This window comes from Xenopus tropicalis, chromosome 2 (genome assembly GCF_000004195.4).
Source record: "Xenopus tropicalis strain Nigerian chromosome 2, UCB_Xtro_10.0, whole genome shotgun sequence".
Classification (NCBI taxonomy): Eukaryota; Metazoa; Chordata; class Amphibia; order Anura; family Pipidae; genus Xenopus; species Xenopus tropicalis.
The window spans coordinates 125773090-125917268 of NC_030678.2; the positions used below are offsets into that span (position 1 = coordinate 125773090).

The 144179-nt window shown below is 37.6% G+C and overlaps 2 protein-coding genes and 1 long non-coding RNA gene across 8 annotated transcripts; 2 read left to right on the plus strand and 1 right to left on the minus strand.

The window, feature by feature from the left end:
* Window positions 1-26963: 26963 nt before the first annotated feature.
* LOC105946542 lies at window positions 26964-57406 on the minus strand. Of its 3 annotated transcripts, none has more exons than XR_004221356.1 (5): window positions 57315-57406; window positions 51979-52152; window positions 51114-51167; window positions 28720-28802; window positions 26964-28600 (listed from the first exon to the last, which is right to left on the minus strand). It is a non-coding gene; the product is annotated as an uncharacterized LOC105946542 (long non-coding RNA). The 3 variants fall into 3 exon arrangements; XR_004221355.1 differs by having other exon boundaries at window positions 28716-28802; XR_001924094.2 differs by lacking the exon at window positions 51114-51167 and having other exon boundaries at window positions 28716-28802.
* Window positions 57407-57430: 24 nt separating this feature from the next.
* ednrb (endothelin receptor type B) lies at window positions 57431-108822 on the plus strand. 4 transcript variants are annotated; one of them, XM_012957268.3, is made up of 8 exons: window positions 57431-57518; window positions 89035-89573; window positions 101267-101379; window positions 102200-102404; window positions 103103-103252; window positions 104346-104479; window positions 105728-105836; window positions 106845-108822. In XM_012957268.3, exons 2-8 carry the CDS (start codon window positions 89115-89117, stop codon window positions 106974-106976), a joined length of 1302 nt encoding a protein of 433 aa, XP_012812722.1. In that variant the 5' UTR covers window positions 57431-57518; window positions 89035-89114; the 3' UTR covers window positions 106977-108822.
* A 13874-nt stretch (window positions 108823-122696) lies between these two features.
* Window positions 122697-123901, plus strand: LOC105947525 (uncharacterized protein K02A2.6-like). The gene has a single exon (XM_012965021.2). The coding sequence runs from the start codon at window positions 122765-122767 to the stop codon at window positions 123899-123901; it is 1137 nt and encodes a 378-aa protein (XP_012820475.2). The 5' UTR covers window positions 122697-122764.
* Window positions 123902-144179: the final 20278 nt, after the last annotated feature.

Genomic DNA, 144179 nt, shown 5'->3' on the forward strand with positions numbered 1-144179 from the left:
AAAGGGAGAATATTAAAAGTCACCTCAGAGTTCCTTGACCTGCATAGAAGCTCTCAGCCTTTAGCCTTGTGTGTTTTATAGGGTTGTGGAACAGCTCAATATCTTGTAACATCTAATACTGGGTACATCATTTATAAATAATATACAGTTATACAAGGTTCCATGCAATATATTTACAGGCTACACATTGTTAAACGCCTGGAGACCATAAGAAAGCCCCCTGTCTCATCAGGCCTAGGGGTTCACAGTTGGACAAGTCTAGTCTGTCTGTGTATACCCCTTAATGACTTTGTTACTATATGTAAAAATACACAGGCAAACTTGCTAATATTATCCCAGAGTAATTTATATACAACCTCAGACAAACACTTACTTTCATTTTCTTCTTTAACTTCGGTGCGTCTAAAACCTCAACCTTTTTTTGTTAAGCATTTAGTTAAGAAATTAACACAGTGCTGCTCCCGCAACTGAAACAAATGCTGAACCTAAGACAGAACTATGCGTGCCAGCGTTATCAGCATTCACTTGCATGTCAGTTGGCAGCTTATAATAAGGCAGTACAGTATACCTTGTAATGCATTAATGTAAAATAAATAAATAATGGAATATAGCCCCTATGTGCATTAGCGCATTGATATAAAGTATGTTTCATTTTAATAGTCATCTGTCTATCCATCTGCCAGTGCCATTATCTTCAGGTTATTGCATTTTCAAAACTTTTCATTCCAAAAAGCTGCTTTGACATTTGCTGGTTTTGTCGCTTGGTAGCTGGCAGATTTTTAAATAACCCATCTGTTTTTGAGCTTAACTTCTGCATTATGCAGTAAACAACATATTTTATCACACAGTGTAGTATATTTGTCACATATGTAGTACAAATGACTGGCCCAAACTAAAAATTTTTGTTTTTAATAGGAATAAATTACAGGGCATATACTGGAACTTTCTAAGGACCATACTGAGTTTTAAATATCCTCAAAAAAAAATTCTGAGATCTCAAGTTTACCAAAATCATATAGAAAAAAGAATTTTTGCTTCCATCTTGTATTGTTGCAAACCCATATTTATAGGCACAGTTCATCATGGTATATTAGTTTCTGTTAAAGTATGACTGACTCCTGTAGTACATAAAAACAAGACTGGCTCATGGGAGTTTTTGCCTTTCATTTCAAGCATTAGTTTGATGTGACAACAAAGTCTCCAAAAATGACTGCAAGTGCTCTTGTCTGGAAAGCGCTGAACAGAAGGTCAGTAAACTACATTGCAAAACTAGACCATGTATATTACAGAAAGCACCAACCTTATTTAAGGCCAGATGGATTATAATATTTTGGACACATGTGATTTGCTCAGTTCACATAATACAAAATTAAGGGGTGTGGGCATACTTCAGCAATGTTTTTTAATCATGAAAATTTTATAACTGGCCATGCAGCCTATTCTGGTAGCTCTTTTTGAACATCAGCAGTGACATCTCAAGGAGTTACCCGTTACCATGCCACCATGTCTGACTCCTCTCTGGATGCTGCTTGCTATATCAACTTATGAAAGTCCTCCACTTAGGGATTTATTTATCAGCTTAACTATCACCTTCAAGATGTCAGAAGTTCTTTCACATAAATATAGAGGAGAAAATCAGAATGTCTGGAAAACCAGTGTCCTAGAGAGAAGTTATTTAATATATTGATCCCCATTGAGGTTTGCAACAATATCATTTTTGTGAAAAGCAGACTTTCCCATGAAATTGTGGTAGAAAAGTCTAAAGAACAAAATCAGATAGAAGTGATGGACACAAGGAATCGGAATCCTATAATAGTATGATAGCAGTCTCTAGGAAGGTATAGTCTTCTGTGAAATTAGTTTAAATATAAAGGTTGTGTTAGGGTTTGTCTTGGTTTCAATATTTTAAGTTTCCATGTTAGGCTACTCTTGCTCTACACATGATCTTACATGTCTGTTATAAATAAAAGAAGAAAGCCTAAACTGGAATGTCTAGGAAGTAAAGCATAAATGCTATGGACAGTAAAAAGGAATCCCAGAATTATACTTGCCAAACTATAGGCCACAATGCAGCAGTAAAGAGTGATGGCTTAGGGCACCTGGGAAGATAAGAAAATGTCTAGACCCAAGGCATATTCCAAAATTAAGGATAAAAAAAATCTGTGTGCTTTTTTGAAAAATGGATTTCAGTGCAGGATTCTGCTGGATGAGCGCTATTAACTGATGCTATATTTTTCCTTTAATGAGTTCATGCTCACCTGAGCAGGTTTTTGGTAGCTTTTACAGCTAGCAGGGAGGAGAGTCCAAGAACCAAGAGGGGGCTGGTATTTTGCTTTGTCAAAGTGTCCCAGGGGCTAAGAGAACTAATGCAACTGCAGACAGAAAAGGACAAGAGAGATAGCAGATCCCTTTGGGAGACTGGAAAATGCAAGAGTTAGCATACCAGTGTGTCCATCATAACATGGGAGGGTGCACATACCTTTAAGTTTACCCAGTTAAAGGTTACTTACAGCTAGGGACTTTGCTGTAAGAATTAGACTTTCCACTGAAAGTAAAAATGTTCTTATTTCATAGCTTAACAGATGTGTAATGTGTTAATGGTCACTCTTGAAGAAATAAAAGCATAAAATGTTAAATATTAAATAAGCAATTGACAAAAGTACATAATTATAATTTTTTTGAACAAAAAGTTGCTACTACTGATAATACAATAAACAATAACACTTAAATGTACTCCATCTAATCTCACAATTGTGATGGGTGGGAAAACTGTAAAGCATATAATGTAAAATGCATAAATGCATAAAATGTAATAAATAGTTACAGCAAATTACGTCCAAAAATATTTTGATAATGTTCTAATTTTGGTAAAACTAATGATATACTTTTGCTTTGTAGATTTCCCCAAAAGATAAGGAGAGTCAGATATTGTGTCTGTACATACTAGCACATTTTTTATCTCCTACATATTCCATGCATGCTGACAAGCTAGCTTCATTTGGCTCATACTTTTTAAAGAATTGCATATAATGTCTGTGAATGTGAAATAAAATTGGCCCTATAAAGAGGAAATTATCATCTTAATATAAAATGAAAGTGACAGGGCTCTTCTATTGCTGGGGTCTTATTAGGGAAACATTTTCTGACATCTGTTTATCCCCTGCAGCCAACCTTGTATTCAGAATTCAGTAATTGATTCTTAGCATCCACAAGGGATATAGCTGGCTCAGTTTTCTACACCACACTACACAGGTATCTCTGCAGCTAATTCTGAAAGTACATCTACATCGTTATCTCCTGGTGAACTGTGACCTGAAACACTTTGGAGGCACAGATGAAAGTACTTCCTCAACCCTCTAGTGCTTGGGGTGTAGGGAATCTGCAGCGTGGCAATACACATAGGACATCCAATCAGAATCACCCCCTTTGAAGCCCTTCTCAGCTGGGAAACTATGAATGATTCATACTGTAGCTTTTTCTGCACATACAAAAGATAGAGAGCAAAGCCAATGTGTACCACTCAATGCTGCATCCCCAATAAGCCTTCATGTTTAGCAAAATGTACTACAATTTTTGCTTGGTTCATAGTATAATATACTGTACTGTTCACCATGATTGTCTTATATATCCAATGTATATTCTAAGGGTTACTGCTTTAAATATGATTTAATTTCATCCTATTTGTTTATTTACTTTAACCTTATAGAATCGAACTATCATTGAGTTGCAAATATAACCGTGTTTTGAAAAATAAACAGCTTCCAGCAATGCATTTTATGTTGAGCCAATGAATAAGATACACTTTGTTGGGAAGATACTGATTTACCCATTGATCTTTCACCACTGACATTCTGGTTAGAATGGTTTCAACTTCTGAATTTTCAGTTCAACAGGGGTGCATATCCTACGTCTGTGTTTGATAGACTTCTAAAGGACAAGTAAACCTTTAAAATAAAAGGATGTAAAACTGGTGAGAGTGCTAATTTAAGGAAAGACGTGAGATTATCATCTCAGGTTTCTAAGGTTTTCCTAAACAGAAGAACATCATATCAGCCCTCTTTCTTTCTGACAACTTCCTCAACAACGTCCTACGTCATGTTCGGAAACTGACCAACAGGTGTGATGTTGTAAATGAATGCAATCATATTACACTTGGTATCATGGAATTTAAAAAAAAAATAATGAATGTAAATTGCCAAAGTGCTTAGAATAGCACTCTTACCAATTTTCCATCTGCTTATTTTAAAGGTTTACTTATTATTCAATATAGTCTGTTACTGAAATGCTGTCATATACTTATATATACTTTAAAAAAGTTAAAGCAATATGAGCATATTTATTAAAACAAATTAAATGTAATCTTTATGTGCTGGTCTAATTAAATGAGATTATTTCTTATACAGGTATTAATCAGTGGTGTAAACTACTCATCCTGTTACAGAACATGGACTTAGTTTGTTTTTAAAAAAAAAAAAAAAAAGACAAAAGGTCTTCTAGACCATACCGTACTTCATATTTTGCTTTCTTTGGTTAACAATGCATTTGAAAGTAATTTAATAATGTATTTAGCTTTGTTTCAGACACCATTTTCACATATCAGCACTAAGCCAGAAATGCAACCACAGAAAATGTATCCAGTGAGTCTGACATCTACAGTCAGATGCAATGCAGGTGCTACAGTTAATCCCTAAAACAAAGAATATTACGATGATAGATCAAGATGATAGTATTTTCTGAATATATATTTTATAAAAACCTTGATTTACTGGATTTGAATTGTGAGAGAAGTAGAAAGCTGGACTTATGATAGGGAAACGATGCATTATTCAGACACAATAATTTGCACCAATTTTAAATATATTATAAAGAATAATGGATATGACATGAACTGAATATGGAGGATTTTTCAGTAATTTTTACAGATAATTTATCCCCTTTGGTCAGTCTGATTTATTCCATATAAGGAACTTCCCTTATTTGTTTTGTCTGCACTGGCATCAGAGAAAAAGAATAAGGACTTTATTATACATAGCTTGTCACCCTGCTAAACTAGGGAGGAAAGTGATGCATCATTGTTTTCAATTGTCTGCAGATTCAAGGACAGTGTGTAAATAGAAACTATTCCCCATTTACAGTGTCATTTAGTAAAGTAAACAGATTGGCAAGAAATTAATAGCATTTTACCATAGCATTTTGACATAAATAACTATTTTGCATTGTTAATTTAGTGTATACATCTAAGGATGGCAAAGTCTGGTCATAAAGCAAACATGGCTACACAAAGTTTCTAGATAAAATCAATCTTATTAGCAGGTAGAGTTATGGCATTCAGGGTAGAGGGCATTCTGTTGATCTCAGTCAGAGAAGTCCCCTTCCCAGGCCCCCAAGCAAACAATATTTCTTGACCACTCCCTGAAAATCACTCAAACCCCACACCAGTGGGGACCAATTGCCCTTAATCATCCACCATACAGCTTTGGAGTCTGTCCTCTATTGTTGCATTACTTATGTCAAGTTTTGAGGGAATAATTCATCCATAATGTGTTCTTGGTTCAATTACATAATACTTTCTATAATGGCATAATAACGTAAATATTTTGAAAGGCATATTGTGTCCAATAATGATTACATTAAATGTGATTGTATGCATGTCTTGCTACTGACCAAGTTTGTAATCATTTATATAGTGTCCTTTATTCGGAATTATATTTGGACATAAAAAATTTTGGTTTTAGTTTGACAGAATAATTTTTTAAAAAACATAAAAATTTATAACTCCCGCCACCCTCTTTATGTAGGCACAGAGGTCTCAATTGATTAAAAATGCCCTACACAACTTTATCAACTGTGAACTGTACATTAGCTTCTACAGCTACAGGTGCCTGTCACATTATCCCTTTCTAAACCCAAATGGAACACTTTAATGTCTCTAACCTCAGAAACTTCTCTGCCCCATGAAAAAGAACAGGACTTTGGAGTGCCAGCATGCAGCATTCTCCTCCACAACCCCCCACACATACACACACTGGCTGCCTGGTTATCCACTCATTATTGTGCAGCCAGTGGGGTGGAATAAATTTTGATTGCTTATACATTTTTATGAATAGCAATATGTAAAAAATGTAAAAAAACTGCCAATGTCTTAAGTTGCCTAATTTTCCATATCCTGCACTGATTTCCAAAAAATCTGGGGGGGAAGCAATCCACACCCACAGGCCCACAAAAACAATTTCTGTGTATGCCTTTACACTGTGGTGTACTTACAGTATTTTCATTAAAGATTTTCCGATATACTGAAAATAAAGTTGTTTGTTCTATAGTCGTATAGTACCTGTATTGTATGTATTTATAATACTGGAGTTTGAAAACAAGCAGTGCATATTTATCTGTCAATATTTTATGCTACGAAAATTAAAATGAGAAATCACCTTTTCTATATGCCTATTTGAGAAAAAGACTCTCTGTGGTAAGAAAGAAGTTGGCTAATAAAATGGTAGGCGCATCTGCTAAAATGTACATATTAAATGGTAAACGAGCAATAATGACACATAGGGGCACATTTGGAAAGTGGAGCGCAGGGAGTTATACTCACAGTTATTGTTAATAGGCATTGTGTATGGAGATCTCAGTGCAATACTGTTCCGTTTCTTCCTACATTGCCACCTTCATTGTAAAGAAACATTGTATTTCTAATAGCTGGCATATATATTTAATGTGTACCAGGAATATTCAACCAGCATAACTTTGCAGTAAAATTCTTTCATATTTCTTTTTAAAAGTCCATTAAATCATCAGCCATATGTCATAACATTGCTAAAAAAAGTGATGGAGGCTCATTTTAGAAAAGGGTGACTGAAAGATGAATACACGCAGGATCCACTGTCTTTTAAACTGCAACATAATTTGTTAAATTTACAGGGTTATTAACAAGGAGTATATTAGAATAGGTCTTTCCAAGCTGCCCTGTGTATGCATATTTTTATTTATATAGGACTATTTGCATGCCCAGGCTATACATTTTAAACAATATATTGATAAAACAACTCAGGATAATAATCAAATACATAGAATATATACAAAATGGAAAGTGTCAAATGTTAATAGAACCAGATGGACAGAGGCTCATGCCCCATGGATCCTACTGTCTAAGAAGATAGGTAATTTACAGGCACAAGTGGAAAGGTAAAAATAATTACCACTCACGGGGGTTAAGGCCTTGGCTTATGGTACAAAATTTGGATAAAATATTGTGTTGGTGCTCCAAGAGTTAGGTTTTGATTTTTCTTTTGAAGATTTTGAAGGTTTTCTCAATGTCAAAGAAACAAAAAAGATAAGGTTACAGTAGGAGACAGCAGTGGATTTTAGTGAAAAGTTGGTGACTTTGGTGACATTTAAAGAAGACATCTAGTACAGTATGAAGAAACAAGTGTGTAGATTAAGCGAGGCAGACAAAACCAAATAGCTTTGAAAGTAAAGACAATTACTTTGTAAGTTATTTTTTGCCATGATAAAGATTAAAATTATGGAGAAGCCAGATTTTTCAAGTTTCAGAAATCTAGCACAAGAGTTCAAATTAGACAATAATTGATCTTGATATAATAATAATAAATAATAATAATAATAACTGTATTAATAATAGGTCTTAGGTACTTAATACGATGATAGACATATAAGTGTTTTTAGCAGTGGCTTACTGTAGCAGTTGCTGGAGTAAGAAAGGGACAGATTCTGATGGTGGTACTGGTGTGACAAGATAAGAAAAGAGAATCAACACAATTAAGGTGTATGCCATCAGAAGTAATCATAGAAGTAAAGTGGAGTGAAACAATGATAGGCTCAGTTACTTAGTTCAGTTTGAGCTAGAGTTGATTTAAACAGAGATAAAGAGACATATCCGGGCCTGAATTTCAGTTAGCAGAGTGTGAAAATATGTATAAATATTTCCATATATACCTGCACTCAAACACAATCTGTACTTTGCAGTGCAGATAAAGAGGATCTGCTTCTGACAATATTGGTGCAGAAAAAAGTAATCTGAGAGCAGAGGAGCCAACTCTCTGTGTACCACTGGCACTTAGACTTTGGGTTAGACTTTGGGTTTGCAGAAGATTCAATATACTTACTTCTTGCTAAAGCATTTGATACAGTGTCACACAGGAAATTAGTGATTACATTACAGAACATAAAATTACATTAATTTGACCCTACTAATTGCATTTGGACAGAGAAGTGCCTGAAAGATACAGATTACAAAGAGGGGTAATAAATAAAACATTTTTTTAGTTGCACTAATATTGGCATTAAAAAAACTTGGGGTTCTTTCTTTTGCTAGAACAACTGTGTCAGTTTTGCTGATGATACTAAATTTTGCAGAGCTATAGATGCCATGCAGGATGATTTCAATAAACCGGAAAACTAGGCAGCAAACTGACAAATTAATAAAAAAAATAACAAGAATGTCAGTTAAACACTAATTGAAATTTTATTGGGGCCTTTTTTTCTAAAAAAAGGATTTGGGGGTAATTGTGTATAACATACTTTGCAACTGTAAGCAGTGTCAGTCACTGACTACTAAAGCTAAAGAAAAAGTAAGTTTGACAAGTCACTGACAAGGACTTACCATGAGCATCTAGTGTATTTTGGGCAACAGTCCTTTGGGAGGATATTAGAGAACTAGAAAGTGTGTAGAGACATGCAATTAAATTGGTAAAAGGAACAAAGCAAGTAAACTAGCAAAATTAGGGCTACTTATATTCTTCTTATTATTATTATTAGTAATAATAAAAAAAACTTTAAAATGTCAGCCCTGGATTATGCATTGCCTGTAAACATGCCAACAATTTTCTTAAAAGTATGTATAACCTTAACATGGAAGATAATTATTTCCATAGTGGGGTTTTAAGGGTTACCATAATCCTGCATATTATTTTTTCTAAACTGTAAAGGTCCTGAAAAATTAATACATGGTAAATTTATTTTATACACTTCAAATGATGAGCATTTCCACTCACTTCCCTACTTTAAAATATATACATATTAACAAATGAGATCATTTCTTCCTTTTTAAAGGTCATAAAATATACTGTCCATCCCTTGCAGTTTACTCTTCTTGTGAAAATCCCAAGACTCAATGCCGACAGATCTTTGTATCCAAGAGGGAGTCCACTCAAAGGATTAAAGCCAAGAACCTCAATTAGACTCTCTCTGATTCCTTCAGATGTTGTTTCTAATCTTTTAATATGGGATTACAGTAAACTGTATCTTATGTTTTTTACATAACTGAGTTGAATGTGAGTTAAAGCATGCTCATTAGATGTTTTTAATAATTTGAACATGCCGCGTGTTTATTTTCCTATCTGTAATGCCAGCTATGTCACTAAAGATAAAGATATTGGCATTTCTTGTGTTGTGCTCTCTCTAAAATATCTTGATAAAAAGAACAGAAGCATGGTACACACACTTCTCCATGATCTGCAGGGTAACTCCCTGAGAGACTGATTAGACCATACTTGTCACAAATAGGGTAGATAATTATAGGGGCTTAACAGACTCTGTTAGATCTTTTGAGAGGGAAAAAGTACAACTGAGATCTATATAAATCTGTCCTTTGTGACAAATTGTATTTCCTCCCCTTAATATATATCAAGATGTATGCAGTTGCTCCTTAAGCATTGTTTAATTTCAGTCTCTTCAATGTTGTTTTTAGGTTCATGAAGTAATTCTTTTATACCTCAGTATTTTTAGTAATCAGTTAAATCACATACAAGGGGAATGTTTCCCAAATTAACTTCAATCAGTCAGTCTCTTTTTACATTGTAATATGTGTAAATATATTTTAAGAGCACATAGTGGGCAGATTTGAACCGAAGAATCCTTAAAAAGGCAAAACCATTCAAAACAGTTTAACATTTATCATACTAATTAATACTTTTACTGACAGTCAGGAAAATATTTTCACAAATGAATGCAATTTCTCCAGCAGTATAAAGGCATTTTAGTTTAAAATGCTAATTAAGCATCAAGATGGCACACTTATACATTTATGCCAAGGTGGTGTGACATCGCTGTAGAAAAGTAGTAATACAAGGAGAAAGAAGGAGGGAGCCCCAAAATATTGGGCACTGTCTAAATAAATAGCTCCATGTCTTGTAACAAGAGTTTCTTTCATGTCAGGATTATAAGATATGTCCAGCAACTCACCACCGAGAAAAAGCGGCTTAGTTGCACCACCGTGAGCCTTCAGCTAGTGGAGTGGATATCACCATTTGTTTGAAGAGCAGGCACTCACCGAGAAACTCTTCAGGCAAAATTCTTTAGTAAAAAGTAACTTTATTGGAGTACCGCCTTACGCGTTTCATGTTTACAGACACTTAATCGTAGGCCCATGATTTACAGTCTGTGATTTTACCAAGATGTAGTTAAGGATGAGTTTTGCTTGTAATTATGGACATAATATAATACGTTAATATATTTAAAGTGGAAGATATGTGGAATTATTTACTAGAATTAGTGTAAAATTGCATCTGTACAGTTGCAAATAGCAACCAATCCCCAGTTAGCCTTGATCAGTTTATTACCAGGTTTAAAATGAAAGAAAATATTTGCTTGGTAACTATTTTCAAATGCACCAGTTCTTCACTGTCTTGATCAACTATGGAAGTGCGAACTACTGTATATGTTTACTATTTTCTTGCACTCCTTTCCATTAGCTGTAATGGGGATCTTAAGACCAGGTCACTTTAGTGGTTCAACTCCTATCAACAGGCCTTGGTAGCTGGAGTTTGTAGTGTAGTAATGGCTGGAAACCCATGTTTGGAAGAATCCTGCTATAGCTTATGTACCACTAGTGTCCTGCAGAGTATTGTGATACCAAAAGGAAAACAATTTATATAAAAATTCTACATTGAAAAGAGAATTAGGCAATTTGCTTTGAGAAGCTTTTCCACTAATAGTATTAAAGGCATTTGTTAGGTTTTACTTTTTCCGCAGAATCATTGGAATTCTGAAAACTACAATGTTTTAGGCATAACCTTAAACCCTGAGGATGAAGGTCATAATTGGATTCTTAATATAATATTTCTTTGCAAGACATGTTGAAAGCTTTATAAATAAATAATATTGCATATGTTTTTATATTTGCTTTCAGGGTCATGCCATGGCTTATTCGGGGAAATACCCTTGACCTGTTCTTTGCAGGCAGTGATACAATGATACTTTATCAGCTACTCACAGCAAAGAAATTGAAACCATTCCTAAACTGGCACAATCTCTTTTAGTGATTAGAAAACATTGTTACAAATATATATATTTTTCCCTTAGTTCCTTTTTATATCATTTTCACTACCATATTCTTTTTTGAAAAGTACTAAAAATGCATATAGATTAGAAAGAGTACATTTTCAACACACAGACCTCATACAAGGATAATCTATACAATTTAACTAGAGGAAAAAAAAGAGTCAGGCAGCCAGTCACATTTTGCAAGGCATGCTGCATTGATTTTTGGTTGGGTTGCAATTGATTTGGCATCTTTTAGCTCCTGCTGCAAAACAGCTCACAAGTGCTGTACCTCATAAGCTACTTTTAGCACTGAGAATAAAAACCACACTTTCTGCAGCTCAGAATAGATATTATAGAATAAAATTTGATATATGTAACTGCAAAAAAAAACCCATTCAGATATGATAAGTTTGGTGCTGTCATATTAATTATGGAAAAAGGAATCATATGTTCTTTTCTGATTATCCACAATACAATAACATAAATGAGGGTTAATTGACATTAGCTATATGCCCCATTATCAATTAACAGCTTTAACCTAATCAATATGTGCACCCTAGCTGAATAAGGGTTCTAGCTATTGAAGTAACTGTATTGCCTTTAATGAAAAACTTTAAGGAAAGTTGACTACCCAAGTTGCCATATTTGTTTTACCCATTTTCCTCCAGTATGCTAGTGTAATTATAGCCACATACTAAGCCATATCCATTGCAAGTTGCATGCAATACACCACCATGGATGCAAGTTCAGATGGACCAAACTTCCACCTGTATTTTTGTTAAACACATCTTTCTACTGAGCTTCAATAATGACTGTATTAGCATTTGATTTGCTTTGCTCAAGTTGGTAGCACCTAAAGAAGGCAAGTCTAATCCTGTAACTGGCACCACGTCCAAGCTCCTAAGTGTTTGTAACAGGCATTTCTATCCAAAAAATGAGGGCAGAAGCCTTGAGAACATTTACTTCACTTATTGCAAGTGTTATGCCTCCCATTTATTAAGACTAAGGACCTCTGAAACTTACCTTTTTAATACAAAAGTTGATACAAACTCCCAAAGAATATTTTTTTTGTCTTGACATCAGCGTATTTTTTATGTATCTTCTATGAATGATTATTATTTCATTTCTACAACTACTTCCTATGATCACACAAATTAAACACCACAAGTAGAACTGAATAATTATTTATAAATAAATATATTATATTCAAATGTACTAGAGTCAGGAAAGTAAAACACTCTCATAGAAAAGGAAGAGATTATGTTTTCTAGTTAGAATTAAATGCAACACTGTAGTCCTTTTTTAAACCGGCTGCCTAGGGATTGCCATTGAGATACCTCCCCAGAGACCTTCCTTGGTATGAAAACAGATCTTGCTTAAGTGTTCTGAGCAGATGGTGAAATTAGAACATTCACACAGGGTGTAACCCTATTACTGCCAGAGAGACTACCCATACCCTAGCTCTAGACTCCACTGCTGTTCCCAGTAAAAGTCAAGGGTTAAAAATCAATAATTATATGGGCTCCTGAAATTATTCTGCAGTAGCCTCTCCAACAGATGTACTGTGGAAAAAAAAGATAGGATTAGATTCTCCCATTAAGAGGTTTATAACGCTCATCCAGATAAACCCAGTGAATTGATCTATGAAGATATGGACTTAAATGACTAAATAACACTAATTGATCTATTCCCTCTGGACAATGATGATTCTATTGTCAGAATACGAAAATAAAGACAAAACAGGGAAACTTTACATAACTCGCTATCCATGTTGCTAGTTGTGGAATTTTGTAGCTGTGAAAAATGTCAGGAGTAGTGATGAGCGAATCTGTCCCGTTTTGCAGAAAAATTTGCAGAATGACTAAAAATCTGAGAAACGTGTTTTTTTGTCGTTTTTTTTACGTTTTTTTGATGCACAACAAATTTTTTGCAGCAAATTTTCGCATACATTTCGCAAAACAATTCGCCAATGCTGAAAACTCAGAAATTCACTGTGAATCCATGCCTGGTGAAAAAATTTGTTCATCACTATTCAGGAGCTTGTTGACAAGCCAATCCTCCTGAATTTCTGACTACAAATCTAACATTCTTTGGAAGCACATGGTAAATTTTATCCACTGAGTAGTGTGATTGGAATTAGTGTATAACTTTACCAATTTAGGCTTATTTAGTGGTAATCCTGATTTGCTGTATACTGCCAGTTACAAGTTACTAAATATGTTAATACCCTATGCTAATTTAGGGGCAGTACTTGATTTTATCTGTTGCCCACACTAATCTCCTCCAGTTGGAAAATTCTTTGGCATTGAAGTCAAAATCTAAGAGGGGCATTAACTAACTGTCAGATTTTTATTCCCCGATTCAAATTTTTTAGTGCTGAAAGTCACAGAAAAAAGATGCATTTTTTTCGAGATTTACTATGGATTAAATGGCTAAAAATCTGAATCGGTCATATTTTTAAATTGTTTTTTGTGCTACAATTAAAAAAAAATCTAAAAATACAGAATTTTTGTGACTTTTCCCACACATGCTTTTTCATTTCAGATTTTTTAGTAAATGCCAGGCATTTGTGGAAATGAGTTTATTCAGTTAAACTCTTTTTTTTCAATGAAAGAAAAAAAGAGGCATGTTAGAGTTTTAGTAAATCTTCCCCTAAATCTCTGCTGGTCAAACATTTGAATCACACAGTCACACCAAAAAGCAGGAGGTAATTTCTGTTGTTTTTTTGCCACCCACACTGGAGGAGATTTACCATGTAGTAATAAAAAAAAAAAATCAAAGCTTTAAGTGCTGTGTGCACAGGTAACACTATATATATATATATTTTGAGAGATGCAATGGAAAAGATCATTATTTGGTGTATTTTCCACCAGTGTTGAAGGTGGGATACAAGTAGCACCAGGAAAAATACCTGGTTTTGCAGCAGGTAAGGCTGTGTTTTATGTTACTGGCTTAGGAAAAGCCAAATCTAAAGGTCCCTGGAGTGAATGAAGGGAGAGCAGGAAAGACTCTCCATTCCATACTCCAGTTATTGTTTTCAGTTGGCCAGCTGTAGGGAGCTGCCTGATTAGGCTGCAGGTAAGCAGCAAATAAAAGGGCTGTGGGAATACACAGGGGAAGATAGTTGGAGTTGATCCTCTGAGAGTAGGTCACTCTCAGAGTGGGGCACAGGGCAGAAAGGCTGCCTGTGTTAGGAACTCCCAAAAGGAGCTGGGGGGGCCCCAGGTCCTCTGCATGCCTGTCTACCATTGCTAATTCCCCCAAAATTACGTGTACAGGCAGTCAGCATGTCACAATATTTAAAATACATACATGCAAACATTTAAACATGGTTTACCAAGAAGTCAAACACGCTACACTTTAAAATACAATCCAGACTTGTAAAATACAAATAATGAATAATGCTAAGTAGTCTCATCTATCCTAGACTATTTTGGCTTCCATGCAACAGTGAAGCATACCATATAGCCACTTTCTGGCAATGCATCTTATGTCTTCCAGGTATTTTATTACCAACATACAGCATTGTATGTAAGTAAGCAATAACTAGAAGTACTGTAGAACTAAACTTGGGAAGTCGGGGGACAAATGGGGAGGACAGCAAAATACTTTGTTTCCTATGTTGAAGCAAGCCTTTGCCTAAATAGTTATCAATGGAATATGTGTTTCTCGTATTAAATTAATTACAAAACACTATTTTGGCCATACTTATTACACATAGGAAATCAGCTTATAAAAGGTTTCCAGAGATAATGATCTGGTTAGAACAAGAAATTATTCAGATGCCTAATGCCTCACTTGTAGCTATAGATAATGAGAGCAGGAGGCATGTAATGAGTACTCTACTGTGGGGTGAGACAATCCCTAGTGGGAAATTTGAATATGAGCTGATAACAGCAGGTATATGAACAAGTACAAAGAAAATATAGATTAATGATGGCAGAATTCAGGATAGCGCAGGATATATCCAAGGAATAACCATAAGATTGAGAATGATTTACTGGCAGGAACACAAAGCATTCTGGAATACTGCCTGAAGACTTGAGATGTGGGGTTGTTATATAAGAAAGTGCTATATAGGCATAACCACAATACCAGACAGCCAGCTGCTCTTCTCCTCCAGCATGGTGAGCACATAGGGTTGCATGCTCAAAAGATATCAAGCCATACCATCTCCCCATCACTTTTAGAGAAGAAACTGAAAGCTGTATAATACTTACTTAATTCAGCTAACAGGTATAGTACTAGTTAGAACTGGATATTTGAAAAACAGTACTGCTATTGCTAGAGACCCATAACCTATGACTAGCCCCCTCTAGGTCAAACCATAGACAATCATACTCATCCCTGGAACACAATCTTAATCTGTATGCCATTACTCCAGGCCACATGTTGTGACAACTAACACAATGACAAAACTAGGTTGGTTGTTGGGAATCAGGCGTGCCGCTCTTCTCAAAATGAATTCCCTTCCTAACTGACAAAGGTTCAAAACCTTTTAGGGCATGATTATATGGTGCGAATATCTGCTTGTCTCAACCCTGCGTTTTTCAGTCAGGTTGAGATAAGTGGATCCACTTACCTACACTGCACCGTGTGCTTGCACTATTAAGTCCTAATTTGTGACCGAAACGTCATTTTTTTCACATTAAAGAATATTTTGGGTTTTTTTCACCTAGATCTGCAAGAGCTGAGTCCTCTGTTCATATATATAGGGAGTGTGGACACTTCCCTTGTTTATATATACATATATATTATAATGCACAAACCTATGGTAGTAATAAGTCAATGCATTTGTTCCACTAATTGTATCCTTATAGAAAGGTTCACTAGTGAAACAAATATCTTGAACTGTGAGAAAATAAAGAAAATTCAGTAGAACATTGAACCTATAGAATTATAACAGGGAAGGTTTTTTTTTATGAAGTTAAAGTAGATACATACAGTAGTTGAAAAGCAGAAACAATCTATTATGGCCAACCATATATAAATTTCATTTACAGTATGTATGAGCCAGGGTTAAGTCCAAGTACCATGGGGTCACTTGGAAGGGAATTTGTGTGCTTATCTTTATCCATCCCCGGTAATGATGGGTTCCTTTCACATTTGCATCTGTCTTATATCCCTAGAGTCTAAAAACCTTACAAGATTTAATGAAACAGATGTATTTATGGATAAGACAATCTTATCTCCATGCAATGTCTCCGATGGGTTTATTTACACGCAATGCCGAGTACATGCATATTTCATTTCTCATATTTATGCAAATTTGTGTCAAGTTAAAGCTCAGGAATGTTAAACTGCTGAGAGAATATAAATGAATGAAAAAAATCAAACACAAATTTGGTATAGATGGGTGTATTTATGGTATAAATATTCAGCTTTAAGCATTTGTGTGCCTTTACCTACTGTTGCTTGTGCATTAGCAGCTGAGTTCAGTAGTTATTAGATATTTTAGTACCAGTTCAGGAATTTATAGGCCTCTTCTTATACTGTCCCATCACATCTACCTGCCATGGCCGTACCTTGCTTTCAGTAATGATAAAAAACACCAGGCATATACAGGTATCAGATCTCCCTATCTCCAGAAAGCTCCAGAATATCCATTTTAAGCAAATACAGTAATTTAATTTTTTTTAAGTATTCCCTTTTTCTATGTTATAATAAAACAGTGCCTTGTACTTGATGGTAACTAAGCTGCATAAATTCATATTGGTGACAAAATAAAAAGTTGTTGGGTTTATTTAATTTTCAAATGTGTTGTAGCAGATTTAAGGTTTGGTAATCCAAATTATAAAAAAAAACACTAGCCCAGAAAACCTCAAGTCCCTAGCAGTCTGCATAATAGGTCCCATTCCTATACAGGTAAAGGATTCCTTATCCGGAAACTAGTTTTCCAGAAGCTCCAAATAATAGAAAGGCCATCTCCTTGAAGGCTTAATTTTAATCAAATAATTAAACATTTTAAAATTGTTCATTTTTTTTTTCCTGTAATAATTAAATCGGTTGCTTGGACTTGATCCAAACCAAGATATAAGTTGGAGGCAAAACAACCCTACGGCCTTTATTTAATGTTTAACTGATTTTTAGCAGACTGAAGGTATTAGTCATCTAAATGACAGATATATGCCTTATACAGAAAACCCAAGGTCTTGAGCATTCTGAATAACCTACACATGTACTAGAACTTTTTGGGTTACATTTTTAGTGAATAATTGATTTTTCTTTTGGGAAACTTTCCACTGTAAAGTAAATTACTATTTGTACCAGTAAATTAAAGTAAGTGTACCAGTCATTAATGGGCCAATTATCTGATATTTGGTTCACTGGGATTTGTGAAATGTCTGCCAGTATGGTGTCTAATGATTGTAAGTCTATGCAATACAGACTCAGTTCCCCTGTATGCCTGAGCCTGGAGGTTAAAGAAACATTTTGAATTTGATGGGGAAAGTTCTGTGCCAGTACAAGCCACTAACAAGATAAAAAGTATACAGATGTTCAAACTTTACTCTGTGACATATTCTAGTCTCAGTTTAAATATTTTTTATACCATTTGGCTTCTATTAAAGCTTCGCTGGTCAGTATTTATTAGCTTTTCTCTTTAGTCTTACCTAAGCCCTATTGTCTCAAGCAAGTTGGCCTAAACCTATTCATCACTTTCTTTGGTATTCCTATTGTATACCCCCAAACAATGTAGGTCTCTATAAGAACATATTGCATAAACAAGCTCATATGTAAAACCCTGCTTCATCTAAATAAGACATTTTCATAAAAATATACTTTTTTTAAGTCATGCAGTGAGTACATATTCAAAGTAGTGCAAAGTTTGGGGACCCTGGCATCAAACCAATAAAATTCAATAGATGAAATCTGATTGGCTGTTGGTGGCTCCATCCACTTTTTCATACCTAAAACTCCAGTCACCTAGTGACCAAGTGTGAAGAGTTTGGGGACCCAGGTGTTAATACTGTAAGAATTGCAGAACGTTGAATTTTCCCATTCAAAGTTAATAGGTAAAATCTGATTGGCTGCTGGTGGCTCTACCCACTTTTTTCTATCCTTGAACTGCCATTACCTGGTGCCTAACTCTGCAAAGTTTAGGGAACCCGGCATTATTACTGTGAGAATGGCAGCAGGTTGAATTTCCTCCATTAAAAGTCAATAGATCAAATCTGATTGGCCGTTTGTAGCTCTGCCCACTTTTGGACATCCAACAAATATCATAATTTCATTCAGGCTGACCCCATGACTATGTTATTCAAATTTGGTGAGTGTAGCCTTAAAGCTGGAAGTGTGGCAGCAGTTTAAATTTCCACATTAATCTCAATGGGTGAAATTTCCTTGGTTGTTGTTGGCTCCTCCCACTTTGGGTCATCTAACAAATGTTGCTGTTTCATTCGTAGTGACCCTATGATTAAGTAATTTAAGTTTGGGGAGTGTAGCTCCAAAGCCTTAAAGGAGAATGCAAGTCAAAATTTAAAAAGCATACTGCCCAATAGTCCTCCTATTGTTTAGTAAAAACGCCACACTTTTGGCTCACCTAATCAAATATTTACTCAGTCACACTTACTTCACATTTTCTAGAACAGGCAGCCATCTCTAAAAAGGTATTCTCCCTTCCTTTCCCTCCTTGCTTCATACTGCACATGTGTTTCATTCCCTCCCCCCCTCCCCTCTGCCAGATCTGCTTCTGATTGGCTGGTGGGCATGTGTAGCTCAGAACAGGAGACAGGATCAAGTTACACACATGCTCAGAGAATAGGAAGGGGAGAGAGATTTCAGTGATGTCACTGGAGACTTCACACTGCTGTAGGCTGCCAGCACCATATCTCAGAGAAGCAAGCAGGGATCTGGGAATTTAGATATGCAGTAAGTACTTAAAAAGAATGCCTTTAGACTTACTTTTAATTTATATTAACCTTTCCTTGTCATTTAAGAGTAGCAGCAGTTTGAAAATGAATGAAGATGTGTGGAGAGTCTGGCTGCTGTACCCCTAAAACTGTAGGAGGAGTAGCGTTTAGAAAATGAAGGGGCTAAGAATAAGAAAAAGAAGAATCGGAAGAATAAGCTGAAGTTGAAGAACAGAATGTTAGGATTTTCAAACCAGCATAATGAATGTCAGAAGGTTCAGGCACTTCTTTTAGAACCTAAAAACATTGCTGTAGTGCAGCAATCAGAAAGGCAAAAATAGAAAATGAGGAACTTGTTGCATCCCAAGTAAAGAGTAATCCCCAAAAGTTTTTTAATGTTAAAAAGATGCAGGTTTAGGGTGTGGCTCCTTTAAAAATTGAAACATTTTAGTTATAAGGGATTCTGAAAAGGCAAATGTGCCAAATCAGTTCTTTTCCTTGTTGTATACAATTTTTGGGATTTTTGAAATGTCTGCCAGTATGGTGTCTAATAATAAAAGTCTATGCAATACAGACTCAGTTCCCCTGTATGCCTGAGCCTGGAGGTTAAAGCAACATTTTGAATTTGGTGGGGTAAATTCTGTGCCAGTACAAGCCACTACACTAACAAGATAAAAATATAAAGATGTTCAAACTTTATTCAGCCTGACATATTCGAGTCTCAGTGTAAAGCATTTTATACAATATGGCTTATTTGTGATTACTTATACAAAGATACAGGACAGAAGTGTCTGCCATTTAAAAATGAATTTATGATTGTTCAATGTGTATTTTCTTAGTAAGGGAGTGTAAAAGTGTTAAGTACCACCATATGTGGTTTAAGCTAAATGGAACAAAAAAGTTCTTGGGAATAACCATTTTGATTCCCAAAAGTTTTTTTAAAGTATATTAATATTAAAAAGATGTGGGTGCTCAAACTAGTTGTCAAAGGGCAACACAGGATATGGTACTTAAATGTTTAACCAAAATAAAAGAATTGTATTAGAGTAGTGTCGCAGTGGGAGGGGCTCCCCTGGGGGGAGCAGGTGATATTGGTATCAAGTGTAGGGCGTAACAGGGGTTAGGCCTGGGGCCAAAGTGAAGGAAAGGGCCCATTGGAAAGGGCGTGAGTTATGGAGGAAAGCCACACCTAGGAAGGACAGCAAGAGGGCCCCTCGCTCTTGGGTACAATTGTTTGGAGCCTTCAGCAGCTGTCAGAGGTTATGAAAGTTAATAGTTCAGTATTATATAAATGTGATTGTATATTGCGCTACACTTAACTGTTGTTGGTTTATGTTGGTCGTTATTTACTTGAGTTAATAAACAAGCTGCTGCCTTTTCACTCAAGATATCACATGTGGTTTGGTTTGTTATTTTAAGGAAACAGAGAAGAGCTTGTTGTTGTTGGGAGGGGCCCATCAGATTGATGCTGCCCCTGTCATGTGAACAAGGGCATGGGTCCAAAGTAATACACACTATGGTACATAGTTTAGCCTGGTCACTTTATATATTTTTCTCACACTCGCTTTCAACAGGTATGGTACCAATGGATTCTAGAAAAGCTGATGTCATTCCAGTATTTAAAAAGGGATTACAACCTGGCAATTACAAGCCTGCAAGTCTATCAACTGCTGTGAGAAAGCTATTTGGAATTTTGTTCAATAATCTCATTAAGATTATTTCAAGAGAATGGCATTATAGCTAATAATCAGAATGAGTAGTAAAATAGGAACTTGGGGATGATGTAGATATGGTTTTTCCAATGCTTTTGACATAGTGCCCCATAGACATGTGCTTTATAAACTAAGGTTTGTTGTGATTAGTAATGCTGTTTGTACAAGGATAGAAAACAGGCTTAAGCATAGTGTACAAAGGGTCGTTGTCAGACTGGGCAGCTAAGTGGCAGATGAGATTCAATGTTGACAAATGTAATGTTATGCATTTGGCATGCAATTATATGCAAGACACTTTTACCCTTAATGGGATTATGTGTGACACATCTTTGATGGAGAAGGACCTGGGGGTACTTAATATTATGGATAATAAACTTAGCTGTAGCAAGCAATGTCATTTAGTAGCTGAAAGAGCCAGCAAGGTATTGTCTAATATTAAAAGGAATATAGATTCATGGGGGGAGAGGGTCATACTCCCACTTTACAAAGCACCAGTAAGGCCCCATCTAGAATATGCAGTACAGTATAAGTCTACAATCCTTACAAAGGATATTAATGAAAAGTCTAAAGAAGGACAACTAAACTGATAAAAGATATGCCATTTTCAGTTATCAGGAAAAGTTGGCTAAATTGTGGTTGTTTATGCTGGACAACCTTGCATATATATAAGAGGATCATATAATAAACTCGCCAATGCTTTAGTCACCAGCAGGTCCTCCTAGCAGACACAAGGGCATCCATTAAAATTGGAGAAAAGCAAGTTCCATCGTAAGATACAAAAATAATTTTTTAAAGCCTCATCTACTATATAAATAAAACATATGTTTGTTTTGTTATTAATTATATATATATATATGTATAAAAACGTCCATGTATTAATGCTCTTTGCCTTGTTAAGCTTTCATATCATTATATTAATCATGTTAAGGGTTCAAAATCATGCAGTTATTTGTCCATTTTGGTCTGAATACATTGTAGATATCTAGAATCTCAGCCATAAAGCATTACTGAGCATTCACTGTGTGGTAGAAAGGATATCTTTGATTTACAAAATTATTTTTTCCAAATTTACTCTAAGCATACATATATACATACACACATATATATTTAGGGACCAATGTAAACTATTTATTTTCTTGCCAACTCTTCTTTTCCTGAATTTAAAACAAAGAACGCCTTTTTAAAGGTCATAACTGTACAACTGTATCATTCTTACCAAAACTGTATTTTCTAAATACAGGTATGGGATCAGTTATTCGGAAACCCGTTATCCAGAAATTTACGAATTACGGAAAGGCCATCTTCTGACTCTATTTTAAGCAAATAATTCCAATTTTAAAAATGATTTCCTTTTCCTCAGTAATAATAAAACAGTACCTTGTACTTGATCCCAACTAAGATATAATTAATCCTTATTTGAGGCAAAACAATCCTATTGGTTTTATTTAATGTTTAAATGATTTGTTTAGTAGATTTAAAGTATAGAGATCCAAATTACGGAAAGACCCTTTATTCAAGAAAGCCCCAGGTCCTGAGCATTCTGGATAACACGCCCCATACCTGTTTTATTTTGTTTTTTTTATTAATCAAGGTGAAATTTTTGATGAGCATTTTAAAAAATAACTTTATGTAACTTTGACTCAATAAATACAAGTTTTTTTTTAATACAAAACTTTTTTCAATGTATTATTAAATTTGAATTCAGTTGACAACTACAACCACTGAAAGAATTAATTCAGGAGGGTACATTTGTACTATTTTATCTAAAAGTGTTATACAGGTATTTGGGGGAGTTTTTTGGTGGCAAGGATTCATAACCAATATCTTTCAACTCATCTGTTAATAATCATACATAGATAAGTTGTACAAATAAGTGAAAAACACCACCACAATCATTACATTTTACATCAGATTCAGAAAATACGGCATGAATATTTATTTTGTTAATAAAAATTATCCATCTACTACCAATTTATTACTAATAAATATTATATTATTTGGCTTTGAACTGTAGGCTGTAATTGATGAAGCTCTATATAAAGACAGAAACAAAACAGGAAATTTCCTTGTATTCTGATACATAATTCAACTTATAAGTCTGAGCGTTTGGTCTTGATGCTTGATTTATTTAACAGTTAACATGCCATTAATGACAGATTATTTTGTGTTAGATTCTTCAATTAGATTCACAAATGTAACAGTTATTGTTGCATTTTATTAGTTTTTTCAACATTCAGAAATAAATCTCAGCCCAGAATACTGATGGTGTATATGTTTTCTTGATGACCATGATTAGATGATCAGAATATATTTCAGTTATTCAGAATTCATTCAAATTCATTCTGTAATCTGTACTTTTTCACACAAACACAATTTATTGTACATACCTGTTTTCTATTGAAAAGGACAGAGCCATTATTTACAACTATCATATGTGTTGCTCTTCTGAAAAAAAGATCCACTTTGACTCACATAACTTCCAGTTGGTCTTAATATGAATTGTTTGTACCGTCATACCCATCAATTATAGAAGAGAGACCTTGGAATGTAGCTCACTATACACTCACTCACTATACTATAAATTTCATTATCTTACAGGGCATAATTTAACATAAGAAACATTTCACAGATGTAAAATAAAAATGAAAACATTATTTTCCAGTAATTGGTTTAATATAAAAATCACAGCATCTCTGTTCTAGTTGATGCAAGCTATTGAGCATGTTACCTTAAACAAACCCACCAAAAATGAATTGCCATTCATTTGTAATTTATTGGAAAACTATAGATGTCAAATCATATATGGTGTGTGTGTGCAGGAAAGTAAAGCAACCTTTAAACAGACCTCAGGAGATTTCTTGGTGTGGAATTTATAAATCTACTGAAAATTTGTTTCAAAATATGTTTTCTGGGGAAGCAAACAAGGTAAGCCAATGCTCCAAAAGGGAAATAACATCATTCATATTTTTAAAGTGATGAATACCTAAATAAGCAATCATCACATCTTAGTACAATTTGAGAAAAAAATCTGGAAAGAAATAAGGTAATGTTTTTAAATACTGTCTTTATGGTACATAGCTTTAAAAATACATATTCCCAATATACAAGGCAAAAGTGCCATCTAGTGGGATACTACTAAAATAACATTGATCAAGAGGGGGAGCAGCGATGGCATTAGGAAATGATTACAGGATATCCAACAAATAGTCTGCTTTTATAGATTTAATGCCAAATCAACATGTTATTCTCACAATAAATGACATTTAATAACGACTAGATCATTTTAAAATAAATGTTCACATTTTAAGAGACACCGATATTGCATTTGTCTTAACATTTATGTTCTCTACAAAAAATACACACAAAATCAAAATCTATTCGGAGAATGTAATAAAAGCTAGTAACCAAAAAATCTTCACAGATAATAAAAAATAGCATTTTGCATTTCCTTTTTGCATTGTGAATGTTTATTGTGCATTCCAGATGTGCTTGAAGGTGGCATAAACTTTTGAAGCAAACATAGCAACTTTTTCATTAGGAAGGTTTATTACATTTACTGCACTGACACAAACTATAAAATTCTTTATTTCCTTTCTTCCACTGTCGGTAGTGGTTGCTATACAGTTTCCGGGTACACAAAAGCTATATTAAGGGCTCTGGCACACGGGGAGATTAGTCTCCCGCGGCAAAACTCCCTGTTCGCGGGCGACTAATCTCCCCGAGTTGCCCTCCCCCTGCCATCCCACCGGCGAACATGTAAGTCGCCGGTGGGATGGCAGGGGGAAGGCAACTCGGGGAGATTATTCGCCCGCGAACAAGGAGTTTTGCCGCGGGCGACTAATCTCCCCGTGTGCCAGAGCCCTAAATCTGCGCAAAGGCATACATTTTTGCACTACTAATATTTTTCAGTTACCAGCTTTTATTACATTTGACCGAATAGGGATATTTGTCGGGCGTGATCTGGGCTTTGCAGGCAGTGTCGGACTGGGCCCCTGGGGCACCGGGAAAAGACCCAGCCCTAGAGGGCCCCGGCGACCCAAACCCAAACCCCCTGAGCGCTCCTGCAATTCTTCAGTCCCCTGAAGCGCAGTAGGAAAGTTTCATTTAGATGCTCAGGGGAGGGGAGTGGAGGGTGTTGGTGGCCCCTGCGGGGGGGGGTATGAAGGTGGCGGAGGCCATTGGGGGGTGCAGGGGCCCCTGAAGCAGAAGCCCCGGTGGGCCCTGCACTCCCAGTCAGACCCTGGCAATAAAACCCCATTGGCAATAAAATGCATTGACTGTTGGGAAATATATGTGCTGCTTCGTTTTCCAAAGCTGTCTGAAGTTTCCTCCTGTGTACCATCATCCTTAACATTTAAAGCCTATTCACTGTTTAATCTACGCATCCATATTACTGTATATACTCAAGTATAAGCCTAGTTTTTCAGCACCCAAAATGTGCTGAAAAAGTCACCCTCTTATACTTGAGTCAGGTGCCATGGGTCCCTCCAGGCTAGCACCCTCTGTCCTTTGTGTGCAAATTAGGCCTCCCGCAACCAGACCCTTCAGTGCCCTGGCCCGCTGCCTAATTCCCGCTTCAATGCACTTTATATTTTATATAAACCACAGTTTTAAAGGATTTTAACTCTGAGCTAAGGGGTAGTACTCTTGAGGTATCATTGTTGATAACATGTTGTTTTTGTTGACCCTCTTCTCCACTTACAGAGCTAGTTTACTGTTTTTCTTTGAAATAAATATTTAAAAACATATACCCCACTGATGCCTCAATGAATGTAATTTTATTGGTATTTATTTTGATTATTGAAATTTAGCAGTAGCGGCTGCATTTCGGCTTATATTCGGATCAGCTTATACTCGAGTATATACGGTAATTCATCTAGCTCTTTCTATTTAACTTTCATATAGGTATGTAGCTGCCGTTATCGACTTTTATGTTTTCCAAATGCATTTTACAGTATTATCAACATTTCATAAATATATTTCATTTTAATGGTGAGTATTTTGGGTAGGTGGGTCATTGGCTGAATGTTTAAAGAACACGATTTACAGAAAATTGCATTTTGCATATTTTACGGTTATTAAAATGGTTCTAAAATATACATATACAAATTCCCATTAGAAACATATGACACCTACAAAGGTGAAAATAAATTACAACAAATCCCAAATTAATTTTAAATAAAATTGTAAAAATAATCAGGAGGGCGTGGGGCTGGAATAAAATAATTTTTACCTCAAAATTATTATTATTATTACATTTGTTTATGAAACCAAGGAAAAAGTCAAGGTTTTTAGCTGCTTCTTTTTTCCTTCTTACCAGTTAAATGAAAAGTTCCTTTTCAATAGACCCAGTGCAGTAAGTTTAAGTATAGATGATTTGTTGACTCTGGAGGATGTTCAAAGGTGAAAAAAGTCACCCCAGGGTAAGTGCTTGACAAATCGCTATATTATTCTTTGTTATCTGGCACTGTACCATGCTAGAATTGCTAATGTGGTGCTTCTATTCAAAAACTGATCCCGTTCTTAACATAGCAACTGTAGGTCTTTTAGTTTGACTTCTGTGCTAGGAAAGTTTTTGGCATTACAAATAACAATATTAGTTTGTGCCATCTTGGTTTTATGTGCAGCAGATCTCCCCAGCCTCCTACATGGAGTGTTGCTGGAACTTTGGCCTTGGCATTGGAATAGAAGATATTTCTTAAAATGTTGCTAAAGCATTTGATACAGCAGCACACAGAGGGTTAAAATAAGGAATGGCAGCCAGAAACATACAGTATTCACCTCAATAGAGAACTGACGGATTACAAATGAGAAATTGATCTTTTTTTTAGTTGGACCAATGTTGTTGGTTGTTGTTACACCACCCCACCCCCCCATGAACCAGAGTGTCCCTCCCCTCAAAAACGCTTTAAAGGCACATCTAGAGCCCACTTACTATGTTGCTGCTACAATAGGGTGGGGAATGATGATATGGAGAGTGGACAGGAAAAGAGAATTACCTTAATTATGAAAACAGTTCTCCAATTTTCTGCCCACTCCATATTGGCATTAAAAATGGATATACCAAGCCATGACAACACTTCTGAGATGAAGGGTAAAAATAATGCTACAAGAACACCAGTGCTGCTGAATATTAATTTTATGAAGAAAAAAAACCGCCAGGTAGGCACCTGTAGCAAAAGCATGATTACTAGATATAGGTAATAGTTGATGGAGGTTTGAGCCGAGGATCAAGACACCAACTCACGGAATTTGCAAAACCGTAACAATTCACAAAGTGCATTGAAGTCAATGATACTTTTTTATATACAACACATTGGAGTCTATGGGCAGTTTTCACAGTGAAACCTGGTGAAAAGTTTCACTCATCACTACCCCAAGCCCTTCGGACCTAGCTTGCCTTGAGCATGGTGTGTTTAGAAATGCACAGGGACATCCATTTGATGATGGTAGGAATGGCTAAAGCTTGACCCTTCCTGCTCTCAGCTAACACTACAGTTTGCTGTACTTTCTAAATACACTTGAATCTCTGGATAGCATTCTACAGGAAAGAGCATGTAATTCTCCTGCCCTGCAAGCTAAGGCAGGTCAGATGCCAAATAAAGATTCTAGGGGTTCAAATGGCAAAATTGATAAAGACCTCAAAACCCACAGGAGATTTCAAGTTAGAGGGATTAACTTTAAGGGCAGCTTTTCACTATTGCGTTTTCTGACCATGTTCTTCCTGTGCAAAAGAGCTGACATATGAACCTTAAGGGTTCTATACTGCAGACCCATATCCAGACCCACTTAGAGAAAGCTTAATATTTGCTAAAAAGTGACATTATCCATTATGCAACTATTCTGAGTACTCCGTAGAAGGAACTGTCCAAACTCAGTAATAAATAGACTATCTAACCATTAGCAGAGTGTCAACCACATTGTGAAATAGTCCTAAACTGGTAAGCCTCTTGAGCTTAACCTCCCAGCCTGGATAGAAAGCACTGTTGGATGAAGTAGAGGCCCTTGATTCAGAAAACCCCTACTCCTTGAAATGCGCAATTGAGCGTTTATGAAGTAATGGATACCATGGCCTGTGTGGCCAATTTGATGCAATCAGAATCATCTTGCTTTTGTCCTAAATGAGCTTCACGACAACGCAGAGAATGAGAAGAACTCCTAATTCAAGTTATGACTTTATATGGTATTTTGACTCAAGAAGTCTGCTTCCTGATTGTCCAGTCTAGGAAGATGATCAGTAGTCAGAAGACTGTCCTCTGCCCAATAAAGGATTGTTTGGACCTCCCGAAGTAGTGTCCTATTTCTGGTTTCATCCCTTTCTCTTGACATAGGCCACTCCCATGGTGTTGTCTTTTAAAAGCTTGAGTGAAGGTGAACAAACCAAAGGGCAGGAACATTGCTAGGTGCCACCAAGAGAACCTTCTTGAGGTCTAAGTCCACCCGTCTTTCCATGGGATCCCTAAGGGCTTGACTGTCATCAGCTGGCAGGGTAGTCTTCGTTGACAACCGAGGGAGCAGCATTCTAATCTTTGACATCTAACTCCTAAAAAGGATACAGCTTTAAGAATCTTGTCCTCTGGGAGACAAATAAGACATTCCAAGTGTTTTTTGCCACTCAGCTTTAATCAGGTCAGAAACTTTCTGGAAGAGAGGAAAGACCTTATGACTGCTTGCAGGTGTTGGCAGTACCATTCTAGAATACTTGAGAGGTGACTTCCTTTAGCTTTACGCGTCATGAAAGATACATCTTCTGGCAGGCTGAAGGGAAAAAGAAAACAGGGACATAAGTAGAGAGAGAGGGAACCAAAAGAAAAGAGATGGAAGCAGAAAAGCACATAACACACAAAAATAAAAAAATAAAGGAGGGACCTACCTACCTCAGAAGGTAGAGGCACCCGAGACTGAGGACAATAAGGAACCGCACAATTCTTCTAGGGAATCAAGGAACCTGGGTCAAAAGCTGTGGCAAGGACAGAAAGAAAAAAAACATGGTAGGTGGTATGTTCCTTTAAAGGTTTAAAGGGTTTTTGGGGGGAGGGACAATCTGGTCTGTGGGAGGGGATAGTAGGATAGTGAGTAGTAATACTGATATGGAGTGGCCAGGAAACATTGGATTATTTTCAATTAACACTTTTTAAGCTGGAGTGATGGCACACACAGGATTTTCACAAAGGAGTCACAGGATCAAAAAAATGGAATAAATCAGAGGTTTATTGTGTTATGTGTGGGTCACAATAAACCTCTGCTTTATTCCATTTTTTTTGATCCTGTGACTCCTTTGTGAAAATCCTGTGTGTGCCGTCACTCCAGTCTGTATATATATATATATAATTATATCCTGAAGTGATATTAGAATCAGTATAATCAATATTTATATACTTATTATTCATATATTAAAAGTTTTTATTATTATAAAATGTATCATTACTTTTTTCTGCTCCAGAAGTAACACTTGTGCTTATGTCAGTAGTGATATTTAAATTATTATGGTGTTATTCTGAAAATAAAAGGGTAATTAAGCATTGTACACACATTTCTAAGGTCCAAATGTAGTATGAAAAGCCAGAATGATAACATAAATTAAGTGGACTAGTTATTTGTGTTTGAATATGAACATTTGCATGAATTTGTATACGTTTTACCTTTTTCCAACTACAAAACAGTTTTTCTATTCAAGTGTAACACAACAGATGTGTTATCTAAATTATGAATGCATATCTACTTATATTATAAGCTATGTAGGGCACATTCTTCCATCCTCCTGTGTCTCTTAACATGTGCCACGTAATTTGTCTCTGTGCATAGTTTTTTTTATTGCAATGTTTGTTTCCCCGTTTGTGCTATTACTGTACAGCACTGTATATAAAGTAGTGGTATTGAATATATATGTAGCCCACTTTTGGCTATGGCTTTACTTCTTACACGCAATTACCTGCGTGTGGCGCTAACAGGAACCCTATGCCCCAGCTTACTATGGGGGAGCAGGTATACTTTATACTTAGCGTGCCTCCACCCAGGGTAGGGACAGCTTGAACTGTAACACCCTTCCCTGGGAAACTCTTTACAGTCCTCCTTGGAAAGGACTCCCTGCAACTCCAGGGACCTTGCCCCGCTTGGGGTGGTTGCTTACCAGGCAGTTGAAGATCCAATCCTTGAGAAATTAACCAAGACACTGGAAGTGCTGATTTACCAGATTAACTTGTTTATTGTATTCACACAGAGTATCCAGGTTTATGACATGCAGGTTCAGGTACTTTCTCCTTACTTCTCTCTGGAGACCTTCGCGCTTAGGTTTATTCCCTGGTACTCCCGCCAAGAGATCCTTTCTTAGAGTTCTCCCTGGTGCTCACGCCAGAAGACCCTCTCTTAGGGCTCTCCCCGGTACTCCCACCAAGACACACTCCCTTTGGAATCTCCCCGGTTCTCACGCCAAGAATACCCTTTGCTTAGGCAATCTCCTTTCTGTGGTCCCTAGCTACCACATCAGCTGGCCACTTAATTTACCTGAATTCTGGCCAGTAATGCTGCACTCTATAACTGGAGCCTGTAGCTAGCCTCTTACAGAGGGGGGTCCCAGGACTAAAGACCTTGCACATGGTGTGTGTCATCCCTTTTTATATTGGAGCACACTGCCACCTAGTGGTTGCTGCTGAATAACAGGGAAACTCCCTTTTCACACATAAATAGCTAGGACCACCTTTAGGTGTCCATATCCGACAAGGCCACCCTCTGGTTCCTGTATAAAGGGGAACCCAACCTAAGGTGCCCAAATCTTGGGATCCCTACATATACATACCTATGCAGGAATTAATGAAGGATTCTTGCAACATTTGAGATACTCATCTAACAGTTTTCACTTTTGTTACAATAATTTGCAATGAAATACATTAACAAGCAATGTTACATTGAGAAATTCAATTTTACATTCTGATTGTGCTAAATGTCTATTCTTGCCACAACTTTTACCACAAATTACTTTGGTTTGTTTTGTTATTTTATCATGTATTTACAATAAATATTTCTAAATAGTCTACATTTTGTTATCCTGCTACTTATAAATAAATTACAGACCTTTTCCTGGTGATGCTGCTTCATTAAGAAACTTTGTATTGTTGGCCTAAAAGAGCCCACCAGAGGGAGACACAGACTTCATTAATAAAATGAATAGGTTATGCTCTACAGCACACAGAAGACATCTGAATGAGGTACCCTAAAGCAATAAGCCTTACTGCCCAAAGCTTTTTTATTTTGACTCAAAGCTTTATCTGAAATGTATATCCCTCTATTCTGCTGTAAGAATGCACATATCTATAATAAAGGATATTTTTTTAGTATACAGCAATGGGTCTATATCTTAAAAATTGTATAAAGTAACTATTAGCTAAACATGAGAAATCTTTTACTTTGTTAGGCATTTTAATTCTTGGTCACTTTGAACTGACCATAGATAAAACATAGAGGTTGTGCCTCTCTTATTAAGTAGCACTTTTTTGCCAAAAGTGTGTCATGCCCCCAGTTCTCTTTTATTTCTTAGTTATTTTGAGCAGGGCCCTCTTTATCTCTTGTATTGGTTCTTACTTGTATTTTTGTATGTAATGTGTATGTTCATTGTATACATCCTATTTATTTTGAAGATGCTTTCGAATATACTGTCATTTCATAAATACATATTATTTTTAATAATTGTTATAATGTGCTTGCAACATTATCAGTAAATCTTTTTAAGTAAAAAGTTTTATTGCCAATTTTGAGATATGTGCCCGGAGAATATATGTTCTTTTGCATCTATTTTGGTAATTTGCAACATGGAGCACTAAGATAAGAAAGGTGTCAATACCTGCTTATGGTTTACAATACTCCCTGGGGCGGTAGCCCCGGTGGGCCCTGCACCCCCCAGTCCAACCCTGTGTTCAAGGCTTAGGGCGCAATGGCACAGGAGACATAGTGAAGGATGCAGCAGCACTGACTATAGTCAGGGTCACATGTGGCACAAGGAATGGTGTAGCAGCAGCAGCACTGACCCTAGGCAGGGGCTTAGGAATGCAATGTTCCACTAGCATTCTAGCTTTCACATCCCTTCTCATTCCTGTAGAGCTGTGGTGTATATGACTTTGTGGCTTTTTTTTTTTTATCAAGGCCACAAAGTGTATTTGTCTTAACCCCATAAGAATGTTTTCTTCCCTTCCCCCAGTAGAAAAAAATAAAAAATACTTTAGCTAGAAAAAAACTATGTAAAAATTTTTTTCGACAGAGTGTTACAGGTCCAACTTGGAGTCTATTTTAAGTTGTAAAGCACTCTACCAAAATGCCCTCCTCTATTTATTTCAGATGCTTTCCATGGTGTAGATTGTTGTGCAACAGAAATGTAACAAAACAAGTTCCAGCAGGGCATGGTATCAGTGGGTTTGTATAGATTCATTTAGACTCCATTTGTACTGACTGTGAACATTTAGTGTGTCCAGTAGTATTAAGTTTATTTGGGCATCAGTTCTCGACATATGCTTTTTATCTTGCCATTCTGAATTAGCCCTGCTTTGGGATTAATAAAAAAAAAAAAAGTACATCAGATACATTGATGCGTTTGAATGTAAATTTGTCGCACGGTTTTTTGTTGCGTGTCAAACTAGGCGCGGTCACATCAAAAACCCACGGGCAACAAAAAAAAATAGCCACGGCGACAAAAAATAGATGCGAGCAACAAAAAAAATTATCCGGGGCAACAAAAAATAGCCCCAGCGACAGAAAATAGATGCGGGCGACAAAAAAAATAGCCGCATCGACAAAAAATGCGGGTGACAAAAAAGACACGGACGACAAAAACTAAATTGCGCGACAAATGTGTTTCGCAAATTTTCTGCTGTTTAGCGAATTTTCTTGCCGTTTCGCGAATTTTCTTGCCGTTTCGTGAATTTTATGGCAAAGCGAAACGGGACAGATTCGCTCATCATTATTAACCATGGCCAAATCCTGGATTTGGTGCATCCCCACTACAAAGGCATCTAAGGGGTACTTGATACAATTATGGTCCTTTTCATTCTCTTCCTGTTTATATATGTTTATGGATCTAACCAATGTGCATTTTATTTTTTTCCCAAGTCCCCAAAACACCATGCCCTGGAGTTAATAGGACCTCACTGTAATAGTAAGACAGCCTTAGAGGTGAGGTTAATGAAATGCTAGCTTAATTTATGTTATTATTATAAACAAGCTGTGCTCCTGTAATAAAGCAGATAAAAAGTGCCTTTAGAAAGTTCACAGTGCTCCATTTAAAGGAGAATGAAAGGCAAAGTTACTTGGGGGTGCCAAAATGTTAGGCACCCCCAAGTGACTTAAATCGCCTACCTTTTACCCCGGGCTGGTGGCCCTGTACGGAGAGAATAGCACCAGCTGCAGCGCAGTAGAGTGAGAAAGCGGAACTTTAACAGAGAAGTCGGCTTTTCACTCTACTGCGCATGTGCCTGTCGTGAGGTCCCGGCAAAATGAAACAGGAAGGTGGAAGCGCTCACTGCAGGTACCCCGGGCTGGTGCTGTTTTCTCCTAACAGGGGCACCAGCCCAGGGTACAAGGTAAGCGATTAAATTCACTTGGGGGTGCCTAACATTTTGGCACCAAGTGACTTAGCCTTTCCTTGTCCTTTAATGCTTACACTACAATCTACCTTTCAGGTGCTGATAGTTGTAAGTGACCTACATAGAATGGAAAAGATAGAAAGAACAGGAAGGAGTAGATCCACAAACAAAAGTGAGCAAGGATTTAAGAGAAAACAATGATTGCTGCACAATTTAAGAGCATGCTTCCTGTATCTCATGGTGTTATAGGAAGTCATTCTTAAAATAGACTGGTGCCTTGTGTGTCCAACCTAGTCAATTTCATTTGTCAGGTGCAGAGCAACAAAACAGCTCCAAACATTTACAAAATCTCTAATGGGTATAATAGGTAGCAAAGGAGCTCTTTACCCAGATGGTATTAAGATCATCACATTCCTTTCTAAATTGTTTGCAACCTGCTGTTGGTTACCTTGTATATGTAACATATGGTACCACTGAGCAAATTGATTTAAACTGCTTCACAGGGGGTTTCCAGGTCATGAACTGCACTTGTCATCTGTCACCTTTTAACAAGCTATTCTGTTACCAAATGCTCAGTTTCGATTTGTTTTCAATTACAACCTATTCAATATTTAAACAGGGCATTTACATGCAGTTTTGGGGTAAAATATATAAAATGAGCGTTACTTGAAGAAAAATTATATAAATATGTTTTTTTTTAATATATTATGGTTTAAGGGGACACTGTTTAATTAAGACGTTTGGACACTACAAGTATGGCACCCCCTGCCCAGACACCCCTTATCCAGAAATCTCCAAATTACAGGAAAGGCATCTCCCTTAGACTCCATTTTAAGCAAATCATTCTAAATTTTAAAAATTATTTTCTTGTTTCTCTAGAATAATAAAACAGTACTTTGTACTTGATGGTAACTAAGCTGCGTGAATCCATATTGGCAGGAAACAGTTCCAGATTATGGGAAAAACGTGATCCAGTGTATAAGACGACCCCCAACTTTTCCAGTTAAAATATAGAGTTTGGAATATACTCACCATATAAGACTACCCCTCTTCCAACGCACACCAAAGGCCAGGCGACTGGCTGGTTGTTGAATACAACTGCTTCGATTGGTTAGAGTGGTCACACAGGACATTGGTAGCCAAGGCCCCCTAAAACATTGGTAACCAGGGCCCCCCTACTAAAACATTGGTAACCAGGGCCCCCCCTACTAAAACATTGGTAACCAGGGCCCCCCTACTAAAACATTAGTAACCAGGGCCCCCCTACTAAAACATTGGTGGCCAGGGCCCCCCAGCATCCTCCAGTTACCCCCCTCCCCTGTCCTCCAGCTCCCCCCCCCCACAGCATCCTCCAGCTCCCAACCCCCAAGCATCCTAAGGCTCCCCCCCAGAGGCCTTCCCAGCATCCTCCAGCTCCCTGAACATTTTATAAGGTTGCGCCCCGTGTGTGCGTGCGTGCGTACGTACGTACGCACGGGGCGCAACAAATCAAATTTCCCGCTGGCCACCAATGACGGTGGCCCTGGCCGGACATATGAAGCAAGAGGAAGCAAGCTGCAGGTAAGTACCCGGCGTATAAGACGACCCCCGACTTTGGCACAGATTTTTCGGGGTTAAAAAGTCGTCTTATATGCCGCAAAATATGGTAGTTGGAGGCAAACCAATCGAATGAGGTTTATTTAATGCTTTATCAGTACACTTAAGGTATGGGGATCCAAAATTATGGAAAGACCCCTTATCCAGAAAGCCCCAGGTCCCGATCATTCTGAGTAAATCTTTCAATATATAAATATTAAATAACTTTTCTTGTATGGGGCCACTCTTTTTCATTTGGTATTTCAAGAGAGACTCTAGAATGGTATTGCCCATACTAAAGATGGTATTAGATTGAGTCTGGTAATTCACTATTTATCTAGGTTTTCTATTGATAACCATTTGCAGTTCCTCTTACACCTAATGCCCTTAAACAATGAACAAACATAGTCATGTAGATATAAGCACACACTTAGTAATCAACTGTTTCATACTGTTAACATTATGCATCATAATGTGTTTAGATAGCATGCGTAACATTTAGAAGTCATAGTAAACTGTATAATGCCTTATTTACATTCTATGTTTAGTAAAAACTGTTTAATGCTGTCTTTAAATTTCTATGTTTAGTAACATCATATGTTCCAATGTTCCATTTTCAAAATGTTCTCTCATTTGACCTTTGGGAAGCCTGCCAGAAAATCCCACGCAGTTTCCTTTCCTGCCTAGGAAATGCATCATTGTGTTGCTGCTGTAGGTCAACTTGTAAACAAAGACAGGGAAGTTCACTATTAGGTGATGCTTTGTGGAGTTATCAATAATGAGCTAAAAATACATTCTAATACCCGATAGAAGATAATTAGAAGCAAACTGGCCACCTTAAATCAACAACAACAAAAAGCAGTACAGATATGAGATACCTTATCCGGAAACCCAATATCCAGAAAGCTCCAAATTACAGAAAGCCTGTCTCCCATAGACTCCATTTTAATCAAATAATTCAGATGATTAAAATTGATTTCCTTTTTCTCTGTAATAATAAAACAGTACCTTGTACTTGATCCCAACTAAGATATAATTAATCCTTATTGGAGGCAAAATAATCCTATTGGGTTTGATTAATGGTTTATTGATTTTTTAGTAGACTTAAGGTATGGAGATCTAAATTACGGGGAGACACGTTATTCGGGAAAACCCTTGGTCCCGAGCATTCTGGATAAAGGGTCCTATACCTGTATCATGCAAACTCATAGTTACCATATGCTCGTATTGGAATATAAACAACATCAAATCAGCTGCAGATTTCCTCACGGAATATATTATGCTATTCTCAATATTCTATGAGCTTTCAAAAGAAAAGATGAATAGGTAATCATTTAAAAAGCATAGTGTATTATTCATCTGAATGGAGTAAAGGAATGCATAAACTCAGGCATCATAATGGCACGATCTTGAATATTTTGTTCATTTTGTGAGATCAAAAGGTATATAATGCAGGTGTTTCTTATTTTCATATTTATGTAAATTCTTCCTTTGGATATATTCCAGCTCAAACATTGAATAAATACAACTGACACTGTGAATCCATTACTGAACTCTGCAATAAATGCAACTTGGGAAAAAGAATCATAATTAAACAGGGACATTCAAGCGAATAAGTCAAGGCTGAAATTCCAATCCATGTGCATCAGTGATTTTCTGATAAAATAATTTGTGTCAGTGACATCATTAACTGTCACTTAAGACATGATACATATACAATTTTCCAGAGGATATTAGCGCACAGTCCTTTACATAACCTCTTTTTTGCTCATCTATAAACATTAACAATGAGAAAAAATTCTAAATAAAACATTGTACATTCTCATATAACATATACATTACATTAACATTTATTTATAAAGCGCCAACATATTCCGCAGCGCTGTACAATAAGTGGGTTACATACATTGGACATACAGAGTAACATATAAAGCAATCAGTAACCGATACAAGAGGTGAAGAGGGCCCTGCCCAAAAGAGCTTACAATCTACAAGATAGAAGTATGGAATCTGTTATCCAGGCATGGGATCTGTTATCCAGAAATCTCCCACGGACCCCATTTTAATCAAATAAATTAAAAATACTCTGTAATAAATGTAAAAACAATCCTATTGAATTTCATGAATGTTTAATTGTTATTTTTGGTATGCTTAAGGTATAGAGGTCCTGGAAAACCCCAGGTTCCAAGCATTCTGGATAACAGGTCCTATACCTGTACATCAAAAACTGGGCCCGTACAGTTCAGTTAACTTTTGTTAACGGTGGAAGGACTATTAGTCTGATTGGTTTACTCCCATTCACAGAAAGTATTTCATTATACAGGTATGGGATCCCTTATCCAGAAACCTGTTATCCAGGAAGTTCCAAATTACGGAAAGGCCGTCTCCCATAGATGCCATTATAAGAAAATAATTCTAATTTTCTATAATGATTTCCTTTTTCTCTGTAATAAAACAGTGCCTTGTACTTGATCCCAACTAAGATATAATTAATCCTTATTGGAGGCAAAACAAGGTTATTGGGTTTATTCAATATTTTAATGATTTTTAGCAGACTTAAGTTATGGAGATCCAAATTACGGAAATATCCCTTATCTGGAAAACCCCAGGTCCCAAGCATTCAGGATAACAGGTCCCATACCCATAATAGTCAAGAGCAAAAATAAACCTGCGAGGTATATGTATATGTGAAGAAAAATGTGTGTGTGAAGAAAAATGCATCTCAAAAGGGACTAGCCTTACATGTTCAGTTCCTAAAAAGCCACTTTATCACCAGTATGATGTTTCTATTATTGAATTGACTTGCCTATTATTTCCAATTTTCCATTATTTTGCCCATTATTTCACGTGTGTCAACTGATATTACATGCAACTGTTCTATAATATGGGTACAAATAAAAATAATTATCCTTAGGATATTTTTAAAGGTTATAAAGAGACATTATTATTAAATGTTAAACTGCAAAGTATTCTATTTAGAAAGTTTAAAGTTAGAAACAAACTTTAAACTAATTTGATTCTCTCTCTATGGGGCAGATTTATCAAAATGTGAGTTCAGAACTGAATGCATAAAAATTCACCCACGTTCTATTCATTTCTATGGAATTTTAAGAAGTGCATTTATCAATGGGTGAAAGTTTGATAAACACACTTCTAAAAACCCCATAGGAATGAATAGAACGTGGGAGAGTTTTTATGTATTAAGCTCTGAACCCACATCTTGATAAATCTGCCCCTATTTGCCTAATTGTCCTAGTTTACCATTTACTGTCTACTTCTATTAAGGAGAAGGGGGTTCATTCCAATATATCAGTTAGGATATTCCAAGCCTGGTACCCACTGACACTGTTGGAGGGTTATGTTGGATTTTGGGCTTTATTCTTTTGTAGAAAATAGGACTAATAAAAACAGAAATAATTAAAAAACTACAAAAATGCTAACCATTTGGTTACAGTATTGCCCTTTGCTTTTGTAAATAAAACATACAATATATGATATACAGTATTTTTTTTAAATATAACTGCAGTTTGCATGATAAAACTGTTGTTGTTGTACAGAAATTTGGATAGAAAGGCTATTGTTTGGATTCCTTCTTGCTTTATTTAGAAACAAGGTTCTATTTGGGATGGTGACTGTAATTAGATAATGGCCTCAAGCTGCCAATGCTAAATTTAACCTCATAAAGATATATTCTTGCTGCATTCCTTCCTGGGTCTTCAATTAAGCTATAGTTAGGCTGAAAAGAGCCTATATATAGATTTAACCCCAAAAGGCACAAGCTAAATAAAAACATGTACTGGCCTCATTTAAAAAAAGTTCCTGTTTGGATGCCATGCTGGGGATTATATATATATATTTTTTTTCTTTTTTTAATCCCTTTATTTAACTTTTAAAACATATATACAAAATAAAAACAGTGTGGTCTGGTGCTGTGAAACATATGTCTAACAAAGATGTTGGTCAATGAAGCTAGAAGGGGCAGGTAGTACTGACACAAAGAGGGTTTAACCACTGGAGTATGTGGTTCTTGCAGTCTTGTAGGGGTTGCAAGTTGCGGAGGATTCGAGTTTTGTAATTCCTGTGTTCCAAAAGTAGTTCAAGTGTACCAAATTATGGAGTTCCATTTTGTCCAAAGAAATTTCTGAGAGGTAGTGCATGGGATGTATATAGTCAATTTGTGTTTTAAGCTGTGCTGTTAAGAAAAGTGGTTCTTGGACAAGGTTATCCCACTTTGCTGGTGTAATTGGAGATTGTAAGCCTGAATCCCAAGTTTGCATATACAGGTATCAGACCCCTTATCTGGAAACCCGTTATCCAGAAAGCTCAGAATTACGGAAAGCCTGTCTCCCATATACTTAATTTTAATCAAATAACTCAGAATTTTAAAACTGATTTCCTTTTCCTATGTAATAATAAAACAGTACCTTGTACTTGATCCCAACTAAGATATAAATAATCCTTATTGGATGCAAAACAATCCTATTGGGTTTAATTAATGTTTTATTGATTTTTTAGAAGACTTAAGGTATTGAGATCCAAATTACGGAAAGACCCCTTATGCGGAATACCCTTGGTCCCGAGCATTCTGGATGATGGGTCCTATACCTGTATTTACATTGGGACTCAGGTCTGGGGATGGTTAGTTGGGTATATATCTGGGAAATAAGTCCTGAAGTATACATGGGAGACTTGCAGCGGGATTCAAATGGTGAGCTCTCTGACATTGGTCTCTTTGAACTTTGTGAAAACTGAAAGTGGGAGATTTGGACAAAGTGGAAGTGTTCTGATGGGAGAATCTGGTTGTTTTCTTAAAGAAATTCTAAGCATTTGAGGCCCCTAGGTGTGGATTGAATCTGCAAGTTTACATATGTTATTCTGGCTGGGGATTATATTTTAAACTACCCTACTAAAGAAATTGTTGCATGAAGAATGATCACAATGCTATTTTTTAAGAAAACGCATATTTGCTTTAAAAGTAAAAACATTAAAATGTATGAAAACAGATTATGAATGTTAAACTTGCAGCTCTTGCTGTTTTTGTGAACTGACAAATATTAGTTCTGGATTATAACCAGGAGCTATACATTTCAATTATTGCTCCACAACAGCTGTAGGACCACAGGTTGAACATCTCTCTTACTTTTAAATAAAGTGATATGTATGATCGATAGGGCAGGTATGTAGGAGGTCTGAGGCCATCAGATACATGGATACGGTCTGGCACTGTGCCATCTTTAATATAAGAAACCCCAGTTTTTAACATTACTTCATACAAATATACCAACAATTATAGTAATTGTTTAATGAGAAATTCAGAACATTATCTGAATGCTATGTCTATTTTTTAGACAGCTATATAGATATAAAGAGATATATAACTAAATTTAACAATCAGCAATTTTTTCAGTTGCTCCTTACACATTTACAGCAGGGAAAATTGATAAAAATGTGATTTATCCCCTTTATATACATTAACACAGTATGGTACTTAGTACAGTGCAATAAATATGCAGGCATAGAGAGGGTTTTAAGATGACCCCTCTGCTTCCTGTGGCATTTTGTGGTGCATTCACAACAGGCCAATTGCTAGTTCCCTCACCCAGGGTTTAGCAGCACTTACAATGCTCTTGGGCTTAATCTAAAGTTCATGTTGGAGAGATTTGCATGAGAGAAGTCATGCAGTGCAGTTGTATTGTACATGTCTTAAAGGGTAAAACAAAACAGTTATAGAGGAGTACAGAGTCTATCTGTCTGCTATTTTCATTGCACATGGCTATGATAACAAGACAAAAAAACCTTTTTGTAAAACAAATATTGGCCATTTATGATCCACAATGTTGTTTTGAGTTAAAATGGCCACAGTTTTAGGGGCACATTTATTTTGTATGTAAGCCAATATCACCCGCGATGTTTGTGATTCCTACCAATCACAAATTCACCTACAAGTTAGAAAACAAAAGCAAAGTTGTGATTAGTTTCTATGGGCAACATCACCGGTGATGTTGGCTTACACATTAGAAAAGGAGTCCGCAAATAGTAACTCACCAAAGTATACAGGGAGTGCCCTGAGAGCCTTCAGCTTAGTGGGTAGATAGCATCCATTAGAATTGTAAGCAGGCACTCAAATAAGCATCCCTCCAAGACAGGCTTGTAAAATAGAATCAAGAATTTATTTTGCATAGACAGCAGCCTTGCACATTTCGTGTTCCTTCAACACTTAGGGGCAGATTTACTAATCCACAAACGGTTCGAAGGTGTCCAAATGTGTTTTTTTCGTAATGATCGGTATTTTTGCGACTTTTTCGTTGCCGTCACAACTTTTTCGTATATTTTCTGCAACTTTTTCGTCGCTGTCGCGAAAAATCAGATTGGTTTTTCCGCTGTTTACAATCGCTCAATACGAAAAAATTTCGACGGCGACGAAATAGTCGTGCAAAATACGATAAAGTTGCGGCGGCGATTAAAAAGTCGCAACAAATACGAAAAAGTTGCGACGGCGACGAAAAGACGGCAACATTTTCGTTTCCAATCCAAATTTTTGCCATTCAGGATTCGAATTCGTGCTTTGGTAAATCTGCCCCTAAGTCATAGGCTACTAGTTACTAGTCTTAGAGGGATGCTTATTTGAGTGCCTGCTCACAATTCTAACAGATGCTATGTTGGCTTACACACTGTAATAAATATGCCTCTTATTGTGAACTTATAGCATTAATCAAAGATACTTGCACATTTTAGTACCTGTGTGCCCCACCAGTCTGTTTGGTTGAATCGCACACATTGTGCTTATTGATGCTGATCCAGGGTCCCCACTGCAGCCACTGTGCCTAGCATCACAAGACACATTTTTGATGGCAACAAGTTTAAACCTTTAGTGCAATTGTGGCCGATTTGTCAACACACACAAAATTATTTGCATTTTGACATAATAGACAGCAATACTAACACACTGAAGCACACAACATTGCCATAAACAGAAAACCACAACCAGGACATTGTTATCCAAAGCATAAGCTCACATACAGTATTTACACATATACTCTCATAGCACAGAGTTCATGTGCACAACACAACAACTCACCAGCCCATGGAGGGCCCTATATTATACTCTACCTTGTCCCCAAGGGGAGCTTCTCTATTTAATAATCAAAGGCCCCTCAGTTTCATTACCCAATGTATATTTTTATGTTTATATCTGTTTTAGGTAATGAAGATAATTTTACAGTTGTTTATTGTACCAGTTAAGTTTGCTGAATCTTTCAATCTTCAAAAACAAATATATTGTTTTATTTGAAGAGCACTGAAATTCATTACATGTACATTACATTTTATGGCAGCTAAATCTTACAGGCACAGTATGCTTTTGTACTAGGTTTCTAATACCTTTTATGGTACAGAGAAGCTAGAAAATAGAGATGTACGTGTGCACAGTCTATAAGATGTACCTCAATAGAATTTTGCTGGAACATAGAACTGCTTACTATAAAAATTCTACTAAGATCTGTCAGGTTCTTTAAAATGGTCCCTATTAACTATATCTTCTTCTAGATAGTCAAAGGGACTACCACTGCCACAGTGCAAAAATGGACACAGTTGTTAAATGCCTTGAGGCCATTTATTAAAAATACTTGTGTATAAACACACTCCCTGCACTTGAATCTATTTGCACCAAGTGCTAAAATGCCCAACAAGTCAGTATCAATGAATTGTGCACGTGTGCACATTGAAGCAGGAGCATCCTGGAGCTACAGCCAACCTGAAGGTATAGATAAATAAAATAATCATATTTAGATGTTATTTTGACACCTGGGGGCCAATTTACTAAAACTATAACACTTCTCATTATTACAATTAGAATAAACTAAATTTCCACAAATCTTTGACACTTTACTAAAAAGTCTGAACTGAAGAAGTACTGTACATGTGGGAAAAAGTCGTAAAACTGGAAATTTTTCAAAATTGTTGCACCGAAACTTCTACTTTTTTTCCACAGTTTTAACTGGCAAACTGTCAGATTCAGATTTTTAGCCATTTTGTCACATAGTAAAACTTAAAAAAGTTTAATTGTTCTATTTAAATGTCTGCATCACCTAAAGTTCGAAGTAGATAGTTACAATGAAATTGTTCATGTCAAGAGCCGGTATTCTTCATGGACTTCCTGCAGCCACAACATTTGCCACCTCTTGTACTAAGCCCCTGATAAATCACATTATTACAAAATGAACATGCAAACACATAAAAGTGGAGAAAGTTAAATTTTGTTTTTGCAGCTGGAATATGCAACATGCTAAACACTCTCACTACAACCCAATAGGAACCTTATTAGATGGGCAGATCAATATGGACCCCCTGCAGCTACAGTATTTGCCACCTATAGTGCTAAGCCCCTGATAAGTGACATTATTACAAAACAAACATGTGAGCACACAGAAAATGGAGAACATTTCGAATTTTGTTTCTTCAGCTGGAACATGCAACATACTGCATCCTCTTACTACATCTCTGAAGCGGCCTCATTATATGGGCAGATCAGTATGGACTTCCTGGAGCCACTGCATTTGCCAACTCTATTTCTAAGCCCCTGACAAATGCCATTATTACAAACCAAACATGCAAACACACATGGTATCCTTAATGCACGGTGCCTCACATTACAGAAATATCTACTGTATCTGGAAAACTTCAGGTGACAAGCATTCAAAATCTATTAGGCATAAGTAAATAAATACAAAAATAAGGGATGAAAAACAGAAACAGCATTTTGACCCAAAACCAATTATGTATATTGTATAGAGATATTCTGTATCGTTTCCTCTTGACAAGTATATCTGAGAACTCTCAGGAAACTGTGACTTGTGACTAACAAATCAAATTTAGCTTTCCTAGACAGGAAGTTGATGCACACCCTTTATCTTATGGATAATATATACAATTAACCAATTATTCTACAGCAGTGTAGCCTTTGGACCAGACTTTCAACTGTGCAGAAACACATTCTACAAATGCCCTACCTTTCCAATTCACCCAACTCTTCAAGCACACTATAATTCTCTATTATGCTTTTAATGTCATGATAGACATATGCACTCAGGGGCATTTGTTTCTATTTACATATTATTATACTGACTAGTTGTGTAGTTTTCTCCTCTGAAAACTAGACTATTTAATTGTCTAAGAGTAAATGTGCACTAAAGTGTGCAAGCATTCTCCCTTTTTCATAGAAAAAAACAATTATAGATTAGATTGTTTTCCTCCACATGAATACAGAAATAGAAGCTTCTAAGCAAAGTAACAGAGCTAAATAAGGCTCAGTGAAGAATGACATACATATGATGTACTATTATAGAACAATACAGTTAATATATAAATAGAGCATCAAAGCATACTGAGCATAACTGATTTTGTTACACTGCCATGAAACACATATTTCATGAGTTTCTAAAAATTATGCCATTTAAAAATTCAGTGTCAGTTGGAAAATAGGTCAAAGTTTTGTGTTAATACAAATGCAGCTTTTATCATAAGTGTTTAAATGCAACTTTGAAATCTTTTTACTTTTACTACTACTTCTACTATTTTTTGCTGTATTCTGCTTCCACCAAAACACCAATGAAGAAACAAACAATTCCATGTAATTGCAGGTGTTTACATTCAGAAAGAAGAAAGCATTCACATTTTGAAGGAATCAATGGGTTGCAAATTGCACTTCTAGTGCAGTGATCCCAGTGTAGTAGTAGTGTAACAAATTTGTTAGGTGCAGGTTGTATGAAAAAACATTTATGTTATTGTGCTCATGTCATGTCAAGCGTTTGGGGAGAATGCTGCTTAATCATTAATATCTTTTTTTAATGTCAATAGTATGATGAGCATAAAACTTTGACTACATGTTATCAGGCTGACACAGAAACATGTATATCTGAAGGTAAAATAGAGCTTGCCACAGTCCACCAGGTGAATTCTGGTACACTCTATTTGTATGATATAAGGGGTGTATTTATCAGGTTGCAAATATTACTGTAACTGTAACCTCCATGTAGATCACACAAGAAAATACAAAAAACTGCTCTGAAATGCCTATCCACAGGCAACACAATAGGAAACGCCGGTGGAAAGGCCTATGCATTGCCTCAGTTCCCTGAAGTCACACAAAGTTTCCTTCTGCAAGCAATTTTGGGCAACTTCGAAAAGCAAAAGCAATGCATGTCCTATTGTTGCCAGTGGAAAGGCATTTCAGAGCAGTTAGTGGGCCACGGTAGCAGAATCTATTGTGGGCAACTAACTCGCTCTGCAGACCATTAGCCCAAGGGCTCACAAGGCATCTAAAATAAAGTAGAGAAAAATAAACTCAGTATTCACTCTTAATTTGGCAACAGATAAATGTCTAAACTCCAACATTGTCTCTGTACACTGAACACAAAAAATGTTTCCTTTTTTTCTCCCGAGCTATTTTACAATTTCATAACCAAGCCCACATATATTTGCTTCAGCAGTTACTTAAAAAGAATGGGACCCATACTCACGGAGCATTTGCTTAAAGGAGAAGGAAAGGCTAAATCGTTGGGGGGGGTACCAAATTTTAGGCACACACCCCCCCTTATCGGATTCCCCTGGCCAGAGAAAACTGCACTGGGGTGTATGCAAGATACATTCATCTTCCTTCGTCAGCATCCTGGCATCGACGCATGTGTAATTGAATGAAAAAGCCATTTTTTTCCGTTAAAGTCAGCTTTTCACTCTACTGCACATGCACAAAGATCAAAAAATGGAAGAAGAAATGCTCGCCCGCATACACCCTAGAGCACCAGCCAGGGGTTTCAGGTAAGTGATTAAAGACACAGGGGGTGCCTAATATTTTTGCTGTGACACACTGTGTCTTAAAACAATAAGGTTCACCACAATAGCAGAATAATTCTCCTGAGGGTTTCATACTAACATTCTCACATAGAAATGCAGTGGAACATGATTATCCTATTATGATGGGGTATTATACTACTTTTTTTGTTTGTTTGTTTGAAGTACATTTTAAGTTGAAATAAATGGCTGTGCGTGGTGAGGGAGTTTGAAAGTTCATGCCTCACTTCTTCTGTGTACCTTAATAAATTTGAGTTGAACTTCATTCATCAGCACAACAGAGTATGCCAGGAACATGAAGATCTGGCTATTTTTAAATAATTGTTTATTCATTAAGGTAACCTATCCATTTATTTGCAGTTTACTAATATTGTATTAATATGTCCAAATTGACTGCAAATAAATACATTATATCCACCGTGCATTAGCAATCTACTTGGAAAAGACTCACAAAGAAGCTAAAAAGTAAAGGTGAATTTCCCACCAACATGTGGGGGAAGGTTAAGAGGTTATTGTTATCTACATCTACATAACAGTCATTATACACAAGTTCAGCAGAATTTTACAATAGAAATCGCAAAAGAGCAAGTCAAGCTATTCTTTCAAAGGAAAACTAAAAAAGGAAAAAATTAAGACATGACGTGAACAAAGGAAACTTGTCAAGTTATTGGACTCCTAGTTTTTACAAATTCAATCCAGACAGGAAGTTCTCAGACTTTTTTTCCCATTCTTTGAAAAGTACTATATTTTATTACTTGCTTACTTGGTTTGAAAAATCAACATACTGTTCTTTGACTTCAGCTTATTCTTCCGATTCTTCTTTTTCTTATTATTTTGGTTTGAAAACCCAACATACTATTCTTCGACTTCAGCTTATCAATTTGCTTTTTCTTATTCTTAGCGCCCCCCATTTTCTACATGCTTCTCCTACTTAAGTTTTAGGGATACAACACCCAAACCATGTCCTATAGCGGAGCAGGTTGTTGCCCTTTTCTAATCACTCCCACCCTCCAGCTTTTTGTGGCGAATGATGTTCGGGTCCAAAAAAACTTGACCTGACATATTGAGCAAAGTCTATTTATATACCCGCACCCGACCTGTCTCTAATGCCAGGAGGGGGTGGGGCGAGGCAGGCATGCATCTAATAGATGCTGCCGGAGCCAGAAGAGTGGCAGTTATGTCATGGGCAAGGAGCTCAGCCCGCACCCACCTATGGCCCATGTATTTGCTTTGCGTGTCAGCCCAAACCCGCCTGACCAGCCAGCCCACACTACAGAACACCCCAATTTTCCATTGATTTTAACAGGGAAAATTTTCAAACTGCTGCCACTCTTACAGCTTTGAAGCTACACTACCAAACTTGAATAACATTATCATCGGGTCACCCCAAATGAAACAACTACATTTGTTGGACTAACCAAAGTGGGAGGAGCCAACAACAGGCAATCAAATTTCACCCATTGACTTTAACGTGGAAATTTAAACTTCTTAGAGCTTTAAAGGCACACACTATCAGATTTCTTAAATTGAATTTTTATTGTTTTACATTTAAAAAACCATTTTCACACTATTTATGCCAGGGTTCCCAAACTTTGCACTGGGTGACTATGTATTCAAGGTTAGAAAAAGTGGGTGGAGCTGCCAATAGCCAATCAGCATGTCTAGGAAACCCAGTTAGAGGAGCTTAATAAACCCTGCATGACATTAACCTATTTTGTGGCAAGTGTAAACATTCTCAAATCAGGGGTAGAAACATCAACGGCATGCACTCAACGGATTCCAGGACAGTGGTTGTAAAACTTCAAAAAGCTTTATTCAAGAATCCAGACCGGACGCGTTTCGTGTGTTGCCACATGTATTCATAGGTACAAAAGTGTAAACATTCCACTTAAACTCTATTAAAGGGGAAATATACTCCTGGTGAACATGTTTTTTTGCCTGTTTTAATCACAAAATCTATGCATTTTGTTATTGCTTGACAAACTTCTTGAGTTAAACAGGTAGATCTATGAAATTATAGCTACTTGTGAGGTAAATAATTAAAATGCCAGTATGTTAGCAAAAATGCATTATGCAGGGAGATTATCTGTGTGCTGGTGATCTAGATATCTACCTCACAAGGACCAAAACCTAGTTGGTTCAATCAAGAAATAACATAGTACATAGATTTTTCGAGATTAAAACAATAGGCCAAATGTATGCTTGGCTGCTGCCATATTGATTGAACTAACGTTGAAAAGGGAGTATACCCTTTAATTCCATGGTCCCCATTAAGATTCATGTTTTAAGGGAATGTTTATAAAGTATTTTAGGGGAAAGGTGCAGAAAAAACATAATGTAAGATCTCTTAGAATATCTAGAGCCATTTTTTTTTAAAAATTTAACAACTCCCCCTTTATCTAAAATTAGAAAACTTCACTAGCGCAATCAGTTTCACTAACTTAAGGAATGAAATTCTCATTCCAAGAAATACAGTCTCTGTAAATCTTCAAGTACTTCTTTAGCAGACTGTTACTTTAGGGGTTAATACTCCAAGGTCAACTTCTAAAGATTCCAGTATTAATTAATTACTAGTTCCTCCCTTTAGACACTCCGGTGGGGGCCCACTTGCAGGTGGCTTTTCCTTCAGTCAGAATTCCTCAAAAGATGTTGGTCTCTCCAGGCACAGGATATGCCTCCCTGTAGCAGCCTGCTCCAAAAGACTGATTCTACTCGAGCCTTTCAGCACTCTGAGCCCACATGAGGCTTCCAGGCCTCTAAAATCTTCTCTTTCTCCTTCCTGGCTTGCTGTGCCAGGCAGTCTACCTCTAATTGCCTTCTGGGGCTTTCAGACTGCTTTACAACTTCATGTAGCCCTGAAGTTAGTGTTTAACTTGTTGCTAGGCAACTGCAGACAATAAACATGGTGCCCATAAAAATACTTCCTTCTACCTGTGAGTATACGAGTTCCCTTACAAATCCAGAGGAAGACACCTGCCTCCTGCACTAGAGAAGACTACTATGGGGCCTCTGCTCTCCCTTCCTACATTCAAATATGTATTCCCTTATATATCAAGCCTCAAGTAGCCTTGAGGCTAAACTTCCATGAATATTAGAGTTAATTGGCATTTAGCCACATATTATGCTGTTTTGGACCCTCCATCCTTTGCTTTGCCACCCATTGTTCTGCCTATGTACTAAAATGTCTTGATCTTGCCCAAGCAGCAAGTCCAATTTTTACTGCTACCACAGGCAGACCTACCTATTAAATCTATGTAAAAGTTCCATGTCTGTGTCCTTGAGCATTCAGGATAGTCAGGTTTTGGTGCTTTGGTCAAAAGGTAGTGAAGTCTCTTACCCAAGGTCAGCATGGAGAGCCCAGAAGAGTTCAATAAAAAACCCAAAAGTATGCCATTATACTGAGCCCCATCTAAGCTATATGTGCATGTATGCTTTTATTTCACATACTAGTCTTGCCTAAACAATAAGATTTCACAAGTAGCAATGCTCTTTAGAAAAGATATCCATCCCTATAATTACAGCAACTTTTTTTGGTCAGTAACTGTTGCATTACGGTGGTTTTCTATGAATATTGACAGACATATTTATTCAGCCCTGCAACTAGAAGTTACTGGATAATCATTTTCAGGCACACCTAAACCTATACAAAGATTCCCTGTTTCATGCAGGTCACCTAGGTCCCTGAATGGGACTTTACTACTCCTTGGACACTTGTCTTGTCTTTGGCTCTATTACCTATTTTGTTATACTACTGTATTTATGAAAATATAGATTCATTTATTTTTGTAAGAGATAATATAGGTATGGGACCTGTTATATAGAATGCCCAGGACCTGAATAATGGGTCTTTCCATAATTTGGTTCTCTATACCATAAGTTTCCCCAAAACTTTAACATTAATTAAACCCAGTAGGATTGTGCTGCATGCAAAAATGATTATATATTAGTTGTAATCAATCAAAAAGGTACTGTTTTATTATTACAGAGAAAAAGGAAAACATTTTTTTAAAAATGTTTAATTTTTTTCAATTAAAATGGAGTCTATGAGAGATGGCCTTCCTGTAATTCAAAACACTCTGGATAATGGGTTCCGGATAACGGGTTCCGGATAACAGATCCATTACCAGTAATTAATTACCGTTCTGGAAATTTTAGTGATAGTCTTGCTTGAGAGTATTAATTTAGCTTATGCTGTTAACCAACAAATTATTTCCCTAATAATCAATATACAAGTGGCAAGAGTTTATAGTGTTAACTTTTTTTATTACTGTATTCAGTACCCTGTAAAATAAAACATAAAATTAATGTTTACGACAGTAAGGTTTTATTTGGTACTGTTTCCTTTGGCATCAGTCGCACAAAAATGGTCAGATCAAATAAGTAGGTTTGTTATCAAAAGTCTGTTTAATAATGGTTTTCATTATAATGGCTGAAAGAATGCAGACTCTGGCATGTTTCTCTCCATATGTAGAAAGCTGCTGAAGCACAGACTGAGATGTAACAGGAAACACCTGTAGGCAAACGTCACCCTATTGCAACACTAAAACTTCTTAGGCTCCTATTGGGCTACTTTTGTCCTAAATAACTATAAGTTCATATACATATAAATAATGCCATAAATAGTTAACCACCCTACACTGTAATAAAAAATATACAGTTACTTACGTTGTCACTTTTAAAAGTATTTCCAACAAGTATATATTATGCAGAGTGGCACTTCTTTCCAAAATCCATTTTTAACAATGGGTGCTCATCTGGCAAACACAACTACATCAAATTTAGTTCCAATTGATTCCAACTTTTGCTTCAATTGAATAGTTAGAGCATAGAGAAGCACTGGTTTGTACCTGCATGGTTCTTACAACAAGACAGAGAAGCTGTGTGCCACCAACAATGAAAGGCTAGGTATTGCAAATGTTCGAAATGGTTCCTATAAGTGAGAAATAGAATTTGTGTCAAAATATTATGAAGGCTTCAACAAGAACTAGATCATGGTTCCAAAAGGGTACTATGAACGCCTTCCTTCTGGTTGTACTTCTGACACAATAAGGTTGTAAAAAAGGGCTGACTCTAAAGTAATCATTCTTTTTGAGACTGGTTCCCCTTGGGGGGCCTTGGAAGTAGCTGGTGGCTCTACCTAAGGTTTAGTAAAGTCTTGGCATAATAGCGGTTTTGTTTTCTAGATACTTCTGAAAGCATAACTTGATTGTTACTTATAGTACAATTTGGGGTGGGCACTTATTTACTTTCCTCAATACTACTAAATGCTTAGCCCATACCTGAAGTATCATGAACTCTTGTGTGAATTCACTGTGGTAGTCAATGGTTCTATACTGTATGTAAAAATAACACCAATGGGAAGAAAATAGTATTAAGTCAATAAAACAGTTGTTGAAACATTTTATTATTTTTCCTTTTTGAATTGCATTATTACAAATAATTTGCAAATAACTACTGTATGCTTTTTTTTTTAAAAAGATTGAGAGTAAAAAATGGTTTATCATCATACTTCACCATGCTTAACGATCATTTATAGAAATATCCAAAAATTAACTTTAGCACATTAAAAATATTCCAAATTAAGGGGATAAGAGCAACTTTTGTAGTTATTTTTATTTTACCAATTGATCTCTTAACATTATTATTTAGATAATATTTTGCTCATTAATGTTTAACCTTTAATGTGGCCGTTTGATATCTCCAGACAATGAATAAATATAAACTTATATAACTGGCAATATTACTAATATTTTTGTAATCATAAACATCTGTCTATTACTGAACCTTTAGGCTTTGGGCCTTTAGTCCCAGATGTTCCTTTTTAATTTCCTTTTTACCTGGCATAATAAGCCACTTTAATAGTTGAAAACAGATCTTCGACTATCTCTGCCAGGCATGAATCACAAAGAGTACAATGCATGAGTTTCATATAATTGTGATATTAGGGGAAGCAAAGACGTATGAACATACAGTAAAAGTAATTTAGACATGGCCTGTTTCAGGGTACGGGAGAGAGAACAATTGTCCAGGGATTGATGTTGGTAGATGAAGCTATTACATACTCTTGTTTTGTGGTCATTTTTTGGTTGTCTTTTAAATTAGCTATTAATGGCGCATATGATGTGCAAAATGCTTACAGCTTACCATTTATTGTATCAGCATCTATTGTGCCGTGTATGCCCGCTTTTATCCACCAGCTCATCTGCAGGCCTTTTAAAGCCACAACTACTGCCAATATGCTCAGGAAGTCAACCAAACAAGTTACAGTGAGTGAATTTAGCCTCGGTATAGATCAAAGCACGGTTCATTCAATCATTTCTGTTAACAAAAAAAAAAAAAATGATATGTGTGTATATATATATATATATATATATATATTGTAAATGTAAACATTGTTGGCAGGGTTACCAAAATAAAATGCAAATTCAAAGAAGTAGATATTGAACATTTTAAGGCTCATTTGAAAACCCAGAAGCAGCATGCACAATCTGCCTTTTTTGCACTTGCTTGTGTGCAAATAGCCTGAGGCCTCTGCACTCCATTTCCCTTTGCTATTCCCTTTGCTAATACAGTGCTAATGAGGGCCAGGTGGGCGAGGCACGTGGGCTACTCCCAGCCCCAAACTTGTGCATTACTCCAAAGCACAAGGTAAGAAGGTGCAGCATGTATCAGGTCCCTGTCCTTTACACCTGGGGGCACAAGTACTGTTGAATGAGCACTAAGGGGTGTGCTCTTGCTCTAGTTCTCTAAGTTCAATATATAAAAGAAGACATCTCTAGTCATGTTTGTTTGTAAGGTTTCACTCTCCTTTAACGGCTAATGCCAAAACATTTGTCCATAGCAACACTTTTTTACCTGTTATTTGTGCCTATATATTACCTACCCACTCAGAGCAAGTTCATGTGTCACTTAGCACATGGCACCTAATCTTTGCAACTCTGCTTACATTTATTGTTTGTTTGTCCTGCCTGTTTGGTCTTTTACTGTACTGTAAAAATGTGCAGTGATGGCCGTACAAGTATTGCTATATAAAATATATACATTTGGGAAATTATGTCTTATTTCCAATGTATTCATTGAAAGTTAGTATGATTTTTAATGAAAGCTTCTACTATTTCCTATGATGCAAAAAAAAGCTATCATTAGAAAGTACACTGAGTGAAATAAGGATTCCAAGATAAACAGAATTTCCATTCATTACTAGATTTTAAATCACATTCAAGGACCTGTAATACAATTTATTTCCATGGCTGAACAAAATCCGACCTTTCTTCCCTAATTTCTGCTCAGACTGATTTATAGCTGTTACGATGAATTGCGACACTAATTCATCCAAAAGGGAAGTTGTTTTTTAAATGAACAAATAGTTTAGTGCTATAGTAAAAAAATAGGGGTATTCTGATGACATATTGTTTTGCTTGGAGGTTTACATGGAGATGAAGTTCAATAAATAAGAACATGAATTAGAAAGGTTCTTCTATATGGATGGTTTGGTTTTAATTGTGAAGCAGCCATATCCAAAGCTAGATTTTCCATAAATATATGTCAGACATTAAGGCATGTTTTATCGTACCACTTGTTAATCTGTTTAACCCTAGTCAATGTGGGTTTTGATAGAATTATTGTAGGGAGAAGTTCATGGTTCACAGGACACAACACGGACGTGTGGTTCATATATGCTTTATACTTCTCCATCCATTGTAGTTATGTGAAATGGCTAGTCATTATAGTTAATCAACAGGACTGAACTATATGTCTATAAAGGTTATCATTCATCCAGGTCATGATATACAGTCTGGGTTTTTTCTTGAAAACGTTTCAGTGGCTTCTTCAGTTCAAATGACTGGTAGGGAATTCCCCGGTATTTAAACCCTTGATGTTAGTTCAGACACAGACGTCCAATCACAATGGTTCCATTGAACTTATTCAGTTAGGTGTTGGCTAAAACTGACAGGTGTAAGAAGGTATGATCTAGTCACAATGGTACCATGATTCTCATTGATGTAGGTGTTAATCCTTCAAAGAACATGGCTGGATGTGTGAACAGTTGTGAAACCGCCGAGGTAAGGATGTCAAAGCGGCATTGTATGTTGACGACAAGTGTCGTAGGTCCCCTCCTCTGTTCCGGGATGGTTTTTCCAGGCTGGCATAAATGGCATCTTTCACACCTCTTTCAAACCATCTGTCCTATCGGTCCAAAATATGCACGTTACTGTCCTCAAAAGAGTGACCTTTTTCTTTGAGGTGTAGATAGACTGCTGAGTCTTGTCTTGAGGCTGTGCCATGGGTTCACCTGTGTCTCCAATTGTAGCGAACCTTTACATGGAAGAAGTGGAAAAGAAAGCCCTGGACACCTTCAAGGGAACAACACCAAGTCATTGGTTCAGATATGTGGATGCGAGGTTCCAGCCTTCACCAAACACATAAACTCGGTGGACAAAAACATCACGTTCACAAGGGAACATGTGAAAGACAGCAAACTGCCTTTTTTGGACTTTGCTATAGTTATCAAAGAGGGGGGGACCTGGATATTGAAGTATACAGGAAACCCACCCACACAGAACAGTACTTGCAGTTTGATTCCCACCACCCTTTGGAACATAAACTGGGTGTCATTAGGACTCTACATCATCGGGCTGAAACTGTGGCATCCAATGCAGAGGCTAAGGAGAAGGAATATAAACATCTATACTAATAATACCGGGGAATTCCCTACCAGTCATTTGAACTGAAGAAGCCACTCGGATGAGTGGTGAAACGTTTTCAAGAAAAAACTCAGAAAAGTCGAATTGTTTTTAGAATTAATTCTACTAGAGACTGAACTATATATTCACGTGAAAGGCCAGATTGGGCATATATTAGCTTGTAAAGGTAATCTCAACAAACCAGCAGATATTCCTGCTATCTTGAAACTGTGTTTGGAGGCACCCTAAGGCTAATTATATATATACCGTTTTTATCTCCAGCAGAATATAGCAATCCCACCCAATGCTGTCCTCCTGTGGGTAGTAACAGGCATAATGGATATCTGCCTGTCCCTGTGGCCACCAAGTGCATTTTAGACCGCAAACTAACTTCAGAGAATTATAGAGTTGTCATTGTTGGTGTGGCTTGCCACTTTCAAAGGTTTCCGGTAATCTGAGACCGTTTTAAATGCCCTATGCACAAGGTAAATGGGTTAGCTTTATACTTTATAGGACTTCAGTTGCTGTTGAAAAACATGTTTCAATATTAAGTCTATGTGATATTTTTGTTGTCTTTGCAGTTTGATAAATCCCACTGCTATGAGAACATTTCTTCTTCTATCATGTCTTTAATAAAATATGAATGGTTTGCTGTTCAGTTCATGGGCATAAACCCAAGCTAATTTAAATTTCTAAAGAGCAAAAATGACCTCATGTTTTATTTTGAACTGCCGCCTATGATTTATGCTATTTATTTGTTTCTTTTATTATCTATAAGCTCTGCAGATATAGAAGCAAAACTTTGCCAATTTATATTTCTATGACCATTATTATTTTAGGATGAACAGTGTAAATGATGTGTTAGATATATTGTTTCTGCCAAAACCAGAGAAGGAAGAGATCATGGCATATTAAAAGTTATTAACATTATTGTGTTATACAGAGTGTTCTATTAGATGTTGATCATAGACTGCAAGGTCTGCTTTGAATTTTAATGATTTTATGGCAAGCAAAACATTTGTATATTGAAAAATGAAAAAAAAAAAGAAAAAAGGAAATACCATTTTTTCCAATAAGGGATGGCAAAAAGTGAAATTTATAGAGAATCTAAGTACTGCAAAGATGGTAAGTCTATTAAATATCCAAAAATAATACACAAATAGAAAGTTTAGTAGAAGGCTAATGAAAAAAATTTGCTGCTTATTTGTTATAGGTAACTGATTTGGCACTGTTTGGTAGGGATGAGTGAATTTTTTCGGCAGGCATGGATTTCACAATTGGTGAATTGTTTCGCAAAACTTCCGTAAAAATTTGCAGTGGAAAAATGTTGCAGTCGCATCAAAAAGGGCCCAGTCGCGGCAAAATTTGGAACTGCCACATCAAAAATAGGTCAATATCAGTACATGGAATACAAATCTCAATATATGCTCTATGTTTAAGTGCTTAAACATTCAAATTAAAATTATCTTTTAGCATGATGCAGAAATTGGTATGGTCTAGTTAGTATTACAGGCTAGTGATGGGAAAATTTTTCATCAGGCATGGATTTGTGGCGAAATTTGCATTTCCCCATTGGCAAAAATTTGCAGCTGAAAAAATAAGCCAACTGAGGAAAACAAAAAAAAAGACGCACATTTTTTCAGAGTTTCACTAATTTTTCAGCAAAGCAAAACACGGCAGATTCAATTCGCTCATCAGATATATTAACTTTTGTATTTGCGCTCTGTTTTTTTGGGGGGGGTGTATGCTAATGTGGTTATATTTGTTTTTCAAAAAAATTGGGTTACTGTTATGAAATTAAAATTTTAGCAGATTTTAAATGGGCAAACTGTTCTTATTTTTTTTTTAATATGATTCAGCAATTCACACATCCTGGGAAAAGGGTGTCTTGAATCATGGCAAAACACAAACATATTTAAAATATGCCCCACAGTCTGTGAGTTATATATTTTTTGGTTTGTTTTTCAGTTTTAACTTTGAAATTTAAATTGACATCTGAGTTCTACAGTCACTAAATCTAGTAGCTGGGCAGCATATACTGAAACACGCCTAAAAGGAGGGTATTTAAACCAAAGTACATACTGACTACAGGGCCTAATGCATATATTTATCATGCGGTGTAAAAAGTGGAGTTAAACATTACTAGTGATGTTGCTTATAGCAGCCAATCAGATGCTTTCCTTTGGTTTTCTGACTGTTGAAATCTAATTTCTGGTTGGTTGCCCTGGGCAACATCACCGGTAATCCTCCACTCCACTTTCTAAACATCATGATAAATATACTCCAGAATCCAGAGTAAGTGACAACGATATCATTATCATTTTTATAGAACCTTATTGCTCACTCTCTAATTCACTGCACTGCCACAAACCATAGTTTATTTGCCAGATCCTCACATCATGACAATATTTTTCATACATTCGGTTTGGATGTAACATTAACCAACACCAGAACCAGAGAGAGATGTTAAAAATGTCATTCAGGTTTGATTGCTAGTTTACATAGCCCCAGAACCACTGAAATGCTTTAACATACACATTCAGGTTTGGTTGTTGCATTAGCTAGCCCCGGAAGCACTGAAATAATTTAGCGCATATATTCTGTTAGCCATTTCCTGCCTAGTCAGAATCCCAGCATACACACTGCCGAACAGAGCAATGTTAATATATTGCAAGCCACCAGCTCCCTTGGTTTGAAATTATCTGGAAATAAACATTCTGAACTAAAAATCAATGTGGAACAAACAAACTTGAACTGTGACCTAACAGTACATACGTTTAACAGAGAAAACCTTACCCGATACTCCTAGTGCTTTATTCTGAGCTGCTAAAGGAGGGGAGAGGGAGGGGAACTTACCCACCCTTTACCTATAGCTGAATACTGCAAGCCTCTGATCGCCTGATTCCTTACAGCTGGTGTCTGAATAGAAAGACATTGCACTTGCACTGCTCAGGATGGCACACCAAGCTTGAGCATTACCTCCAAACTAGTAGATTAAAGGTAAAGGGTTTTATTTATTTATTTATTTATTTTTAATTGTAATTAACCTCAACCTTGGGAAAGACTTGAGTGAGGCAGCTGTCTCTTAAACCTAAATTGTTTGATTTAAAGGAAAAAAAAACATGCCCAGTATTGGGGAAACGAAAAGACCCCTAACTAAACATCCCTCATGACAGAGATGTGTCTGCTAACCCCACACCATGGGGCAACCATGAGATTTCAAAACCAGGAGTAAATCCCCATCACCCCAATGGTCTAAACTGGCTGAAACTTCTAAAAATAACAGTTTAACCTTTTAGCTAACTGCTACCTCCCTCTCCCATCCATAAATATTATGCAGGGGTATAGGGGCCACATTACTGGCACTGCACAGTTTACAGGCAGGCCAGTAAGGCACATAGATAAGGGGGGCCCAGCATTTGATAAATCTACTCCTTAATTACATAACTACTAAAGAACTGAATATTTTCTGATCCTTGTGTTGAAGCTGGGTATGTGTGACCATCTGTAAGTAAGGCCTCTTGGGTTTTTTTTTTTTTGTGTTCAGTGTTCTGTTTGTTTCTCTTCTGTTTAAAAGCTCAAATGGTTTTTCTATTTTTATTGTGCCTGATGCAGTTATTGTTCCATCTCCAGCAGTGTCTGGACCATATGAAATATTGCTGTGCCATAAATTAGTGTTGCTGTGAGTTTTGTCATTTTGGAAAATGATTCAACCATTGGCCCATGTTTGGGACACAAAACTATTTTTTTTTTCTATAAATAACTGATTGGAACTAGCACAAACTCCCTTCAATTATGGACTGTATCTGCTTATATATGTGGTCCACATGCAACAAACCTATACAGGTCAAACTATGCAATCTAATTGTTAGCCTGGGGTTAAGTGCTCCAAACAACCACATTTACCACACCAGGTGAGCAGATGAATTAGCCAAATATTTGATCATGAACCAAACAAGTAGATCTTACATGTACGAATTTCTTTGATTTTTTTCAATAAAAAAAAAATGAAAGAGGCAATGTTAGCAGGTAGCATTTACTGGTCACCTGTTTACAAGCAATGCCACCTAATCAAACTGTGCCTGTTATTACGTATGGGGGAAATATTTTGTTTTCAATACTACATACTCCTCTGAGTTGGCAGTGAATATGTGGTTTGTTGGTTTCTGGTTGATTTTTCTTGTCACTGGGCTTCACAGGCAGCTGCTGGTATGTGGATCTACTTCCCTGACTGCACTTGAATTAGATGCAGCTGTTGTCTGTTTTCTCACAGCTGCATTGTATTAACATCCAGGTGATGTGTGTTATTTGTGCTACCTCCCAGCCAGTTATCCTTACATAAGCCTATCCAAAGATTTAAGATCCTTCCAGGGTTGGGACTCAGAAACATGTGTCTTATCACATAGGTTGTTGCTGGTTTTGATCTTTGTCTGTTTAACTGGCTATACTAGTTATCTGCTTTTTCTTCTCTTCCTTCCTATAAAAACCACTGACCCTTCATGACACAAAATCTATTTTAGCTTCTAACTCTGTATTATTGAGGGACCCTTGACAGACACTTTGGTAGCTGTAGGATTATCAAGCCCTTTAAATACTGATAGTATCTGAGGGTTCCTCAGACATTGCACAGGAAAGGTCTCAGCCTTATCAAACATACATTCTGATGTGAAAAAATATTCATCAATCTGCCACTAAAGGCAAAAAATATTCCATAACATTGTAGCTCTAAGATACAGTGGTTATTGGCCCACTATGTCTTGGATACCATTTCCCTATGGTACTGCTCAAATGCAGTTTTTTTTTCAAATGCAGTTTTATATAGATATCTCTAGGTGTATTGTTTTCTTTTAAGCTCAGTCCAATGTCATGGCAGGTTAACTGGCTTTTGAGGAATGTTCAACTCTAAATTATATTGGGGCAAGGGTACATGGAAATCATTACAATCTCTTGAGAATATAAATAAAATATTGTCTTTATAAAATAGTTGCATTAGAAGTTGATAACCATAAAGTCTGTAGTATGAACACAATTAAGGGGAAATGGTATTTTATTAAACAGCACCTGTTGTTCTGCTGAGGGGAAAAACATCACTGCATGTGCCATTAGCCTAAGGGATTTTTTTTTGTGCATAAGATTATTGCGCATATGAATGCAGAAAAGCATTCATTCTCTTAGTAATTTTTTTCTACTACAGGTATAGGACCCATTATCCAGAATTCTCGGGACCAAGGGTATTCCAGATAAGGGGTCTTTCCATAATTTGGATCTCCATACCTTAAGTCTACTAAAAAAGGATTATTTATATCTTAGTTGGGATCAATTACAAAGTACTGTTTTATTTCTACAGAGAAAAAGGAAATCAGTTTTAAAATTCTGAACTATTTGATTAAAATGGAGTCTATGGGAGACAGGCTTTCTGTAATTCGGAGCTTTCTGGGTAACGGGTTTCTGGATAAGGGATCCCATACCTGTAATTTTTTTATTAATTAATAACTTTTTTAATTGATATTTTGTTCACACTTCACTTCATAAATAGAATTAGTACCCCAGCATGTATATACAGGGGCAGATTTATTATGCAGTGTAAAAAATGGCATCAAAATTTGCCACACATCGCCAGATGTATTTGAAAAAAATGTGTAATTTTTGTCATTTGGCTGGCGTAAAGTAAAACACACCTTGATAAATTTGCCCTTTTTTTACATCCTTTTTTTTACACAGCATACTAAATAGGGCCCAGAGTGTACATAGAGTTTGTGAAGAATCAGTTTAAATGCTGTTTGTACAGCGGCAGACATAGGGGTCACCTGGTCACCTGGAGAGATGGTTTCAGCTATGCTGCTTCTGACATGATTGTAATGGTGGTTGTGCTCTAGGCTATAAAAACAAAGGTCATGTCTTTCAATTACAGCTGTGCCTAGAGAACTTCTTTTTCTCTACTGCTTTGTAGCAGGTGTTATAACAGTTTGTGCAATAGCTGACTTGTGTCTGTACAACAGCCACCATTATTTATTTCTTTCAAAAGGACATTTTAAAAATGCAGAGTATACTATAGGTTGTGGACTATAAAAAAATCAATATGATCGTTCATTTAATAATTAAAGGGGAACTGCTGCAAAAATTAAAATATAATGTAATCTCACTGAAATAAGGAACTTCCTAAATATAACTAAAACCTCTGGTGTTTTCTTCAGTATTCCTATATCAGCAATCTGTCTCTCTTCAAGCAGTCATATTCTTACTGGCAGTCAGGTCAAATACTTTGGTGTGTGTGAGTCTTTTCCAAGACAATATATTAGAGCCAACTGTCTTTCAAAATAACCAACTCTGACACAAAACTGCATTTAAAGGGGAACCATACCCCCAAACAATGTTGGTCTCTAAAAATATATCGCATAAACAAGCTCATATGTAAAACCCTGATTCATCAAAATAAACCATTGTCATGAAAATATACTTTTTTTAGTAGTATGTGCTGTTGGGTAATCCTAAATAGAAAACTGCCATTTTAAGAATTAAGGGCCGCCTCCTGGGATGATAGGATTCACAGCACACACAAACAAGCCAAGGCACACATGCATGCTAGGCCCCATTAGCCAATCAGTTCTGCCTTTTGCTTCCACACTACTTCCTGTTACAGTTAGAGCTACATTATTTCTGGTCATGTGATCTCTGAGGGAGCACACAGCCCATCACTGAATGGTGGCTCAAGGGAAAGGATGTAAAAGGGCAATATTTACTGATATATATATATTCCAGTTTGGTGAGATTCTTTAATAGTGTATATTATATTAAGTGAACTATCTGTTGGTTAAGTATTCATTCTGGGGGTATAGTTTTCCTTTAAAGAGACCGATTGTGGAAAGGGGGATTGTGAAGATTAAGTTTATTATATTAGAAATGGTAGGTATTTTGACTGCTTTTTTATAGAAAGTTTCTTATTTCCATGAGGTGGTCATGATGGTTCCTCTTTAAGATTATTAAACTATACCCCATCAAGTTTACATTTCTTTAACTAAGTTGTATTTTTCATGACATTCACATCTGTTCTCTTTTGCTATCGTAAGCAATTGACTTCCTGACAATCAATCACTCTTTTGTGAATATCCTTGTAGCCAATGGTATAATATTTGGGATTATTCTTGTTTTTGTTAAGGGTGGAGTTGAATTAAGTCTGTTAGCATTTAGGTTAAATAATCCACTTTAGGGTTGAATAAGAGTGCTGTATGTGCAATGCATGCCAAATGTGTGGATAAAAATATACACATTCTCCTAGGCTTCTCATCTTACTAGCTGCTATTCTGATAATGAGCTAACGTCTTGAAGGAAGTTTATTAACTTATTGCATAATTCAGCTATCCACTGTAATGTTGTTACATTATTGGTAGTATGAGCATGTGAATGAGCATTGATAATCTGAATGCTTAAGTAGTTAGTCATTACACCTTGTCAGATTAATTGAAAAACCGATTTTCATTTGGAAGGAAATGTGTCCAACAAACTTGTAGCCCACAATAGAAGTGGGAAAAAAGACAAGTTTTCACTGAAATAAGTTATGCCATGAGCTCATGCATTGTGACATCACTGTTTTTATTACAGCTAATAGAATTCAGACCTGTAATTCAATATAATTAGAATCAATTTAACAGCAACCATGTCTGGCCTCTAATTACCATGTTTATGTTATGTCCTACACGCAATCGGAAAAACTTATTGTGTAAAAGTTGCAACTTTTAAGCAAATACAAAATATTCCCAGACAGTGTGAGGAGTGCCCAATGGAGTTTCTCTCTCCTTTGATGCTGCGTTTAAAATAACGGCTCCAGTGGGTGCTAGGTAGGATGCTGCGCCAGAGCAGTGACGTTGGGGTGCAGGCGTGTGATGTAATCACATCTGCCTGATACAAAAATCAAAATAAATAGATGCTTAAGATCCAGGTTCAATGCCCAAATACAGGTGTTTCTTTGTGAAGTTCCTGGGTCTGAATAACTGTTGTGGCTTGATCTTCCAGTTTCCTGGCTTCCTGCTTTGATTCTGACTATGACAGATTGCTGCCTTCCATGGCTTTTCCCTGAAACAACCTTGAGCTTTTTTTTAACCTCTTTGGATACCATGTATAGGACTCTTTGAACTCGGCTTTCCCATTGGTCCAGATTGGTCCAGGCAGCAAAGTACCCAAAGCTGAGCTCTAGGCCTATCTTAATATAGCTATAGCTAGCAGCAAAACGAATTAACACAAAGCTCATATAGACTTTTAAGCTTATTTCCCACATAGCGAGTTAGTTGCCTGCAATAAATCTCTGCTATCATGGAGGCCTAACCTCTCGAAAATGCCTTTCCACCAGCAACAAAAGGAGTCGCCAGAGGAAAGACCAAGTCTCACTTAGTTTCCTCCTGCAGGTAACTTTGCACTACTTCATAGACCTTTCCACTGTGGAAAGGCATTTTGTAGTGGTTAGAACCCCACAGTAGCAGAGATCTATCGTGAGTGACTAACTTGCTCTTTGGGACATTAGTCTTAGCAGGCATATCCTTAACGAGCGTAATATCAGTCTGTATAACTGTTCCACACTCATATAATGTTATCACTGCAGTCTTTCTTAAAGGACAATGAAAGGCTTAATCACTGGGGGGGGGTGACAATTTGTTAGGTACCCTCAGTAATTAAAATTGCTAACCTAACATACTCTTTTGAAGTCTGTCATGTGATTGTTTTATTGAATATTCATAAAAATCATTAAATTAAATAAAGAATTAAAGAAATAACGTTAGCTCTACTGCCCAGTGCATTTTAATGGCTATGATAATAATTGTTGCAGCCCCCCACTGAGCAAACAGAGGGAGCCCTGGCTATCCCAGATGATTTCTTTGGATATCTCCGATTTTCTAAGCTTGATTTCTTAGGGCTGTGGCACATGGGGAGATTAGACGCCGCGCGACAAATCTCCCTTGTCGTGGGCGACTAATCTCCCCGAAATGCCATCCCACCGAAATGCCATCCCATCGGCTAGAATGTAAATCGCCGGTGGGATGGCATACGCGGCGCCATGTATGCTATCCCACTGGCGATTTACATTCTAGCCGATGGGATGACATTTCGGGGAGATTTGTCGTGCGGCGACTAACTCCCCATGTGTCACAGCCCTTAGGGTAGATGTGATTATATTGGCTTAAATCTTTTGGGAGCAAATTATCCCCTAAAATTTAGAAAAGTCAACTGTCTGTTATTTCTCAGAAATCTGAAATAGCAGGCTCTCTATTAGTATTCCTTCCAAAAGTGCTATTTACTGTGAGAGATTGTTGAACATTACCTTATGTTGAGCTGCAGAGATGTATGTATGCCTTCATTCACAGGCTTCGTGGCTTAAGTGCTTAGATCAATAGCGTAACACATAGATGCACAGAAGTAGGCCATTTTTTTCTGGAAGTTCCTTTCTGAAGCAGAAGCACTTGGATGAAAATTGAGACAAATGTGGCTCGGGTTTAAATAAATGAGTATAATTTTTATTTTACAGCAGCAACACATATAAGTCTATGAAGATCTTCATTCTTCAAGGTCATGATATACGGTGTCTGGTAGAAATTAGTTTAAAGCAACTGGACTTTCTGAGGTTTATTTAAAATGTTTCACCATTCATCGAAGTGGCTTCTTCAGTAGAACTGAGAACTCATAGAGGCACTTAGATGAGTGGTGAAAACATTTTTTAGTTACTGTCAACATATAAGCAACTGAATGATTTGCTTGATTGCAGAAAGATGAAGAAATAATATTCCCCTTAAATGTTTTGATATTTGAAGACCCTGAGGAGTTTCATAATTAGAATAAGGTCTCCGATATCCTTGTATCTTTATTTTTAGCTATTTGTGGGATAATTGTCTTGAGTCTGTGCAACCCTTCATAAGGTTTCTCATTCCTTTTGATTGTGTAAGGCAGGGATCCCTAACCTTTTATACCCGTGAGCCACATTTAAATGGAAAAAGTGTTGCGGAGCAACACAAGCATGGAGAAAGTTCCTGGGGGTGCAAATAAGAGCTGTAATTAGCTATTTGGTAGCCCCTATGTGGACCGGCAGCCTATAGAAGGCTATGTTCGGTATTATGCCAGGTTTTTATGCAACCAAAGCCTCCAAGCCAGAAAATCAAAAATAAGCACCTGCTTTGAGGCCCCTGGGAGCAACAACCAAGGGGTTGGTGAGCACATGTTGCTCATGAACCACTGGTTGGGGATCACTGGTGTAAGGAGATACTTAGAAGTGCAGCAAGCTGATGGGATCTACATACCAAAATGCATCCCTTCAATTAGTTACTTGTATGTTGTACTTAATTCTGCACAACAAGCACATTGGTCATTGACCTAGACTGGGAGTTTTTTAGCTCCTGAAAAACTTTTTACCTACAAACAGTTCATAGATTTTTCTGACATGGCAGGACTGTCTGGTTGAAACAATAGGCTTATTTATGTCTGATACCGCAAATTCCCTGCACCCTTATGATTGATATAGGGGCTTTTCTAGCCCCCTGGCAATCCTGAGGCAGCCCCCTCTAACCTTGCACTTATGTTTCCTAGCATCGAAAATCGGAATTTTGGCTCTTGAAGTTATCAGGAGCGGCTTTTCTTAACTTGTCTCATGGCAGCAGTGCCCCTGGATAGACTGCACCACCAAGATAATATCTTCTTAAAGGCCTTTATTTAAGTGAGGGTGCTAGCAATGTTTCAGACATTTCAACACTGGTCTTTTTTTCAAGCTACTGCAAATTTCCCTGCAGTCAGTTTCATGTAAAACCTCATTCACTAAAGGTACACGTATCAAGATGTGCTCCTTACATGTCTGTATAGTTGTTCTCACCACTACTCATCCCATCCTGCGTCCTGTTCCAAACTGAGCTCTGTTGCATCTATTGACGCAGAGGTTCCCTCAGCACCCAGTATCAATAAGCACTGTGCACTTGTGTCTAGGGGGCGTATTTATTATGCTGTGTAAAACTAATTTGCCAAAAAAAACGGAGTAAAAAGCTGTGTAAAATAAATGGAAAAGATCGCTGTCTGAACGCCGGATATTACGCCGTTATTTTCCATAAGTTCCGGTGGAAGAAAAAACGTGTAAAAAATTATGCCAATTTTATGCCGTTTTTACATGGCGAAGCCTGGCGAATTTTCTCGCCGTTTTTTACACAGCATAATAAATATGCCCCTAAAACATCAGCCACACATGGCATTCTCACCCCAGACAACAGGAAAACTGCATGTTATTTACAATGAAGTGCTACCGCAATTGTTTTAATTCTAATGCATTGCCCGCTATTGCATCAGGCACACTGCTTCTTGCAACTGCAATAATGCTGAAATTTGGAGAAAAAAAGCTGTTATGGGAAAAAAAGCATGGCTTTTGTGCTTGAAACTGCACTTTGCTCACTGCACTTGTAAAATATTTGTTGCATGTATCCTCAGCCAGTGGCAAAAGTGAATTCACATGCAAGAATAAAAACTAATATACAACAAATAAATGGTGATCTGGTTTCATATTTCTTCTTTATGTGTGAGTTTATTAGAAAGCATAGCATTTTAAGGATTGTTAATACATGCCTGTTGTAGTAGTTCCATATTTAGCACCACCCTTAATAGAACACTGCTTTGATCCATGTAAAGCTTTTTATGGGTTCTTTCATCTATGTTTAGTACTTTTTTTTTTTACTGTGTTCTAAAAAATCAAGCTATAATTTATACATTATTGATTTTTTTTCAACTTGACATGTGGTGATGCATTTTGCCTTAGAATTTTCTCTTCAACATATTATGTAATGCATTCCTTACATGGCTGCTTAAAAATAAGGTTTATAAATTAGGAATTATAAACCGGTCTAGCTAAATGACCAGTATCCTTAGCTTTGAATCTTCTAATGTCTATAAAAGGCCTTCATGTGGTTAGTAAATATTTCAGTACAGTCATTAGATACTGTACTGCTCGTCATTTAGTGATGTATACTACAAAACACAAGCACTATGCAGAGCAGGGGTTCTCCCATTCTGGTGAGTTATCAAATTAGCTCAAAGTAGTGGATGGGGGACACCGTGGAGGGCAATTAGGGTGTGATATACTATAATTTATACATTTTTGCTCTATATATTACTGAAGATTTCTGTGACTATGCATAAAAGAAAATAATACCTGCATATGTGTAAAAGGGAAATATAATCTCCTTATGTGCTTTCATTAGCTTTATTAAAAAAATAGATATGCATTTTTGGGGGAAAAATATATATCTTTTAGTCTAAATTTATATTTTTGTTATGTAAGCCCTTTTTGGCTCTAAAACAGACAAAGACCAGCTAGATAGGCTAAAGAGCATGGGGTACACTAGACTCAAACACACAGGATGGTCCTTAGCTATGTGGCAGGATCAAGGGGGAGGTAGTGAAACTACAACTCACTTATACTGTGTGCAATGTAATAAAGAAATAAAGGACGCCAGAAGGTTCTTGCAGCAAACTCATACAGAACTGGTATTATTGTAGAAGACAAATGATGGGGTTATGCAATAATACTTAAAATGCAGATGTAGAGCAATGGATTGGCAGGTTAAATGCAGAGCAAGCAATGTAAAGAAGCACCACTGTGGAGAGTAGTTGGTAAGCAATCTTTATCCTAAGGGTATCCACCTTAATGGATCGGATTCCAAACAGCAGATGTGGATCAGGGAAAAGACTATGCCTGATACCCTACTAATACTACAGTCCCTTCAATAAGGCAGCAGAGTCTTTAAAGGAGAATACTCCAAGCTCTCCTGGTTGGAGCCAGAGAAGCTGCTCTTAGTAACCAAAGCTGACTATCTCACGTTCCTAGAATGTGCTTTTACACACAATATCTTGCACTTACTAGATCCTCATTCATGGGGTCCCTGTCCCCCGACTTCTCCAAAGGTAATGACTTTTCTGGGTCCTTGTTGATTCCAGGCTCAGTGGCATATCCACCTGATTCAACAGATGCAGGCCAAAGAGGAAGATCCACACCTAACCAGACACTATAACAAAGTGTGCCAGGAAGTGGTCATAACCTAGGAGCCAATAATGTACAAATATGTACATATGAAAGTAGATACATGGGCTTCTGCCCAGTAACAGTGACATAAGGAAGTGTTTAAAGCTATAGGGATTGTTAACCCCATAATATTTAAACCCCAATATGATAAAAAACCTGTAGAAAAATTGATCAAACTGGTCTTTAATAAATTAGCTTTACAAATATATTTTAATTTAAGAGATCATTAAAGCCAGTATGTTTGTCAGCTGCAAACGACCCACTCACACACAAATATATATTGTTTTTGGGGTTTACCATGCTTTTCAGCAGCTTTTACAACACATAAAACTGGTGGTATGTTTATGAATTAGTGTAAATGAAAGCCATGAAATTAGTATGCACAAGGTATATTTTGGGGGTCTCTGCATGTCATGTACTTTGATAAACCTATGTACATTAGGCATTAAACTGTTCAAAGAACATATTTAGGGTGTTTTATATGGTTACCTAATGACCTGTAGGAGAGAAGATGCAGCAAAGTGGAAGTTTTGAGATGATTTTCGAAAGTGTCATCAAAGTTGCTAACTTTAGAAAAGCTTTACAGCTTGGTACTTTGGAATAGAAAGACGTGTGTTGTTACAAAAGTGGAATTAAACCAAAATTCTAGCATATTTTGAAAGTTTAGGTTGTCATGAAAAAAATATGGACACTGAAGCCTTAAGCCCACAGTTGCTCCTATGTGCACCTTTAGAATGGTATATGCTTTTTAAGAGGTGTGCATTTGGTCAACCATGGACCTAGAACAAATGTTTACAGGATGGTCTGGAACAAATATTTAAACCAAATGCAAAAGATTGCACCTAACAGCAGTGTGCCTGTTATTAGGACCTTGCACCCATTAAGAAATAAGTCCTTATTTGTTTGCATGTAATTACAAGTATACCAGATCATTGTAAACATCAGGGACATTTGATAACAAATACCATTAATCAATAACAATTGGATTCATTGCTTTTAAGTTAAATGCAGTTGGTTTTTAGATGGATTTATTTTTTTCACATGGTCTGGTAGCCTTATATAAGGTCAGTGTTTATCAATCCTACACTTCTCAGAACAGACAAAACCAGATGTCTTGGTGATCATTCCAGTCCAAATATACAGGGTGGTTTTCCTAGCCCAGCACACATTTAAAGGACAATGAAAGGTTAATATAAATTAAAAGTAAGTCTAAAGGCATTCTTTTTAAGTACTTACTGCATATCTAAATTCCCAGATCCCTGCTTGCTTCTCTGAGATATGGTGCTGGAAGCCTACAGCAGTGTGAAGACTACAGTGACATCACTGAAATCTCTCTCCCCTTCCTGTAGGTGCCAGCGACAGCCTTCCTATTCTCTGAGCATGTGTGTAACTTGATCCTGTCTCCTGTTCTGAGCTACGCATGCCCACCAGCCAATCAGAAGCGGATCTGGCAGAGGGGAGGAGGGGAGGGAATGAAACACATGTGCAGTATGAAGCAAGGAGGGAAAGGAAGGGAGAATACCTTTTTAGAGATGGCTGCCTGTTCTAGAAAATGTGAAGTAAGTGTGACTGAGTAAATATATGATTAGGTGAGCCAAAAGTGTGGCGTTTTTACTAAACAATAGGAGGACTATTGGGCAGTATGCTTTTTATATTTTGCCTTGCATTCTCCTTTAAGATTTTAGAACCTAAGAATAAAGTGGCACAATCTGAAAACATGCCATAATTCCAGAACAAACTACACATGGCATAAGCTAAATCGGTAATGGTATGGTCTATTAGTGCTAGAAAGTTTTGTTTTCTTTTTTTAATATTCATTAAAGTGATACTGACACGAAAAAACTACTTTTCAAAATATGAAAATACATAAAAAGTTGCCTATAGGTCGTGTTGACGGTTTTTCGCTGACAGGTTTGGTTTTGTCAGTAATTGTTACTTGAAGTTCCTAAACCTGACTGTTTTGCCAACCTGACTGTCCCTTCCCAACCTGTCTAATGCTAACAGACAAATATGGCTGCCCCCTCATAGAGGAACACAGGGGATCAGACAGGTAATGTAAACGCATCAGGCAAATATTTTTATGGCAACATGCAAAGACAATGTTATGATAGATGTTAAAAAAAGATTTACTTTCTGGTGTCAGTATCTCTTTAAGGAATAAATTATGTGTTTTGGACTAATGAGCTGAACTAAAATTGTCAACAAACTAAATATGCCCTGGGAAAGATCCAGCCTTTTTTCTTTAAATTCGTGTTCACCTTTTTATAGCATATATCTGTTACCACTTAAAGATCTTAAAGATTTTTGCCCGTCAGTATTTATCTGCTGCAAAATAGGCAGCATTTTTTAAAAAGTATTTTAATCTAAGATAAAGCATGTGCAAAACATGTGCACGTTGGCTTTATAAACCAGTGTACAATGGCAGACTGCACTCCCTTTTCTAAATTTGCTTTTGAAACCAGAATTCTGATTTATATTTAATGCTACCATACAATTCTGTATTAAGCATGGTTTTAATAAAGTTTTTGATCATTTCTTTCACAAATTATAGTTATAATTAGTCATATAATCTAAATATTTCTAGATGCTTATGATTTCTCTGTGGGCATTTTTAGCATTTTACCACTATGCAATAATTTTCTTTCACTAAAGGGCATTAATCCAGAGATATAGTTACTTTATTATGATTACATCATCCACTATGGCTCCCTCTAACATTGAAACATTGCACCTATTCATAAATTATAGCAACATAGGTGCAATCTGGCCATACCCGTTTGTAACTATCTGATGCCATATCTTGAATACTGATCGAGGTTGAAATCGTGAGATTATGGGGAATTAGGCCTTTAGCATATCTGGGTTAATGGATGACCTGTTCCAAGACCTGCATCTGAATTCGTTTGAAATTTTCAAATTTAGCGTAGTCAAATTAATTGTTTTATGGTAACACATAATTGTGTGGTTTGGTTGTAGATGATCGCTTTTAAAAATTGATGGCAAATTTTTCATACTAAGCTAGGGCAATACAGGTATGGGATCCATTATCTGGAAACCCGTTATCCCAGGAAGGCCATCTACTATAGACTCCATTGTAAGCAAATAATTCCAATTTTTAAAAATGATTTCCTTTTTCTCTGTAATAATAAAACACAACCTTGTACTTGATCCCAACTAAGATATAATTAATCCTTATTGGCAGAAAAACAATCCTATTGGCTTTATTTAATGTTTGAATAATCTTTTAGTAGACTTAAGGTATGGAGATCCAAATTACTGAAAGATTCCTTATCCGGAAAACCCCAGGCCCTGAGCATTTGGAATAATGGGTCCCATACTTTAATTGCATTTTCACATTGGGAAATAGCCCTCCCATAAGATGTAGTCTGTAGGACAGAATGAATACCTTTGCTGTATAACTTTCTACGTGTTGTGAGCAGGTCATTTGTCATACTGAAACTGGATATTAGAGGCCAGATCCGATTATATTGAAATTATAATGTTATACAATGTAGTCTCTGAAGCCCTTTAGTAGACTGGGAGCCATAAAAATTCCACCTAGAGTCTCATCTGACACACATGCCAATACATTAGAAAAAGTAGAGCTTTCACCTAAGAGGAAGCATTTGTTATTGTTTGATTAGATTAATTACAAAAAGCACACATAGGAATCTATTTAAATACAAATGCATAATGGTGGGAACTTTGACAGCTACATATACTTAAGGGAAATTAGACAAATAGAAAGATTAATGGGGTTATGTAATAAAAGTCCCTAAGGAGCAGTAACCCACAACAACTAAAAAGCAGGTAGCATTTACTGGTCACGTGTTTAAAAGCAAACATCTTATTAGTTGCTATGGTTTACTGCTCCTGGGTAAGCACCTAAGTGACAAATAAGATTTATTGTGGATAAATTTGACAATGTACATTTGCATACTAGAGATACCCTTTACAAGAGTACTTTTCAGTCATGTTGTTATATTTATTAAAAATGTGTTTACAGTGTAGGAATTCATTTTAGAATGCTAATAGTAAGAAGGATTTCAGTGTGTTGAAGAATTGCTAATCTGCACTTAACCCTTTTACTGCCAGCCATTTTGGTCAAAGCGGAACTTGTATTGCCAGACAGTTTTTGAACATTTTGCACTGTTTCACTTTAGGGGCCTTTCCTCGGGGGGACTTTTAGTTTACCAAGGAAAACAATATATAGTTTTTTTCAGAACAACCTAAGCTTTCAAAATATGGTAGAATTTTTGTGTAATTCCAATTCTGTAACAAGATATAGGCTTCTAAATGTCTAAAAATGCAAAAAAAATCAAATTTTCCATAATATAATCACACATACTAGAAACAAAAATTATTTTATGCACGAATATACAACTGATTTGGAAAGTCCCATGTCTCCTGAACGTGCCAATACCAAATATATATAGTTTTATGGAGATTTCTCACTTGTATAGGTCAAAAACTCCCAGCAGTACACTACCAAATTCCCAAAGCACTGCTCCAAAAAAACTGCATACTTTGGATTTCAAGGCCAAAATTCCACTAACAGAAGGTTTATCCCAGAAAATTGTACATTTTTGGAAAGAACAGATTCTGGGGAATACAGAATAGGCACAACTGTCTGTCTACTCCAAACTATCAAGTCGCAATGCTTTCCTAAAGTTATTGGTTTTTATCAAAATTTGTGATTTTTTTAAAAAATCGCTTCAAAGCTTCCAGTCTATAGTATCTTATCTCCTACAGGTCATAAAGTAACCAAATAAAACACCCTAAATATGAATGCCTGGGGTCCACTGAACAGTTTGATGCCCAATATGTATAGGTTTACCTAAGTATGTGGCATGTAGGGGCCCCAATGTGAACATACCCCATATGAACTGTCATTTCTGTCATTTCAGCTTCTGCAAAATCAACACATTTACATCATTATATGTGGGATAAAGCTAGTAAAAAGTATGCTCACCCCAGAAAGTCATATATTTTTGGAAAGTACACATTCCCCCGAATCTAAAATGGGTACCCATGTCTTTCTACTCCAAAGTACCAAGCCGCACAGCTTTTCTAAAGTTAGCAATTTTGATGACATTTCCAAAAATCCCCTCAAAGCTTCCACTTTGAAGCATCTTATCTCCCACATAGCATTAGGTACCAAGATAAAACACCCTGAATTTGAACGCCAGGGGTCCACTGAACAGTTTGATGCCCAATATGTATAGGTTTACCTAAGTATGTGGCATGTAGGGGCCCCAATGTGAACATACCCCCATATGAACTGTCATTTCTGTCATTTCAGCTCCTGCAAAATCAACACATTTACATTATTATATGTGGGATAAAGCTACAAAAAAGTACGCTCACCCCAGAAAGTCATATATTTTTGGAAAGTACACATTCCCCCGAATCTAAAATGGGTACCCATGTCTTTCTACTCCAAAGTACCAAGCCGCACAGCTTTTCTAAAGTTAGCAATTTTGATGACATTTCCAAAAATCCCCTCAAAGCTTCCACTTTGCAGCATCTTATCTCCCACATAGCATTAGGTACCAAGATAAAACACCCTGAATTTGAACACCAGGGGTCCACTGAACAGTTTGATGCCCAATATGTATAGGTTTACCCAAGTATGTGGCATGTAGGGGCCCGAATGTGAACATACCCCCATATATACTGTCATTTCTGTCATTTCAGCTCCTGCAAAATCAACACATTTACATCATTATATGTGAGATAAAGCTACAAAAAAGTACGCTCACCCCAGAAAGCCATATATTTTTGGAAAGTACACATTCCCCCGAATCTAAAATGGGTACCCATGTCTTTCTACTCCAAAGTACCAAGCCGCACAGCTTTTCTAAAGTTAGCAATTTTGATGACATTTCCAAAAATCCCCTCAAAGCTTCCATTTTGAAGCATCTTATCTCCCACATAGCATTAGGTACCAAGATAAAACACCCTGAATTTGAACGCCAGGGGTCCACTGAACAGTTTGATGCCCAATATGTATAGGTTTACCTAAGTATGTGGCATGTAGGGGCCCCAATGTGAACATACCCCCATATATACTGTCATTTCTGTCATTTCAGCTCATGCAAAATCAACACATTTACATCATTATATGTGGGATAAAGCTACAAAAAAGTACGCTCACCCCAGAAAGTCATATATTTTTGGAAAGTACACATTCCCCCGAATCTAAAATGGGTACCCATGTCTTTCTACTCCAAAGTACCAAGCCGCACAGCTTTTCTAAAGTTAGCAATTTTGATGACATTTCCAAAAATCCCCTCAAAGCTTCCACTTTGCAGCATCTTATCTCCCACATAGTGTTAGGTACCAAGATAAAACACCCTAAATTTGAACGCCAGGGGTCCACTGAACAGTTTGATGCCCAATATGTATAGGTTTACCTAAGTATGTGGCATGTAGGGGCCCCAATGGGAACATACCCCCATATGATCTATCATTTCAGCTCCTGCAAAATCAACACATTTACATCCTTTATGTGGGATAATGCTACAAAAAAAGTACATTCACCCCAGAAAGCCATATATTTTTGGAAAATACACATCCCCCCGAATCTATAATGGGTAAATATTTCTTATTGCTACAAAGTACCAAGCTGTAAAGCTTTCCTAAGTTTGCAGATTTATATGACATTTCGAAAATCGCATAAAAATGTTGCAATTTGCCGCATTTATCTCTCACAATTTCTTGATAAAGATCAGATAAAGACAAATCACCCCAAAAAGGAACACCAGAGGTCTACTGAACAGTTTGATGCCCAATATGCATAGATATACCAAAGTCTGCGGTATGTACTGAACCCAAAATGAAAATAGCGCATAAGGATTTCTCGCCTGCCAGCTCAGCTTTTGCACACAGAGCCCCCTGTCAGTGTATTATGTGCCAAAACTTCCCCTAACCATACAGTGACCCCCACAAAACCATATATTTTTGGAAAGTACACATTCTGACAAATCCAACAAGGGTAAAGAGTCCTTTCTACACCAAAGTACCAATCTGCAGAGCTTTCCTAAAGTTATTGGTTTTTATGACATTTCAGAAAATCGCCTAAAAATGTTGCAATTTGTCGCATTTATCTCACACAATTTCTTGCGTACAAAGGCAAGTCACCCCAAATAGGAACACCAGAGGCCTACTGAACAGTTTGATGCCCAATATGCATAGATATACCAAAGTCTGCGGTATGTACTGAACCCTAAATGAAAATAGCGCATAAGGATTTCTCGCCTGCCAGCTCAGCTTTTGCACACAGAGCCCCCTGTCAGTGTATTATGTGCCAAAACTTCCCCTAACTATACAGAGACCCCCACAAAACCATATATTTTTGGAAAGTACACATTCTGACAAATCCAACAAGGGTAAAGAGTCCTTTCTACACCAAAGTACCAAGCCGCAAAGCTTTCCTAAAGTTATCGGTTTTTATGACATTTCAGAAAATCGCCTAAAAATGTTGCAATTTGCCGCATTTATCTCACACAATTTCTTGCGTACAAAGGCAAGTCACCCCAAATAGGAACACCAGAGGCCTACTGAACAGTTTGATGCCCAATATGCATAGATATACCAAAGTCTGCGGTATGTACTGAACCCAAAATGAAAATAGCGCATAAGGATTTCTCGCCTGCCAACTCAGCTTTTGCACACAGAGCCCCCTGTCAGTGTATTATGTGCAGTAACCCCCCCCTAACTATACAGTGACCCCCAGAAAACCATATATTTTTGGAAAGTACACATTCTGATGAATTCAAAATAGGTAAAGTTATTTTTGTACACCAAAGTTACACCTGGCAAAGCTACGCTAAAAACAGATCAGGAACACTTATACAGGGATAAAATGTGATAAAACCACAAAAATTGTGCAAATCAGTGAAACAACAAAATAAGTTACATGACAGTGTAATTAATGGCCAGAATATCTGATCCAATAGTTACGCTGTCAAAATAAACAGTTTTTAGGTAAAAGAAAATAAAAACAAAGTGGTAAAATGAAAAAAAAAAAAAAAAAAAAAGCAAAACAAAAAAAAACCAAAGTGTTTGTGTATACATGTGTGTACATGTGTAAAAGTTGTGTGATAGTGTGTAAGTGTGTATATGAGTGTAAATAAGTGTATAAAAGTGTGAAAAATGAAAAAAAAAAAAAATGCTAAAATGTGTGCTGTAAGTGTGTGTAAATGTATGTAAGTGTGTATAAATGTATGTAAATGTGTGTATAAGTGTGTAAAAGTGTGTAAATGCAAGAAAAAAAAACTCCTTACCTGTTCCTGAAGACCGATCGCCTCCTTCCTCATTTGGGCCGGCGCTGGGGGAGAGGGAGGAAGCAGGAAGCAGCAGACGCGATGCGATCGCGTCTGCTGCTTCCTGGAGGGTCCTGCGAGCGATCGGCTCGCAGGACCCTGATGACAGCCCCCCTGGCACATTGCCCAGGGGGGCTGTCATTGTTAGAAGCCCTCTGCAGCGGCGGCACATGCCGCCGCTGCAGAGGGCAGCGCTTAAACGCCAACGACGTATGAGACACGTCGTTGGCGTTTAAGCCCTTTTACTGCCAGCACGTATGCCATACGTGCTTGGCAGTAAAAGAGTTAAAAGTGCATTCAAAAAATAAATAAATAAATAAATATCAGACAGGGTACACAGAGCTTAGTGCAAGTGAGCCCAGTGTAAATGGGGTGACTAGTTGTAAAATTTTAGTAGGTTGTGGGCATCAATATTTCAACACCCTGGGAAGGGGCTCAAGTGATTTCCATACCTGCCACAATGATTTCAGTTAGAACATTTCTTACACATCTTTCTCAGCTGAACCTTTACTGACATGATTGGGGAAACGGTGTTCTAGCTAAACCGTAACTCTCCTATGCTGTAACAGCAGAGATATAAAAATTTACTGAGAGCGGTTATTAACCATTAACAGCTAATTGGGATTAATGCAGTCAGCACTGGATCCAAAGGGTGTGCGGCACAGAGGCCTGCTGTCATTTGCTGATGACTGAACACAGTGTGCAAAGTGCAAAAATTTCCCAAAGTTTTCAGCTTTGTAAATGAGGTCTCATATGTTTTTGAAAGAACACACTCTACACCAAACAGCAAAGTTTTGCTACATTACATGTTTTTCTAATTAATATTAACTCAAAACTTGTACTCTGCTACATTTTATCATCAGGTTCTGATTTTCAAAGATAAAACAATATTTTGAACAGTTTGATGCATAGGATTACCATGTATTATCAAGTATGCAGAGACCCAAAAATAAAAACAGTCCCTACACATTTCCATAGCACACCGTTACGTTTGTGCAAGTAAAGCAGGTTGCCTGTGTTTAAGAGCCAGAAATAGTAAGTTGGCCATATATTTTGGAAGGTACATATTCCAACAACATAGGTAAAAATGTCTTGACGAGGGCAGCACCTAGGCGCAGGTTCCATGATGTTACCAGGCTTCCCTTAAACAGCTTTTTCCCTCCCCATTCCCAAAAAGGAACAAACCACCAAGTTGGTATATATAGAGTCCTAGTTGTATTGAATTATATAAATAAAAATATATAGTAACACAGTTATTAAGCTGGTTAGGTTATTAGACAGTACCTTTCACGCAATCAACACTGCAAACATTTTGGATACCCTTAACCCAACCAACAGAAATGGGCTACCTGCCATGCTGGCTAGCTTCTGCAGCTGCATAAATTGGGCAAGTTCGACCCCATGCCTGAGGAGACAACTGAACACCGCCCTTGTGCTTTTAGCCTTGAGGATATGTCAACCCCCTGGCAAGCATTCCAACCCAAAACTGTTACCAAAAGGACCAGAAATAGGGAGGGCTACGAGGAATATTTCTCTCCTCTACTTTCCAGAGGAATAAATCACTTTTGGGTGGGAATGTACTTCAGGTCTAAGTCTTCCTCTCACACCCCCACTTGCAAAACATCCTGCCCAGTTCCCTGCACTCTTATTACACCTACACATTTTTCACTTGCTAATTCTTGCAACCTGTCTAACCCACTATGACCTGCCATAAATGCAGATATTCTTATTATATAGTGAGCAGAACAAGAAGAATTAAACATTGATATAATAGTACTGTTATACTTGTTTCCTGTATCTGTTTTCTATAAAAGAAACACCAGCTTCCTATCTTTTAAGCTTTCTTTACTCTAGACATCAAGCATAATTTTTATTGACCAAGCCAGTAAGATACCGGCCAAATGGCAATGCTAGTTCTGTCCAATACGATTACTGTATTTTACAGTCATTGATCTTTAAAGGACAATGAAAGGTTAATATAAATTAAGAGTAAGTCTAAAGGCATTCTTTTTAAGTACTTACTGCATATCTAAATTCCCAGATCCCTGCTTGTTTCTCTGAGATATGGTGCTGGAAGCCTACAGCAGTGTGAAGACTACAGTGACATCACTGAAATCTCTCTTCCCTTCCTGTAGGCTGCCATCGGCAGCCTTCCTATTCTCTGAGCATGCGTGTAACTTGATCCTGTCTCCTGTTCTGAGCTACACATGCCCACCAGCCAATCAGAAGCGGATCTGGCAGAGGGGAGGGGGGGAGGGAATGAAACACATGTGCAGTATGAAGCAAGGAGGGAAAGGAAGGGAGAATGCCTTTTTAGAGATGGCTGCCTGTTCTGGAAAATGTGAAGTAAGTGTGACTGAGTAAACATTTGATTAGGTGAGCCAAAAGTGTGGCGTTTTTACTAAACAATAGGAGGACTATTGGGCAGTATGCTTTTAAAATTTTGACTTGCATTCTCCTTTAACTGATTTCATGATCTGAAAAACCTTGCCTAGTAAATTATCATGCAAAGGGATTGCTGCCTCCAGAAATGACATAATATTGAATGGGGTTTAACCATTGCACAAAAGTTTTATATTCCTAGCTCTTTTTTTTTTGCAAAAATATTAATTTAGATCCAAGCAAATATTTACAAATCCAGTTTATGCATACGTATACAAATATGTTTTGCAAAATGACAATTGATTTTATTGTACATATAATAAAGGTTCTTTATGCAGATTTGAATATGCTGGCTATGCATGGCAGGAAATTCAAATGTACATCCCCAATCCATACATTTCAGTTTTACAGATTTTCTACAGCTTATGAATTATGAGTCTTGATGTGAAGGCCAAACAAACAACAATTAGCCTTTCCTACACCTCATACGAGAGAAACAGCACCTGAGGTTCAATGCAGTGCTGATCTCAGTGGGAGAGTGGCAGGAGTGCAAAAGAATAAACACTCCCATGAAGAAACTACCAAAAGTCAAAAAACAAAGCCAGAGGACTGGCCAAAAATTTGCAGGCTCAGAGTCTTACCCAACAGGCTCAGAACACTTTGCTGGCATCCTTTTAAGCATACTCTGCATGCGTCAGAATGAGCGCAAACCTGCGTATGCATCAATGCACAAGCTGGGGAACCCATCTGGGAATCAGTCTGATTGCGCCAAAGGCTCAAATCAGGACTAGCAATCATTTCTATGTATATTGCTTTGTAGTCAAATTGAGTCAAATTAGCTCTGTCTAAATTGTCCTTTTTTTGACTTTTGACATAATGTCTAAACCTTCAGCATTAACTCATTGGACAAATTCCAAGGACAATGAAAATTCCAAAAAGAAAATTAAACTATTTCCCTTGTGCAAATAACAAACCACATGTAAAAACTAAACTAACTAAACTAGAATATCCAAAAGGATCTTTCACAGACACATTGCGGAGATTTTCCAAGAGACACTAAAAAGTAAAGTGAATCTTGCCACCGTGAAATTTAATCTTTTGTAAAGAATTGCAGAATGTAAATATATCTGGCAACATGCACAGTCTGGCAGGAAAGTTCTTCAGAGTTTAACAGAAGGGCAGCAGGATACTGCAAGGGTATCGACCATGTAGGAGTCTGTTCTGTTTTACCCTCAGACAGAACTTCAAAGTCAGACATTGTAATTTACAAATAGCCTCAATGTTCTTGTCATGTAAAGGTATATCTTGGTCTTCTGTAAGTTGTCTACTTTTCCTGATAAAGGTCTCAGTAGGACATCTACAAAATGCTGCAGTCATCAACAGCTATAATGATCTACAGCTAGTACCGCTCAGAGACTGAAAATCAATGACAAGTTAAACTTTTTTCTGACTTTCCTTTTTCTACTTTGATAAATAACATTATCAGGATTATAGATGAACCATATTACAAGAATACATTACTCCAGTCTTAAATGAAAACTATACCCCCAGAATGAATACTTAACTAACAGTTTATATCATATTAAGTTGCCTAATACAGAATCTTTCCAAACTGGAATATATATATATATATATATATATATATATATCTGTAAATATTTCCCTTTTACATCCTTTCCCTTGAGCCACCATTTAGTGATGGGCTGTGTGCTCCCTCAGAGATCACATGACCAGAAATAATGCTGCTCTAACTGTAACAGGAAGTAGTGTGGAAACAAAAGACAGAACTCTGTCCATTAATTGGCTGATGTGGCCTAGCATGTATGTGTGCCTTGGCTTGTTTGTGTGCACTGTGAATCCTATGATGTCCGATAAGTTAGAAAAAATACGATTTCATCTCATAAATACTTAATCAAGGTTTTGTAAATGGGCCCCTACATTTGTCATCAATATATATCTACATTTGAGGTATTCACATGTGAATTTTTACACTATCCTCATTTTTAGGATATTTTTTAGAGAAACAGAAGGAAACATATTCTCAGAACACTCTCTAGAGCACAACCCTTTAATAAAGTAATGTAGATGCTGTCCAGGCCCTAGACAGCCAGCATTCTCAATTATTATCTAATGGAAAAATCAGGCATGGCAAACATACATGTGTATTGTGCTTTAAAGTGCTAGATAGCAGTTCTATTTATTGCAATGAATTCTAATAAGCTAATACTTAGCAGTTGTCTATTTAGCTACTGTGTTGTGCATTACCCATTAGAATCAGGATCCCTAAATGAGATTACCCTACATCTTTAATTGAAACAATGTCATACAAGGTGTATCTTTTTTTTATTGTGCTTATGTGAGGGATCAGTCTATACTTAACCCTGGGATTCTTCTTGCTATTTATTGCAGGTAGTGCACAGGTGAGAATCCCAACTCTACAAGCCAGTAGTGCAAGCACTAAACACACAATGCTTTAGACAAAATATCCTTTTGGTACACTAATCAGTCACATTTCATTCTGGATGATGTTTGGAGCCAGGGTTAGAACTGGCATTGAGAATACAATATGAGCTTGTTAATATGAACCTAGAAGAGAAGATGATGGGCATAATGATTCAATAGTTGCAAGACACTCGCCATATATGATTCTCAAAAATAACCAAATTTAATGAACATTTCACTTTCATAGGAGAGACTATTCAGTATTTTATTCAGTACAGTTGTTCAGTTTTTGATATATGTATAAATGTTTTTTTTATTCATTTTTTTTCCACATTGCATTTAATCTGCTTGGAGGCCAGTTGATTATGTAGTTGAATCGTGTTCCTCTGGGACATAATTAACCCTCTAATCTTAAAATAAAAAGTAAACACCATAGGAAAATATAGGGTCCAAATTAATCACCCTTTTGATTAAAATTTAGTCAGAGATTGTTTAGATATCAACTGAGCAATAGGCAAATTCAGTTGATATAGGTCAGAAGTAGGCCATGTATGACAACCATACTGCTTTGACCCCTCATGGGATATGATCATTAGGCCAAGGTTCTGAACATTATGAATCATTATGATTTTGCATTCTACTTTTATAGCAAAATTGTGCAAAGATCTAGCTTGGTGGCATGGCCAAATAATGGTATCTTTATGTGTACAGGAAGAATAAACGTAAACTACCAGATCATATAAAAATTTAATGACAATTCTAATAAATCCAAATTGTTGGGCTGCACAAGTTGTATGTAAATTCTTTCAGCTGAATTTTCACTTGATCTGGTAACCAGAGTTTTATCTCTGAGGATTACAAGTACAAATAAATGTCAACCTTGCTAATATTGCATCAGTAAAACTAGAGTATCTGCATCATAACCTGTACAGTCTCTTATAAAGAAATGCTACACTCATAAACAGTAGGAATGATGCAAACATACATATATAATTATCTCCCCTTCAGAGTACTGTTTTCAATTGCACACACTTTTACTTTGCCACAGTGACCTCCATTTCCTGTGTGGGAGAGAATAGAAATGTCCATCATTTGCACATCCAGTTGGTAAGCTGCCTTCCAGAGCAGCAGAATACAAGACAGCTCTTCCTCATATAGACTACCTCTGTGAAGTACAGTTAAGCAAGGCCACAAACCTTTTAAAAATAGACTGCTCACTATATGAAGAGACTACTCAAATAACAGATTACATTTAAAAAAAACTGTTTTCATAATTTAAATTTTGCAGTACCACTTATAACTAGAAAGGGAAGTTTGAGAACAAACTTCATGTTGGGTTGAAAAACGTGAAGTCACTGAATAAAATCTGATCTGTTGTTGGCTCGGCCCACTTTTTCTAACCTTGGACCACAGTTATATAGTAAAACCACTGTGCAAGGTTTGGGGACCCTGGTTTTAATAGTGTCTAAATGGCAGCAATTTAAATTTCCCCACTGAAAGTCAACGAGCGACATCTGATTGGTGGTTGGTGGTTCCGCCCACTTATTCTAACCTGGAACTGCAGTTACCCAGTGACTAACTCTGCAAAGTTTAGGGACCCTATTTAAACCAACAAAAGTCATTAGGTAAATTGTGATTGGTGGTTGTGCCCACTTTTTCTAACCTTGAGTCGAAGTCACCCAGTGACAAACAGTGGGCACCCTGGCATAAATAGTGTGAGAATGACAGGTACCCTGAGCATAAAAAACTGTTGGCCGTACAAACCGATAAAATGATCATTTTGTTAGGCGTATATTCCCAACATTGTTTTACTTCACTCACTATTTCACTCAATATCCCATATGGCCTGCATGCTCAAATGAAACCTATTTATTTTGAAGATAGAAAAGCACATGGTTATGAGACTTCATCACACTTATGGTTTATTCCAGGGATATGGATTAGTAACACTAAGGGGCACATTTACTAATCCACGAACGTCCGAAAAGCGTCCAAATGCGTTTTTTTCGTAACGATCGGTATTTTGCGACTTTTTTTGCGAATTGTCGCGAATTTTTAGAGCGCTCAATACGAAAAAGTCACGACAATTCGAGAAAATTGTAATGGCTATGCAAAAGTCGCGGCAATTCACCAAAGTCATAATGGCTATGAAAAAGTCGCGACAATTCACAAAAGTCATATTGGCTATGCAAAAGTCGCGACAATTCACGAACGTCATAATGGCTATGCAAAAGTTGTGACAATTCGCGCAAGTCGTAACGGCTACGAAAAAGTCGCGACAGTGACGAAAAAATCGCAAAAAATACGAAAAAGTCGCAAAATGTTCGTTTCCAATCCGATTTTTTCCCATTCGGGATTTGGATTCGTGGATTAGTAAATCAGCCCCTAAGCCTATCAATAGTTCAGTGATTTTCAAGGGTTGGGCTGATATAGCATCTATATGACTGCATTACAGCTGTTTATTATATTGAGGGACTTTTTAAACATAAATGGATATAAAAATGAAACGCTTGCGCTAATAAACGCTAATATTTATATTCACTTGCATGATTCAAATTCCTGGGCTAATAGCCAACTACAGTCTAATGTGCTGATAGTTCTGTGCTTGTAGTATTTTTAAGAGACTTTTGGTTTATTTTATACTGACTAAGCAAAATATTACAGCCCAAAGTACTTTAAATCTTAAAGGAAAATTCAGCCTTAGACAAAATCAGCACGGAGCATTTATTAGTCATCTGTTTAAAAGCAAACATAGTATTGGTTGCTATGCGTTACTGCTCCTGGGCAAAGTTAGTGCCTTTTATTCCATATAAAGGTTAGACATTGTATGATATGAAAGGCCGGCGCCCCACCCCCCCCTCCCTCCCCATGCCACAGATCTCCCGACGCACCTAAGGTAAAAATAAAGTACACTCGGGGGAGGGGTTTGGTCTGGCACCGGAGGACACTTGAGGTATGGGGCCCCTGTGGCGGCAGCCCCGTAGGCCTTGCACCTCCCAGTCCAACCCTGACTATATGGGTCATTTATGACCACTAGTGCACTGAGTAAAGTGAAATTTTGAGTGCAATAGGCGTTTTCCCTCAAAATTCAGTGTTGTTGCACTTGCCAGGAAAAGCCTGTTATGGTCTCTACTTCAAAATATGGTAGCAGGCAATTGTGTAAGAAAGACTTTTATTGGGAACGTATTAGCACATGCATGCTAGAATCCTTTTGCTAACTGCTAATGATTTCTAGTAACAATGACGATATCACAATACAAGTTGTGTATACCAGTGATCAGCTAAAATACTATTTGGAATGACTTGCACCACCCTGACATTGTACAGTTTTATGGAGTAAGCCCTTTCATTATAGTGAAAATAATGTCACTATCAACAACAAAAATGTCCTCATTGCTGAATTATTTGCATGTAATCTCTATTAAACTCTATTAACCTTTAAATAATAAATGGATAACAGAAAAGGAATAAGACAGACTGAGCTTGTTTTGCTTAGGCACTGCAAAAGACACTCAGTGATGTGCATCTGTGCCTCAGGGGATGTACTCGCCTTCATATCCTCACTGACATTCCAGGATAGGACTTCACAGTAAGATCAGGAGATTGCAACACAAAAATGTTATCCAGTACGAGCATCAGTTGTGAATATACACATGCCAGTGTTGTTACAGGACATAGATATATCCTATTCATCCCTAAAGTACGACTGCAGTCTACTTACTGAGGAGTTCTGTGAGCATATAGAGGTTGTACAAACCACAGGTAGGCTTCTAACATATTTATGTTTAGTAGCTGGGGGTACATTTATTATGAAGCAAAATTTCTATTTTTGATATACACACCGGAAAAGATCAGCAATATTGTTGGATTCATAAAGCCTATGGGGAGGTAACAGCCACCAGGTACATTTTAATACATGGGCAAAAGGGGCATTTACCCAGTGTGCACCAGGGAAGGGAAACCACCAGCAGATTTTCATATGGTATTTTTTATTTTTGACAGAAACATCTCTCAGATTTCCTAATTTAATTACTTGGAATAGCTTTACAGCATGGTTATTTTAATTTTGTGGGGGGGTTTTTGTAGCTCATTTTGTCATTTATCAGCTCCTAGGTTGACACACCTGGATAGCCTGTTTCAGTAACCTGCCTGCTTTATTGAATTGAAGTTTACGTGCTTGAGCACTGTTCTATCACAATTTTTGTGGGGCAGTGTGGGCTGACCAATGCAATCTTTGCCCTGGCACTGCTGGTATCTTCAAGCAGCCCTGATAGCTGCTTCTGTATATCTGAATATGCATTATTTTTCCACAGAATAAAATGTCTGGGACTGTGAGCACCAGCACTGTACAATGCAATTTTGTGTTCTGTAGGAATTCTCTAGGCAGACCATTATTACATTACAGACTTGGGGCATATTTACTATAGTGCGTAAGCCAACATCACTGGTCATGTTGCCAATAGCAAACAATTAGCAATTACATTTTTAATGGTCGTCTACAAGTCAGAAAACAAAAACAAAGATCTGATTGGTTTCTATGGGCAACATCACCAGTGATGATGGCTTACACACTAATAAATATGCCCCTTGGTGTTGTTCCCAGACATGTGGCTATAGTTGCAGAAATCATGATGCTGTCACTTTCCAGCAGGTCCCCACAGTCCCTGGAAGTTACTGCTTCCTCGTAGTAGATAATAATAGGAGTCCAGTTGAGCAAAGCCACAGCCTCATACATTAAACTATTAGATTTCATTGAAAACATGTTTTAGGAACCAAGTAATAAGCTTATAAATAGTCCACAAACTACATACCAGGTTGTTTCACATATTGTGGGCAAATGGCAAGTTCCTGAACAAAAAATGACTCTTCATGTTTACAACATACATGAGTTGTGAAATATGTCTGCCCTTCTATACTTCTTTTGTTTCCTTGGCAGCTTTCCATATCTCTGTGTCATATTATCATCTTATCATCAGGATACCAGGGCATGGCCAAGATGGGAATTCATGTGCAAATAGTGGGAGTGTAAATGGATCCATATGGGTACATTACCAAGGCAGAGGCATCTTTAGGAGGTAATATACTGCAAATGTGTTGAAAAGGCAGACAGGCCCCTGACTTCTTCACACAGACATCACCAAATACCTGTGTATGGCGCATCATGGCCTCCCACAACTCCCTATGGGAACAATTCATAAACTCGGAAGACTGCTGAGCTGGTTTGTTCCTAAATCCGCAAATATGTGGACACAGCTCGTGTTTTTTTTTGTCTTTTGCTTTTCTTGCATTTGTGCTGCTCTGTGAATGTACTGGACCCCATGCACATGTCTATTAAAAGAAAGCGTTTTCGTAAGCACAAACAAGGGCTGCCCATTACCTTTTCCCTAATGGCAAATTCCAATGAGCCTCAGTCACATAGAAGAAAAACATATTAATAAGCTCTAGTAGACTTCAGTTTTTACTGCTTCATATTACAGAATAAGGTTACCAATTTGCAAAGCAAAATCTAAGGACAGGAAGGAAAGGGGAGGCACACACAAAATTTCTATATGCCACTCCCACTTTTTGACCACCCCCCTTTTGCCACACACCCACGCAACATTACAGCCACATATTTTATTGTTAATCTATTTTCCTCCAAAATAATTTTATACATATTCCTTCCTTCAGCAACAAAAAACATGGTGTGGGAAGTTTGGAGGGATTCGAGGAGGGAAGTTACATAGCAATTTTATACATTTGCTGTGAAAGTAGATATTGCACAGCCTTTTCTAAGGCAGAATCCTATCACTAGGGAAGAGAGTTGTTTTACAGAGAGAATATAACATCCAGTTATAAATACATCCAGTTGTAAATACTTTCTAAATACAATATTACTGACATCACATATTGCATCTTAAAGAGTGTGCTTGGGGGTACTTGTAAGACAATAGACAAAAGACAATAAAAGTTTGGGCCCAAAATATAACCATGGCCCTAAAATTCATTATTTTGTTTGTTAAACTAAGCCAAAAAAAAAAAAGATGAAACTGTCATACTAGTATAGGTCCCCAAAGGGACTATCAGGTTTCTTATGTTGACCCTGTGTGTGATGCCTGTACATGCAGGGTGACTATTTCTAGCCACTGCTGAGACTCTTTGTAGTTACCAGTATCTAGAGCACCACCTAGTGTTGCTTTTGCATCCTATGGGGAATGAATTGGTTGAAAATTTTGGACATCCCAGTCACTTGTTAATAAATGACTAAAATGTGGAGTGATACTATGTGATATAATATTTAAACCACTTTACCTTCTCACTTCCCAGGGAATATCCATGGGCTGTCCACTCCATAGAGTATAATACATATTAAGCCTCATATGGTAAGGCCAGAAGCACAAGTGCAAGAGCACTAAGGGGCCTACATGCTGCCAAACAGTGCTGATACAGTCAGTCCTGTACTAGAAAGAGGAGCGCAGAGGCCTGGGGCAAGTTACACAATGTACCACACTGTGTGCAAAGTGTAAAAAAATGTTTGCTGCCTTTGTTTGCACTTTGCAAATGTGGTACATTGTAAATAAGGCCTATTATGTGATGGCAAGGGCTGTTGTCATATGGTGAAAATATATACCCTGTTTATGCCCTGTTATTTACATAACATAACAGATCTGTGCAACAGTTTAGAGATTATACAGGCCCATTATAACACTCACACACACAGTAGGTTTAAAGAAAAACTTTACCTTCAAAATATATCCTTCACAAACCGATAATTTATATAATAATAAATGAATAAATGACGTATTAAAAGAGGAAGGTACAGTCACACTGATTGTAATTGCTTACCTTTAACCCCGGGCTGGTGCTCCTGTTAGTAGAAAACCACACCAGTCTGTGCTAGCTGCAAGGAAGTGATCCTCTTTCTTCTATCTGCTTATAGAGCCCAAGCTTGAATCCAACCCAGCTCCACCAATAATCCAATGTGTTGCCTTGTTTATTTCTTTAGGAAGGACAATACCCCACAGCCCTACAAAAATAGTTGACTCGCCTTTAAATAGGAAAATACTGTCCCATGTTGTGGAAGAATTTAAGAACGCCAAATTAATAAAGCCTATTTTTTCGGTGATAGTCTCCCCTGTCACTCAACTAATGGAGAGCAGCATTTACTGTCTGATGTGACCAAGACACAAAGCAGGAATAAGGACTCCTCAGACCAACTAATAAATGTATAGTTAACCCTGAATCCCACTGTGCAGTAAAATGTCAAAATACGGTCCTGCTTATGAGACCCATGCTAGCAAAGAGGGTTCCTTGAAAAATAAAATCCCAAGATTCCCCTGGTGCTGCTTGCCTTTCAGTTATCCCATGTGCATATTAAGCTTGTACAAACAGGCTGCTGCAGCAGAATTCCCGCATACACATCACATTTCAACAGAAAACTGTAGGTTAGGGGTCTAATAAGCTGTTATGAAAAAAGGGACGTGTTTGGTATCTCTGTATGGTCCGGCTGAAACTTTTTTCTTTAAATACCTTAATCCAGTGAAGAAAATCATGAATTTAATGCAGTAACTCTCTAAGCTACTAATTACCTGAGCATAAGCCAGGATAGAGCTGATATACTTGAATAATGCTATAGGACAAGAAATGTATTGTTTTTATTTTATTTTTATATGATTATCAGGCTAATTGAATGTGATTTGTACATATAAAATACTCCAGGCAGCCTAAAAGGAATAGGGGCTAAAGGTTGTTATCCTAAAGGAGGGAGCAGGCGGAGTCTATCAGTCATTGAAGTTAAAGTATTTGACTAATCTAGAGGGTTTCAGACACACATACCAGAAGCAAGGTCTGAGCAGCTCATTACTGATATCCCCAGAAAGATTTCCTGGCCTCTCTGCCTGGTAACAACTTGCCTGAGAAACTCACAAGCTGAGAACCTTTGGTACTTCATTAGTTTGGAATTCTCTGCTAATTTTAAAATAAGGTAAATGGCAGTTTACATAATAGTAGTATCTTTTTTACTACGTGTGTGTCTGTTTTGAACATGTGATGTTTTCATTTTATTTATATACCGGTATGTATTTGTTTCTCATTCAAAAAGTCAAGTGATTATTTTATCTTTGTTGCATAATGTTGTTGCTATAATATACAGTACCCATATATGATGCATTATTTCAGTATTTCTGTATTAAGTACTGAGAAAGTATTAGGAGCTAGAGGACTGGATTTTATTATTCTAAAAAAAAACATATGCTTGTGCATGGAGGTGACTATTTTATTATTATTTTATCAAAACGTGTTAGTGAATATGAAGAGGAAAGGTTTTCTGACACTTTGCTTATTTATTTAGGTCCTCGGTGGATACAAAGACTTACTGCTTATACCAAGTGTATACAAATAAATACTGCTGAAATCTAACTAATTCAAGTCATGATGCATAATGCAAAGTACTGTATAACCCTGACAGCTTTGTTGGGTTTTACTATTGTTGCATTTGGAGAAGAATATGGGTCATCCTCAAAGCCATCCTCTAATGGCAGGCTATCATTTCTGGAAGGTATGACAACTACTATGAACTCATCCTTTCTCAAAGCATTGGATGCTAATGCATCAATCCAAAACATACAAGCTAACAAAAGTCTTCTAAATGGAAAAAACAAGTTTCCACCAATGTGTGATGGGCAGACCGAGATCAAAGACACATTCAGATACATAACCAGTGTGATATCCTGCCTGATATTTATAGTGGGCATCACTGGTAATTCAGCACTGCTAAGGATAATCTACAAGAACACGTGCATGAGAAATGGTCCCTATATACTGATTGCAAGTCTGGCTTTAGGAGATCTTCTTCATATTATTATCGATATTCCAATCACCACGTATAAGGTAACAATTGTTTCTTTTTTTACATAGAAATGGCATGGGAGAGTAATGTGTGAGATACTTACTGCCATATAATCTACTGTACCTTTACTACAGCAAAAAAGGGAAAGTTGTGCTCACCACTGAATTTTTAACCAGTAGGTGGGGTGTAATAAGGATGTGACCACAAAATTTATATATGCAACAACAAGAGGTCATCTGCACTTACCCTGGTCAGACTTAGTTGACAAGCTTGAAGTGTATTGCAATATATAGTCAAACAATCCCTGTTTTACTTAAAGGGGAGCACATTTCTTGGTAGCCTAATGCACAGAATGTCTTAATGTCATATATATATAGATAATAGGTGAGTGCAGAGGACCTCTTGTTGGTGTCTGTATTTACCTTCACTACACCCACTTAAAATAAATGACAGAAACAATTACAACTTAATTTAAAAATATATGACTGCCAGATAAATGCTTGGCCTTAGTAATACTCATGCACATTAGGAGCACTAGTGACATTTTGAAGAAGGGGGCTGTGCTATATACTTTGCAATCTCAGCATCTTCCTCCTAAAGCTTTTATAAATACTGTACCAACACTCAAGAAAAAATGTGGCTTATTGGTGGGATATCTGCTTAAATGCCATGTGTTTATGTGTTTACTTTAAGAGCAAATCAAGGAAAATGTTAAAAAGTACAATGCTTAATGTGTACTGCTAAGGCTTATCTATAATATAAGTATTACATTTCACAATGTGAAGAGCCCTTAGCAACCAGTCAAACATTTGCTTTGTATATGCATTTTTTTAAAGTCAGTTGCTGCTGAGTTGCCTTTAGGTTACAGCACTGGTACAAAGTTGCTGAATGTTTGTGAATGTTTTGTCATAGCTCCCGCATAAGTGTAATAAACCTTAACAACTCCTTAACAAAAAGATAGGCATTTAACTTTTCATGTGACCTTTGTATTGCTCCAGATGTATTAATTCATTTAATTGCCCATTTCAAAAACAGCTCAGATGAAGAAAAGCTTACGCAATAGCACATCCTTAACGATGATCAGAAAAGATAAACATTTGAGTCCATATGGTAATGATCAGAATGAAAGCCCTTACCTCAATCCAGACCCCTTTGTAAGGTCCAGACATGTGTCTTGATGGAATAACAGTTTCTGCTTTTTTAATATTTATCAATATGCAGTTACTGATGCTATATGTGTGATTTCTTAGTATATGGCTGTAGTAAAAGATGCTGGTTTATTCCTGGGAAATCAGGGGGTTTATTAATCATATATTCTGTATCGCTTGGGCTAAATCTTATGCCTTCTATCTTTTAACTGTAGTATTCCTAACAGACTCACCAATATTTATAATGTGCAAGTTTGTAGTAATTATGCATATCTCTTGCCTAATACCTTAATTGTTGGTTTTAGCACCTAAGCAACAAAAGCACTGCAGGGATCACATAAGTGCCAATTTACTAATGCAAGACTCGTACAAAGTACAAAATTGCAAAAAATTTCTATATTTTTTAACCCATGGTACAGTATTTCACTCTTCAGTCCAACATACTAACTAAATTCGCAAACACCACTAATGTATGTTAGTTGCAGCACCATACAGCATTAGCCTGTTAGTGCAAGTCAGTTTTTCGTGTGTATGTCTCACACCAAGGCAGGTGCTAATACCAGGACTCCCTTGTGTCCACATACCTTGCACTTTATTCATAAAATTTGAAGCAACTCACATTTTGAGTATAGAGGAGCATTGTAGAGAGAAGTATCTTTAACAAAAGATTTCAAATTTGTGCAATTTTGCAAATACTGCATTTGTACTTTTGCACTATACAGTATAACTGCAGGCTACTGGCTGATTCATGTAGTATATATTGGAGCATATTAGTAACCAACCAATAGTAATGCATGAATATAGATGTAGCATACAATTAATATAGTACCAACCTTTATGGAGCAGCAACAATGTTGAATACAACAAACATGAATATTAAAAAATAAATGACAAAAAATACATGAAATAATGCCAAAAATATTATATACCTAGTATTATTCATCCAGCAATCATTGTGTTAACTAAATATTTTGAAGATTTATGTGTCTGGTTCTTAAACGTCAGTATGAATAAGACAACCCCATAATACCAATTCCTAATAAATATTCATTGGTATGTTTTTATAGGATAAAGCATGAACAATTTAAATGAAAAATTTGCATTAGTGACACTATATGCTGTTGATATTTTAACAAATCTCTTTAAAACATTTCCTGTACACATTATAATTGTTACAAAATTTTTTTTCCTTGTGAAAATGTGCATAGGCTTTCATAGTTGGTGGAATAAACTCTCCTTAGTAACAGATTGTGACTAGTCTTCATAGAATAGTAGTACAGCTAAACATCTCCTCGGTGTGTGGCATTTTCGCAGTGTAACTCAAGTGAGAACCAGTCTGGTAAGTTTTCTCCAGCTATTGGTATTGGTTAGCTAATTGATTGTAATTAGTTAGGCAACAATTTTCACTACTAGCCTGTCAATAGAAGATACTGAAGATTAGTGTTAGACCATTTAATGAATGACTTCATGGAAAAAATAGTATTTGTATTATTATTTAATCCATAAAAAATCTTCAATGTACAGCCCCAAAATGCCTTCAAAATGTAATACCTTGTATATCATTTATTAACTACCGGTATGTTAGGTAAAGTATCATTTTAACCGTTTTCCTATTTATATTACCAGGCAATACAGTGCACATCATTAATAAAGTTTCAGGTACTTGACAGACAAAGCAGTAGATCTTATAATCTATAGCAGGCAAAGTGTTAAGAAACATGAGGGCTCATTTATAAACACTGGGCAAATTTGCACATGGGCTATAACCCATAGCAACTAATCAGTGATTGTTTATTTTCAGCCAGCTGCAGGCTGAAAAATAAAATCAAACATTTGATTAGTTAGCCAAAGTCCATTTCAAAATTAGCACCAAAAAGCCCAAAGCACACAAAAAAAAAATCTATCCAAGAAATGGATTCAGAGTATTGACTGATTCACAAATACGTCAGTAAGCATACCTCCCAAAAGCTTAAAAAAGGGTTACCACTAAAAGCTATAGGATAGTGCTACAGCCAAAACTCTTTGGCCACAAACCCCAAATGCTATAGCACCTCCAAGTACACCCTGGCCCCTGAGGGTTATAGTTAAAGGATCACCTGCAGAAACACATACAAACCCTCCACATCGCATTACAAAGTAGTAGTACAATCACATAGCAGATGCAGCTAGAAGTTTGTATTACAGACAGGTTGGCTGAAGCTGTGCAAGGAGAAGTAGAATAAGGAGCTTCTTTACTAGTATCGTTGCATGCTGGGTATTGTAGTTTTACATTGACCTTTGCAACAGGCAACCTGTTGGGAATTTTTTTTTAACAAAAAAGAAAAGACCTTTTGGGGGCTCCCAAAGTACAAACCCACAGAGAGAACACACCACAGCTTTAAAAAAAAAAAACTAGCCCAATCCTGTTAAAGCCTTGCTGCAAAGGCTCTAGAACAATGAAACCATCCCTCTAAGCCAAAAGCTTCCAAATTCTTTTTAAGTTCTGAAAGAGACCTAAAGGAGTCTATAGCAGTAAAATGCAGATTAGACTTTATAGAGCTCTAGATGCTATGTATAAAGGCAACTATGCCAATGCCTAGGCATGCCTTTCCCTTTATTCTCATCTCACTATAGTAAAATTATCAGAATAAGATGGGTTTTATATGTATGGACTTGCCTATGTTAAATGAAGGATAAAAACACACTTTCAAAAGTGTCATTTTAACGGTATAGGAGAAATATACTGAACTTCTCATTCTAATATGATTAGAGTGTAGTTCTTTTTTACTTCAAAAAGAAGAGAGAATCTTTTAATGCTTTGTATCTATAGTGGTGGCGGCTACTATGATATATAAGATGTTTACTTGGGCCTTCCCAGAATAGTAACCATGCTCCACATGCTTCTATAAAAAATAATTAAGCAAGCACGTGATATAAAAATATGGTGACCAGATCACTTTAAAATTCAGGGATATGTCTTATAAATGCATGTTGCAGTGCTGCACTGGTTGCAATTTCATTTAATTGCAATCAGTGCAGCCTTCTAGCTGGATTTATAGATAAAATAAAAATGTGTATAATAGTCATTTCTATTTTAAAGACAGCCTTTTCTACTTTCTAGTCTCAGAAGCTGCCATATTGTTTGTGAGGTGTATCAGTAATGTCCTATACTTAACTGGAGGTGGAACTATCACTCCACCAAATTGTTTTCACTGCTAATGGCAGTTGTTTTGTAACTGGTAGTTTGCCAGCTTCTTACTGCACTAACCAATACGGATAGCAAGTCTTTGCTTTCAAACAAGAAATTGACCAGATACAAGAGTAAAAAACAAAAGACGGTGAAGTCAGATTAAAGGAATAATAATTACACTACGGGTCATAAAGGCTGTAGCAGTTTAAGGTTTTTATACCACTGCTCAAAATAACATGGCTAAACACCCCCCCCATAATGCTACAGTGCCAATCATTCAATTCTGCTGGAGAATGTACTAATATACACACAGTATATCGTGAGTCAGTCCCTAGGCTCAGGTAACAGCAGCACAGAGCATGTGATGAGGAATCACAGGGAGGGGGCACCTCAAGAGCACAGATCTTAACTACTAAGGAGTTGTACTCTGCTTGGTCTATTGCACAAAATTCAGCGGATTGCACCAGTTCTACACTGCACGTAAAATTGTCCTATCATGTACAGTAGTTTGACACTTGAGGTTAGTTCAAACATTGCCAAAGCTTGCTATTTTGTGCTTTTTAGAAAACCAAACCATTGTAAATAATTCCCATGATGTCTCCAAGCATGGCAGGATTCAATATGGTGCATTCATGAAGGGTAAGAGAAGGTACCTAGGCACCCTACAGGTAGCATTATTTGTGCTTATTCTATTTGTCTCTCTATTACTCTTGGTTCCAAGCTGACCTCCTTTTAGCAGGGTTAACCAAACCAGTCCCAGTGAAAAACACCTCTCTAGCAGCTACCTGCTGCTGGATAAGGCAACTTGGTCCTACAGCTCTGCCTGCGCCACTATTTTATTCATCAACATTAAGATGTACTAAAAAGGTCTCATGTTAATGCTTCTTTCCTTCAACCATGTTGAGAAGGATTAAACAAATGGTTAAGCTCCACCCTTTTACACCAGCCCCCCCCCCCCATAGCCCCCAGGAGCTATACAAAATGTATTTACTATGCCAGTTTCACAGCTGTCTTACTCCGTTCCATGCTACAAAATTGATTCCACTGCCCACAGAATTCATTTTGCCTCTCACTGCTTGCAGTAGTAGTCAGCCTTGTTCACTGTGTTGCTTGTTTAATGGGTCTCCTGCAGAATTACAACATTTAAAGTTAAAAGAATAATGTAAAACCTGTTTTTCTTTAACATTGTAGATGAACCAATAAATGAACTTGTCTTCTTCAGAAACTTGGGTCTTTTAGAATGTATGGTGCATTTCTGTACACTAGCTATCTTGTCCCCTATTGTCCAGGTGTTATTTTAGTCTTGCATGTTAATTTTGGGTTTAGTACTACACAGTACCATTCGGCAATGCAAATATTTTTTATCCGTTGGGATACCCCAGTGCTGGTGCCTGTTACATTGATATGAAGAACTTCGGTCAAACCATCAGCATGCTTCTTATTTAACAGTCTGGGAATGCATTTCTTGGTGCCAGAGAACTTCATTAATTAATTCATTTATACAAATGGGAGCTCTATTTAATAAAATATAATGGAGTAAACACAACAAACAACAACTGGTACTGGTTCTCTGCATTCTGTAGATTTGCATTCCCATTTCTCCCAGAGTATTGGTTCTACTTTTGATAGCTGAAGTTAAACTTGACAGTACTGAGGAGGGGCTTTGGCCTTTAATGCAAACCATATGTACTGAAAGTCTTAAAGCTATAAAGTATTAGTTCTAGATCTCATAGCAACCAATCAGCAGGATGCTTTTACAGTTGCAGAGACGTAACTGTAGATAAAGCAGGACCCAGTAAGGCCTTAAATAATGAGCAATTTCAATATATCTTGGTAGAATGTCTACATACCAATGTTTTGGGGCTCTAAATTGAATTTGCTGTGGGGTCCAGTAACATCTAGTAATGCCGCTGAGAGGTTGCCTATCTGAAAGCAAACATCTTATTGGTTGTTATACATTTATGAATGGCTGTAAACCTTTATATACTAACAGGTGCAAGTTTCCTATAGGATTAGGCACCTATATAACTAACCCGCAGGTAGTATTTACTAGCCGCCCATTTAAAGGCAAACTTTGTATTGGATTGCTCTGAGCTACTGTACCTGGGCAAATTTTATGCTTTTTATTACAGCCTCCACTGACTTTTAATAATGTGTTTCTATATGAGGTTGCACAAAATGTACTGTATCTCTCAAAAAGCATTATTTCACGTGCCAAAACTGCATGTGATATTGTGATATTTTGTGCAACATTTATCTTAGCAGGGTCTCCCCTCTAATTATTAATTATTTAACTTTTTACACTTTATACTGGTGTTGGATTGCAGGAAGGACATTGTACATATTAGACGACTTACATATTAGTACTTGCATATTTTTTATCTATTATATAATTGATACCCCATTTGCAGCTGCAGAGTGGTAGTGCAATAACAGGCCTGAGCTGCTGGGAGGGCATCCATACTGTACCCCCAGACATTTTAGTTGGGTAAATGATTCCTCCTAATACACAAGAGATGTGACAAGTGCAGTGTCGGACTGTCCCACCAGGATACCAGGAAAACTCCCGGTGGGCCCAGGTGTCAGTGGGCCCTCCTGCTCCTCACCATTTGGCCTGTTTCATGGTCATTCCCTATTTCTGAATGGGAAGAAATGGGAGAAATAGATGGAAGAATAGATGCTAGCATGTAAATAAAAGAGACTAGGAGAATGAAGAGGCTGGGCGAGGAAAGGAGGAAAAATTGTTTGGAAAGCGGGCCTATGGTCTAAGGTTTTCTGGTGGGCCCCTGAGGCCCCAGTCCGACTCAGGAAAAGTGTAAAATAGCACCATTATAACTATTTCACTTTGACTTCTGGGAGTCTATTATACTGGTGTTATTGTACAGTAGAATTGTATGTTACAAGCAAAGGGGAAACACTGAGTTCAGGAGGGGGCAGCAGATTCCTTTAAGTCAACATGCGAGAAATAATAAAAGCGACTTAAGCAAAAATGCATATACTGATTGATACAAATGGTTATTTTGACAGCTGAGGGCATCAGGCATTTCTGCAGATGTCCTCAGCCTATACAAAGCCTAGATTGTTTTTTTTTCTCTGCTGGGTTTTAAACAGTTCAAATAATTTTACAAAGTAGGGGAATTATTGTCTTAATTGTAACCACTTCTTAAAGTGCTAAATGGGTGTTTCCTTATGTGCAGCCATATATATATAGAAACAAAACTGGATGGCAGATGGGACTAAACTACCACCTGGCCTTCGCTTTTGAATACTTGAAAGATATTATTGGTATTAAGAAGAGCCTTAGGGCTATCCCTTGTATTTCCTTATTTTATCAACCTCTGCCACTTCTGTCAGCAGTCTATTGTATCTAATACCTTGTTTGTAATGCAGTACTTCCGCATATATCCCCAGAGAAAATATCTCCAAAGACAGATGCAGCGATGAAGAGCGTGCTATATTTTTCTAATACACCACCCTCTATGACTTTTTATTCGACAGGAGCAATGTCATTAATTAACTGTACATGTTATTGTATATTATATTTATGGAAAAAAGAGCCCCTGAGTTCAAACTTTCCTGTTAATCACACATGACATATAATTAGCTTTAACTAATGGAATGCTTTTGATTCCTTGCAGAATTGTAGCCATACTGGTTGATATGAACTATACTGTAGTATTAGTTCAGATACTGTATGTGCCTTGTGTATTGCTTCTTTACAATTATCTTAACATGTTGGTAATCTATTTACAGAAATGCTGTTGCGTATATAGTATTGCATGTGGGTAGCCTCTTTAGATGAGGAAAACTGACGAAAAACTATTTTTCCTGATTCGAGAGCTATTTTACCCAAGGCAGCAAGGTGGTTAGGATTGTCCGTTAAAAATCACAGTCAGTGCTGGAGTGTGCTCGGCAGTAAATATTTCAGTACTGGGGAAGGAAGGAGGGAAATTGTCTGCTTTGTTAGGCTAGGGGAAGTGCCAATTCACCCTTGCAATAGATTACTGACAATGACTATGGGCTAGAAAGGGCTAGGTCTAAAAGGGCTGAAAAAGCTCAAAACGGGAGGTACAGTGGGAATGTAAATTTCTACTAATCAGATCGACTTTGTTAAATTATGGTATGCTTTGGTTGCCATTTTGATGGGGTTTTTTTGGTATGCATAGTGAACACAAAGTACCTATTCGAACTGCCCAAACTGCATCTTTCCCTAGCTATCATTTCCAATATCTGAATTTAGTACTTTCAAGCATAGTGCAAATGGTTACGTTGCAAATATCTTTCAGCTGGGACCATGAGGGCATACACAAAGGAAAGGCCAAGATTCCATGAGGATATACTGAAATGAATGCTTATAATATAATTCAGAACTAGTTAAATCCATTTCCAAAGGCAGACAGTTTGGTCAATAATAGTCAAACATACATGGGTCCCTGAGCAGCTCTATGCATAGTTGGTGTCATATGTGCTTTATGGATGGGTATATCAGGTCCGGTATAATCATTTTTGAACCAGCACTGCCACATGAGATCCCTTTTAGTCCATACACCTAACTTGTTTTATGATATGCGGAGGCCCGTTAATCAAAATGTAAATTTGTGTCATTTTATCTAGTATAAATAAATTTGGACTTGTTAAGTAATCATTGAAGACGTCTTCAATGATTACTTAACAAGTCCAGTTGCTTTAAATTTATTTATACTAGATATACCATGACCTGGATGAATGAAAATCTTCATAGACATTTTGTGTCATTTTAGAGGTTTTGACTAAAGTGACTAAGCTCACTTTAAAAAAAAAAAAAGCACGAATATCTACTCATTTATTAAAAACTGCAACAAAAAAATTCATAAAAAAAACCCCAAAATCTCAAATCGTGAATTTTACATCACTTAAATAGCATGAATAGCTCCCCCCAAAAGAATAAGAAAAACTTGAATACCTCAAAGTAAAAGAACCGCAAAAATATTGCCTTGAACAGCACCCATTGACTTGACCTCTACAGCTTTTAGATGGCATATTTTAATATTCTTGTTTTTTGTGGTTTTGAAAAATTTGTTTTTTAACAAAAAAAATGAGGGTTGATTCCCTAAAGTGCGATTCGCTAAAGTATTAACACATGCGTGTTAACATCATGTGCGTTAAATTTCACGCTACCGCATGCGTTAATTTTAATGCATTCGTTATTTTGCGCGCCAAAATAATACTAACACATGATTCACAAACACTTAGACATGCTAAATATCGCATTTGTCTGTGTGACAATTAACACCTACTTGGGGCAGGCGGTAATTATAGAAAAGTACAGTTCATGAGCTTTTGGCAACACAATATGGACTTTGCAGTGGGATTTATTCAAGTCTGTGTTGGCCCTAGAGTGATGTAGCCTCCAGTTTGCAGGGAAATAGTCATTTTCATAAAAGTAGTTTTACGAAAGTAATGCCATGTATGGCTAATATGGCATGCGTTTTTACGCATGCAACGACTATTTGTGCACGATGCATTGATTAGCACGCGTTCTGTCAAATACCGCATGAAAATAGTCTTCACGACTTAACACACACAGCATCGCGTCTAAATTAACGCAAATATACTTTTAGTGAATAAAATAAAAATTTTAACGTATGCTATAAATAGCGCACGTTTTAACGCACTTTAGTGAATCGGCTCTATGGTCTTTTTAGCACAAAACAAACATGAATCATGGGAATGACTTACCAGTTAGCAGAGGGAGAAAAAAGAAAAGGAGAAATTGTAGACAAAGAGTCTTATTTACTAGATAGGTGTTAATTTACACAAATGCATTTACCTATAGCAACCAATTAGATGTTGGCTTTCATTTTTTAAATTGTATTTGACTAATCAAAACGAAATGGTCACTATAGGTAAAGTACTGGTTTCGTTTAGCGCCTATTATAGTAAATCAGCCACAAAATTTATATTCTAAATGAAGGGTACTGACCTAGGGAATGCTTATTTATAGTATTTTTTAAGAGAATAAAGGATTTGCTTTTAAGGACAGGAAAGTGGTGTGCTACAATAAATAGCCCTTGCAGAACTGTTGTCTATTATACTGTTAAGATGTTATTACATTCATGAATTTGATTAGAGAAGCTATTAAAAAAACTTACATGAATAGATTTAACTGTGTCGTAAAACCAAATATAGAAAGTGTCTTTGATGTAATTTTGGCTTCAAACTTTTTGAAACGGAATGATACCATTTTGGAAATAAAAAATAGAATATATCTCCCAAACAATTCCTGTGATTCATTATTGTTTATTGTGTCAAAGCATATACCATTTTACTGCAATTTAAAAGCAGAAGTTTGAAGAATGTGTTTTCTTTATTTAGTCTCATCCCTACAGGCATTTGTAATAGAATTCACATGTTAAAAAGCACCATCCTGTATGCTGTTTGCTCTGCTTTAAGCACATAATGTTTATTGCAAAAAACATCTTAGTTTGAGCATAACCCCTGCTGATGTAAGGTTAATATAGCCTTCAATGTAAAGGCATAAGCACCACTCAAAACACTGAAGCATTTAGTGAAGTTCATAAACATACAAGACTTAAAAGGAGCGCATTTACAGAACATAAGATTATATGAAACCTTTAAACCTTTCCCTGGCAGGGGATACTTCTTCCTGATTATTTAAGCCAAATGTGCAAATACTGTTTTTAGAATGTTTAAGTTCATGTAAAAAAAACATCCTTGAAATCTCAATAATAAACTCTTTTTAAATTATTTTTATCTAGCATAAATGAATGGTTCTTTCGGCAATTCATTTGGACAAATTTAGCAGAACTGGTCAAAACCAGTATACTGGATGTACTGTACACCCTCATATTGCTAGGAAGGCACATAAGGTTAAGGCTAAAACTAAAATAAAGGACTGATCTGAGCTAGCCAACGTAAATTAAATTTGGGATTTTCTGAAAGTTGTGAAAAAAGATGCAATTTTATTTATTTTGTGACAAAACTGCAACAATTCATCTAAAACCTGTTAAGATCATGTAGAAGTCAATAGCAGATGTGGTTCTTCCCAGGGTTGGACTGGGGGGGGTGCAGGGCCCCCGGGGCTACTGTCCCAGGGGACCCACACTCCCCAAGGTGCCCCTGCTGGGCGCATCCCCTGACGAGCTCCGTCCCCCAACACGCCCCCCTAACCCCCCACATTCTGAATTTATTTGAAGTCAGAAAAATTTGAGTTTTAGTAAATCTGCCTCCAAGGGGCAGATTAAACAAAATGTGAGATTAGAGTTTACAATAGAAAAAATTCACCTGCTTTCTATTCATTCCTATGGGAATAAAAGAGTATTTATCACTGCGTTAAAGTTAGAGCTCACCATTTAATAAATACTTATAAAAATCCCATAAAAACATATATAATCTTTTGTTCTTTTTCTCTTAAAAGCTACTTGCACAAGACTGGCCATTTGGAGTTGAAATATGTAAACTAGTTCCATTCTTGCAAAAGGCTACAGTGGGAATCACTATGCTGAGTCTCTGTGCCCTTAGCATAGACAGGTAAGCTTTAATGGTATTCTATATTTTCTCCTATGAAAAAATGTTAAATTTGTCAAATAAACTAAGCATCAATTAGAGTTTGGCTTTGTATAATATTATCTACTCAAGCCATTAAATAAGGTTAATTGCTCATGGAAAATTTTGATTGCCATGACAACCAAAGCATTTTGACTAGATAATTTTCCCCACCACTGTAGCTCAATAGTAGTGGTTCCTCAGCTTGTTTTATTCAGAGTAACCTAAATCTACATGGGTACAAGTTCTTACCTCAAGGTCATCCCAATCTTTTCTCAAGATTTTTTCTGTAGGCATGCCTAGAAATCAGTGATACTTTTATATTATTCCAGTACATGAGGAGTAGTACCTGGCAAGCAATACCAGTCAAGAGCATGAATGGCCTGTAGTGCATTGTGCTGTATGAAATTGGGTATAGATTTGCAGTAGGAAAGGTTAATCTTTAATCTCTAGTGCAGTTTTGGTCTTTAGTACTTAAAAGGGTTATAAATAAATAACATTATGAAGAAAAGCTGGCCAAGTTGGGTCTGTTTACTCTGGAGATGTGCTTAATGGGGAACATAATAACTGTATAAACATACAAGGGAGGCATACAATTAACTTTCTGATGCTTTGTGCACAAGGACAAATTAGAAGAAAGAAAGTTTCATTTTTACATGCTTTCCTTTAGTAGTATTCATGTTAGATCCAATGACCAGTTTGTGTTCACTGTATGGCTTTTATTGAACTTGTTACAATTCATAAATAGTCCCCCAGAAGGGACATGACCCAGGCAGTGAAACTGAATGACATGTTCTTCATGCAGGTATCGGGCTGTTGCCTCCTGGGCTCATGTTAAAACCACTGGAGTTTCAAAATGGATTGCAGTGGAGATTGCTTTTATCTGGCTTGTATCCTCTGCTCTGGCAATACCTGAAGTGATTGGTTATGATTTGATTGTAACAAACTATAGAGGGGAACTGCTCCAAACCTGTATGCTTCATCCTATACAAACATCAGCATTTATGAGGGTAAGTTTAATCTGCTTTCTTTTCCTTATTAAAGAACATGTCAGTATTTACTTAGGTTCAAAGGTTCATTAATCATGCGCAAAAATATAGCACCAGTATATGTAAAAGTAGCATGCTTACCCATCCATCTCATGAGATTTAGTCGCTAATAACAAGTTAGAATTTTTGCTGCAATTAAAACTTATAAATTGGAATGAGGACTCTCAAAACTCGAATGTTCTATACTTAGTAAGTGTGAAAATTTTGAAAAACTCAAATGTAAAACTTTGGCATCTGAAGTTCGGGTGAGTTCCCTAGTATGGGAACCACCAGGTGTTATGTGAGCGCAGGAGCTGTAACAAACACACTAGAGTATTGCAACTTAACCATACAAGCTACTTAAAGGTGACCCTAGAAGAAACTATGCAGCAGGGCAGTTTGGTCAGTTTTGGCCATTTGGCTAAAAAATTGCTGTATGTATGATCTTCTTAAAACGGCACACATCAGAACTTTCTTTGACCACATAAAATCACAGTCAGTCTGGTCAGATGGAAATTAAGACCTGCATGCTTACTGGCAACACTTCCCATTCTTGCATTAACCACAAGATAAGCAGAGGCTTCAGTTGCAGCTAGTATTAAGAATAATTGTCATTAAAATCACGTAATTTATTGTCCAAGGCTTGTAATAAGTAATATGCCATTTACTTCTTTTCCCAGTTTTATAAAACGTACAAGGATATGTGGCTATTTAGCTTCTATTTCTGCTTACCTTTGGTTTTGACGGCAGTCTTCTACACCCTGATGACATTTGAGCTATTCAGAAAGAAAAATGGAATGGCACTTGCAATTACTGACACCTTACGACAGGTACAAAAATGATGTGTTTTTAAATTGTACATTAACATTCTGTTGGAAAAAAACTGCACCATTCTGAGGTACTTCTGTGCTGGCAATCCTCTGCTTCTTTTTTCTTGCTGGCCGCGTGAAAAGCCAATCTTTAACAAAAAAGCCACTTTTTCACTCTACTGCCCTCAAGTGAATTGAACCTTTCCTTTTTCTTTAATAAACTTAGTATTAGTAAATTACAAAGGTACCTGGGCTTTCAAAAAAAATCTCTATTCTGCTATGGTGTACTAAATAAGCAAACACTTTGAAGCAGATTTACTGACCTTTGACCATTGGCCAACCGAGTGAGTTTCTCAGGAGGGTATTTGACAAAAATAAAAAGATTGGCAACTAATACCTGTCAAACTTGAATTTTTTTCAAAACCCACTTGTGGAAAAAGACACCCATTTTTTTGTTTTTTATCAGTCAGTTGATCTACCACGAATGGTCAAAAGTTAGTAAATTGCCCCTAAAAAGGACAATGTATAAATTCATAGAGGAATTTACATGTTTTCTGTGGCTCACATATAAACAAAACAGTCCTATATATACAACTTTATAAATGCAAGACAAATACATATAAGCTACAATGCTGCACAAAAGGTAGATCATCATCCAGCAGTAGAGTAATTGTAGATCTCAAGAGCAGAGCATTCTCCAAAAACAGCCGTATCATATCACCATCAAGCTTTCTTACTGTTATTCTGTTTTTAAAATTTTTTTTTTTTTTTGCCAAATGGAAAAAGAATAATATACATTTTATAAGTCAGATTAAATTAAATTACATTTCCTATAGAAATACAATTCTAACAACAGCTGTAGATCTTGAGTTGAGTAATTATATAGAGCCATCTACTGATTTAGATTGATATTACAGCAGATTTATTTATGGGATTCTCTTACAAATGGTGGTATGGGGTGTATTTTAGACATCAATGATTCAATCTCAACTAGACACTAGATTTAATTTACTCTTCCTAGTTAGAAAAATACCTATGACTCCTAAAATACAAACTTAAATAACATTTTTAAAATAAATAGTGACATTTATAATGCATTTTTCATTTATTTCAGAGACGGGAGATTGCAAAGATGGTCTTTTATCTTGTGCTTGTATATGCTGTTTGCTGGCTTCCTCTGCACCTCAGTCGGATTTTAAAATTCACATTTTATGATGAAAAGGATGCTAAGAGGTGTGACTTTCTAAGGTAAACTATTTATTCTGATTCTGCCGTACATCATTCTCTGTTGTGTAATACGTTTTCTTCTTTTTTTTTTTTTGATTCTTTTTCATTAATTCATTACTGAAACTTGTGCTGATTGAGTTACCATACCTGCTTTTATGACAGTGTTAGTAGCTGCTACTTATAATATTGTTTCCTGTAAAAAAAAAAATGCAAACTATTGTCAGCATCTCTTCTAGCAACCCCTTCACCACTGACCAACACCATGCCACCGCTGATCTGACATCCAACATCTGCCGATCATCTCTCCTGCTGGCCCCACCATGTCTCTTTCTCACCAACTGCCAGAGCTGCTCTCTAGTGCTGCGTCCGCCACTTGTCTATCCTAGCTTTTCCCCCAAGCTTCTGTTTCACTGCCTGGGTCATGTCCCTTCTGGGGGACTATTTATGACATGTAACAAGTTCAATAAAAGCCATACAGCCATACAGTGGCCATACAAACTGGTCATTGGATCTAACATGAATACTACTAAAGGAAAGCATGTGGAGCATTTAAGGGAACCTGTCACCTTAAGAAGCAATTCCAAATTCCATTTTATTATGTTAGTTTTTTGTTAGTCTTGTTTCCTTCAGTCTTGCAAGTACACAGCAAGCAGGCAGCTGCCATATTTAAACAATGTTATCAAGAGAAGCTTTGCATCATCCCAAAATCTTGTTTATGCTCCACAGTATGGCACCTGATACCCATGCCCATGTACAGGATACATAAATGCAATGACATCTAGGAAATTATGAATGGAAAGTGAAGGTAATTGCCTGCCCCGCCTGAGGCATAGAGGAGGGGCAGGCAATATGTGATCAACAGCTGAGATCTTTAAATACATGTATAACAGGTATGGGAAAAAAATGGATTTCATGTTTAATTTGTAAAGGACTTTTTTTATACAGCTTTTAATGTGTGGGTGACAGGTCCCCTTTAAAATTGTGTTCCACTTCACTACTCCAATCTACTTTAAACAGTTTGTGCTAATTACATCCCCTTTTTCCTGTTCCTTAATGAAACTTCATTTTTCAAAGTAATTCCATTATATACAAACAGTAGTACAAAAGATTATAATTCCTTCATGCTGAATTTTTTTAGATAAACCATAACATAATATAACATTATATGTAAAATGAGTAATTGCAATAGTTATAATGTAATATTTTGGTAAACTCTTTCACAATAAAGCAATAAAGCATATCTGTACTTTTCTTTTTTTGCCATTCCAGTTTCCTGTTACTGTTGGATTACATTGGTATAAACATGGCTAATTTGAATTCATGTATCAATCCAATAGCTCTCTACTTGGTGAGCACAAAGTTTAGAAATTGCTTCAAGGTATGTTGCAAGTATATCAAGTTTTTTAGTACTAATTATTTTCATTTACTTTTCTTCCATTCTTTTTTTGCTTGTAATAATGGGTTGTTCAATAATGACCAGTTTAATTAAACAGCACAGAGTACTAACTGGTCACTGGTTCTGAAATGGCTACTATTAAAGCAAAGCATGTGAGCCATTCACATTGTGTCCCGCTTCACAGTACAAAGAAGTACTGTAAGATATAGCTTAGAAATGAATTTGTCAGCCTGATTCCCTCAGTACATTACTGAACAATAATGGGATTGGTAGTATTTGTCAAGAAAAGACTGTGTGTCAGTCATATTAAATAGTGATCTGCAGACAGCTACTGTATTATGCATTTGATGCATCCAACTGAATTCAATAAGAAATTATAAAAGATCTGTTTTATGAGTGTCTGCAACAAGAGTAATATCATTCTTGACACTCATAAAACTGAAGCTGCCATTTTCCTTTTGAAAAATTAGCAGTTATGTCATGCTTTGTGTCTGTGATTCTATCTGTAACAAGGCTTCAAGTCCCAGAATTCACAATTCTTATACTTGTTGTTTGGGACACTTATTTATTTTGCCTGTGCTCCCCTTCTGATAATCTTTACTCATAAATAAATTAAATTGTGGTATAAATATATATCTTTAGGTGGTGTTTGTGTGTTTCAGCCATATTTTGCATTAACTATAATGGAGAATTGTAGAAATAAATTAAATAGTTAAAATGGCAGGTCTTTGGGTCACAACTTCAGCTAATACCATTTTAAATCTCCTTTGTTTTGAATAACTAAGGATAAAATAACAATTTCAAGACCTTAAGCAGATAATAAGGGAATTAAAGGAGAACTTTTGAAACCCCTTACTGATTTCCTTCTCTTTTTTTTTCAAAATGACCTCAACACTTCAATATGGCTGAACTAACACTTCACAGTATAATATGTTTTTACCCATTTTAATTATATTTTCTTTCATTTTTTCATTCTTTTGTCTTTACTAGTCTTGTTTGTTCTGCTGCTGCCAGTCTAAAGAGATGCTGAGCTTGGAAGAAAAGCATTCTTGCATGAAGTTTAAAGGTCACGATCACGGATATGACAACTTTCACTCCATTAGCAAAGACAGCTCATCATGAAACAAAAGATGCTTTAATGCTTCTGCTTGTTTATTTCATTAATTCACATTGTTAAACTTATTAGGATATTCCAGTAAAATAAGCTGTTGGACATTTTAGGACAGTTGTTACCAAACACTGAAGACATTAAGTAGCCTATTTATTATGCTGTGTAAGATCAAATTCAGCAAAAAAATGGTGGAAAAAGCTGTGTAAAATAGAGTTTGCCGTCCGAACACCAGATTTTACGGCATTATTTTACATAAGTTCTGGCAAAAGAAAAAATGCATAAAAAATTAGGCTGATTTTACACCGTTTTTTTACACACGAAGCCTAGCGATGTGTGCCAAATTTTGTCGCCATTTTCTACACTGCATAATAAATGTGCCTCTTAGTGAATGAAAGTTTCTGCCTGTAGGTCCTCACATAGTGATTCCTAGTCTTTTCTGTAGGTGAAGTACTGTTCCAATTTTTTGGAACAAGGAAAATTGGAAGTGGAAGAAATGTCATAATTAATCAAACTTAAGGTATCCATACACTTTAAGATCTGCTCATTTGGCAAGGTCACGAAAGGTGCGGATCTTCTCCTGATATTCTCACCTAAGGAGGGCGATATCGGGCTGATTTGATCACGTTAAACCGGTGGGCATAGGTGCCATCGAACAGAGGACTGCATCAATGACCTGATACGACCCCCAATCTGAAGGAAAATCAAACCTGCCCATTTGAGATCTGCCCAAGTTTAGGCCAGATCTTGGTTGGTTAGACCTGTTGTGGCTGCCCATACACGGGCAGATAAGCTGCCTAATCTGTCTAATGACCCAAATCTGCAGGTAAAATCTGACCATGTATGGCCACCCCAAGCAAGAAATGATGTGGGATGTTCAAAAACATTGTGAAAGCCCCTAATTAGTAAACCTTATACAGCAGAAGCTTTATCACCAAAATCAAAACATTACAATTATCAAATGTTGGAGAGTTTTTAAGTTAAAAAGATGGACTGTTACTGGTAGATTTACAAGTTCTTGTTAACCATCCTTAAAATAAATCGAACCACCCACTGTACCATAGAAAAACTGTCCCTAAAGAATTTACATTCAGCTAGCTTGAACGAAGGTATAATTTGATATTTAATACTCATTGCCAACAAGCTTTCTGCATACATTAGTCTGGCCTAAATTGACAACATTCATTTTTAATACATGTAATATAAAAACAAATTTGTTTGCAGAATAAATGTTTATGCATTTATATAAACACCTGTTTTATATATTACTGCACAAAACCAGAAATTTAATCTTCTGTATTTCTTTAGAAAATGTTATCATAATTATAAATATAGCAAACTTAATTGCCCTAGGATATGTTGCCAAGCAACCACAATCCAGGTCATTTATTTACTGTATATATAATATGTAATAAAGACATTCCATAACTGGTTTAAACAAAAAAGTAAATGGAACTTTTTGCAGATATTTAATTTACTATTATAAAAATATATGTGTACCCTTCAACACAATAGAGGGTTTATATCTATTTAATTTAAGATATATATTATAATAGCACTGTTTCAGTATGACAGGAAGTCCAAAGAACATTCTTTATGAAAAAGTTTTAGTTAATTAAAAAAGAAAAGTTAAGCTAAGAGGACATTATATTACAACTGTATTTAAGAATATAAAGTTACTAGAAGGTGGCTGTTAAGTGTATCATTATTAAAAATACAAATTTAGATGGAAATAAATCCATTTTATACTCAAAACGGGTGAACAATAAACATGTACATTTATGAAAACCAGTGTTTTGTTTAATAAAGAGACATACATTGTATATTATTTTATTATATATAATAAAAAATTCAAGAAAATATGTGGTTTTGCTTGGAGTCACTATTTATAAACGCTTGATTCTTTTCAAAAAGAGTTAAACGGAATCTATATTTTATATACAGGTATGGGACCTGTTATCCAGAATGCCCATAACTTAAGTCTTCTAAAAATAATTTAAACATTAAATAAACCCAATAGGATTGTTTTGCCTCCAATAAGGAGTAATTGTATATTGTAATTGCGATCAAGTCAGATATTTTATTGTTACAGAGAAAAAGGAAATCATATTTACAAATATTAATTATTTTATTTAAATGGAGTCTGTAGGACATGGCCTTCCCATAATTTAGAGCTTTCTGGATAATGTGTTTCCAGGTTATGGATCCCAAACCCCTATGTAAGTTTAGTCCATAGTTTTGAGCTTCTTTCCTAATGTAGAGTAAATAGAGAAATGCCAGCTGATAACAAGAAAATGTGAAGGAAAAACTGTATATTTTTAATTTAATAAAAGAGCCTCCAGGTATATAAGCTTGAAAAAATGTAAATGGTTAATAAGGCATAAATGCCTTCACATTGTGTTAAAAAGTGTGTGTTACCACAAATCCAACCATTAAGTAAAGGAAAACTATACCCCCAAGAATGAATACTTCACCAACAGATATATATATATATCTCCATTGACGGCACTCACAATTTCCATCACTTGTGCTGGGTGATACTTTTACACATCCTCATTATGGAAAAAGATTTCGGACACAATATAGACTAACATGTCTTATTATGTTGGGAAATGTGTCACATTGTTTAGACTCCATTTGAACAATCATAGGTCAACTATATGGTCGGCTCTAGCAACAGGCAAAGCTAACACTCCCTTGGCAAGATACTTCTTGTTATTGAAACATTCTCTTTGGACTTTACGAGCAATTCTGATTGATTATGTACCAGTGAGAGGTGATGACAGAGTCAAAAAACTTTTACAAAAGGAGGCAAGATGGATACACACACTTGGCACGTTGACCCCCCTGTGGATTAGATGAAATACAATCGTTATCATGATTTTTTATAAATTGAACCAGTTACCCTTATCAATTTTAGTTGTGCATAGTACTATATGTATTTAAATTTAATTTTACTATTTTGGGGAATTGGCATGTATTTATGGTGAGATCCATGCATTATGGAGTTATTTGGACCTATTGCCATTGACATAGTTATACCAGATCTATAGGGAATATTGAGTTAATTCTATATATGGAATTATTCAGGTAATATGTTTGGAAAATGTAGATGAACTGTATTATTGTTCGTAGGTGCTACTAAGTCAACTGAGTTTAACTGTAGACCCCTTGGCAGTTTATTATAATATCTATTCTATTTACCATAAATACTCGAGTATAAGCCGATCCGAATATAAGCCGAGGTACCTAATTTTACCTAAGAAAACTGGAAAAACTTATTGACTCGAGTATAAGCCTAGGGTGGGAAAAGCAGCAGCTACTGCTAAGTTTCAATAATCAAAATAAAATACCAATAAAATTACACTAAATATTTAATTCAAAGAAAAACAGTAAATTAGCTCTGTATGTGGAGAAGAGGGTCAACAAAAACAATATGGTATCAACAATGATAACTTACAAGTACTACCCCCTTAGCTCAATCAGCAACCAAGCTAAAACACAAAGAGTTAAAATCCTTCAAAACTATATATAGTTTATATAGAATATAAAGTGCAATGTCTAGTGCAGAATGGGACAGGTGAGGATGGTAGATGAAGATGAATTTGAGAGCGAGCCAGGGCACTGGAGGGTCTGATTGCAGGTGGCCTAATTTGCACACAAAGGACAGAGGGTGCTAGTCTGGAGGGACCCATGGCACCCGAGGGTGACTTTTTCAGCACATTTTGGGTGCTGAAAAACTAGGCTTATACTCGAGTATATACAGTATTCTATTTTTAAACTCACAGTATAGTTATGCGCTTTTAGATGACTTTTTATTTACTATTGGGTTTTTTATAATTAATTGGTTGCGTTTATGCTGCCCTTACATGGAATAGTAATATGCTGGGATCCACTGATTGCTATTTTAAATTGATCATGTTCACTGATTGGTTGTTTGCAATATTTAAACACTTTGAGCACTTCCTGTTATTTATCCTGTGGACGATTCCTGGTGGATTAAAAGGCATAGATATGAGTGTGGAACAATAAATAATTTTTTGATTTTTTGAACTGATACCTTGCTGTGAGTGCTTTCAACTGTATATATATTTAACCATACCTCCCAACTGTCCCGACAGTCTGCAAAGTCCAAATACTGATGCAAGCAAAAACTGATGTCCATTTATATAAATAGTTATAGGTTTGCTTGTATACCATACTATGGGAATGATTTGCTATGGAAAGCTTAATTGTGCTATTCTTTACACCAGTCAATGATGAATCAGAGTGATTCAATCAAACTGATCAATCGAATTGATCTATCAAATTGTTTTGGTATTAGATCTATCTTACACACACCAGCTCTAGCCAAGTATAATAAACAACTGATATATACAATTTTAAAAAAAGGAAAAATGTCTAACAGCATGAAAACAATACTTAGGGGGCCCCATTCATCAAAGGTCGAGTTTTTAAAAAATGTCTGGTATTTATTAAGTCCAAAAACCCCGAAAACATAATTGTAAAAGTTTGGGAGTTGTCATAGGCAAAGTCAAGCCATTTTCTAAAACTCACATTTTTTCAAGTTTTTCTAGTTTACTAGTTTTTTTATTCAAACGAGTATTCCATTAAAAAAAAATAAGCGAGCATTTGATATGTGAATTTATTTGATTCAGAGAAACAAACTCGAATTCACAAATTTGAAAATCAAAAATATAAGCCCATTAATGTAGGTCATGTATCCTCATAGAACCAAAAGTCACAGAAGTTCTACACCACACTATGGCATTTTATAAAACAAAAGGCAATGGCTTGCTGCTTTCCTTGGTGGCTGCTCGTAGATGAAGTTCTGTTACCAGACTTGCCCTGTGACTTTCATATACCTGAAACAACATGAGAAAGCATGGTAAGACTCCTGTTCAGCTTTCTAAACCTAAAGCAACAAAAACTGCTAGGGATTTACATCAGGGCCAATTGAAGACCCGTGGGCCAGATGTGACCCTCCAAACATGCTATATGAAACACACTGTAATTGTCCCACTACATGTTATAAGTTTGACTCCCATAGCACTCAGAAATCATGTCTATGTTGCAGGAGCTAACCACAGCGATCAGAGATGAAATAAGAGATCTGAGAAAAAATATTATTAGTGTAGCTGCCAGAACAGAAGCAGTGGAACAGGGCCAGGGGAAACTTATTAAACATAATATCTTTCTACACAACGGTGTGCTCGAACAGGTACCTCAAATAGATGAGATGCATTCTAAACAGAGAATTTAATTCTAAGAATTTAGACATTAGAACTTTAGTAGTGGGCTTCATGTAGATGTTTGTACAGTTTATATGTGTGACCTATGTAGTAATGAGGGAGCTTTAATTATTCTAGTAAGTACTGTATATCCTTATTTCACACTGTACTGCCTATGTGAGAGAAAGTATAGAACTTTATACTAAGGTATAAGAATAAGTATAGTATATCATTTTACACTGTATTGCTTATGTAAGAGAAATACAGACCTTTGCTTTGATTTGCTAACCTGTAGTTGGCTGTTTAAAATGATCAGTTGCCTTTGGCAATGACAAATCAGCCCTTGTTTGAACAACATTTTGAATGTATTCAATTTTATAGTTATATTTATCTATATTCTTTTTTTATGTGTCTTTTTTTAATCCAATAGCCAGTGTAAGAGATCAGTAACTGAGCAATTAGCTACCCACTTAGAAAGAACCTGCATTTAAAAGAATATTTTTATGAAGAAACTTGAACAAATATAGGATTCCATTTTATAATAAAATAATACAGGCAAACAAATTTGATGATACACAATGACTGAAAACATATACAGAAAGCCTTATGTTCAGATGTCATCATTGACAAAACAAATTACATGGCTAGTTTGTTCATCCCAAAACTGTTATAGTTCAATTTTCAACACTACTAATTGCTTCAAGAAAGGAAGTCAAATATTTATTTCCACTGCACCACTTTAACAAACAGAGCCAGAGATCAAGGAGGACAGAGATCACTGACGAAAGCAAGTGGAAATTTGAAACTAAACATGTGAGACACAACATCGTCAGAAGGGCAAAAAGTCAAAGTAACACCATTTATATTGCCTTCGGATTATGGGGATTAGTGCATCTATAGTTACTATACAGTATGTATTAACTATTTAAAACAGGATCAAATATAACGATGCAATGTGACACTGCAGAAACATGTTTCCCACATAAAGTATCACTATCTGTCCTCTAGTTCTCAATTTGATTGTTAATACAGGATGTTTCTTAATTAATAATTTTGTGTATTGTGTATGAAATATGAATTCCACTTTTTTTTTACCATGGCCAGGTAAATTCAGACAACCTCTTTTCCAGGAAAGGAAGCAGTTATTCAGATATTCAGGCCCAGAGAAAGTGATAACAGTTCTTTCCAAATGTACCTGCAAGTTATTTTGTAATAGTGTACAGCCTTCAGAAGACCTTTGCACAAGACATTCATATTTAGATTTTCGCATTCTCATCTTAACTGTAACTCATCTGAACTTCACAAGTTATACAGTTACTTTCATACTGTCCAAAATAGGGATGGATTCTGATTGGCTGACAAAGATAATTAAGCAACATATTCTTGTTGTTTTAGTCAGTCAGGCAATTTCCTTTAGATGGTGTTAAACAATAAACATCTACACAGCCTAATGCCACACAGGGTTGATTGCACATTGTGTTGGCCTGAAAGTATGCATTTTGGTTCTGAAATCTGCTCATGTGCCTGCACCCAGACCAACACAATGGCTCTGTGTGCAGGCATAGGGAAAAGCTGATGCCAGCATAGGGGTTCATTCTTGGTCTGCGTTTATCTTCAGGCCAAGAATCAGCCTCATGAGGCATTAGACTAACCATAGTTATAGTGGTTTTATCAGTTAGGAGTAATAAAAGCTGAAATAGGCATCACAGGGGTCCTTCAAAGCATTCCAGGATGGGGCAAATGTTGCCCATACTACAAAAATGTGATTCATCCAATATTAGGTGGTGGTACATAGTCTAAACTTCACTCACCCATTCAGTGAGGGTCAAATTTATAGACTGAAATAAATAAATCTTTAAAATGTTATTTTAAGAGGCAGACAAATTAATATTTTTGGAAAGGAAAATTATACATTTTACTTTATTATCCGCTATGCAGCATGTTTTTTTGCATAATCCCTACATAATTGGAGCCACAAGGGGGAGATATAGCATTTGTGATCAATGCATCATCCCATGCACAACTGTGTTTGCACTTTGACGTGAATTAGATGCAATTAAGCTGAACATTTTCCATGTTGGAGTTGTATCATGCCCACGCTGGGTGTTAAAGGGATGTCTGTGCCCACTTCCTTAGTTACAAGTAAGCTGCATCTATGGAAGCAGGAGTCTCTGGAAAATCTAGAGCTCTCAGTGTTTCCCAGTGCCAACAGATGCACATATGCTCATTTTGAAACAAGGAATGGGATAGACACAGCAAGACGAAGTGCAAGGTGGGGCTTTGGCCCATCTAAGGGAGAATGAAAGGGGGCATTGTATGACATCAATGTGGTTGTTGCTCCATTTTGACAGCACTTCCACAATTAGGCAGCTTAATGTTTATAACAAGTACTTAAGATGTAATTTAAGACATTCCTAAAGCTATGAATCTAAATCTAAAAAATTTCAGATGCTGAACTAAGTTGTTTAATAGATTTCCAAAATATTTTTAAGTTGAACATCCAATTGTTTTGCCTGTGGTTAGGTTTTTCCTTTATTTCACAGATGCATACCATTATTGAAGCCACAATTGTACTGTAAATAACTTCCACGTTATCTCAATTTCTTCCAGATCCTTTTTATACTATAATGTGTGCAATAAGTAATCTTCACTTCAGAAGAAGTCATTTTAGTGATACATTGTACAACATCACATAAACAGGGAAATTGTTCACAGCATTTTTCTCTCAAGCAAATTCTTAGCAAAATCCTGTCAACACATGCATTTCTGGTTTGGGTTCTGTTATTTACAATTTTATAGGTTAAATAACTGTAGCAAAGTCGTTTGAGACTATACTGGAACCAGATATATGAGGGAATATATAGTATTTCTTATGGAGCTTATCATCTATAATTTAATCTGCATTTTGCAATATTATATAATTTAACCATGATATATCTAGATTTTAAACGCCTTTTTATTAAGGGCATTTCTGGCTCTGCTGTCTGAGGTACAAGATCCAATGCTCCCTATACTGCAGTGCTGGGCCGCAGAGGGTAAATTAGTTACAGGAGTGCAGTTGTGGTCACTACTCTATAAGTATTGTGTTCAACTTTTCAGCTTCTGCAGATCATATCAAGGCTCCAGAAACAGGCAGAATATTATTAACAACTTTATGTAAGTTTATTTATCAAGGAAGATCTAATCCATAAGCACAGGGTACACCTCTATTGTACAAGAAAGAGAGAGAGAGCAGAACAGGCACTGAAAATAAAACTACTGCAGGCATAGCACAGCACCCTCTATATTACTCCCAGTGGTAAACACACAGATAAATATACTACATCTCCCTTCTTTAAATGAAAAAAAGAGCAAATGAGCAAATGCAAAAATTAATCCTAAACAAAGTCTTTATAGCGCCTGGGTGCCCTTACTACCCCACCACTTTTTGTGACTGTGATACGTTGGGGCTCCGCCGAATGTTCAGTACTGGGTTCCGAAGGTTCCTCTCTTGCTTCTTGCTGTGAACATGCTGCAGCTTCTTGGACCTGGTCTCCTTGTGTGTCATGGGAATCAATGTTTCCATATATTACTGGACCAGTGTCTTGCTGCATTGGTACTTTGTCTGGCCTGAGGTGTCTTCTGTTCCTCCTGTAGCGCTTTCCTTGAGGTATGACTACATCTACAATCTGGGTTCATCTCTGGGTGTGATTTGTATAGCATGGACACTGCTGTCATCAGGGGCAGTTGCCATTGCAGTGGTCTGAGCTGATATGATTTCTTTAGCTTTGCATATTTCGATTGCCCCTTCTAGAGTTAACTCTCTGCATTCCAGCAGCTTCTATTTTAAACGACGATCTGTAATACTGAAAACTATTTTGTCTCTCAAGCACTCTTCCTGATCTTTAAATTCACAGTTGGCTGCTTTTATTTTTAGATCAGTAAAAATTAGTCTATGCCTTGATTTTCTACAAAGGTGTGGGTCCAAAACTGGTGTCTTTCAAATATAACATTTCTTTTGGGCTGAAAGTAAGCTTTAAATGCTTGCATCACTAATCAAGGGTTCTGTCTGCAGCTTGTGTGTGTGCAATCCCCATGGTGTTATACACATCCAGTGCCTCATCCCCAATACTGTGCAGTAACAGTGCAATCTTTGTGGGCTCAGGCTTTTGCTCCAGCCCTGCTGCTGTAAGATATAGTGTAAATTTCTGGGCCCATCTGCACCAGTTTTCAGACAGATTGCCACTCATACACATGGGCTGTGGAGGTTGGAAATGATCCATGGCTATGCAGCATATAGATTTTTTTTTTTTTTTTTTGCAGTGTCTGTTAGTTTCTGGTACTCACTATTACTGGAGACTGGTGTGGTTCTTTTAAATATTTTCTTGAGGCTGAAGTGATGTTTGTTACAACTACCTCAAGCAGAGCACAGGTTCCTATTCCTGGTGGCTGTGCTAGTAAAATCTTCTGACACCATATAGTGTTCAACTTTTCAGCTTCTGCAGATCATATCAAGGCTCCAGAAACAGCATATTATTAACAACTTTATGTAAGTTTATTTATCAAGGAAGATCTAATCCCTAAGCACAGGGTACACCTCTATTGTACAAGAAAGAGAGAGAGAGAGCAAGCAATAGCAGAACAGGCACTGAAAATAAAACTACTGCAGGCATAGCACAGTGCCCTCTATATTACTCCCAGTGGTAAACACACAGATAAATATACTACAATTAGTACTACAATAAGTAGTACTAAATTTCTAGTGAATAAATTTACTGCTGTTTGCTGTCCCTGGTAAAGTGTTACCCGAGCCACTATCTTCTCTTTTATAGGGCTTAGGCCAAATATACTTATTACCTAGGGGCTGATTTACTAATCCACTAATCCGAATCCCGAATGGGAAAAAATCAGATTGGAAACGAACATTTTGCGACTTTTTCATATTTTTTTGCGATTTTTTCGTCACCGTAGCGACTTTTTCGTAGCCGTTATGACTTTCATGAATTGCCGCGACTTTTGCAAAGCCATTATGACTTTCGTGAATTGTCGCTACTTTTGCATAGCATTATGACTTTCGTGAATTGTCGCGACTTTTTCATAGCCATTATGACTTTCTTGAATTGTCGCGACTTTTGCAAAGCCATTATGACTTTCGTGAATTGTCGCAACTTTTGCATAGCCATTACGACTTTCGTGAATTGTCGCAACTTTTTTGTATTGAGCGCTCGAAAAAGTCGCAAAATACCGATCATTACGTTCGTGGATTAGTAAATGTGCCCCCAAGTGTTCTAATTATGAAAAATCTATAGGGCTCATTTAAGTCTGATAGGTGCAGTTGTATTTGCACAAATTTGGCTTGTGTTTTTTATGGATGCTATTTTGACAAATGCCTAGTCTGGGTGTCCAAAAGTAGTCAGTTTGGTCCTTGCCAGGTAGATAATTAGATTGCCAGTGTGTACAGACAATTCCCCTGCATAATCATGTGGCACTGCCCAGAATTAGCTGAATTCTGGAAAATCATCACCAAGATTTTCTTTTGGGAGATTCATATTGATATCACTAACACTCTTTTGGGCCTACCCCATGCACACACTCCACTTTCTGAACTAAAGCTTTTGAACTAAATATATACAGCTGTCGGACTTTCAGTCACTTCTAATTAGAAATCACTAGAACCCCCAAACATTGTTGAGGTCATCTCTGAACAACGGGAAATTACATTGATTGAAGAGATGACAGCAAGACATAGAGGGACAGTTCCACAACATAAAAAATAAGGCCAAAATTGGACTATTTCATCTTCCAAAACAATGCACTCCTTGTAAGTGGACCTGTATAGCAAGAGACACTGGGGCTCATTTATCAACACTGGGCATAGCAGTAAAGCATAGCAACCTATCAGAGATTGGCTTTTTTCAATAAGGCTAGGAGAGACTAAGCCTCCCCAAACCTGATTGGCACCTTAAAAAAACAAGTTAATCAATATCTGCACTGCTCTTGAACCTATAACATCGGGAAAACATTCCTCCTTCATGTTGTAATTAGCTGTGCTCTGATTGGGTCATTCTTCTTGTGGCTTCTCCATTCAGAGGACAGCTCTCTTGACAGACAGTAAAATTCACCAATCAAGGCACAGATGTAGGCAGGGCTGGGGAGATATTACAATGAAGGCACTGCAGGAATGAAGAAAAGGATCTGCAGGCTGTAAACTTTACCTAAGAACCTCACCAACTCTGAACTTTTGCTGCAGATTTCATCCCATTCCCACAGGTACTAAACTGTATATGTTCTCAGCTCAGTCTAGTCAGTGGTTGACAAAAGATATGGTGCATAAAAGTTTACTCAAAATAATGTGAACAAGGCACCAGGTCCAGATGGAATACACCCTCGGGCACAGAGAGAGCTAGGGTCAGTTTTAGCCAAGCCCCAGCTACAAAAGCTAATGTAATTCCTATATTTAAAAAAGGATTTTAGTGTCAGCCTGGCAATTATGAGTTTGACATCAGTGGTGGGCAAGTTTTTTACAGGCTTGTTAAGGGATCACAGTCAAAATTATGTTCTGGATAATGGCATTATGAGCAGTAATCAAACAAATTTGATTGCTTTTTATGATTAGGTTAGTAAGCAGTTGAACAGGGGGATTGCAGTAGATGAAATTTGGATTTTGCCAAAGTCTTTGATACACCAAAAACAACTGCTTTCTAAGCTAAGGTCTGCTGGTCTGAATAAAGAGGTTTGTGCATAGTTAGAAAACTGGCTGCAGGATTATGTAAAAAGGGTGGTTGTTAATGGTACATTCTCTATTTGAAGTAAGGTTCATAGTGGGATCCCGCTAAATGACTTAGGGCTCTGGTACACGGGGAGATTAGTCGCCCGCGGCAAAACTCCCTGCTCGCGGGCGACTAATCTCCCCGAGTTGCCTTCCCCCTGCCATCCCACCGGCGAACATGTAAGTCGCCGGCGGGATGGCAGACGCGGCGGCGCTATTTCGCGCAAATCGCCGAAAAAGACTCGCGAGGCTTTTTCGGCGATTTCCCAAAATCGCCCCGCCGCGTCTGCCATCCCGCCGGCGACTTACATGTTCGCCGTTGGGATGGCAGGGGGAAGGCAACTCGGGGAGATTAGTCGCCCGCGAGCAGGGAGTTTTGCCGCGGGCGACTAATCTCCCCGTGTACCAGAGCCCTTAGGGGAGGGTATCGTAAGTAATATACTGTATCAGTGTTTACACAAGATACGAAACTCTGCAGCCCAATTAATTCCAGCCAGGATAAGGAAGCCTTGCAGCATTCTCTACTTAGATTAAGTTTCATAGTGGGGAGTGCTGAAGAGTAAAAGAGGGTTACATATAAGGGCAACTAAGCTGGTAAAGGGCATAGAAAGTCTTGACCATCTTTACCCAGGAAAGATTGGCCATGTTGTGTCTGTTTATGCTGGAGAAGAGACACTTGTGGGGGATATAATAACCATGTATAAATATATAAGGGGACCATATAATAGTTTTTTACCAGTACGTAAAATAATGGCCTCCAAACTGTGTTTTCTGTCTTGCATATAGGACTGGGTTAGCAGCTTAGGCCAGTATGGGTCTTCAGTGTAATCTGCAATGAATCAATGAATCAGTATACGTGTGTTTGTGACACTGCATCCCCCCAGGATAAAGCTATAATTGGGTTTTCTCATGACTAAATAAAAGTCTGGAGGGTCATTCCTTAAACTGCATTCATTAGTGTAAACCAGTTGTACTAGAAAAACATATTACAGTGGTGTGAAAAACTATTTGCCCCCTTCCTGATTTCTTATTCTTTTGCATGTTTGTCACACTTAAATGTTTCTGCTCATCAAAAACCGTTAACTATTAGTCAAAGATAACATAATTGAACACAAAATGCAGTTTTTAAATGAAGGTTTACGTTATTAAGGGAGAAAAAAAACTCCAAATCTACATGGCCCTGTGTGAAAAAGTGATTGCCCCCCTTGTTAAAAAATAACTTAACTGTGGTATATCACACCTGAGTTCAATTTCTGTAGTCACCCTGTTGTGTACCACTAGAGGGAGCTGCATGCTTAAATGTTAGCTCAGCTACAATGTGTTATCTAGCTTAACTTCTTCTTGTTCTCTATGGTTAGATATACTTCCTACTTGCAATGTCTGTATATAGTTTGCCATGTTGGAGCTCTAATAAACAAGTTGTTTAAGCATTACCATTGAGTCCTGCACAACTCCACTGTGAACCCAACACTTTTTGTGGCGACGAGGATTAGAACTCTGCTGTCTGGACAGAGTAGCAGAATAAGAAAAGAGAACTCACAGGACAAACTTCAGATCCACGGCAGACATGGCTACCCTGGGACACATGGAGGAATTTGATGTAAGTGACCCTGCTTCTTGGGACTCATATGCAGAGAGACTTTCTTACTTCCTAGAAGCAAACACAATAGATAACCCTGAGCAAAAGAGGGCAGTGCTGCTGACTGTCTGTGGGCCTAAAACATTTGCAGTCATCCGCTCACTCACTGCCCCGGCCTCTCCAAAAACAAAGACTTATGAGGAGTTACTAGCAATGTTAAAGGCACATTTTTCTCCAACACCATCTGTTATTATACAGAGATTTCACTTCCACAAAAGAAACCAAAGAGCAGATGAAACAATTTCTACCTATATTGCAGAATTACGGCACATAGCAGAGCATTGCCAGTTTGGAGAGTTCCTAAATGATATGCTGAGAGATCAATTAGTCTGTGGTATTCAGAATGAGCCTAACCTGACACTGGCAGCTGCGCAGGCGAAGGCCTTGGCTGCAGAAACTGCACTTTTACACACTAAGGAAATTCATCATACAGCAACCAGTGTGCACACCATATCCTCCAAACAGGCAGATGACATTCATTTTCAAAACAACAAACCAAAAGACTATCTTGCAACAAATGCATCACCATTTACACCATGTATTGGATGTGGTGGTCAGCATAGACGCTCTGTATGCCCTTTTAAGAATGCGGTCTGTCATTACTGCAAGAAGAAAGGCCATGTAATACGTGTTTGCAATGCAAAGGTTAATCAGGAAAAACAAAGCGATAATGCAAAGTTTTCACATAAAAATTTACCAACAAATAAAGGGGCAGCCACTGGAACAGAGGTAAACCAGCTGTATCATATCCAACATGTCAACAGTAAGGGCCCCGTAAACTCTGAAATTACTGCAAATGTTTTTATACATGGCCATCGGTGTGAAATGGCCGCATTTACCATAATAAGCTCTGAATTATTTGATAAACTGTTCCCTCACAATCCTCCCACATTATCAAAGCCAGGGTGCACACTCCGTGACTATAATGGACAGTCTGTTGAGCTTCTTGGAAGTTGTGATGTGAGTGTTCAGTACAACACATTCAGCGGAATGTTACCCCTGATTGTTGCCAAAGGTACTCAAAAAAGCCTTTTGGGAAGGAACTGGTTCTCTCCATTAAAAATCAGCATCCAAGGCATCCATGTTGTCACTGGGGGATCAGTAATGAAGGTCATTGAGGAATTTCCACAAATTTTTGCAGATGAACTAGGCATGTACAAGGGCCCACCTGTGTCACTTAGATTAGACCCTACAATCTCACCCATACACATGAAAGCCAGATCTGTGCCATATGCTTTACGTCCAAAAATTGAAGCTGAACTTAAACGTCTCACAGCACAAGGGGTCTTTGAGCCAGTGACACACACACAATGGGCAACCCCAATTGTGCCAGTTCTTAAGCCTAATGGTGATGTGAGACTCTGCGGAGACTATAAATGCACTTTAAATAAAGCTCTTAATCAGCATCCATATCCTGTGCCTGCTGTGAATCAACTGTTATCCACACTAGCTGGTGGCAAGGTTTTTGCAAAACTTGATCTTGCCCAGGCATACCAACAGTTGTTGGTGGATGAAGCTTCTGCAGATGCCCAGACTATTATTACCCATCGGGGTGCATTCAGGGTAAAGCGCCTCCAGTTTGGGATTTCAACTGCACCAGGAATATTCCAGTACTTTATGGAAACCTTGCTATCCAGCATTCCTGGTGTTGTTCCATATTTTGATGATGTTCTACTAATGGGGCCATCTGAAAGTATACTGGCTGACCGCCTTAGAGAAGTGCTATCTCGTTTTGATTCATCAGGCATTCGTTTAAAAAAAGAAAAGTGTGAGATTGGAGCTACCAGTGTAAACTTCTTGGGGTACCGTATAGATGCTTCAGGCGTTCGTCCTACAGAAAGTAAAGTGAAAGCTATCCATGATGCACCTGAACCAAAATCTAAACAAGAACTTCAAGCGTTCCTTGGGTTGCTCAATTTCTATCACAGCTTCCTTGCTCACAAGGCAACAGTGGCAGAGCCTCTTCATCGCTTGTTTGACAAAGGGGTCCCATGGAATTGGACTCCTAAACATTCAGAGGCCTTCTGCAAAGTTAAACAGTTGCTGACATCTGATTCTCTTCTTGTCCATTATGATGAAGATCGGCCATTAATACTTACTACAGATGCATCTCCACATAAAGGGTGTTTATTATGGGGAAGCAGAGTAGTCATTCCTCAAAGAGGACGCAAAATTGTCCTAGATATGCTACATGCAGCCCACCCAGGAATTGTGCGCATGAAAGCTCTCGCAAGGAGTTATGTCTGGTGGCCCAGAATTGGCACAGACATAGAAGAGGCCGTACATCTGTGTGTCACTTGCCAGAACTCTCGTCACAGCCCCCCTGCAGCTCCAGTGTTTCCTTGGGAGATTACGAAAAAGCCTTGGTCTCTACTTCATATTGATTTTGCTGGACCATTCCAGGGGAAGAACTTTCTTGTAGTGGTAGACTCTTTCTCAAAATGGTTAGAGGTCATCCCAGTGTCATCTCAGACATCAGCTGTGACAATTTCAACTCTACGCCAGCTGTTTGCAACACACGGAATACCAGATGTTATTGTATCAGACAATGGGACTGCTTTTACTTCTGAGGAGTTTAAGACCTTTACCAATAACAACTTAATAAGGGCAGTAACCATTGCTCCACGTCGACCTCAAGGAAATGGACAAGCTGAAAGAATGGTTCAAACTGCAAAGGATGCACTCAGAAGGATTACTAATGGGGACTGGTCAACAAGACTTGCACGATTCCTTATAGCTCAGCATGTTACCCCATGTCCTACCACAGGTATCAGCCCTGCTGAGCTTCTGATGGGGCAGCGACTTAAAACATGTCTTGATCGTCTTAATCCAGATCTAACTGATGATGTAGAAAGGAAACAGCAACAGAGCCTGGATTCAGCCCTATCCTCCAAGACTCTATGTACATTTGCTTCTAATGATCCAGTGTATGCCAGGAATTATGGAGCTGGTCCAAAGTGGGTCCCTGCAGTAATAACTGAAGTTACTGGACCTGTGTCATACAAGGTACATTGTGATGACGGGCAAGAGTGGCACCGTCATGTTGATCAGTTGCGGAGGCGTCTTCAGCCAAGTAACAGTACCTTAATGGAGAGCATGGGTTGTCCCAAGGTGGTTCCTAGTGACTCTCTTCCAGATGAAGTGGCTACCCCATGCAGCCAAGGGACCAATGAAACCAGTATTCCACCAAAGAATCACTCTGCTCCTATAGAGAACTGTGATAACTCCTCCCAAGATGTCTCTTGTGGTCAGACTTCTGGTTATGAACGGCCACAACGCAACAGGGTGCCTCCAAAGTGGATGGACGATTACGTTAGCTAGGGGGGAGGAGTGTTGTGTACCACTAGAGGGAGCTGCATGCCTAAATGTTAGCTCAGCTACAATGTGTTATCTAGCTTAACTTCTTCTTGTTCTCTATGGTTAGATATACTTCCTACTTGCAATGTCTGTATATAGTTTGCCATGTTGGAGCTCTAATAAATAAGTTGTTTAAGCATTACCATTGAGTCCTGCACAACTCCACTGTGAACCCAACACACCCCCAGGCCTGATTACTGCCACAACTGTTTCAATCAAGAAATCACTTAAATAGGAGCTACCTGACACAGAGAAGTAAACCAAAAGCACCTCAAAAGCTAGATCATGCCAAGATCCAAAGAAATTCAGGAACAAATGAGAACAAAAGTAATTGAGATCTATCAGTTTGGTAAAGGTTATAAAGCCATTTCTAAAGCTTTGGGACTCCAGCGAACCACAGTGAGAGCCATTATCCACAAATGGCAAAAAACATGGAACAGTGGTGAACCTTCCCAGGAGTGGCCGGCCGACCAAAATTACCCCAACAGCGCAGAGACAACTCATCCGAGAGGCCACAAAAGACCCCAGGACAACATCTAAAGAACTGCAGGCCTCACTTGCCTCAATTAAGGTCAGTGTTCACGACTCCACCATAAGAAAGAGACTGGGCAAAAACGGCCTGCATGGCAGATTTCCAAGGCTCAAACCACTTTTAAGCAAAAAGAACATTATGGCTCGTCTCAATTTTGCTAAAAAACATCTCAATGATTGCCAAGACTTTTGGGAAAATACCTTGTGGACCGACGAGACAAAAGTTGAACTTTTTGGATGCGTGTCCCGTTACATCTGGCGTAAAAGTAACACAGCATTTCAGAAAAAGAACATCATACCAACAGTAAAATATGGTGGTGGTAGTGTGATGGTCTGGGGTTGTTTTGCTGCTTCAGGACCTGGAAGGCTTGCTGTGATAGATGGAACCATGAATTCTACTGTCTACCAAAAAATCCTGAAGGAGAATGTCCGGCCATCTGTTCGTCAACTCAAGCTGAAGCGATCTTGGGTGCTGCAGCTGCATGCTAGAAAACCCTCAAATAAAGCTGAATTACAACAATTCTGCAAAGATGAGTGGGCCAAACTTCCTCCAGAGAGCTGTAAAAGACTCATTGCAAGTTATCGCAAACACTTGATTGCAGTTATTGCTGCTAAGGGTGGCCCAACCAGTTATTAGGTTCAGGGGGCAATTACTTTTTCACACATGTAGGTTTGGATTTTTTTTCTCCCTAAATAATAAAAACCCTCATTTAAAAACTGCATTTTGTGTTATCTTTGACTAATAGTTAAATTTGTTTGATGATCAGAAACATTTTGTGTGACAAACATGCAAAAGAATAAGAAATCAGAAAGGGGGCAAATAGTTTTTCACACCACTGTATATTATATTTTAATGATTTAAAAGGCTAAAAAGAGAATTAGGTCTAACAATAACATTGCATGGGACTGCTCTGTGTTTCTCATGGACAGCAATCATGTGCAGTAAAAAGTCTTGGCTTTGTGATTCACCCCACTTAACTTCAGGGTTCATCAGTTCGTAATGCTCTTTTCCATCTTTTTACACTACTGAGGTACAAGTTCAGCATTTACAAATGTACGAAGAGAAACTGTGCAAGCCAGAGACATAAGTGAACAGATGCTCTAGGTAGGCTTAGAATAATGCGGACAGCAATCGTATCTGCAAACCTTTGTGGTTCTCTTTAGTTTGTATACCATAATGAACATCTTGTTCTTCCTGCTGCACAATGGTATCACATGTCAAGGTTATATAACATACCTCAAATCAAATCTCAGCAAGAGAGAAAAATGAAAATATTACAAAAATTATCACATAGACCTTTGTGACCTAGTTTTAACAGAAATTGTATGTTGCTGAATAAACAAAATTGGAATTATGTGAGAACTGTAATGACGTAATGAAGTCTAGTGAGCAAAAATGCATATCCTGGATCTGGGGAAGTTAATTTTTACAGAAGGAAACCATATGGCCACACTGGCTGTTACTATTTGTCCCAATATGGTGGTAAACTTATAGTAAAAAGGTGGGTAATATTTGGACTGGTTTAGATATCTTTTTAGGTGATCATAGGTGGAATTGTTCACTGCCCCATTTGGTAATCAGAAGTGTACTGTATATTTATATCTTTATTATTTTACTTATTTATATTGATGAATACCATGCAAAGCCCACAAATAAAATAAAATAAAAAAAAAAACATATCACATCTCTGAATTTTTTCTGTATCCAGGCCCCTCGCCACTGTTTGTATGTGCACAACTTTTTCCAAAGGCTAACTGGAGTTTATCTAGAAGAATGTTCTGTTGGGTCCTGTACCTCATGGTAGGTTCCCAAATAATTTCTCCAGAGCCTCTGCAATTTATTTAATCAAAAAGGGAGCTTTATTGGACCAAGCACAAAATACAGAAGCATTCAGTAGCTCAGAGAGATCTCTCCCAGCTGACCATTACAATGTATTTTTATTATCCATAGCAAACTTAAGTGTCTCAATCCTATTGGTCCATAATCACTTGGTCATTATGATTTAGTACAACTATAACAGTTTTATCAAATGTAATCATTATACGTATGCCATTATCACTAGTTCCTAGGCAAATTTTATTGTATCTTATACCTGCTCGCTAACTTCCTCTTTTACACAAAGCTGATAAATCATTGTCATGTACTTATTATAGAATTTAATTAGCTATTAAATGATTATGTGCATTCAGATATAGCTTTAGATGATATACAAATACTGCTTTATCACCAGCAATATTAAAAATAATGTTTCATCAATAAAAGTAAATCATGTATGGGTTTTAAGGCCTAGTCATCCTAGCCCTAACAGCTCTCTGCATAGTGTGACAGAAGAGATCTCAAGAGACTGTTCCCCTTGGAGCCCATTTACAGAGCCACTTTATGGTACCAGCAGGCCTAGGGCAAAAATTAAATGGGTGACCCCCCATTTCTCCAAGACATTTGTGATAGAACAACACTCAAGAACCTGAACTTCAATATAAAAAGACAGGCAGTGAAGAAATGGTCTGCACTTTCTGAAGTAGACATGATGCCCAGGTTTGCCTCCCTAGACCAACAGCCATGGGAGAAGATAAATTACAAAATGGGGGTGCCACAAGAAAAAAAGCAAAGCAACCATTATGTAGAGCTCCAGATGAATAAAGAGGGGTCTTCTCTGCAAGATGCTTTAGCCAAAAGTTATACAAGATCAAAAGTCTGCTGATGACCCCCTGTCCTGGTGGGCCCTAGAAACATGCCCCTTTTGCCCATGTATTAAAAACCATTTATTGGTTTTAGGCTAGCATAACTCTCTCCCCTTTAAATCAAGTTAGCCAGTTTTCAATTTGGGAATTGTGGAACTGAACATACCGTTTAAAAATGGCAGTACCTGCTGAATAAATGTTCTGATTTGTTCCATAATTATCTCTAAATGCAAAGGTGGGGCAATTAAAAATGAAAATAAAAAATGTTCTCTTGTCCTATGTGACTATCTGTTATTTCAATCAACGAATCAATAAATATGTAGTGATACACCCGAATATTATATAACGGTCTCTAAAATTTGATTGAAAGGAACATAACATTGCACATGGCAAACCAAGAAGCTTCAGAAGTATAGACATCTTGAGGGCCTCCCATATGACGCTTAGTATATATATATATATATATATGTGTATGTGTGCAAGGGTGCATAACAATGCATTTTTACCAAGATCAAACACTAATCATTTGCTTTGTATGTTGTCTATTTGTATTTACATGTCTGTTGACCAATAATGAGTTAAAACTTCAAACACAAATGAGAGCACATTTATAGTCCACATACAATATATTATGAAAAGCATATCTCCTTGATATAAGTTTTTCTCATGGAATTTAATCTGGCCCTAAGACTATAAGCAATTCTAAAACCTGCTTTGCATACACAAAACTTTATCTCATCTTTTACCATGGGAAAACTCCATTGAAGTCTATGGAGCTGAATTAGATGATAATAGGACACAAATTGCCCACTATCCAGCATTTTTTCCAAGAATTCCAGTATAATTGGGGCCACTAAAACAAGTGCAATTATGGTGGGTGTTTTGAAGGAAATATGGTGGGTGAATTCGAAGGAAGCTGCTGTTGTCAGAGGGATTATTTTAACAGGGTCTTATTGGGCCAGTGGGACACTGGGGAAAAACCCTGTGGCCCCCGGCCCACGCCCAGCATATACTCACCCAATTACAGCCAGAAGAAGAATAAAAGGAGATAAAAAGGTATGTGGCGTGGGGGATGGCGGAGATTGGAAGGAGGCCCTTGAGTTCGCAAGGAGAGCCAAAATGAACACAGCCCCGGTGCGCCCATTACTCCCCAGCTGGACACTGTGGGGCTCATTTACTAACCATCAATTTTTTATTTTAAACTCGATTCGCCAGATTAAACTTGCCAAGTTCATGTTAAAGTCAGTGGCAAAGGTCCCTTCCCTTTCCTTGAAGTTCTTTTGTCTCAAAACTTTCGAGTTTTCTCTGAAAAAATTTCATGAAATTTGCCATGAAAAAACAATTTGGCATGAAAAAAGTCACCAAGAAAAATGTTACTGAGACAAAAAAGTCATACCAAAAAATGCCCATTGACTCAAAATGACATGTCAAAATGGGCGCGGTTGCGTAAAAAAAAGTTGCATGTGACAAAAAAGGGGCACAACACTTGTGTTTCACAAATTTTTTGCCATTTCACTAATTTTTTGGGGAAGCGAAACGGGACAGATTCGCTCATCACTAGTAGTCAATTCAGCTGAGTAAATTATGGGTGATGCCTAAGTTATGTAATAACTTAATTATGTAATAACTTTTCTAAAAAAGTCTTTGCTGGTGCACAATACACGATGATGCTTCTGTATGCTGCTTAGAATTCTTCCTTTTGTACCAACCATTTAACCCTCACATTCCAGTAATGCTTCTGAAGCAATGGAAAAAAAAAAGTAAATGTTTGGCAATTTGAGAAATGTTTTTCCTCATATGACTCTTATTTTCTCCCATAAAACCCAGGCAAAAAGTATTTCTGCCATGGACTATGAACTGAAAGTATCTGTATACAGATTTCAAATGCCTGTTATTTTGAGAAGAACAAAGTAGGCTCATTAGAAACTGCTTTGATGCTCTTTCTAAGAGCAAAGTCCCGCACCACATTCACACCAGACAAATGTATATTCAGCCAGATATTTTATTTTTATTGTGATGCCTGTGTTAGAATCATCTTGTGTCCATATTGCTGTACACTTTCCCGCTTACAGTTGCCAATAGGAAATGAATCATTGCAATGTCATATTTCCCAAGGGATCAATACACTACTAACATTTATTATGTGAACTCAAATTTTGTGGAATGTCGCTTTAGTTTACATTTAGAAAAAGTGCTGTAGCTGTTATTTCTCACCATATTTTATACATAGTCATAAGCAATTGTATTTATTAGGTAAAGCCATGGAACTGCATTATCTCTTGTTATTGTCCCCCTAGTTGCAAACTGCACATGCATATGGGGTAACGTTGCTTCTGGTTGAGCCTGTGACGCGCTGTGATGTACATGGTACCCCTCACCCCCCAGCTCTGCCGCTGGATTTAGACAGTAAGGAAAGTCTCTGGCAGGGTCTGGGAAAAATGTTTTTCTAACCAAAAATTTAGCTTATTACATAGGCACCCTTGGACCACCCCTTATAGATGCCATCCTAGGAATGGGCCCTCTAGGTCTATACATATATAAGGTCCTGGCCATCCGATCATCTTTGTTTTGCTAGCTGTTAACCTGCCTTACAGTAATGAAACAAGAAAGCAGTCAGCAATTCAAATTGGATCAATGCTGAGGACCAGTAGCACCAAAAATGAAACTGTTACATTTCAACTATTAAATACGTCATATGCTATTTATTCCCGTACGTGTAAGAATTATTTCTTTGCCATCATTTTATGCTTGTTTCCGGTGCTCAAAGCCCAGTCAGCCCACTGTATGCAATTAAAACTTACATAAAACACGTTCAACATTTCCCAAAACACTGATACAAAAATTATACTTTTCAAAAATGGTCCCCTATTTTCAAATTCAATAGCCATTCATTTTCAGATGTTTTGTGGTTACAATAATGACCAAAATCTCTCTATAAGGTTAAGATTGATAATATGTTACAGGCAGCCTTATCATAGGAGATATCTCAGAATCTACATCCACATTCCTGACTCATGACCCCATTAGCCCTATTCTTTACACATTGCCAAAAATACACAAAGACCTAACTTACCCCCCAGATGCCTGATAGTAAGTGCAAGAGGTTCCATTTTACCAATTTTACAATCATTGGCTATAAATGTTGCAGCCAATTGTACCAATTGTACAACCCAATATCACCTACATTAGGAACCCTTATTACACATGGTTATACCTACTGCACTGGGCATTGAAACAGCCCTGCATCATCTAATTTCACCCCCTGACCAATCCTCCGCAATACTGAGTTTGTGGTCTATTACAGCTCGGTCTAACTATGAACTACTTCAAATTTCAGTTATCAAACTTTCTACGGGTTTAGTGGCACAAATATGAGGTGTAATGGATTTTTTGACAACATTTACTCCATATACCAAAGAGATTATATCAACAATTTTTAATCATTTTAAACTATTTCTACATTTAGAGATAGGGTGATCATTGATCATGCATCCCCACCAATATGGGAGAAGACATACATTTCCTTCATTACATTACTGTCATATTTCATATGTTGGGTCATGGGTACTAGAACTGTATTCTGCAGCTTTCTATTGACCTCTTTAATATTTCCTCACTTTATATTTCCATCACTTTCTCTTACCTATCGTACTTCAATAAAAATTAGTGGGAGAAATTACCATTTTAATTTACCTTGGTTACTTGCTGTATTCTCCTTATAATGTGATATGCCCTATCCCTAGGGAGTGCACAATGATGGTAAAATAGAAATGTCAATTCCAGGCAGTTTTTGGCACTAGCGATGAGCTGGTTTTACTCTACCTTTGTGTGTTTACATTTTATGTTTTTTAAAGAATATGCCCAGTGGCCTTGACATTGTACCGGAGCTACAACTGGTACAAGCTGGTATCCTTAAAGGAGTTGTTCACCTTTGTAAAACATTCTCAAATGTGATAATTCACATTAATTAAACAGTCTTTGCCATATAAATAGTTAACGAAAAAATTGCAGTTTAAAGGAGAAGGAAAGGCTAATAAAGAGTTAATCTCAAGCTGCAGGCATACCTTCAGTTCTCTCAATAGTGCCCTTAAGTCTCCCCATATTTCACCTGTTCAGATGATCAGAAGCCAAACAGGAAAAAAAACGCTGAGCTGTGTAAAGAAAGTTCCCATAATGCCACACTCCTGCACAGACATGCAGACCAAACTGAACATGCTCAGTTAGTAAGACTATGAGTCAGCTTCCTGCTGATTGGCTCAGATCCACATTCCTAAGGGGGGGGAGTGAGTTCTTAGCATTCTTGAGGGAGGGGGGAGCAGGAGTGAGCAGAAAGCTGTGTGTCTTTGGCACAGGAATTACAGACACAGAAATCTTTTTTCAGAGAAGTCAGTGCAGCGTTTCTGTGAGTGCTTATGGCTGTATTTACATAGACCTTTCTGATAAAGCTTACTGAGTTTTTACCTTTCCTTCTCCTTTAAGAGATATTCACCATCATCTGTTTGCTGATCCCTTATTCTGCATGGATCCTGTGCTGGGGGGGGGATCATACCTCCCAACATTTTGAAAATGGAAAGAGGGACAAAAATAAATGCTGCGTGCAGCGCAGCAAATTTTTAACCACGCCCATTTTTGCGACCACGCACCCTAAATACTACTCCTATTTGACTAAATTTGGCAGGTTTTTTAAAGTTTGAACACATTTCTGGGGGTTTCTGGGTCGTGTTTTATGTGTTATTACAGTTTTGCTGAAAAAGGTGGAATTGCCCCTTTAAGCTGCAAGTCTAAGTTCCCCTAGGAGACCTGTTTAGCTTATTAGTTGCAACTGTATCTAAGTGCAGGTGACACTCGTTAAGATTTCTGGGCTCTGTGCCAAAATCTACTTTTAATTAAATTTGTATAATTTTTTAGGTTCAGTGCAAGAGATCAAAGGGAAATGAGGGAATTTTCAGTAAGAATCCGGGACTGCGGGTTGAGCTGTCAAAAGAGGGACTGTCCCACGAAAATCTGGACAGTTGGGAGGTATGAGCATAAGGGACCAAAGTCTTTCTTTATTGACAACTCTAGAGACCCATATAGGAAAAAGGCACACTATTTATATATTTTATTAAACACACCAAGAAATACAATAATAATTCACTAAATCAAAGCAAGACTCATTGGGGCGTAACATAAGGCCTGCTTATTGACAACTTTCACAACCACTAGGAGTCCTTCATGCTCAAAAATAGGCTAATAAGATCCACAAACTGGGGTTTTTTTTTTGCTGCACCTGGGCTGTAGGTAACAGAGAACAGCCCTATGTAATAAAAGGCACAAGTGCAGTACTTCATATTAACCCATAAAATGTGACCAGATGACCGGTAAATGCTACCAGCTGATTAGTTTATATAAGTTATGAGACCATTTATTAGATGCTGCAACCTCCTTAAATGATTAGCCTGAAAACCCAAGTGAGTAAACACACTGAGATGAAAAGAGCATCTGTTGAACAAACTCACAAAAAATCTATGAACTTAACATTGTACCAAAATTCTTATAATATATAAATATCAAACCATGTAATAACACATCTATAAGTATAACTGTATGTATAACATACAACTAACCAGGCCAAAGAACGTTCAACACCTTAGTGTTGAAACTCTAGTGCCTCCATTGAATGACTGACTCCAATTTTTCAACCCCAACCCATTGGCCTATTTGCCATACCAGGTAAAGCTTGTCTTGAATACATGCATGTCAATCGGTGCACACTTTGACATTCCCATGTGCACCCTTCAACACGGGCACATCCTGACGCATGCATCTACAGAGTAAATAGGTACCAAGGTATGTACAGCAATCTGTGAACACCCAGTTGTCAGTATTCCTCGTATGGTGTCAAAGCTGGTCTTCAACACATGCTTATCAATCGAGCGCATTTCAGCATCCCTGTGTGCACACTTCAATGCAGGCACATCTTAAAGCATGTACATACAGCATAAGTTGACACCTATGTCTATGCTCCAGTGGTAGGTGATTGTCTTTGGCTGACACTGAGCACTTTTCTTCAAGTATCTAACACCTGAATTCCTGACTAAGGGTTGTTCTCGACCTCTCCTCATGTTACTCCTTAAGCTTCTGATTTTAGGCTTACGGATTCACTGGTTCTGACCCTGGCCTGTCCTTCTGACCTCCGCTTCTTGCCTCTGGAATGGACTCCCATCTCTACTCTTCAGCTAGTGCCTAGATTCCTTATTAGTTAAATTACTTTTTTGTTGCTCTGTGAGTTTCTGGCAATCGTGGTATTCTTCAGATTGGCATATCCTATTCTCATTCTCAGAGCTTGCAGGGAAGGTTATCAGCTGGTACGCGACACTGTTCCTACCCTGCCCGCTGGGTCGCAAATACAGGTTTACACTCGATTCAGTCCACCTCACACATTAAGCAGCAGATTTATCAATGGTAGAGTTTGTGGGTTTTTTCGTGCGAAAACTCACAAAGCTGAATTAGAGGTTCCTAAACTTAAATGTTCAAGATTTATTAAGCACAAAAAAACTCTACAACCAAGGTCGTAAAAGCTGGTTAGTTGAAGTGCTTTATTGATTCCAGTTATTCAAGGTTTTCTAACTTTTTAATTAACTGGTTTTCAAGATTCATTTTTTTTTTTTTTAACAAATGAGCAAATAAGAGAAAAGTTTGGTGAGTTTATGAATTTTTCTGAATATAAAAATTCAAAAAATTTAATTTTGATAAATATCTCTCTAAGGGAAGGATTATGACTGCCAAAATTAACTGACCTGCTCCCCTGCTATTTCACTGTGAAATTCCCCAGCATACTATCCCTACCAAACCGGTGCATGCCCCCCTACCAATAGCCAATTACATTAGTCAAATGGGGGGAGGGTGGTGTACTTCTAAACCCTAGTACTCAGCACTTATTTGCTGTGCAAGTCTCTTGTTTATTAGTCAGTATTACCAAACATGTTCAATAGTGTTCATTGTAGTAACATTGGATAATAAAGATGGCTAAGAAGTGGTGAATGCTATAACTTCTGTTTTACTTTCTTGTTCTACTGTGAGGTGGCCATACATCTAAGAATTAAGCACAATCTAAAGCTGGCCATACATGCACCGATAATATTGTTTCGTACGATATTCGGTGCGTGTATGGCAAGTCGGCGAGTCGACCGATATTGCAGGAGGCTGCTGATATCGGACGACTCGCCGATCGGCCAGGTTAAAAGATTTTGATCGGGCACCATAGAAGGCGCCTGAGCAAAATCTGCCGTCAGGGCTGAATCGGCAGAAGGAGGTAGAAATCCTATTGTTTCTACCTCCTTATCTGCCGTTTCAGCCCTGAACGTTAGTGGCGGATTTAACCAATGGTCGCACGAAAGATGGCAAATCACCACGTGTGTGGCCACCTTAAGTGTGTGTGGTGCTCCCTGGTCTGCTCTTTTGCTTCTGAACCCTGTCCTGCTCTAGTATCTTTGTAAAGGGAAGAAGCACACTAATATGCCTGCAATGCCTTTAACTTATTTATATACAGAAACAAACGGCACAAGAAGGTAACCCCTTCTTCAGGTACAATCCTGCTCTAGAGCTGTCAATCCCTCTATTTTTTGGGGGGAGTTACCTGATCTGGGCTTTTCTCCCCCGGACTTCCATCCATTTATAGCATTCTCCCGATTTTTCCTCCATCTCCTGTAGTTCCTTAGTTAAATTCTGCATGACACCATTTCCAGCTAGTGTGAATTTTTTTTGGTGGCGCGCTACCGAGCACCGCAGCTCCCCCGAGGTTTTCCGGGGGAAAACCTGCTCCTCCGTGCAGGTTAGAGATCCAAGGCTGTCACATACCACAAAAAATTTAAAAATAAATGCAAATTGCGGTACTCTTAATACTTTTTCAATAAGCTTCTTATTGGGTTTTGATGCCCTTTAAGGTACTTTCATGTCCTGCTTTACTCTTTATTAAAAAGAAAGATTTATATATTCCAGAATTTTATCATTCTTGCATAAATAGAAAATATGTCAAATAATTTCATTAAATCAACCACATTAGTCAACATTGCCAATATTTAGAATACGTTGATGCCCCAAATGCAGTGAATCACTCTGCACTGGAACAAGCATGTTTTGGAAAACCTATAACCTGAAACTTTGTTTTCGACTATGATAAAAGTTGTTTCAGAAAAACAGCATTTATGCCCTTGCATGGCAGTATCCCAGAAGGTTTAGGTTAAAACCCTTTATAGTATGTGTTATGCTCACTTGTAGTGCTGTCCTTTGATGCATACACATGAATTATAATCTTTATATTATGCAACAAGCCACTCTGCTCATTGCATATGTTAATTATTAGCACAAAAGCAAGAATACTTGTGTTTTCTATGGAATACATAAAATATCAAGCAAAACAGCAACTGAGTGCTATAAAGTCAACACTTTCTCCCATATGATACTGTTTATAAGAGATGTGTTTTGCTTCCTTGCTCTTTGATCGTCTACCTTCTTTAAATTGTTTTTGCCATTTTTTTTAGACAGAATATTATACATTTTTAACTAAAATATTGTTGTTGCTAGGCAAAGCTAAAGCACTCAATATATCACACAAAAGAATGTAACTCATTATTTTGAAACTTTAAATTCATATGGGCAAATTTAAGGAGAAGGTAAAGCCAAGAAATTGCGAAACCTCTTGCCTTTATTATTATTATTAACATTTATTTATAAAGCGCCAACATATTCCGCATCGCTGTACAATAAGTGGGTTTCATACATTGGACATACAGAGTGACATATAAAGCAATCAATAACCGATACAAGAGGTGAAGGGGGCCCTGCCCAAAAGAGCTTGCAATCTACAAGGAGAAAGGGTTGAGACACAAGGTGTGGGAATGGGCATGACCAGAGTTGTGAGAGGTGTGGCACAGGGTGTTGCTAAACTAGATTAGGGTAGGCTTCTCTAAATAAATGCGTTTTTAGAGATCTCTTGAAGGCAGAGAGATTGGGAGAAAGTCTGATAGTTTGTGGGAGCGAATTCCAGAGAAGGGGGGCAGCCCTTGCAAAGTCTTGAATGCGAGCTTGTGAGGAGGGAATGAGAGAGGAGTTGAGGAGCAGGTCAGTAGAGGAGCGTAACAAGCGGGTTGGATGGTACCTAGAGATAAGTTCAGAGATGTAGGGTGGGGCAGAGTTATGAACTGCTTTGAATGTGAGAGTCATTAGTTTGAATTTTATCCTGGATGGTAGGGGAAGCCAGTGTAGGGATTGGCAGAGTGGCATGGCAGAGGAGGAGCGGTTGGAGAGGTGTATGAGCCTGGCAGCAGTATTCATTATGGACTGGAGAGGGGAGGGGAAGGCCAATTAGTAGGGAGTTACAGTAGTCTAGGCGAAATATTATAAGAGAGTGAATAAGAAATTTGGCAGCATCTTGGGTGATAAATGATCGTATTTTTGAGATATTTCTTAGGTGAAAGTGACATGATTTGATAAGCGACTGGATATGAGGAGTGAAGGACAGGGCAGAATCAAGGATAACCCCAAGGCACTGGGCCTGGGGAGATGGGGTGATGGTAGAATTGTTAACCTGTATAGATACCTCGGGAACAATGTGGGCGCTGGATGGGGGAAAGAGAACCAGTTCAGTCTTGGAGAGGTTTAATTTAAGGTAACGTTGGGACATCCAAGTAGAGATAGCGGACAGGCAGGAAGAGACGCGAGTTAGAAGCTCTGGGTTGAGATCAGGAGAGGAAAGATAGATCTGAGTATCGTCAGTATAGAGGTGGTACTGAAAGCCAAAAGAATTGATTAATTTGCCAAGTGAGGAGGTATAGAGAGAAAATAGTAAGGGGGCCAGGACAGAGCCTTGAGGAACCCCGACAGAAAGAGGCAAGGGAGAAAATGATTCCCCATTGTAAGAGACACTGAAGGATCGATTTGAGAGATAAGATGAAAACCAGGATAAGGCAGTGTCACGAAGGCCAAGAGAGCGGAGAGTCTGAAGGAGAAGAGGGTGATCCACAGTGTCAAAAGAGATCGAGAAGTATTAGTAGCGAGTAGTGTTTTTTGGCTTTAGCCGAAAGGAGGTCATTTGTTAGTCGGGTTAGAGCAGTTTCTGTGGAGTGTTGTTGTCTAAAACCAGATTGTAGGGGATCCAGGAGGTTATTGTCAGAGAGGAATAGCGTCAGTCGGTTGTAAACTAGGCGCCTTAGAGCCCTATCACCTGGGGCGCTTCATCGTCTGGCGGGAAATCTCTCCCACAGGCCATGAAGTGCATGATAATACCTGACCCTTCAAAATTGTTGCATGTAAAGCACATTACATGTGGTAATCCTGGGTAATTGGGCACAAATACAGAAGGAGGCCAGAGCAAAGCTTGCCTGCCTGCCTGTTCTATTTAAGTAATAAAAGTCTTAAATAGAACAAAAATTTGCAAAAATAAAAATTCGCATTTTGCAATGTGGACAGTTATTGCATTGCAGATTTTATTTTCCCACAGCAGTTTCAATGCATTCTGACAGGTAGCATTCCAGTGAGAAATTTTATTACATACACTGCAGTAGTGCAAACTATAAAATATGCAATCATTCTTTCACTGGAGGACAGTGCTGGGCCTAGCTGGCCGGCATCTTAGGAAACCTGGTTGGCCACCTAGCCCACCTGCACAAAAAAGAGAGTGCATGTTGGCAACAAAAGAGGTATGTGCCTAGCGCCCCTCCGCCTCTGCACCCTAGGCATGTGCCTCTTCTGCCTACCATTAGTTTCGGCCCTGCTGGCGAAAGTGATGACTGAACTATATTAAATTCCAACAAAAGAAAATTTGTTTGTACAAAGGTATACATTTTTACATTGCCAATGCTTATAATACCCCTGTGATGTCATATGTTCCCATACATCCCCACAGTGCTGGACAAACTGTGGACACAGGGAAACCCTTCAACAGGGCCGGAACTAAGGGTAGGCAGATGAGGCACATGCTTGGGGCGTAACAGTGAGGGAGTGCTAGGCAGGTACCTCTGTTGCCAACCACTAGTTCAGGATCTCTTACCCACCACTAATTTCCTGGTTGCTCCCCCCTCTGCATGCTTTAGTGCTGTGCTCCCCCCTCAATGGTGTACGGGGGGGGGAGAAGAGCAGTGGTGGGGCACCCAGCTAGCTTGGCCCGCCTCTGCCCAAATTTACACCATTCTGGAAGGATGTAGGAGACTTGTTATCAAATATTCTGCTTCAGGAAATCCCCTTAGATATTTTCACTACTCTAGTAGGTAAGCCTGTTCCCCATAATACTGCTACAGATCAAAAGCTCACATATTTTATCTTAATTGCTTCCAGACTGTCCATCAACTTCCAGTGAAAAAACTCAAAATAGCAGATAAATTCTTCAAAGTGAGAGATATGAGGAAAATAGAATATATGATTGCTATGCTCTTTTGCAATATGAATGGAAAATCAGGTTCAATGTTGAAAAGTGCAAAGTTATGCACTTTGGTAGAAATAATATAAGTGTGAGTTACACACTAAATGGTAGTGTGTTGGGGGTTTCCTTAATTGAGAAGGATCTAGGGATTTTAGAAGATAACAAGTTGTCTAATTCCAGGCAGTGTAATTCTGTTGCTACTAAAGCAAAGTTCCGTCTTGCATAACAAACGGCATTTACTCAAGGGATGATAACTTTGCCTTTTTATAGGTCCCTGGTAAGGATTCACCTAGTGTCCAAGGCTATCGTGATACTGAAATCTACAGTTTGTTGCTATATATGGTTTATGTTTGTGAGTGTATAGATAGGTCAGTATAGGTTTATGGGTGCTGGGTTTAATTGGATGGGTTGAACTTGATGGACTTTGTTCAACCCAATGTAACTATATATGTACACGCTGTATTTTCTCCCCTCAAAGGATCAACTACCTTTATCACAACCTAAATCTACATATAGAATTCCAGTTTGTTTTCTTATTTCTATGTGGTGTCACTTGAGAAATAGTCACTCATCTGCCTATGTTATGTTGGAATTCTCTGTATATTATCTTGTTCTGTAATTGGCAAGGGGTCTCAGATATCCCTAGTCTTTTTGGGGAGAGAAATGCAGAGAGAGAGAGAGAGAGAAAAGGAGGAGAAAAAAAGAGACCAAGTGGTACCATTGGATGGCAATTGCTGGAAGAGACAGTCGGTGCTGGAGATTCTGATGTAGGGGGCCTTAGTAAAAATAGCGCCTGTTGGGAAATATTCTGTTATAGCTTTGTCACGGTCGGCACCCTAAACCAGAACAAATGCCAAGTTCCTTGGTCTCGGCTCGGCTTCACCAGTAATGTGACCGCCTTTGGCTTCGGGAGGAGCCCTCAGCTACTCAGATGCCACCTGGACTTAACGAGAGGAACAAGGCAGGAGTTCTGGCAAGCAAAGGGGCACGACTGTAGATAAAGTCAGTTAGGCCGAGATCACGGTACAAATAGGGTTTAAACAAGTTCGTCGTCAGGCAGGCTGGGTCGAGGCAGGCGGGAAACAGGGATCGTCAGACAGGCAATGGTCAACCAGATAATCAAGTAGCGGGTTTAGGCAAAATCGGAGTCAAAAGTACAAGCCGGGGTCAGGTTACGGATTTCAGGAAAGTCAGGAGCAGGCCGGGTCAAAACAGGAGAAATACTATCAGAAATACAGGAACAAGAATGCACAAGGCTCAGGAAGGCACCAGGAATCGAATCCTATCACGGGCAACAAAATGTAAACAAACGTCCCTTTAAATATCTTTGAAATTCGCGCCATTGCGCGCTGACGTCATCACGTCAGCGCGCATGCGCCTTTAAATGCGGGAGCGCGCGCGCGCGCGCCCACTATGAGGAAGCCGGCGCATGAGGAAGACGGCGCGGCGGGCGTCCCCGCTGACGGCGGCGCGGCGGGCGTCCCCGCCGTGCCGGTAAGGCATTTTTTGTTACATTACCCCCTCTCTAGGGGGGGCCACTGGACCCCCAGGTTTCTTAGGAAACCTAGAATGAAATTGCTTCCTGAGGAGATCAGCTTTGATGTCATCAACTGAGACCCAAGAGTTCTCCTCAGGACCAAAGCCTTTCCACCTGGTAAGATATTGTAGTTTACCTCTCACCAGGCGGGAGTCGAGGAACTCCTGGATCTCGTACTCAGGCTGACCTTCAACCAACACCGGGGGAGGAGCAGACAGACAACGAGAATTAGAAGCAGGTTTTAGAAGAGAAACATGAAAAGTATTAGCAATTTTGAAATTAGGAGGTAACTGAAGACGGACAGAAGATGGGTTCACTATAGCACTGATGGGATATGGACCGATGAACCTAGGACCCAGTTTGGGAGAGGGAACCTTCAACCTAATATTCTTGGTTGATAACCACACAAAATCCCCCACCTTGTACTGGGGAGCCTCCCTACGGGCTTTGTCAGCAGCTTTTTTCTGGGCTAGGGAAGCTGCAGACAATGAATCATGAACTGAAGACCAAATCTCCGAAAATTTCAAAACAGAAGAATTGGCAGAGGGTACAGAGGAGTTAGATCCAGAAAAAGAAAATGCTTTGGGGTGTAAACCATAAACAATAAAGAAAGGAGACCTCCCTGAAGAGGAGTGGGTAGCATTATTATATGCGAACTCCGCCCAGGGAAGCAATTCAGACCAAGTGGACTGATTATCGGATACATAGCATCTGAGATACTGTTCAAGGGACTGATTAACCCTTTCAGTTTGACCGTTAGTTTGGGGGTGATAGGCAGAGGAAAAGGACAATTCCGTACCAACCAGGGAACAGAAAGCACGCCAAAATCTTGACACAAACTGGACCCCCCTGTCAGAAACAATATTCACAGCAAACCCATGAGACTTAAAAATATGAGTAATGAATAGATCAGCCAAGGTCTTAGCAGAAGGGAGGTGTGGGAGAGGAATAAAATGAGCCATTTTACTGAATCTATCAACCACCACCCAAATCACTGTCTTACCCTGAGAAGGGGGTAACTCCACAATAAAATCCATAGAAATGTGGGACCATGGCTTCATTGGAATAGGTAAGGGATTTAACAGACCCTGGGGCCGCTGATGAGATGACTTAGACCTTTGACAAATTGGACAGGAATTGACAAAAGTTTTAGCATCCTGCTTGAAGGATGGCCACCAAATATGGCGGGACAACAAAGAAATGGTTTTTGCAACACCTGGATGACCTGCCATTTTAGAATCATGAACCTCTCTTAATACTTGTTCCCTAAGCTCCTCAGGAACAAACCATTTACCAGATGGAGTTCCAATAGGAGCAGAAGTTTGTAACGGGGACAATAAGGAAGAGAGGTCAGACTCCAAGGTTGCAACAATTAACTCCCTGGGAATGATGGGAGTGCACTCACCAGAGTCGGGGAAAACAGAATTGAAACTCCTAGAAAGTGCATCTGCCTTAGTATTCTTTGAACCAGGCCTAAAAGTTAGAGAAAAATTGAACCTTGAAAAAATAAAGCCCACCTGGCTTGTCTTGGATTCAGGCGCTTAGCAGATTCGATATAAAGTAAATTTTTATGGTCCGTATAGACCGTCACCAGATGCTTAGCACCCTCTAGAAGATGGCGCCATTCCTCAAAAGCTAATTTGACAGCCAACAATTCCCTGTTCCCTATATCGTAATTTACCTCTGCGGGTAAAAACTTTTTAGAAAAAAAAGCACAGGGATGTATTTTGTTGGTTATCGGGTGCCTTTGAGAAAGGATTGCCCCAGCTCCCACCTCAGATGCATCTACCTCTACAATGAAAGGGAGTGCAGAATCGGGGTATTTAAGGATTGGGGCAGAACTGAATTCTTTTTTGAGGGTTTCAAAGGCTTGCTCTGCCTCAGGAGACCACAAGCTGGGATCAGCGCCCTTCTTAGTTAAATCTGTGATGGGGGCTACAATAAGAGAAAAATTCTTAATAAATTGACGATAATAATTGGCAAATCCGAGAAACCTTTGTACAGCACGTAAAGAAAGGGGTTGTGCCCAATCCAGGACAGCTTTCACCTTGCCTGGGTCCATTTCTAGACCCTTGCTGGTAATAATAAACCCCAAAAACTGGACAGAAGAGACTTCAAAGGTACATTTCTCTAGTTTTGCATACAGATTATTCTCCCTTAGTCTCTTTAAGACTTCACAAACATGATTACGATGTTCCATTAAATTAGAAGAGAAAATAAGAATATCGTCAAGATAGACCACTACGAATACCCCCAGCAAGTCACGAAAAATGTCATTGACAAATTCTTGAAAAACTGCGGGGGCGTTACAGAGCCCAAAGGGCATTACCAAATATTCGTAGTGGCCGTCCCTGGTGTTAAAGGCAGTCTTCCATTCATCCCCCTCTCTAATACGGATGAGATTGTAAGCACCCCTAAGATCGAGCTTGGTATAGATTCTGGCGCCTTTAACCTGATCAAATAGCTCGGAAATCAGAGGAAGGGGGTAGCGGTTTTTAATAGTGACCTTGTTTAAACCTCTGTAGTCTATACAAGGACGGAGACCACCATCCTTCTTACCCACAAAGAAAAACCCTGCACCTGCAGGAGAACTAGAGGGCCGGATAAAACCTCTTTCGAGGTTTTCCTGGATATATTCCTTCATAGACTGAGATTCAGGTAGGGAAAGTGGATATGTACGACCACGAGGGGGAGAGGAACCTGGAATCAGATCAATGGGACAGTCATACTGTCTGTGTGGAGGTAAGGTTTCGGCAGCCTTTTTGGAAAAAACGTCAGCATAAGCTGAATAGGCTGCAGGTAAACCCTCAAGTGAAGTGGCTGCTAAAACTGGGGCAATACAGACATTTCTACAACTAGGACCCCACTGAGAAACCTCCCCTGTAACCCAATTAATCTGAGGGTTATGAACCTGGAGCCAGGGTAACCCCAAAATGAGTGGAGAAGAGGCTCCTTCAATAAGGAAAAAGGTTATCTCTTCAACATGAAAATCGTTCACACATAAGGATAAAGAGACAGTTCTCTTATTTACCACCCCTGTCCCTAAGGGTCTTTTGTCCACCGTTAATATCCTCATGGGGACACTCAGGGGAACCACCGGAATACCATTTTTGGCTGCAAACGTGGCCTCAATAAAATTACCCTCTGCCCCAGAGTCCACGAAAGCGGACAAGTTAATGGAGCCCATAGGCCAGGACAATTTAACTGGTAGCTGAACCTTGGAGGCAAATTGGGGAGAGGAAACGCCTGCACCCAAATGAAGCTCCCCTTCTTCATTTAGGCTGGGGCGTTTCCCCGGCCTCTTAGTGCATTGCTTCAGAAAATGACCCTTGTCCCCACAATATATACATAACCCAAGGGTCCGCCTGCGTGTCTTTTCCTCAGGAGAGAGATGGAATAGACCTAGTTGCATAGGTTCCTCCTGAGACGGAGACACAGGGGGAACCAAAGACTTGACGTTGGGCGCCACGTCAGGTCCCCTATAAGTAACCCCAGAAAAATTAGCATGACCCCTCTCAGTCCTTCTCTCCCTCTGTCTCCTATCAATCTGGATGACTAGGGACATGAGATCATCTAGACTGGACGACAAGGGGTAATTCACCAGGCTATCTTTAATAGGGTCAGATAGCCCGACACGGAACTGACTGCGCAGGGCCGCATCGTTCCACTCAGTCTCTCCTGCCCACCGGCGGAACTCTGTGCAATATATCTCTACCTCCCGTCTCCCTTGGCGCAGTTTACGAATCGCCGAATCAGCTGATGATGCACGATCTGGGTCATCGTAAAGAACTGCCATAGTATCAAAGAATACATCCAAGGAAAAACGGGCAGGATCAGAGGAAGACAGTCTAAGGGCCCAAACTTGGGGATCCCCTACCAGAAGGGTCATAACAAATTTTACTTTTTCCACACCAGAAGGGAAAGAATGAGGGAAAAAGCTAAGATACAGTTTACATGCCTCTTTGAAGACGAAAAATTTGGACCTGTCCCCAGAGAATTTCTCAGGAAATGCAATTTTGGGCTCCTGGGGCCTAAAAGTGTTACCCCCCAAAACGAACGAACCCACAGGAGGGGAAGAACTAGGAACAGGTTGC

Bases quoted from the DNA above. Each gene is read 5' to 3' on its own strand.
- LOC105947525 (XM_012965021.2), top strand. From the start codon at position 122,765: ATGCTACATGCAGCCCACCCAGGAATTGTGCGCATGAAAGCTCTCGCA.
- ednrb (XM_012957268.3), top strand. From the start codon at position 89,115: ATGATGCATAATGCAAAGTACTGTATAACCCTGACAGCTTTGTTGGGT. The intron at 89,574-101,266 runs GTAACAATTGTT...TTCTCTTAAAAG, and splicing joins TTCCAATCACCACGTATAAG to CTACTTGCACAAGACTGGCC. The intron at 104,480-105,727 runs GTAAACTATTTA...TTGCCATTCCAG, and splicing joins AAGAGGTGTGACTTTCTAAG to TTTCCTGTTACTGTTGGATT.